This window comes from Fundulus heteroclitus, chromosome 8 (assembly GCF_011125445.2).
Source record: "Fundulus heteroclitus isolate FHET01 chromosome 8, MU-UCD_Fhet_4.1, whole genome shotgun sequence".
NCBI lineage: Eukaryota > Metazoa > Chordata > Actinopteri > Cyprinodontiformes > Fundulidae > Fundulus > Fundulus heteroclitus.
In genome coordinates this window covers 25,566,950-25,711,128 of record NC_046368.1, presented here as the reverse complement: position 1 = coordinate 25,711,128, position 144,179 = coordinate 25,566,950, and positions in this window count along the sequence as shown.

Here is a 144,179-nt window from a genome sequence, read left to right as displayed (position 1 = left end):
AAAACAGCATGGAGTTATCTCAGCACAAGGTTCGGATCATGTCTCACGTCCTCTGAGACCAATTACTTGTTTATTCTTCTCAACCATGCATCTTTCAATTTCCCCTTTTTCAAACAAGTACAGTAATTTGTGAAGGGAATGTGTTTATTATTATGTGAGATAGTGTATCGCATTCAATACAGCAATACTTATGAGGAGATAACATTAAAAATACATGGACATGAATATACCTAATTAGTGTGCATGAACCAATACATGCGAGCATTAAAACCAATTGTATTGGAGAAAGTCCACTAAAAAGAGAATGAATAAAATTTGAATCTGCTATAAACAATCCATGGACACATCTATCAGAATCCAGGTTTGGTCAGAAAGATGTAAGGACACATTATCAGCGATGGACAACAGTGCTTTCATTTCAGCTGAGTGCATAGAACTCAATAGTTGTTAAAGGTTGCAAAAAGTTTACAGAAAGAACATTGAAAGGTCTTAAATAAACGCTCGACAGCTCAGGTGTTTTGCTTGTCTGCCACTGTGAATTGGACCTCTGGGAGACGGAATGACACCCTATACCCTCTTCTCTTGTCGACCTTGAGTAGGAAAACCAGTGAGAGGACCAGGATTGGCACTGCTGAAACTTGAATAGTCATCTGTCCGCCCCAATCAGTCAGCTTTTCTTTCTTAAAGAAGGGCAAAGGGACTTCTAGAGGTAAGACGAATGATTGCACTAGGTTGCAGAAATGCGATTCCCCCTCTTTCGAGGGTTGTGGAAAAAGGAGTTAATGACAGGTTTTGGGCTGGAGGGGCTGACATGTATTGCCAGAGGCAAACAGACAACAGTTGTTTGTAGTTAGGACTCATTTATATATTTGTTGGCCAGTGAAGCCTGTGTGACCAACTAGAATATTTGTGGGGTTATAAAAGTACTGAATGCCAATTTGTGTGTTTATCGGCGTATGTGTTTCTGTGTGTGCAATCTAAGGTCATTAATGGGTTAGGCATAAGACACTGTGTCTTGACAAAATTAATTAGATACCCATCTCTCTTTTTTTGGATGAACCACCCTTAGAGAGAAAAAAGTAATTTGTATTGGATTTTTTTTAAACTAAACAATTTTTAAAGTAACCTTTTTGCTAATGATCACTGGTAGAGAGTGGGAAGTTTTAGGAAGAGGTATTCAGGGTCCACAAATGTATGCTGCTATTTGAGACAGAGATAAGTCTGTTAGCACACTGATGTTGGGTTTGGCTTTGAATTCACCGAAATCTACACAAAGCTGTCAGTTATTTGCCAACCATACTAACTTCTTCAACAATTTGAGCTACATAATTTTGTTTGTTGGATTGAGACCGATACTGATTTCTAATTCTTGGACTGGATATTGGACTGAGGCCACTCAACCATTCATCAATTCATATAGCATGGTAATCTTCATTGTCTAGCCTGGTCATGGTGTAAAAACATGATTGATTTTTCTCTGGAAGTTACACAGTTAGGCAGAATGTCAGTGGACAGTCTGCTAGCTGTAGAGTGGGGACCTTGCTGCACATCATTACATTCATTGAAGAAATTTAGTGTATCAAAGTAGTAAATACAAGATAGATGTTATGCGTTTTTGCAAATATTTGTTGCTGTGAAATGGCAAATTGTTGCAGCAATTATAACTGAGGAGAAAACTACAGCATCTACAGAGGAACAATAATGAGGTTGTCCAGATAACTGGATCACATGAAGTTTTGAATTTTTATCTCTTTCTGCCATGGAGCATGAAGGATTTGGAAATGCCAGCCGTCTGTTGGGAGGCTTTAAAACTAGGTAGGAAAATTTGCAATCCATAAAACCCAGAAAGCCTGCTGTCACTGTTAGCAATGTTAAAACTGCTAACATTTCTAATAGCTGATAAAAATGGGTTAATAACAGATCTTAAAAGTTACCATCATATGTAATTGAGCTATAATACTTTATGAACCTCAAAGAGAATTAAATATTGTTGTGACTTCTATGATACAGGTTTCTTCAAATCGTTTTGTAGAAGCTGATGGTTGTGGGACAGAAGCATCTCCTGTAGTGGTCAGTATTACAGTGGCTCTGATAAAGGCCTCTGATTGAAGACACTCTGTTGTTGTATGAGAGTCTAATGAAGAGGATGCTTAGGGTTGTCTGAAATTGTCTTTATTTTATGAAGAATCCTCCTATCATCTCTAGAGGTTCTGGCTGATTCCCCAGAACAGAGCCGGCCATCTTTATGAGCTTGTTGAGCATTTTTGAGTCATTGGCTCTGATTCTGCCAATCAAGAATCAGGAAGCTTTATTGTCATTAAGTGTTACCATAATGATAATATTGTTGAGGGAGTCACCGGCTCAGAATGCTCATAGTTACACATAACATAAAGATACAACAAGAAAAGATTCTTTCCATGTTTTAAAAACACTTGATTGCACTGGCCAACAATAGCACAAGTTTAAGCGGACGTACTATCCTTAGCATCTAATGGACTCATTTTCAAGTTGAAAAGCCAGACAGCAGACTACAATATTGTGATTTAGATACAGAATTGTGCAATATGCATGGATGTCTCAACAGACAGTCCCTTACAGAATGAATTGTACAAATACACATTTGCAAGTGAGAGACAATATAAATGATCTAATCAGAAACCTGTGTATCCAGTAGTCTGTTTGTAACATGTAACAGAGAAGGAACTGGTGGTTTGTTGAATTTCAGCAGGGGGCAATAGCCCTTACTGCTTTAGGTATGAAGCTGTTTTTAAGTCTGTTAGTTTTTAATTTAATGTTCCTGAATTGTTTCTCTGATGAAATGGGACAAACAGTGTCAAACAGACAACTAATTACAGAATGATCACACTCTCCACAACTGACGATATGCTGAAGAAGATATGCTGCATCTTGCAGCATACACTGAAAGTCCATATATCGCACTCGAACAGCAAACATCTATTTTACTGAGCTGTTTGGCGCTATTTCTCTCAATCACTCTTGTACAAATATGGTTTTGGCTTAGATTATGAATAACCAGTATCTGTTCACAACAGTTATTCATCCATTTAAATTCTTATGCTTAGAAATCTTCTTTCTAACAGACCAACTCTGAGAACAAAATGGTAACTTACTTCCTGATATATCACAGCAACAAGTATGTGCAACGATGAGTTAATGAGTGTTTGTCCCCTTACTTGTCAATGGACGTAATGCAATGCCTGATAAATGGGTTTTATCTTACTTTATCATACACTATAATTTGTTATAATAATTCATATGCAATATTTAACTACATTTTATACAACATTTGTTATGATTAAAGCATATCTTTGTTATCAATAGACTTCATTGTTCCATCTGTCTGTACTGGACTGCTCTCCCTTAAAATGTTTCCCTTGTCAGTCCTTATTTGCAGTCTCACTTTTCTCTGAGTAAAATCTGTATCCCTGCGCTTAAGTTCACCAGTGCATGCACAAACATCTTCCTTTCCAATCTGTGCCCTTATCCTTGTGCTCGTGCAAATTCTGTTCTAGGGACTGACACTTTTCGCTCTCAAATTGTTGTAAAACAACCCCCCAATAAGTCCCCAGGTAATACTAGTCACAGGAAAACAGCTCTTAAATTGGACAATACAAAGTGAAATTCACTGATATTCCCTTACTTGTTATCTTGACTTGTACTGAAATAAAATCAAAATCCAAAAGTCCTTTTTGTCATGGTACAGAGACAGTACTTGGTAAAAATGCTTTCAAGTATGGGAAAAACACCTTGATACTCTTTGTAATCTCTCAAACATTTTCACATAAGAAGAGGATGAGACTACTAGTCCCAACCAAAGCCTGTTGTCCCCAAAAAATAACAATGTAGAGCTTGTTGCTACTTAAGGAGAACATTCAAAGTATCAAATTCATTGAGATGGCTCACAAAGAAATGTTGAATACTGTAGTATTTGAAACATAATCACCTGGACAAAGGCTATTAAAATTAATCTGTACTCATGTTTTAATGTTTGCTTATACTGCATATTTTGCCTGCAGAATATGAAATTCATAAACTTTGTATTTGAATACATATTTTTTTACCATATTTTATTTATTTATATAATTTACAAAGAATAAACAGAATCAAATGTCTTTATTGTTATGCAGTAAATGCACAAGCTCTGTGGAGCTGTCAAGGAAAATACAGATTTAATATCCTGTCAAACGAGTTTCGTTGAAATGTCATTTTTAGGTTTTGCTCAGTTTTCCTTCAATCTTTGTTGTTGTTTTTTTTGCACTGCACAATGTACTTGGTTAAGATTTAAAATCATACTTAATGTATTTTCCTATGGAAAACCTGTGGAATGCTGATTCGACCGTATCAGTTTACATACATACATATATACATACATATATATATATATATATATATACATATATATATATATATATATATATATATATATATATATACACGTCAAATCAAATAGAAACCCCACAGCTAGCCTTGTGTGTAAATGTTGCAGTGATCATCTCATTGAGCAAAACATTATTTCTTTATTTTTTCATCAAAGTGAAGACACTGAGACACTGACAGAGTTATCAGGCAAGGTATTGACTGCTCTTTCACAACAGTGCCCTCAAACAGATTTTTGTTGAATATGCTAGATTTTGCCTTCTGTCTAAACCAGAGGTCCACAATTTAGACCGGTAGCAGTCTATGGATCATCTGGTATCTGACCACACAGAAAGAACAGATAACTTTTATTGGTTTTGTTTTACTTATTTTCTGAGTCTTAACAATGTTTTATTTTGAAAAATTACCTGATTCTGCCCGTTACACTCATCTACTGCTCTCTCTTGACTCATATCTAAGTACACGTGTTTTTAAAGCTAAGAAGCTGTTCACTGTTGTTGAAGAATTGAACCTGCCTGTCACCAAAGGTATGTCAGGCCTCACACTGATTCTGTGTTACGGTAGGTTGTATTTTTCTAACTTTGTCTGCAAACTGAATTCTCATGGTATTTGTGTGTTCACAAACACATGAGAAGCTATCTTGCACCATTCCCATTTTAATTTTTGCCCACTGCTTTGAGCAGCATAGGAGAGACACTCTCTCTTTCGGGACCACGGCAATCCAGCGAGGAGCGACCGTGGACCCGCATGTGGTTGAGAGACCCTCCACATATGCAGGCTGGGACCAAGTTAAGTTCAATGTGCTATATGCAAAATCATCATCAGACTCATAGCAGCAGTGATCTTTCTAAGCAGTGCAGGAGAAAGCTAGGAGCCAAGCCACACTCCTGCAGGCTGTGCAGAGATCCCTACACAGTGACCTCCACAGGCTGAGCTAAAAACCCCAAAGGAGATCACGGTAAAGGTCAGGCAGGCCCGGAACCAAAATGAGAGCTTCCACCCTCATAGCAGTTTCCTTGCTGCCGGTCCAAAACAGTGGGCTTTCACCATAGATGTCCGGTCGCCACAACGGACACAGAGGCAGATATTTGGCAGAGATTAGCAGGGAATGTTAGAATGGGATGAAGCCATTTAAAATGGTTTACTTTGAATTTATCTGTACTGTGTTTTGACTGAAGTTTAAACCTGGAACTAACAGGCTAAGCTACTCGCTAGCGATTTTTTAAAATAAAGCTATGCTGATGAGTTTTGGCATGGGTTTTTTAGGTTATCACAAACTTTATTTCCATAAGGGTTTTATGCAGTGATAGAACATTATTGTTTGTGTTTTCCAGTCCATTCATTATAACAAATATAGCTTAAAAGCCCTTTTTAAGTAAGTTCCGGATGTCCGCTATCATTATCTGCAATTAGCCTCCTTAATAACTCACTACTGACCCTAGTTAAACATAACTATGGTTTCTTTAAACCTAATGCTTGTTTCTGAATGCTTATTCTGCTGAATGCCCTGCCTTTCCCCAAACAGTGAATGGGAACAGTCCCAGATTGATAATATGCAGAAAGGAGAGAGCAACACATGATCAATCTGGCTTGCCAGGTTAATAATTTTTCATGAACTTTATATTTCAGAATATTTGTATTATTTTTATATTTAGAAAAAAACACAGTTTTATGCCAGTGGTGTTATTTTATTGTGCTGTTTTTATCCACTAGACATGGAAGTCCCATCCTTGAAAATACTGTCTGACATTAAACCGGTCTAAGGTTGGGGCCTGCTGATCTAAACATTGCCCCATTGTGGATGAAAAGAAAAAAGGTGAAAATATATCCACATAAGGAAATTTGATAATGTCTAAGTGTGTTTGAAAAGTGACTGGATTTGATTGAAGACAAAGAAATGGTTGGAAAAAAGATGTCCACGGATGTCTATTGCTTGAAGGGGAGCTTTCATTTGAAAAAAAAAAAAAAATCATAACTATCCCTTCAAAGCCTGGCACTAAAAGTTGTGTCGCTGCATCACACGTTAGTGATACCTGCTCCAAGGACCATGACACGTAAAAGATATTGGACACAAGAATAACAGCTCCTTCCTGAAATACAACACCTTGAAATTTTAGTTATATGCAAAAACATTCCGGCTCATTGTGCAGCTCAGGGTTCTGCTAAAAAATAGAATAAGAGGATTTACAAAGTAAACAGAATTAAATTAAGATATCTAAGCTCCTCTGATAATACTTGTTCTTTAATTGTTCCACATTGTCACATTTCATTAAGTAATCAACATAATTTGCAGCTTATAAACACACTTGGTGTGATCTGCCAGCCTCTGACTGAGCACCTGTATGTTTAATTCATGGGCCCTTGTGGATTTCTGCAAAATCTTTTGTTTTTTGACTGCAGCTGGTTATACACAGACAATGATGCCACATTTCTCTGCAGACTGGAAATATGCAAAACAATGGGCTGTTTGTGCATATGAAAGCTTTATCAGAGTCTAGACTGCCAGATTCACAAATTAGCAGCTGAATAAAGCCCGGTGACACAATTGTTTCTCATTTCTTTGAGCAAATTTTACAGATAGAAAGAGGAGAGAAAATTTAAACAGATCCACTTTCAGCTCGATTCCTCTACATAATAGGATGAAAAGGCTTTGTCTAAAAATATTTAGAATTATGTCTCACTCCTTTTTTTGTTATTAATCCTACATTAAAATTAGACAATATTTGTCAATAGTTTCTGCACAGTGCTTGGACACAGATGTTTGTCGCGATTATTATAATTTTTTTATGTTTAGTTAGTTTTCAGTCCAAATAGTCTAGTTGTCCGGAAATGTGTTTACTTTATTAACCTTGCCTTCACAGTGTGAATACCTGTGGTGAATACTTGTTTTGAGGCCAAAACAGCTGCCAGCTACAGTGTGTGTGTGACAGAATACTGAACTAAAGTGCTTACTTTTATGCAGGCTCTGACCCCCATATGGCAGCAAACTATCTGGTAATGATCGTTAATCATAATTTGTGACGTCATCCAACTGTCTGAAAAACTGAATGGCCTTACCGACAGGGGGCTTACGATTAACTCGGCAAAAATGAAGTCATTTCATCTCCCAAACAAGGGTCTGAAAGCCTCAACCACATATTCCATCTACCACCATTTTCATAACCAATCTTTGTAATTTTGTCACATGTTTATTGTATAAAACATGTATCCACTGTCTGATTGAGGCTCTTCCCCTGGGATATTGAGCATACCTTAGCATGTATGGTGAGTTGAACGATGGAAGCTTAAGTCTGAGCCTCTGATAAATTATCAACAGAAAGAAGCAGTCGGGTGATCTGATTCTCGCAAAGGTTTGTAAAGCTCAACAACAGTTACTTTATAGTGGTGTGTTCAATTAATTTGAATTCATGTTCTCTATCAGGCAAGGTTTCAGTTCTCTAATCAGCGCACCTACCAACAATACACATTACTTATTAAACATGGTTGGGCTTTGACCATTTCATCATCATCTCCTCTTTAAACAAAGTATTTTAACTGTCTTTTCTGATCACGAAAAGCGCCAGCAGTCTTTGTGTGGGTGAACCAAATGTGTGCTACTTGATGATACATTTTTGTTTAAAAGTCTAATCTCAGCACGATGCATCTTTTATTAATGTTTGGTATGTTTTTGGCCAGAGAATGAGATTTTGACAAGTGCAATTACACTGGTGTTTTTTTTTTTTTTTTTGGTCTTTTTCCATTTCAAATATCTGTAAATGTGATAAGTTGCGGGAATAACATTTTGCCAGACCAGACTTTTCCAGTAGATGTGTGACAAGATCTGTTGGTACAAAGCCTTACCATGTTTCTCATCAAAGGGAAGTCAATTTTGCAAAGTTATATTAAGTAGCAGTGAGCATGTAACTTGACCTGGTAAAGGAAGTCTATCTGACTGTATGTATGTGTCTTTGCAACTGTTGTATTGAAGTTAAAAGGGGAGTTTTCCAGCTTAGCCGTGTGGTATTGACAAAATCTGCTTGCAATGCTCGTTAAGCATTGCAAGCAGATAGTAAAGAATTGGAGGTGCAAGAAGCACCTCCAATTCTTTACTGCTTTTATATTTCGTATTTGTGCAGCATTTTGGTACTCAGTTGAAAAACAAAAAGATGAGGAAGTGATAGACAAGATACATTACATTAAAGGGAAATAGCACAAGTTATATATATATATATATATATATATATATATATATATATATATATATATATATATATATATATATATATATATATATATATATATATATATATATATATATATATGGCTGCACAGTGGCGCAGTGGTAGCACTGTTGCCTTGCAGCGAGAAGATCCTGGGTCTTTCTGCATGGAGTTTGCATGTTCTCCCTGTGCATGTGTGGGTTCTCTCCGGGTACTCCGGCTTCCTCCCACAGTTCAAAAACATGACTGTTAGGTTAATTGGCATGTGTTGTCCTGCAACAGACTACTGACCTGTCCAGGGTGTACCCCACCTCTCACCCAGTGAATGCTGGAGTTAGGCACCCGCGACCACATGAAGGATTAACCGAGTCAGAAAATGGATATATACATATACACTCACCGGCCACTTTATTAGGTACACCTGTCCAACTGCTCGTTAACACTTAATTTCTAAGCAGCCAATCACATTGCGGCAACTCAGTGCATTTAAGCATGTAGACATGGTCAAGAGAATCTCCTGCAGTTGAAACCGAGCATCAGTATGGGGAAGAAAGTTGATTTGAGTGACTTTCGAACGTGGCATGATTGTTGGTGCCAGAAGGGCTGGTCTGAGTATTTCAGAAACTGCTAATCTACTGGGATTTTCACGCACAACCATCTCTAGGGTTTACAGAGAATGGTCCGAAAAAGAAAAAACATCCAGTGAGCGGCAGTTCTATGGGCGGAAATGCCTTGTTGATGCCAGAGGTCAGAGGAGAATGGCCAGACTGGTTCGAGCTGATAGAAGGGCAACAGTGACTCAAATAACCACCCGTTACAACCAAGGTGGGCAGAAGAGCAACTCTGAACGCACAGTACGTCGAACTTTGAGGCGGATGGGCTACAGCAGCAGAAGACCACATCGGGTGCCACTCCTTTCAGCTAAGAACAGGAAACTGAGGCTACAATTTGCACAAGCTCATCGAAATTGGACAATAGAAGATTGGAAAAACGTTGCCTGGTCTGATGAGTCTCGATCTCTGCTGCGACAGTCGGATGGTAGGGTCAGAATTTGGCGTCTACAACATGAAAGCATGGATCCATCCTGCCTTGTATCAATAGTTCAGGCTGGTGGTGGTGGTGTCATGGTGTGGGGAATATTTTCTTGGCACTCTTTGGGCCCCTTGGTACCAATTGAGCATCGTTGCAACGCCACAGCCTACCTGAGTATTGTTGCTGACCATGTCCATCCCTTTATGACCACAATGTACCCAACCCATGATGGCTACTTTCAGCAGGATAATGCGCCATGTCATAAAGCTGGAATCATCTCAGACTGGTTTCTTGAACATGACAATGAGTTCGATGTACTCAAATGGCCTCCACAGTCACCAGATCTCAATCCAATAGAGCATCTTTGGGATGTGGTGGAACGGGAGATTAGCATCATGGATGTGCAGCGGACAAATCTGCGGCAACTGTGTGATGCCATCATGTCAATATGGACCAAACTCCCTGAGGATTGCTTCCAGCACCTTGTTGAATCTATGCCACGAAGAATTGAGGCAGTTCTGAAGGCAAAAGGGGGTCCAACCCGTTACTAGCATGGGGTACCTAATAAAGTGGCCGGTGAGTGTATATATAAATAACATGCAAAATATTTCAGCACATGACGTTCTCAGTACTTGATATTGTTAGTACATCCACTGACTAAAATTACCTGTGAAATGTCTTCCCACAGCCAGAAAACTACTTGTTGTTGCAGCCAAATGCTATGGGGTTCTGTGAGAGTAGGGAGTAGCAAGTAGGCGGCCAGTGGCCTATCAGCAATCCAGTGAATAAATAGAGATCAGTGCACACTGCACATAGTAATGTTAGCTAGCTCAGTTAGCCAGCCATCTTAGCAAACTACACAAGAGACACAGTTAAATGGTAGACAGTGAGAAACTGTCACACAATGTTGATAAATGTAGTACATACCATACATTTTAGCTAGCTTAGTCATCTAGCTAGCGAAAATCTTTAGCAACTCTTTCACACAGTGTAAATACACACATTTCTTTTGTAAAAACCAAAATAATACTTTTGTGTGTTAGATTTTGCTGTGTTAATTAAATTTAGAGGTGACAGTCATGATATAGTCTGTGTGGTCTGCAAATTAGTGTCTGTAACAGGTGATCCAAACCTTTGCATGAAATTCTACTGGAAATGAATGTGAGTCATTTTTGACCCACTTATGGAAGCTTGTGGTAGTAATATAAAGAAGAATACTTTGTTAAATGGTAAGAAATATGAAATGGTATAATATGAAATAAATATGAGATAAACAAATATGGCAAGGAAAACAACTCACCGGGTCATTTTTGACCCACTTATGTATCTAAGGGTTAAGAACAGGAAAAAAGTTACATTTTGCAAGACATCCTCCCCAAGGTGAAGATAAGAAAGTTGGTATAACTTCCTTATCGGCTAAAAGTCAGACAGAGGCGATTAAATTAGCAGCAATACAAGTTCACGCTTCAGCTGACATTACTTCGCGTGTCATATTGAATCTCTGTTACGGGACCTCAGAGAATAATTCTCCATTTGAAGTTTTAAAAAAGTGATTATTAATATTAGTGTCAAATCTCTTCCTTACTAGGAAATAATAATGCAGACTCTGCTCGGTAACCTTGAGAGTGCCTCACACGACAATCAGCCGTGGTTATGGATGAACTTGAATGTGGAGCAAGTGCACAGTATAAATGCATTCCATGGCAGCTCAAGTTATTGGCTCCCGCTTTCACTCGGTTATTCAACGAGTCACTAAGGGGAGCCGAGTCTTAACTCAATCCATTAGATCCATCCATCATCTCAGTATCTCAGTGGGAGACAAACACTGATGGATCTATGCACATCGACTAGCATTGCACCTTAAAAATGGGGCTTGCTCCTGTGTCTTCCATATGCTCCTGAGTAAAAATTGTGTGTGTGTATGTGTTAGACAGGTAGGTAATAGAGATGAAAGGAGCTTGTTTGGGTTTAAGCGTGGGCTTCCATCAACTGCTTTTCCACTTCATTAGTCCTGAAAAGACAAGGCAAGATACTGTAATAAATGTTTAAAATTGTGTTTGCAGGGAAATTTCAAGACTGACACGCCTTACATGACAGAAATGAAAGCAGCTAAAGGATCATTTGTATGGTTGGATTTTGTTGACAGAAAACCTGAGGCTTGGTAGCTAAAAGCTTTTTTTATTTATCTGAGACAGTTTTATTACATTGGAAAAAAGATTGTGTATTTTGTTAGTAAAATTAGTCTTATTTCAAGATTATTTTTCAACTTCAGTTTTCATGTTTTCACATGTCAGTGTTTGCTGTTATTTAAACCCATTTGGTGTCAAGCTGATTTTGGACAAAAGCAAATTATATAACTTGGAATATCAAGAAAAAATTAAGTGGAAGTTAAACCTCAAACTGAGTAATTCCCAGTCAAGAGTTCATTTTCCCCCAATCCCAGTCTGTCATTTAGAAATGAGATATTATCCTATTTGACTCCACCGGCATTTTAAAACAGACCTGGACAATAGTTACTGTTTCACTGACACACCACTTTGAGTCTGTCTTGAAAAACCAACTGAAACTGTCATGATTTTAGTCCTGCCATGTTTTTGCTACTCTCTCCCTCCACTGCTAATTGATGATGATTCTCACCTGGGCTGTTCCCTATTTAAACACCTGTTTCTCACCTGCTCTGAGCGAGATCGTCTGCCTTTCCACAGCGTTCAAGCCTTGTTTCATGAATCAAGTTTTCCCTGTGCTTCGACCCTGCCTGTCCCTGACCACTGCTTTTGCCTAAACCTGTTCTCTGAGTGAGTAGAGCCTTTTTTCCCTGTATGTTGCTGAACTTTTGCCTAACTCTGACCCTGATTAAGCCTACGGATTCTGGAAACGTCTTGCCTGAGTGATCTTCTGTGTATGACCCTGGACTGTTTATGGACCTCAAGCCTGTTGGATTTTGGACGCTCGGACCCTGCAATCTGCAACCCCCCCCAAGGCCTCAAGACCCCATCTCTCAATTGTTTCCTGCCCCGTTGGAGCTGGACTGCTACACCTGATCCACCAGAGTCTCCCTTCTTAAACTGGATTACTTCCACACCCTCTTTGTCTATTTGCAAAGAATAAATATTCAACTCAATCGTTGTTTTGGCTGTGTGTTGGGTTCTGCTCCTTACTAAAACGTGACAGAAACGTGCACAAAAAAGCCGATGTTTCTATTTGTTTTTTGCTTTGTTTGCATAGCACCACCAAAATAGGGATTTTCACAAATTACATCACATTGCTAAATTTAGAACACCATAGCCTCCCGACTACCACGAAAAAAATATTTTTCAATCAAAATTCTTTTTGTTTTCTAGCAACAATATGCATAAGGCTGAGACTAAATTTGCAAGTGAAAACTTAACTGCTGTTCTTTTCTATTTTAAAATAATTATGAATGGTATTCGTGCCTTCCATCTATTATGTTCTTGACTATTAGTCACGTACTCCACAAATCTGACTTTAATGTAAAAGTGACAAGAAGAAAGTCATTAAAATACAGCCGTTAAAACACAGCTATAAGAAAGCCAAATCACATTTTTAGTTTGCCATAAGCCCTGTAAGAGAATTGTCAATTAGAAGAAGGTGCTCTGTACAGCTGAGACCTAAACTGAACCTGTTGGCCAATATAAACACTATGTCTACAGACACTATCTTTTTCCTTCACCCTCAATACTGCACCTCAGCGTGAAGCGTGCCGGTAGCAACATCATGATGAAACTAAATACAGCTCAATCCTTGAATAAAAAGTTGACAGTTCTACAGTGCAAATGATGAAAAACCTGCAGAATGTGAAAGACATTAGGATTGAATGTATTTGGCTACTCTGATATCGATCAGTAAAAAAAAAAAAGACCCAGAGCTGACATTTGGGATTAGGACTGGAACCTATCTACTTAAATGCTAACATTTAAGGAACCTAGATACTCTAACTGAAAAAGTTAGAAAGAGGACCAATCTAAAGACAGCCTAACAAACACCACACCACCATAAACTACATAACTCAGCAGTCCACTGAATAAAATCAGCAGTCCATCAAGTGATTGTAATTCCACAAGCTGAAGTTTACACAAATGAATTCAGAGAAGACTGTGGTTGAGAGTGATGAATTGAGAAGAAATCAAAGGACAGGTTTTTGATAAACACGATCTTTCACACATTAATAAAGGTAACCTGGCATGGCACAATTTTTAATTCACAGAAAAAAGTTGTAAATAGTCCATTTATAATAATCTTACAATGTGTTGCAGTGCTTGAAATACTTGGTCTTTATGCTATAACATACTGTACATTTCATTATCCAAAACATCAATCAGCCTACCCTATTGAGAATTTTTCTTCAGAAAGAATTTAGGAAGCAAGACAAATAGCCCACATTGTGAAAACAGCCTTCAGATTCCAATCAGGACTTTTTAATCCTTGGTTGAGCAGATCTCCTCCAAATGGAGGGTCATTGGGGCCATTCCTACTCTGTCCATGAAGAAACAAGATGAAGTTTGTATGGCCACCAGCATGCCCATTAGTGTGAAGGAAAGGCCATACAAACTGAGAAGCACTTTAATAATGTTTTTGTGTGAATGAAAACTCCTTGAAAAGGGTTTTGTTGTACCAAACCTCTTTTAAAAAGGAACCATACAAATGTGGACTTTTCGCCAATCAGGCCTGGGCTGTATGGAATGCAAAGCATGTGGGACTCAATACTTGAAATGTTTTTAGCCTTGGAAAAATAATCTTTTCTAGCGTCACATTTTTGTTTTTGAAAAAAATAATAAAAATAATTCTAACAACAAAAATAGGAAAAACAAATGCAAAATCAAAAAGTATAAAGGTAAAAAATGGCTTTCAGACGATTTTTTTATACTACTCTGAACAGCTTCAGATTACTATCTCGGTTTTCCAATTGATTTTACCATTTCTTATTGCTTTATCGATCTACAATCTTTTGCTAACAATAGAAAACAAAATCTTCTTTTGAAACAAAAATAATAAATTAAGAGTTTTAATTTTAGCCTGTACAACAGGCTGGGACCAAGTATCTGAACTACAGTACCTTGCAAAAATATGTCTGCCTTTTTAAAGACCGGGCTTTTTAACACCCCTTTAATTCCCAACTATGAGTAGAGCACATTAAAATGTGTTGTTAGAATTCAGCAAAGTTGAGCCATGTACAATGACATGTTGATTGAAAACTCATCTTCTTGCCTAGTCTGTGAATGTTACTTTCAGTGATTTAGACAATGTTGGTTGTGAACAAAAAAGGCAAAATCAAATGCAACTGCATTGGTTATCTTCCTCTAAACAGAATCCGGATTCGATCCAGCAATCTACAGCATTGCTTATGATTGGCCCTTAGTGAGAAAATAAAAAGGCTCAAACATAGATTTTTAAAAAGTAAGAACATAATGAACAAATGTCCACATTGGTTCATCATGTTTTTTTTTCATATTTTCAGTTAACAAATGTTTGCAACACATTCATTTAATGCCATTATTATGATGGTTTATATCACAGTAGAATTCATGCATGAGTAAATCTAACAACATAAGGAAGTATTAATGGAAGAACAAAGAAAATAGCTAAGTAGTCTTTCAGTCTGTGTGTTAGGGGTCTTAGCTCATTTTGGCTGCTTGCCACTACGTACACTGGTTCTACATGACAAGCATTCCTTATTTAGTGTATTTTTTCTGACATGGGTGAATGTGGTTATGTGCAGGTTCATTGACTACAAGATATGTTGTAACAACAAATGTTGCTGGCAGCTGCTGCAGCAGAGTTGTATTTCGACACATTGCTGTATGTCATCTTCACAAACACCTTTGTACTGTGTCATTGAAATACTACTGTGATGTGCGATTATTAAAGCATTTTACTGGATCACATTTGTTTGTTTGAAATAGACATGATGAAAAGATAACCTATTGGTTTGTCATACTGTCGAACCAGTTCATTTATTCTGCTCCCTCCCTGTCTCACAATTAATGTCAGGCCAGAAAGGGAGACAGGCCACCTTTTCATCTTTCCTTCACTGTATGCCTTACAATGCAGAGCCACTTGCTCAGTCAGCCACTGTCAGTGCCATTCTTTTATGGGAATTCGTAGACAGTCCTTTTTCTTGAAGCTATATTGCAGAATCCATCATAATATGACAGGATTAAATCTCAGTGTTTCATGTATTATCATTAAATTACAGTCAGACCTTACACTGACTTACGCCACAATTTAATTCCAAAGGTTCTTTAGTGTGCCCCAAGTTAATCAAAATAAGCTTTCAGTCAGTCATACATGGCTCATAACTTTGAAGCGTTAACTTTTGGGAAATCTTGTCCTGATACCCTGTAAAGATGAGGGAAAACCATGTGAACAGAGTTGCATACAAACTGCACAAGCTGCTTCGAGATGCAAGTAAGGTGTTATCACTACCGACTGTAGCATTAGGTTGTTACTTAACACTTTTTTATTTATCTTGTTTCGTAAAATCATTTAACAATTGTGGAAATAAATGTAACCCTAAGATTAGATATTGATAGTTCTGCTTTTTCCACATCCTTTTGGTTCTCCCATTTTGTCGAGTCACAACAAATACAATATTTTTCCTTTCCCAATGTATACAGAGCAGGTGGCCATTGAGTGGCTGAATTCAAGACCCAAGAAAGAACAGCCGTAGTGGGAGATGTAAGCTGAGCCCATGCTTTGAAGAATGGATAAGGATCAGTCAGAAATGAGACCTCTGCCAGTTGCCTCTGCATATCTAAAGTCCATCCGTCTGTGTTGTGCAGCAGCTGCAGTTGAAAAATTGATTTGGTGCACACTCTCAACTGATATGTGACACTGGAATGCAATGCTGCCACAGGACGAGGCATACTGAGGAGGATACGGTACTGTGAAATGTTGTTCAATGCGTACAGTCCCTTGCAAAAGTATTCACAACGAGGGAACTGTTTCATATTTTTTTGCATTACAACCTGTTTAACATATTTGAACATATTTTAGGTGGATTTAAGGAGTAGACGGACACAGAGTAGTGTGTCATTTTGGAAAACTAATGCATGACTTTTACAGCCTTTGATTAATAAAGATCTGAAAAAAATTAGCATGCAGTGATGCAGGACAGTAGAACCAAAAGATGAGCATTTATTCAAACTGACAAAGAAGACACAGACAGGAAAGGAACTGGAAAAACCAGGCAACAGAGATGAGAGCACAGGAGAAATGAGATGAAGTACCGTATTTTCGGACTATAAGTAGCTCCGGTACATAAGTTGCATCAGTCAAAAAAATTGTCATAAAGAGGAAAAAGCATATACTGTATTTTTCGGACTATAAGACGCATCGGATTATTAGGTGCATTACATATTCTTCCCAAGTGTGTAATGTCACTCCGCCCCTCCAGTAGGGTGACCAGATGTCCCTGATTTCCGGGGACAGACCCCGTTGGCACAACAAGAGGTATTTACCCGGTCTTGCCGCTGTCCCGTTGTAGTAGAACTTTGCCGAATGCACCTTCCCCGCCCTGTCAGCCAAAACAAACCAATCCTGAGGCAGAGATGCTGCCATTAACAAAATCAGAGACGTCCCTGGTTTTCATTAGAGAAATTAAATCTGGTTACCTTAAGGAGGAAATACACGGGCCCCGTAACGTAAGCGCCATGGATTACAGGAATGTTTTTAAAAGCATAAATTTACACCAGATGCTGCAAAGGACGCAGCTGCATAATTCTGCAGAGAGAAGAACGATCGTCATGGGTAAGTAATCAAAGAAAGACAAATTACAAGTAATATATGGGTAAAGTATTCAATTCTCAGTAATATACCCTATGTTTTGATCTCGTAAAAGTCTGTGTCTTGACCATACCTGATTAGAAATCGCATATTTCAGTTTGTTAGCTTGTCACAACTACATCATCCATGGCGCTTTATTTTCGACAACTCTTATTTTGGGATTCTTCCGGAAGTGAACAGAATGTTTTCCCTTTTATTCCCTGCCAAACAAGAGCATATAAGCATCTGAAATTAGAACTTCAATCTAATTTAGGCGTCGTGTAGCATTATGCTTCTGGTGGACATCTATCGACTGATTAAAATTAAAAGCTAACCTAAGCCTAGGACGCAAATATGCTGCTTTGCTGCGCTTTGCAACGCGTTCGGTGTGTTTCCTCCTCAACACCGCTCTCTCCTGAGAGGGAGACTATCTGTAGTTGGACTACACTGCCCTGTTTCTAACATAAGGCTAAGATAAACATATCTTTTATATTTAACTAACTGACTTGGTTTGTTGTTGCTAGCGCATACTCCAGGCACGGGCTGTCTTACATGAATGCACTTCTGGTTTAGACATTACAGTCAGGCAGTCTGGTAGACAGCTCAGGGGTCCGGTCAGGTGACACATTGTACCGTAATGCTCTGAAAATCGGTCAGTATGCACAACCTTATTCACATATAAATCACACCGGATTATCCACATTTATTTTGACATTTATTTCACACAATCCAAGACCAAAACCTGGCATTTAATCTGGTAAACCAACCTATTAAACTACACAGCTGCATCCACAACTAGCTGAATAACATGGAACATACATGGGAGGATGAATGTGGTAAATTAGCAACCCCAACTAGCAAGGTTTTATCCAGCACATTTCAGCGTAATGGGACGTTACAGACTAGTACAGGGGTGTCCAACCCCAGTCCTCGAGAGCCGGTGTCCTGCAACCTTTAGATGTGTCTCTGGTCTGACCTGCCTGAGTCAAATAATCAGTTAATTAGCAGGACTCTGAAGAACCTGACTGCATACTGACGAGCTAATTGTGCTATTTGATTCAGGTGTGTGGGGCCAGGGAAACCTCTAAAAGTTTCAGGACACCGGCTCTCGAGGACTGGAGCTGGACACCCCTGGACTAGTATGTTACAAAACGCCTTCAGGAGTTGAAATTTAGGACTTCTTAATTTTATAGGCTGAATATTGGGTTTTTACACAGTGCTGATCTAACCTGCAGTAGCTTGTAGAGACAAAAATTAACAGCTTTTCAGTAAACAGTTTTTCTCTCCATAGTATTGAGTGGATTGATTTGGTGGTGTTTTGTGTAACTTAGGTGAACTCATAAAACTAATGTAAACTAGGACGTGCTCCGACACACATAATTTACAGTCGTTGTCCGCTACAGTGTCTAGCTTCCCAAATTACTTTCCAAAAAAGGCAAAAAACAAAGCAACTGGACTTGTTTTCCGTAGTTGAAGACGTTTCGCTTCCTCTCCAGGAAGCTTTCTCAATTCAAAAAGTCTGGAGTAATGTGGAGTAACAAGCTTTATACAATTGGCAAACAAAGGCCTTGTAATGGCTTAGATAACATGCAAATTTAACAGAAACAAGACCACCCCTTTAGTAATGGGCGGTTATTAAAAAAAATGTTGGAGACCATCCCATTACTAAGGGGTGGTCTTGTTTCTGTTGAATTTGCATGTTGTCTAAGCCATTACAAGGCCTTTGTTTGCCAATTATATGGTGTTTTCTGGATGTTAATTTATTTCTGTTAATACATTCTTCAACTTGAAGAGAAGTTGTTTATTCCATATGTGTGCAGAGTTTGCTGTTAAAAGAATACATCACCCTTTTGTCATGATGTGGTAGTAGCGTGGACCTGGGCGGCAACGAGGCAGAGGCAGGATGGTGGTGAAAACAAAGGAGAATTTTAATGAAGGCTAAACTTACAAAAACTCAGGCAGGAGCAGCGACGGGGAGAACACAGGAGCATGCAGAAGGAACACAGAATGACCTGACAACGGGGAAACAAACAGAGAGAACTTAAATACAGGCTGGGGATCATTAACAGCAGGTGCGGTAAATCAACTAATTAACTGAAACAAGTCCACAACTCAGAGGATCTTGACATCACCTCCCCCTCAAGGTCGGATTCCAGACGACCACAAAAAACAAAACAGGGCTAACAAAGAGAGGTCCGGGGAAAAAACACAGAGTTCTGGTGGCCGACCAGGAGGCGGGAGGCCGTTTAAGGGTCTGAGTGGCAAACGTCGGCCCGGGGGCGCTCGGGAACTGAGGGAGCTTGAGTGTGCTGGACAGCTGCAGATTGAGAGCCAGGGCAACGGTTCGGCCGGTGGCTCGGGTGCGCCGGGAGGCTGTGCGGCCGACGGCTTGAGGACGACGGGGAACTCTGGAGGCTTGAGGACGACGGGGATCTCTGGAGGCTTGAGGACGACGGGGATCTCTGGACGCTTGAGGACGACGGGGATCTCTGGACGCTTGAGGACGACGGGGATCTCTGGACGCTTGAGGACGACGGGGATCTCTGGACGCTTGAGGACGACGGGGATCTCTGGACGCTTGGGAACGACGGGGATCGCTGGAGGCTTGGGAACGACGGGCGGCGCAGGCATCTCTGTGACGACCGGTGCAGGGACGTGCACACCCACGCAGAATAAGGCCGTGGCGTGCGCAGCGGGAACCCCTGTGCTCGGCGCTTTGGAGTGCACCGCATCCAGGTAGACAGCAGCGGTGCGCGCACCCACGCAGGCTTCGGCCGTGGCGTGCGGCAGCGGAGCTGGGCCTTCAGACGTCGGCTGGATTGGACCTTCTGTGCCCGGCGCAGTGGAATGCACCACACCCGTGAAAGCAGCAGCAGTGGTGCGCGCACCCACGCAGGCTTCGGCCGTGGCGTGCAGCAGCAGAGCTGGGCCTTTGGATGTCGGCGGGGCCGGTCCCTCTGTGCCCGGCGTACTGGCGTGCACCACACCCACGCAGACTTGGGCCGTGGCGTGTGATGCAGCAGCGGGGCTTTCAGCAGCCGACTCGGGAGAGAGCAGGCTGGGCACTGTCAGGTGGAGAGTTGTCATCGATGGCGGGGGAGTGTGTGGGGCAACAGCTCCGATCACCTCCACAGCCCTTTCGAAGCTCCTCTGGAGGCACTTCAATGCGGTACCGCGCGCGAGCTATTTTTAGAAACACAACGTGACAATGACGTCACATCACGTGGTACGCAGTGGGGCAAACTTTTGAAACCCGCCGCTGCTTTGCTTTAAAAGAGACATGCGTTAGCCTAGGTTTTACTCGGTAAACGACTGCTTTTTCCAAATCTAAGACCATGGTTTTTAAACATTGTTGCTATGGAACGTGCAACAGCGACTCGAGGTACGCTGATCGGCCGCATATGAAGGATGTTTTCTTCAAGACTGCCAAGGAGAAATGTGTGCGCTGGAACCGGGGCGGTCGGCCTACACAACAGTTCAACCCGGAAAAAGTTACCAAATTCAAGTACATATGTAGCAAGCATTTTGTCGGAGGAAAGGGCCCAACCGAAGAACATCCTGACCCAATTCCAGCGACATCATGTCAAGGTAAGAGTATTTTGGTGGCCGACATGTTAATAAAGTAGCGCCTGCTACCATGACAGCATATAGGCTATCATGGTAGCAGGCGCTAACATGATAGCCTGCTACCAGGATAGCTTACTCAAAAACATTTCAAATGAGACAAACATTAAACATATACCCATTCCTGGACGGTGATTGCAAACAACAACAAAAAAAAAACGTCCGACACTGCCATGATCGCCGCGCAGGAAAAAAAAAACAAAGCTTACCGTTCGATCAACTCGGCCAGTTTTCCAGTTTTTTTAAGCCCTCGAACCTCAAGCCATCGTTTGAGCTGAAGGTTGGTGTGTTCTTCGACAGTGCGACCAGTAATCCGTGCGCCTGGGACATCGTCTTGGAAAAGTTTAACGGCTGTAAAGTCGGTCAGATCGCTGGTTCTGTTGCGCTTGTAATAGCTGGGTTATCCGTGCTTTCTCTCCTGTATGCCCTACCTAAGCGGCAAAAGGGGCGTTGCTCTTGAGACGGTGATGTCACGTGCGCGGTACCGCATTGGGCCCACACCTCCCACAACGTTGCCTGGTCCACTCGTGGTCGGGTCATTTCTGTCATGATGTGGTAGTAGCGTGGACCTGGGCGGCAACGAGGCAGAGGCAGGATGGTGGTGAAAACAAAGGAGAATTTTAATGAAGGCTAAACTTACAAAAACTCAGGCAGGAGCAGCGACGGGGAGAACACAGGAGCATGCAGAAGGAACACAGAATGACCCGACAACGGGGAAACAAACAGAGAGAACTTAAATACAGGCTGGGGATCATTAATAGCAGGTGCGGTAAATCAACTAATTAACTGAAACAAGTCCACAACTCAGAGGATCTTGACTCCTTTCAACTATTGTCCTAAAATCAGCTACTTGGGCTGATATTCACCGGACAATATCTAACAGACCGAGAGTTATTTATTAAATATTAAATAATTTAAAACCATGCGTAATGGCACAATACCTGTAACATCTGCTGTGAACCATCAGTCCACTTCCTTAAAAACCTTACTACTGGAAGCTTGGAGGTTTTCAGTTTTTGTCTGTGAGTTGGAATGAGATGAAACAGACAGTGATCAGATTTTTTTGGAATACGTTTAGGGGTTAGTCTACTTTGTCCAGGCATTTGCATCCAAATGTTTCTTGTGTCTCCTACATGGTGTTTGGCAAACTACACATGGGACATCATGGCTTCCTTCATGTCTGTCTTCAGAGAGACATACAATACAATTCTATGTGCTGTACAAGCACATAGAATTTTTTAAAACAACATAATTTTTTCAACTTCGTGCTACTTTCTTTGTCGATCAATTATGATCAAGGTTTACGGTTGTAATGTAACAATGTGAAAAATGTTTAGGATTATGGACTTTTTAAAAAAAAGAAAAAAAACTCTTTTCTCTCCTTGTTAAATACCAATAAACTACACAGAAGTCAGAGAATTTGTTTTGCATTCAAATACAACTTGTAACTTTCTATAGTCACAGAGGCAGCATAATGTTATTCCAATACCAAAAATTGTATTAATTAATATACAATGTCCTAAAAAGAACTCCATCTCAATCTCCAATTACAGTCTCCTTCTTTCCTTTGACTCTGCTGTCGAGTCAGCCCAAACCATGAGTCATGAACACATACCATGAATAATGGTGTAGCTCTAAAGAATGCACCATGCTATCACAATGCTGCACACCTTTGTGGCACAGAGGCAAATACAGCACTTCATGCAATCAAGGCAATGAATGGAGATTTGAGTATGCCAATTTTGCTCTCAACAATAGCCCTATTGTGCTCTCAATGATGTTTCCCACCTGTAATGAAAGGAGTGTTACTCAATGCAGTCTTACAAGCTCAAACTGCAGATGTATTATATGTTAAGTATTTATGAATTTCAAAGTGTTCATTTTTCAAACTTGTTTTGAGGACACAGCAAATAAATCAAATGTGTAGTTGAAACAAAACGACTGAAAAGCTATATAACGTAGGAATGTAACATTTTTGATTATTTATTGTAGATGCTTTACAAAAAGCTCCAGTTTATCTGTTGTAGACAAGGACCGCCTAAGGTTTCAGAGTCCATTTACAGTCTTCATCCATGTTATCCTAAATGAGGTAAATTGCCTCTTTTCAAAGTGGGCCCAAAGTGGTACTATTCTAGGTAGGGAGGAGCTCTCTAAATTGCTGTTTTTCATGCAACTGTGAAGACAGGGAGGGTTGCATAGCCTAAAGGGAATGGTTACCTGTTTTACACTTTCATTATTACATGAAAAAAACTCTCCTCTGATCATTACCTGTGCCCCTGCCATCGCCTTCTGTCGTCAGACAAACTTGGCATGTTTCGCTGGGAAGTGTGGAATGCAGAGCTCAAAAGACTGAAGGAATGCTGCAGTAAAACATCTGTTGAGAAGGTTTGGAGCTATATTTTGTGTCAGATCATGTCACTGGCGATTACACTAAATTGCATCAGCAAAGTAGTGTGCAATGGCTGATATAAAATGCCTTGCTGCCACAGTGCTTGCATTACCTTCTGAATGTTAGCACCATGATACGGAATGGTTGGTTGCTGATGGGTGATGCTATTCAATTTCAAGGAGATCCAATCCTGTAAGTCTCCTGGTCCTGAGGTTGTGTTTAGGTTTGACATAACTAAAACATGTCTGTGTTATATATATATATATATATATATATATATATATATATATATATATATATATATATAGATAGATAGATAGATAGATAGATAGATAGATAGATAGATAGATAGATAGATAGATAGAGACATGTTTGAGTTGTACATTCAGAATATACTCAAAATTACATACTAAGGCTCAACTCTTCTGTTCCTTAGAATATAGAGACGACTTTATATTTTTTTTCAGATCTTCAATAACCAAGGCAGAAATTAAAATTACACTAAACGTTTTTTTTTTGGTATGCTTAGATGTTTTATTCTTCTATTGTTAGGTTTGGACAAATTATTAGTGCAACACTTTTAGTGTAGTCCTGATCTGCTGATTACAGAGCTTAAAACTTGAATATAGAACAGATTATTTGTCATGTCCACCGGGCAATGTGCAGTGTGTGTGTGTTTGTGTGTGTGTGTGAGCTTTACCTTCTCTGTTTGAAGGACGTGACTGGCAGGTATGTTCTCACAGCTGGAGCTCATCAGGGTCCAATCAGCAGAAGGTTAAAAATAAGTGAAAATGGACTTGTTGCATAGGTGGCATCCTATCACAGCACCATGCTGGATTTTGCTGAGCTCGTGACAGCCACCCATTCTTTCACAAATGTTAGTAGAAACAATATGCATACCTAGCTGCTTGATTTTATACACCTGTGAACATGGAAGTGTTTGGAACACTTGGTTTCAATTATCAAGATGGGTGAGTGATGGGGTAGTTCCAATAAAATGAGTAGCAATTAGGTCTCTTACTAGCCTGTTGTTAGTAAACCTGAGTTTAGCTGTTGTTGTCCTGCCAGAAACCCAGAATCATGTCCAAGATCTGTAATAGAACCCCAGTCATCTGCCCCCTCGTTTGAGGAGTTCAAAGGAGAACTCATTGGATGCGTTCTACTTATCTCACAATGCTGTGGCTGCTTCTTGAGTTCAGATGAACTCTAGTTCACTCCACCACCATCACTAACCTGCCCGTCTGTCCTCCAACACTCTGCTGTCATCTTCATCTTCCCCTGGAAAGATAACACAAGGCTACACCACTCACCACCACTTGCTAACCTCAACCTCAATCTGGGGTTAACTCAGCTCCTCCCTGGAATCTTCATCACCACAACAGTGAGGCTTTTTCAGCACCATCATCGTCATCATCTAAAATTGCTTTTCAACACTCCCCTTAATAAGTACTTACTTCTCCTCCTTAATGCCATCCTGGACTATTCCCCTGAACCTGGAAGAGAGATTCATTATTTCACAAATTCAATGAACCAGTTAAAAGTCTCTCTGTTGTCTGTAAGTGTAACATTTAAAAAAAAAAAAAAAACTGTTTCTCACTGGTTTCACACCACTTTGGAAGCCTGTTATTTTTTATTTTTTTTTAAACCTCCTCTTGCTAACGGCATACAGTCACCATAACAGTCTACATAGTTGGAGTACACATGGAGACAGATCTATGCTTGTGTAATGAAAAATTATTTTAGAGATGGTCCTAAACATGATGAAATGAAAATAATTTGGGTTTCATCCTAGAAGATTATCTATCACTTTTAATGTGTTTCCACTCTGAAATGTGTACATGTGCAAATGAAGAATGCAGAATTCAGTGTGTCATGACTGGATATGGAACGTTTGCAGTGATTTCATGTACTCAATGTACAGATTTTTTCCTTTTTTCAAATCTAAAGCTTAAATGACCATCTGGGTATGAAACTTCAATGCTCTACACATGTGTACAAGGAGTAGAACAAACAATCAGCCTAATTAATCAGAGTGTAAGTCATATAATAAGCTTTGCTTCCAATGCTAAGCATACAGCTTGCTGAGGTCATATTTTATTTATATATATATATATATATATATATATATATATATATATATATATATATATTCAATGTTCTATGTTATACTTGTTAATTGTGGTATGGAAAGTATGTGCAGGAGACAGACTATTTGAGGCGAACCTGGTATTGCGTTTCATTAATAGATTTATTTACAATGACCTGGTTCAGACGGGAAAGGCTGCTTACAGCAGGAGGTGTCAGGCAGAATTGCAAGGGCCAAGTCAGAGTCCAGGAAGCTTGGGTAGATGTACAACAAGTACCAGGTAAGGTAGGAAAATCCAGAGACATGGTTGTAGTCAAGACAAGGGGTCAGGCACGAAGAAGCAATGGACATCTACTCACTAGAAGCTTTCAAGGATGAGCTCGCGTCTTGCTGTCTGAGGAGAGCTCATAACGAGTCTTCTTCTTCTTTGAAATTTTTTGGCAGTTGGCAAACAACAGGTAGATGCATTTCCGCCATCTACTGCAATGGAGTGTGGACCAGAATGACTCTCGGGAATTAAATTCTATTATATAAATGTGTTACTTTTAGATATTGAAATACTATACTGTAAATATTACTATCTGAAATACTTCTGAATAATTGAAATAAATCTAATTTAACTTTTACTTTACTCAAATTTCGAATTAATTGCTGTCTCTCCTCCTCATATTTATTACAGTATAACATCACATGCTCAACTGTTTCATCTACCCCACAATATTCACATTTACCATTCCTATGTTTTCCTAAAATAAACAGAGTACCATTTAATCCGGTATGGCCAAACCTCAATCGAGAAATGATTGTTTCTTCTCTTCTTGTTCTTCTCATTTCTCCAATTTTCTTTTGAATTTTATAAAACCAACGTCCTTTATTTCCATTCTCCCATTCCTTTTGCCATTTATCCTTTATTTTCTGTTTAATTAACATTTTAACTCATACCGAGTCGGAAACAGGTGTGGTACATGAGCCTGATTGCAGAGCAACAGAGAGGCTGGCTCACAGGTGTGGTCCATAAGCTTAAATAGCGGTAAGCCCCGGAGGAGTGGCAGGATGTAAATAATAGATTGTGATAAAGAACACATCTAAAAATAATTCAAAGCATTAGATATAAGCTTATTGTATCCTGGACATGCATGAAACAGAGATTGTTTTTGTATGATGCTAGTAGCCCTTATTGACTTTAATCAGACAGGGAAGGGAAAGGCACAGAGGGAGAGAAAAAGTATACAGCGAAGGGTCTCAATGTCACACTCTCAGGTCTAAGTGCAGGTTTGGGTTTCTCTCTCTCCTCCTCTGCAGGGCGTGACGGGCAGGTGCTCCACATCACCACTGATTGGCCCATGACATTGGTATTGTTTGCAAAAACAAAAGCTGGCAGAAGCAAAATATAAGTTTTCAGAAAAACCTGTTAAACTGTGTGCAACGTCATACTGATAAAATGAATCTTTCATAGCACATCCATTGACTCATTTACATTCATATGCAAGGACTGTTCTTTAGTATGTCACTTTTCTTCCAATGCATCTTTGTGTTATCTCTCTGTGCATCACACTAATCTGTTGTTCTGAATCAGCGGTTTACCCGCTGCTATGATCTCATGGTTTTCCTCTTAGCACTGTGGTTGCCAAACCAGTATTCCACTGTGCCTGCAGTGGTTTAATTACATCCAGGAGCCTTAACGTGATGATGAATTTCAAAGAGAGCAGGGATGTGTATGAATGTACCAAAAGCCTTTACTGGTGTGATCCTGGCAACTAACCGTTTGATCATCATTAGTTTATATTCATGCAGTGTATGACAGAGGTCCTAAAATTGAGCCTCATGTTATTTATTATTCCTATGTTCATTAGTATGCATATTAATCTTGAAATTTATACCCCTGGCTGATATATCTTTAATGGTCTGTATAATATAACTTTATCAGTTTTTCTCTTCTTCAGTTCTTTTTCTCTGCTCTGATAGTTTTAAGCTGACATAAGATCACCAATTAATTCAGTTAGTATATGGAAGACAAGGCAAGGAGGCTGTTAGATTAATTCTGGCCCCCTTTTTTTGCTGATGATTAAAATTAAACATTGAATCAATTTTTTTTTTTAATTTGCACAGAGAAAGGTCAAGTTTTACACAGTACCTCAACATACAGTAGAGCAACAGTTACTTTATACCTACTACTTAATACAATGATCTTAAATACACCAGGAAGGAATATCTGTGCCGACAATATAAAAAAACAAATTGTATGCCAGCAGAACTCTGTTTCCTGTAATCCTGTGCATGTAAAATCTGCAGCCCCAAATTGTATCCCTCCCTGTGCTAAGCGGTTGGGAGGAAAGGAGGCGGGAAAGAAAGAAAAAGAGAAAATGAGTGAATTAATGCTGAGCCGATGCTTAGTGATGCCTAACGCTAATTACATTTTTCTGCCGTTTTTAATGGCGTTTACAGAAGATCTCGGAGCAACCGTGTGGGGAGGAGCAATCACCTTGTTTTCATTAGAAGAATCCCTGAAGCAGAAATCTCTTTTGTTCATTAAAGTACTATATTGGGCTATATGTGTCTCCGTGTAATGTTAACGTAAAGCTTCCAGTAGTGGTCTTGAAGTTGCACTGATTTGGGGCAGTGTTAGAACAGACTACTTACCTCAAGTGATAAACATTACTGCTGGGACAATAAAGCTTAGGTAAGATTGGCCTATGCCTTCATATCCAGCATGTACCAACCATGATTAAGTAAAGTATCAAATCTTTTTACCATTTCACTCATCTGTAAACTGCTCTATTTAAGAGCTCCCTTGCCTTCAGTTCTCTGGCAGATTAACAAAAACTCCTACCAGTCTATGTCCAGTGGTTTTTCTTTGACCATAATTGATCTCATTTCATCCACATTTCTGTGTCCTGGGTCCTTCTGCCTGTCCTTGCCCTTGTTTTTCGACTTCCAAGCTCCTGTTTTCTGGACATCAACTTTTTTCGTGTGTGTGCCCTGACCTCTGAGCTTTACCCAACATCTAGATAAGAAATCGGATCTTTGACTCATCCTGTTGGATGCCTGCCTGTCTCCTGTTTTACCCTCTGGGTTTTAGATTCATTTGTGATGGATTGAAGGATGCCTGTGCACTGACTCAAGTTTGCCCAGGACACCGTGGTGACCTCATCACCCTCACCAGCCGCTTTCTGGTTTCTCACTGGGGAAGTGAGAGGAACTCTGTGGTCTGTACATTGAAAATAAATTATCTGGAGACAGCCTCGTATTTCTCAATTCAGATGTCAGATCGCTACTTTGCCTAGTGCAAAAGAATACAGACTTCTCCAAGACATCCAAAAATGTTTAACATATTTTACCCACATCAGCCCTCAGTGTCTTTTTGGGGTTTAGCGCACAGACCAAAACTATCCAACACAGCACTTACATGTTTTCTAACTAGGTGATAGTCAGTGAACATAAGTGGTGATGTCAAGCAGATAATTGGCTCATGGACAATTTAATGAGATAACTTTTTGAAATTGTCTTTTTTGTGACTTTTTTTTGCATTAAGCATTTTTCTTATTGCCAGTATTTCTTACAATTCTTCTCGTTTAATTGTCATGAATATGAATTTGCAGCAACCAGAGGTTCTCTGGACACATCAGTCAGTGAAAAAGAGCTGGCACAGATTATGAAACATAGCTGTCATATTGCATATTCCCATTTTTCTGCTACGCACGCACGCACGCACGCACGCACGCACGCACACACACACACACACACACACACACAAACAGACACATATACACACATGTTTAGGCACTGACGTCAGTGCTTGGACTTTCACAGAAAGTCAATCAATCTTGCACAAAGTTTCTGGAAAGGTGTCGATGGGGTTATGTCTGCTGTCAACAGTTTTCTCTTCATGTTTCCAAATACCACTTTTACTTTTGGATTCAGTGCAGGGGAAGAGGTCTCAAGTTTAAAGCTTAGTTTTTAACCAAAGGCTTCAAGTTTAACTCCCAACTTTTTTTGAGTGACTTAATTAGCACCGTGTCTGGCTGGAATTTCTTTTAGGATGCTCACTATTTCAACTAATACAATTAATTCTAACAAGTAAAGCTGTTCTTACAGGAAGAGAGACCCTTTTTTAACATTTTGTCACAAATTCTGGTACGAAATTAATAGTTTTAATGTAAAATATTTTTTGCACTGCTTAATTTGCAGTGATTCATTAACTTCCTTTTCCTTACTTCTGTAGTTCCTGTTTTTGCATTGGATTGCAATGCAACTCTCCCCAATAATTCACAGGGGTTTTTGCCAGTCAGTGAAGTTGTTTCTTGGTGTGTGAACCAAGCGAAGGTGGAATTTTCTACATTTTTGGGAGTGACAATAAATAGAGAGATTTCTCAAGCACAGTTTTTGGGGGAGGACAACAAGGATCCTGGTTAAATGTACTATTGTAAAATGTACAGTATACATACTTAATATATGGTGATTAATGGGGGTGTGACAATGCATGGATCCACATGGATATATTGACTAAATTATTAATCATCCATGTAAAGTGAAAATATCGATCCATATTGTCATTTTTGAGATGCATCTTTATTTATTTATTTTTATTAGTGTCCTGTCTGGCAATGTGGCAATAAGAATTGTTGTTTTAATGCCAAAAAGAGCCCAAAATATTTTACTTGCACAAGCGGAGCCTCACCGCATTTGCCATAGTGCTCCGCTTGATTTATACATGCAAGAAGCTTCATTATAATTAATATAATTAATATTTCATATTATATGGACACTGAAACAAGAATGTAGAAGAGAAAAAAAGGAGAAAAGGCAAAACAGAAAGAGGAAAGCAAAGGGATAGAAAAGGGAGAGAATGATACATCCTCAGTCTGCTTCTTCACCTGCAAAGAGATACGTAGAAAGAGCAGCAGAACCAGCTGATAAAGTATTACAGATACAATGCCTTGATACCATCATTGAAGTATAGACAGTAGTAATTAATACAACATGTATAAGGTGACAGCTGAAGATAATAATAGGGGTTTTCTGTATGAAAGTGAGTCTGTAAGTACCTGGATCCAAGCACCTGTAGGTGTTTGTGAGAGTGCACTTGTGTACGTAAGGCTTATCCATGAGAAAAATGCTCAGTAGTTGTTGTGAAGAGCCAAAGACCCGCCCCCCAGTGCACTGAGGCAGACGCAAGGGGAACCAAAACCCCAGATGCCCAAAGGCACCCCCACAGCAAAGGTGCCCAAGAGGGGCCAACACAGGAAATGTGCCTCCCTCACTCAAGGGAAGAGGAGAAACGGCCAACAGCCAGAATGTGGAGCTGCGGGGATGAGCCCGTGGATTCCGCTGGCAGCCAGCTACGGCGGAGCATTTTTGGCCATTGGCTCAATGGACCGAAGGCTCCAGGGACGCCCCGCCCCCTGATGGGAGCCCTGACTGAGCCACGGTCCAGGCCCCGCAAATCAGTCACCAGGAGCAAGCCAGCACCCACCAGGGCACCCAGCCCCAGACACTGAGTACCACCAATGCACCACCGGGTCAAGGGGCCAGCCAGCGGAAAAGAGCAGGATGGGGATGGGCTCCAGACTTATTGGAGACCTGAGATGTCCTGGGAGAGATGCACCTTTATTTTGAAATTCACAAGGTGTGACACTAAAATGAACACGTGATTTATACTATTATTATTATTGTAAAATTAGAAAAAATTAGTTTTTGATTCAAATGTCTGCTTAGAATTTTTAATAGCAATGTCAATAATAGATGGGCAGTGTCATGGTTTTTGCACTTTCGGGCGCTGGGAAACTGAGCCAGAACAGGATCAGGAGTGCGCAGGGTAGGACCTGGGAAACAGAACACAAGGCTATCAGAGACAGAACTCAGTTACAAGTAACAGGAGTTTCAGAGGCTAGAGTTACCACTGCTGCGATAGACTGGTGACCTGTCCAGGGTGAACCCCGCCTCTCGCCCATTGACAGCTGGAGATAGGCACCAGCACACCTCACGACCCAACAAGGGACATGTGTGTTCGAAAATGGATGGATGGATGGATGGATGGATGGATGGAGTTATGACTGTGAGGAAACACTCTGGCGAGGAAGTGCTGGCACCCGGCTCCTCTTATTCTCCTGCTAATGAGGTCCTTATGGAGAACACCCGTGCCTCACCCAGCCACCATGCTCACTGGACGCCATCAGGTGGAAGACGAAGAAGACTACCACACAAAGTCTTTCAGACTCCGACAGGCAGATGCTATCCTATCATCTCATCGCATCGATCGGAAATCAATGTGATAAAAATTAGATGACAGTCTTTCGTCATCTAATTGAACCAAAGTAAGAAAATGTGGTCTGATTCAAAGTGGGAATGTGTTTTATTCCTTTGAGAATTGGAAGTAAATAAAATATGTGACATGTCTTTTGTTTTAAGTAGCTACTTACTGGAGGTCATTTAGTTGTACTTTACAGACTAAAGCACAACTAACAGTCTGGTTAGCAGACCAGCTTAGAAGATGACAGTCCCTCCCTTTTCCATTTAGATTTTTTCATGTGTAAATTTCTTTCGTGAAATGTAAATGTGTTTTCTGAAATGTTAATTTTGTTTCAGAACTTTTGAAAGTGTTTTGTGCGTTGTTAAATTGTTTTCTGAGATGTAAATTTTGTTTCAGATTTTGTATTGTTGGTTTGCACTTCTCGGCCACCGTTATAGACACAGCTCCACTGCTCCTCAGATGGCACTGCTGTGTCTGTACAGTGGACCAAACTGAATTATTGTGCACACAACAGGGGGGAGGGGGTTTATAAATGCTAAATTAATGTACAAATAATTTTTCCCTAAAATAATAGCACAAAACCTTTTTTATTTTAGTATTGTCTAATAATCTATGCTATTCTAATGAATTTTCAGTGCCCACCCCCTCGATTTGTGCCTTTGGACGCAAGCAGAGATGTAGACATTGGCAACCTATGCATGTCCTTCATCTCCAAAAGACTGTGAGTGATGTGCATATTTTTGATTCTTCAGTTTCACACTCCAGGCTGATAAATAGCCGTAATGCACCCGTAAGCTGGTACACTAAATGGTAATTTACAAAAACAGAGCTTTGAGTGATTTCTAACCACTACATGCAATTTGTGTGTCCTCATAGACCTTCTTCAGTGATGAATTGTTCAGATGTGGATAACAGCAAATTGTCTCCCACATTATCATCTAAAAATAGGTTGTCCTTATGGTCCTTCTTGTGATCTTGTTTAACAGGTATGGATTTGAATGAATATTTCATTCACTTTCGAAATGACACATCTATAGTAAGTCAATCTATTTTATTACAACATTATTGGTCAGATGACCCTCTTAAGCTAGTACAGAACATCACACATATTAGATAGAAATATAAGTTGTCTTTGAATTGTTTCATATTTTGTCTCAGGTGTTGTAATTATTCTGCAAAAGATTGAACATAGTAGCACAGTCTGAACTCAAAAGAAAATCTTTTACAAATAAATTTCAAAAACGTGCTGGCCGCATTTATATTTGACCCCCTTTACTCTGATATGCCAAAGTGAAAGCCAGTGCAATCATTAGAAGTCACCAAATTAGTAAATAGAGTCTACCTGTGAGGAAATTAATTGCAGTAAAGCTATGCTGTGAAACCCTCTGAGGTGTGCTGGAAAACATTAGAGAACAAATAGCACCGTGAAGATCAGGGAACACACCAGACAGATAGGAGAAACATTTTTGGAGGTCACCAAAACAGTCCAAAAAGCATTAAATCCTTAATGTGAATACCAACGATTATGGAGAAAAAGGCAAAAGAAAACCTAAAATATTTTGCTTTCCACCTAAAAGTAAAGAGCATTAATTAGTGAAGCAATAAATACAACTATATACATCTTTCTTCGGCCTTACACTTATGCACTACTTTGTATTGGCCTTTCACATAAATAATCTGATCATATTTAAATGCTTTGTTGTACATGTACTTATTATGCTGTTTTGCTTTTATTTTGAGAAGCCGGTCTTTGTCACAATGCTAAGGTGTTTTTAGGTTCCTTGGATTGCGCATCTTTCAGTTAGAGTTTGGTTAATGTATAGTTTACCTGTGTTTCATGGTCTTCTAGCTTTCCAGCCTAGTTGCCTTCCCCACTGCACGTATTTCTGTTGATTATCTTGCGCCTGTGTGTGATCCAGATGATTATTGCCCAGCATATTTAAGTTCCTGCTTTCTCTTCAGTCTTCGCTGGATCCTTAGTTAACCCTAGTCAATCTGTTAGCTTCTACGGTCTGTAACTTTACCTGAAGTTCCGTCCGGGTTCTGTTCTGTTGGCAAGTTTCTTGACCTTTTGATGGCTCTGTGTTGCCTTAGCTGCACTGTTGCTCCTCCACAACCGCAAATCAAGACAGTCTCATTTACCTGGTGTAACTGAAAGGCCCATCTGGACTCTACGATGTGAACTAGCTTAGGCTAAAAAGACCATGTTGAGTTGTATTTGTTAAACAATAAATAAATATGGTCAAAACAGATAGACGCTGTGAACAGATTAGGAATTGGAAAGGGGGAGGGATTTCACATTTACTCACACCAGATGGTGCAACAAGGGGAAGTAAAGGAGATTGTGTGCGACAGAAACTTTGATTTGGTGGCAGTTGGTCTCAGGCATGCCAAGGCAGTTCGCCCACACAATTTTTATTTGTGTCTACGTCCCTTCCCAAATGCATGCTGAGAGGAAAAAACACTTCCCTTTATTGATAGGAGATAGTCACAGTTTCCCAGCCTATCTCCTCCATCTTACAAACAGAAATGCTAAATATAATGCTTAGCAGTCTCATGATAAATCCAGTTCTTGAGACAATTTTGAAAATAGTTTTGGGAAATTTAAAAATAGTGACACTATTATATATTGAAAAAACACCAGAAAAGAGTCATATGTCATTTTGGGCCTGATCTTCAAAAGGTTTGTGCATATTAAAAGACGTGCAAACTAATAAGCGTGTGCAAGGTAGCTCTTTATAGCAGGTGCAAAGCAATTTATGTGTGTAAAAGTAAATGGAACAGCTAGTGCTAACTTTTTTGTGATTTTTTTCTTCCCTCAATGTTCCTTTATGGCAGTGGTTCTCCAATAGCCCCCCCCCCCCCCCCCCTTTGAGGAATGAATAATATTTCAGCCCCCCCGCCCCGTCTAACAAAAATGTAATGTAAAGAAACTGTCTGAAGATTACCCAGAATTACTTTAACATTTTATAACAGTTGAGAACATTAACAAGGATTTCTGACAACTAGATCTTTTCAGCATCGCCACATTTTATAAACTATATGATATTAACAACAGTCTACAAGATTTCATACTTAAAATGAGGCAGAGTGTTTAAAGTTTATGTTTTTATAAACTATATTTCACATACTTAACAGTAGGCTATAGTGAAGTATATTTCATAATTACTGAAACGTATACACATAAGTCTAAGACTAAATACATTAAGAATCAAGTATACTACTTTTAGCGAAGGGTAGTATATAACATCAGTTTCAAACCATACTATTAACACTATTAAACACAGCTAGCATAGTGCTAACTATGTGGTAATGCATTTAATAACCATGAAACCACAGAATGTTTTGCATAAGCAACATGTTTCCAAGCTGTTTACAATGTTCAAAATCAACTCAGCAGGTTGGACAATGTATCGAAATGTAAGTGAGAAGTAATCTGATTTAGTTAGATTTCTAGTTCCTTTTAATAACGGAAAGGTCACTTCCAGTGACACCTAAATCGTAATGATTATGCAGGAGAGAGAACCCGGTATTCAGCCGACACTAGAGCGAATGCTTAAAGAGTTTATTGCAGGGGTGATGATGAGGGTGGATCAGGCAGGCAGACAGAAAACAATCCAGGCGGGGTACAGAGAAGACATCCAAGCAACAACGAAAAACTAACAGGAACCAGGCAGACTCAAAAACAGAAGAACGGGTCAGGCAATCAGGCAGATACAGAATGCTGGAAGGCTCTTACCGCGGGATCGGGGAATGACAAATGACACAGGTGCTACATTCTGGCGACGAACAGAAAACTGAGGCAGGTCTAAATAGACGGGCGGACAGGTGAGCAGGGAGAAACTAATTAACCAAAAACAGGTGAGAGTAATTAAGGGAGGAAAGTGGCTGAAAGGTTGACAGGATAAGTGGAAGGGGACAGAACTGAACTAGACGAATACAGAACCAAAGTAACCATACAAACTAAACCCCAGTAAAAAAACAAAAGCTAAGACAGAGCAGAACACAAGCACATCATGAAAACCAGAACTAATACAAAGACAGGAACCATGACAGACTTCAGAAAATAACCACTAAGACTAAAACTAAAGACATGACGAAATAAACTAGAACCGTACAAAAGCTAAAAAAGAATCCAAAACAAGACAGAATCCAGAACAGAAATAAAGCCTGAGGTAGGAGAGTAAACTAACTGAACAAAATGACAAACATAAGCCAAAACAAAACCCAGATTATGACATGAATAAAGGTAATTTAACAAATCATAACTCCCTAGTAGTGTAAAATATAGGTAGGCCCAAATACTGGGGGGTCGTGGCCGAGTGGTTAGAGCAGCGCGTTTGCACTCAGAGAAGGATGCAAGTACCTGGTTTGATCCCCAGCGCCTGCACTCTGGGTCCCTGAGCAAGACCCTTAACCCCAGATTGCTCCCCGAGCGCAGCACATGGCAGCTCACTGCTCCCCAAGGGGATGGGTTAAATGAAGAAAGCAAATGTCATTGCAATGTATGTTTCAATGACAATAAAGACGATATTACTATTACTATGAAAGGGCTGACTAATGAACAATGTGCTTTTAAATACGTCAATAAACTTGGTAGGAGAAGAAACACAGTAGCATCATCTTCACTGGCATTAACATTTAATAGGCTGGAGTAACGGAGTCAAAATGGACTACAATATTAGTTCACTTTCTGTTCAATGCCTGTGTTTTATTTTACTATATAATGTGAATTTTAGCGTTTTGGTATCTTATTTTGAAAGAGGGGAAATGCTCTGCGCACCAGGAAACATTATGTTGGGCTACTTCACCTTCCTCCCTGGCAGTGGTGTTTTACACTGATGAGGATAAGTTCGTCTCTGCAACATTATATATATTTTCATTCATTTAACAAGCTTATTTTGATTTCACATAAATGCATGTTGTGCAGAAAATATTTGAGGTTGTGATGGTAGTGTTTTTGTGTACTTTGGTGGGCTGTAAGAGTTTTGAAAACGTTTTTAATCAGCCTTGATTTTATTTCAGTTAGTTAACTGTAAGCTAACAGGGTGGCCATCTTACCATGACATCTTTGTTTTATAGGGAGCCAGAGTGTGCCTGGTGTTTGTGAAGACTAAAATTTTGAATTTTATGTCTGTCACGGGTATGTTTATTTCATTTGACTGTAACATATTTTATTTGTGCATTTTATTTTATATACAAAACGTGACTTTCACACAAGGGGATTTTATATATGATTGGTTATCATTAGAAGTTCATACATGATTTATTGATTATATAAAAGGAGTTAACATGTTTTATACTGTGTAAAATAATTATGTCTGTCACAGTAAACGTGGTAAACTCCATGAGTCCTGTTATCTGTATATGGGTTGTTGAAGAGTTCACATCTGTTACGGTATGTTATGGTAACAGTTTAGGTGTAACACGAAGAGGGAGGCTGCTACTGGATGCTTGACTCTTCCTCAGGATCTGGGATATGTTATGTTATGATAATGTGATCATGCTTAACATGAAAATAAATCTTACCCCAAAGTGCAAGCAGTTGTTTATATAAGATTTTTACCAACAGTGAAAATGTAATTCAGTCATTATCTAAAAATGTATAAGAAATATACAATCTCACCTACTTCCCATTGTTTTATATGTCCATTATCCAAAAATATTGTTTATTACCATAAGGGAATCTCCTTAATTATAAAGCCAAATATGAAAGTTTTTTTTTCCTCTTACATACTGGTTATTAATAGTCAAATGGTTAAACAAATCAAAAATGGTATAAATAATTCTTAGTGTTTCTTAACAGCCTGTACAATAAATACATATATTTTGTTGACAGTTCTTATTATATAAATTGCTTTTATTTGTCTGCACTGATAACTGCACTGGTTAAAATCCCCCAAACAAAAACAAAACACTATTTACCATGACTATTATTTAAGAAGGACTGACAGAACTACTACTACTGTCAGGTATCTATTCCTGCCAACCCCTAAGGTTGGCAGGAATTGAAGAATAGCTCAACCTACCCCAGCTGTTAGGAGGCAAAAGACATGATACATAGACAGACCACTGGTCTGTCACAGCAGCTTTGTACCAGGGTACTTTTTCCATTCCAACTTCTCATCCTCAGGCTGTTAAGTCACCTTGGAGAAGATGTCCTTTAGCCTCAGTGCTGCATCTTAGCAGTGTGAGATGCTAAGAGCCAATAAATTGCTGACATGTAATTGTGGGGCTTCCACCCTGGGAACTTAGTCTGACTTCTGTGTGATAACAGTGTTTTGAATGGGGTTAGCAAGTTCATGGTTTGGCTTTAACGACTTATTTTCACAGGGCTAATGCAAGATGTAGCCTAAAGAGTACCGGTAACATAATTAGGTATTTGATTACAGCAATGTCTCTGTTTTTGTTCATTTATTCACAATACCTTGCAGTATTTAAGTCCTGGCCAAATGGTCAAAGTCTAAATCAAGAGCAAAACCAGACAATACTCAGACCAAGACATTAAAGGAGGCAGGACAAAGACAAAGACTAAACTACTGACAGAAACCTTTGCTGTAATCTTAATAGTGGGATTGCTTGCTGCAAACATTTAAGGAAATCTGCCTGTGGCAGTTCATCAGCAAGCAAGCATATAACAAGGTGGAAGCCTAAACCTTTTAGGTTAGGTGCACATCCACAACATTTAAGTGAACCAAAACTCCCCATTCTCAGCTACATACCACTTGCCCAATAAAGATCTGACAAGCTGTTAACAAGGTAAAAAGATAAACTAGACAAGTCCTAGGATCTTGTATCTCCAGCTAAACATTAACTGAATTGAAATTAGCTGCATGCAGAGAGAGTGGAAGAAACAGGCGGAGGTGGAGCACTTGAGTCACTTAGCATTATTTCTTTCTGGTTGTCATGCAAACAGAAAAGCATTCTTATATTTGCACGGGGAAATGTTTCTTCATCCTTCTTTGTCATCGTCTCATCATTGGCAGCAGCAAGTGTTCAGATTTGTAAAGTAAAAACATGCTTTTTTGTTTATTTGAATGCAGCCAGGAGTTTCAGACTCAGTTGCTGTAAAAAGAAGATGCTGCAGTCTTGACTGGTTTAACCCAAGACCAATATCGGTCCAGAGTAACAGAGCACATGTGCTTTATATTAAAATAATCTGAACTAGGGCCAGGTCTGCGAATTAGCATCAGCTTTACGGCCTACGGACATGGCATTGGTTATTGTAACAATGCTTCTTGTTCTGTCCCGATCAAATAAGCTTGCAAACAAACAATTTATTTTCTCATACATGTCCTTGTAGAATGTCTCCATGTATGTTACAGTTGAAAATAAAAATACATTATTTGTTACTATAACAAATACATGTTGAGTGATGTCCATTCTGTATGATTTTCTAGGGGTATCTGGGACATGTTCATGTGTTATATGTCCTGTTACATTCTGGAAGAGAACAACGCAACATTAATTCTTCTCCTAACACAGTTTGATAAGAGGCTGCTTTACAGAAAACCTTCTTTGTGCCCTTGTCTGTGGGTTACGTCGTTCTGGACATGACTGCAAGTGGCCTACCCTCTCTCTGCCTTCTAATGTATCTGTCCATTTCCTTTTATTGTAAATGTTTTAAGCACAAGCAAAGGGTGTATCACACAACGGAGCATTCGTGTGATACATTCATGCAACTGCACAGTAATCATGTCATCTATAAAGGGACTGCTATTTGACTTTTTGACTCAAAAATTTGTTTTAATAGACGCTAAGGCATGCTTTAAGCTTCTCAGGAAGTGTCGTTGGTCAGTGTTTCATGGAAGAAGACAAAAAGTTTGCAAACATGTCTTGTGTCTACGTGTTATGTGTAATCTGTGTGCATTCTGAGCTGCTGTCTGTCTCATTAAAAATGTCATTATAATAACACATAAAGACAATAAAGATTCTTGATAAGCCCTATTCAATTACATGTTAAAAGGATGCAGCTTCTCAGTCTGCCTTTGTCTGTTTGGCCTATGGTGTTTTATTGTTGCCACCCACTGGACCGGAGGTGTACTGCAGTTTCCCTCACAACTTCCCCATACATCATTGGGCTGATTTACATAAATGGTCCCTAGCACTGGAAACCCGTCAAACTTAAAAGCCCCAGGCTTTGCAAACCAAAGCCTTTGGGTTTTAAGTTTGGTTTACCCCGCAAAGGTAAAGCCTGGGGCTTTAAATCCTTGGACATGCAGTGAAAAAGGGGCTCATGCCTGGACCTGCAATCTTGCTGATATTGACCTTCTTTAAGGTGAAGGTCACTAGGTGCAGCTGCAGGATAAGAGGCTAATGCTCCACCTCTGGCTGAAGATGTTCAGACCTACTGCTGCTTGGAGAGTTGAAGTGTGAAGTTGTTTCAGATTTGACAACTCGACACTTCCATAATAAAAATCAAGTCCGACAGGTTCTCTGTTGAATTGAGATTTGGAAACTGTGGAGGCCATTGGAGTACAGTGAACTCGTAATACTCAAGAAACTAGTTTGAGGTGATTTAAACTTGATACAATACAGTACATTATCATATTGGTAGTAGTAGGCATCGAAAGATCAATACAGTGGTGGTCATATAGGGATATACATTGGCAGCAACAATACTCAGGTAGATTATAGTGTTTAAACAATTCTTGATTTGTACTAATGTGTCCAAAGTGTGCCAAGAAAATATATTCCACATCACTACAATATACCACAACCCTGAACCACTGATAGAAGTAAACTTGGATCTCTGCCTTAATTTTGTGTAGGCCAAAATGTGATCATAGTGTGTTAATATTGTTGCTGAAACGAGACTTAATGGACCAGGCTAAACTTTTCCATTTTGTTGCTATCCAATATTGGTGAGTCTGTGTAAAGTTAAAGTTAGCTTTAGTTTCTTATTGTTAGCTGAAAGGCACAGCACCAGATGTGGTCTTTTGCTGCTGTAGCCCATCTGCTTGTAGGTTTGAAGTTTTGTGTATTTGCAGTTAGTATATTGTGCATACCCTGGTTGCAACAAGTGAATATTTCAGCTACTGTTGCTTTTCTATTCTTTTGAACCAGTCTGGCCATGATTCTCTGACAACTCAAATCAACAAGCTATTTTCATTCTCACAGCTGCTGCCCACTGGATAGCTTCTCCCTTTTCAGCTATTCCTTATAAACCCAAGAGAGGGTTGTGTTTGTGAAAATCCCCACAGATCAGTAACAAAATGAAAGTTTCCTAAATCCTCTTTGTTCCCCATTCTGATGATTGGTTTGAACATTAGGTTGTCTTTACCACATCTAGATACTGACATGTTTTAAGTTGCTTGCCTGTAATATGCTGATTAAATGTTTCCAATAACAAGCAACTGAAAAGGCATAGCTAATAAAGTGGTCTGTGATGGTAACTTGACTTCTGGATAATTGTCTAAGGACAGATATTTCCTGAATACTTGTATGTGTGAGAAAAAGGTTCTTCTGTGTCTGAAGATATTGTTTGCTTTGTAATTTCAGCAAGTCTTTCAGAGAACTTAATATTTGGTTACTAGTTTGTCTTCACAGCCAGAAAACTACATTGTGACATTATTTACAATATATGCTATTATATAAATATATAAATAGCTTTAATTTACCAGTTTCAATGATAATATATACAAAAAATAGGGGCCACAATGAGGTTTTTCAATATATGTTTTTTTATTCATTTAACATATGCATTTGGAAATGCTAGAAATTGTAAACTTAAAATGTGTCAAGAACATTACATTTGTATAATTAATAGACAATTTTTGAAGAGGAGAGAAAATAAAATGCTGTTTCACTGTTTTGTTTGCAGATTTATCACCTGACTTTCAAAATTAATGTGCACTGGTGATACTCAGCACATTGTTTTGCAGCTGTGGGATTGAAATTGGAACAAAGGCTCGGACAAAAAAATGCTTGCTAGTTCTGAAATTTCATACCTTAGTTTTTATTTCCCTATGAGGGCACGTACATTATATAATGTATCTTGACTCTAATTACCAACCATCACAACTCAAACCTTTACCCTACGCATCCTTTGTTCCAGTCCTTGCACCAAAGAGATTTGCTTCCATTGGGACAGTAATTTGACCAATATATCCATTATAAATGTGGCGTCTCCCAAACTTAAAATAATGCATGTATAATTTACATGTATATTTTATGCAAGATGGCTGCACCACATATGTCCACCTACTGCTGTGATACGTAATAGGATGCATCTAGTTTTGATATGATCACAGCATAATTTTGATGTTCGGCATTAATAAGAAATGGCACCATCTGCTCCCTCACTGTGCCAGTGCTCTGTGGATATCTGTCTACTCTTGAACAGAAATGATGGACAGCTATTCAATAAACAACCTCAGTTTGAGTGCTTGCAGGCCAGCACCAGGAGGTGTTTTTTCCAACCATGAGCAGTACACTAACACATTGTTCCTGCTGGATGTCAGCTCCCCAGCATGCAATCAATATTATCACGGCAACATCTAACATCCACTTCTGGTCTGCTAGGTTTAACTTAGCCTTCAATTACTCAGGATGACAGTAAATTGATTAGCCATAATATGCTAAACAGACTGCCAGTGGTTTTTGTTTTAAAAAGGACTTGGGGGCGTGATTAATTTGACTAAACGGAGTGCATTTAAGTAAAATAACCAGCATGTGGTAGCGTGTTCTGCATAGACATTGGCATGGTCATTTTGTTGAAATAATCTCATAGCTGGTAGCATTAATTAAGATAAATCTGTTTATCCCAGCCTCAAAATATGCACAGAAGACAGTACACAGATGATTTATATGTATATACAAAGGGTATGGAAGCATTTCTTCTTAACAGATGGTGCAGTAATATCAACAGTGTTGGTGGATAACTGTAGAAAATGTATTTTGCTCAGTCAGCTTCATGATGAGAATGTAATGTGATAAAACTGCAAGCTTCAAGCTGCAAGAAATTCTAAAAAAAAAACAAAAAACACACACACAACAAAAAACATGGTATCTTCCAACTATTATACCTGAAGATCTTTTCTAAAATATTATGCTCCTAGACAGATGTGCTTATGTAATTTTACAGAATTTTAAACCAAAATTTTGGTTGCTTTAGCACCAGCCTAGATGGCTTGTTTTAGCAGTCAATCAGCCATATAGTGTCTAAAATCACAGCAGTGGAGTTTGTATAGAATACATCAATATACAGCAAGTTAATAGGTATTGAATAAGTCAACATTTTTACTCAGTAAATAAATTTCTAATGGTCCTATTAAAGTGAAATTCAGACCATAACTATTGTGGTAACAGTCCAAGTAACACACACATTCAAAGAAATCAAAACAAATATTTCAATGAAAGAAGTCATAGTAAACTAAAATGGCCTAAAAGTGGCTTTAATTGGTTATTAAAGTTTATTTTATACTGTTTGTAAAGGGAATGACCAGAAAACTCCTTATATGGAGAAGCTAGCAGCATGCCTTATTTAGATGTCATTTTATTCCATTCTGCCACCCAAGCAGTCTTCATATCATGTAAAGTCTGAAAGATGTTTCTGTTCACCCTGATCTTTGGTTCTTTCCATATATATCCATTTGGATTAAAATCAGGTGATTGACTGGGCTACTCTGGCGGCACTACTTTTCTTTCTCTCAAACAAGTTGTGAATTTCCTTAGCTGAGTGTTTGGATATCGCTGAACAATATCCATGCATTTTTCATCTTTAGATTCTTATCAATAATGTCTATTGTTTGCATTCACACTTTACAATTCACACTTTAATGAGCTTTAACATGTTTTTTTTTTTTTGAGTATTGCATAGCAATGTGCGTTGTTACAATACTCGTCATTTTCTGCTAATTCTAGGTCTTCTTGAAGCTCTCTGTGTGGTTGTTGACTCCTCTGTCAGAAATCTTGTAAAGGGCACCCAAGGTCAGCAAGGGTGCCCACTGAAACATTCATAGATATTTAAGTATTTCTGTAACCAACACATCCTTTATGTTTCGTAACAACAAAATAACAAAGGTCTAGAGAGAGTTCTGTGGTGTACTAATTTCTAACATGGAGGATTGTACAAACATATCTTGGTAAAAAGAAACCTTTTCACAGACTATTACACAGGGCACACATGGACTACAGAGTAGGTTACGGTCCTGATGTTTTTCAGGCTTGCCCCAAACACCCATTCACACTGCTCCCAGGGGAACACTGGCCAGTTGTGGCTCTGGCTGTGGAAACGCTGCTCGCAAAAACAGAAGTTCACGTCCTTTTTGTTGGTATCCCCTATAAAACGATTTAAAAACACTGAACCAGTAGGGGGCAGGATTGCTTTCAGAGAATTTACAGTTATTTTGCTTGTGTTTCATGTGGCTGCACGATTGGTAGCGCCACTGTCTTGTAGCAAGACGTTCCTGGGTTCAAATCCCAGTCTGGAGTCCTTCTCAGTGGAGTTTGTTTGTTCTCCCTGTATATGCATAGGTTCTCTACGGTAGGGAATAAAGCAAAAATAGTCAATTTAACTCAGAATTTTTCTAGTCAGCCCATGATTGGGCCGTGCACACCATGCCACATTACGTACCACACTTGCTTATTGTGCAAAGTCAACTTTAACCAGATCTGGCAGTTTTACAATATGCATTGACAATCCTGTGTCTCTTCCACCTTTCAACTTAAGTTGAACACAGTGAAGCGGAATGGAGGCGGCATTTTCAAATTCTGCTTTTTTGTAATATATTCTACAAATGATGACACAGAGAAAACATCTTGAACCGAGTCCCCAAAAGACAGGGAGTACATTGCGCTTCAAAAAAACAAAAAAAATAAGTAACGTGCCAAATTTGACATGGCACAAGAGTGCCACGGTGACACAGGATCTAAAATAACATGGAGTCATTGATGAGGGTGAAGACGGCCCAGCAGCAGGGTAACTCGTTACTACATCTGAGGCTTGTTCTGTTTCAAAGTGAGGAAACCCCGAAAGCTCTTGGCCCGGGGCTGTGAGCGGAGTGTTGCGTGGCCGAAGTTGTGCTTCCTTAACGTCAGTCTGCCTGATAGCTGGTCTAATGCAGCGGTTAGCTGGTTAACAACAGGAGATTGTTTACATGCGCAACTTTCCCTAATGTGATTAAAATGTGTTTGGAATAAAAGAAAAGAAAGTATTCCGAATGCACCGTTTATATGGGCTGAAAATCAAATAATCCCATCATGACGTGCGTTTACTTTGCATATAGCTTTGTTCAAAGTAGAAACTCTCTCACTTTAGCCGAGTTGAGGAATTTCCATAAAACAGCCGCAAGTTTTGTACTTCCTAATGTGGAAAAAAAACAACAATAAACACGGAGGTGCTTTGGTTCTGACTGTTCTAAGCACATAGAATGGATCCGCACCAGGTTGTGAGAGTGGTTGAGAACTCCTGCTGTTTACAGAACGGGAGGAAATTCTGATCATCCCAGAATGTTCTGTACTACACAGCGCTGCAGTCCCATCCTGCACATGCATGCACTGTAAGTTCATGAGTTAATCGGAACAAGTGTTTAGATGGACGCTGATTGGATTATTATAAACCAGCTCTCTCAATCAGAATATAATTTAATTCTGATGGTAGTAATTTGTTAATGAAGCTTTAAGTTTTAATTTGCAGACAAAGTCTGAGTGAAGGTACTGTATGGTAGCGAGGAGCAGGGCTCTAAACTAACATTTTAAGTATCAAGAGTCTTTATTGTTGTTATGTAAACATAATGAAATTTTGGTGAGACACAGAATGATAAGAGGCAGACCCAATTTAAAAACATTTACAGAAAAACAAAACATAAGCATCCCTAAAGGACACTCTCAAAAATGTAAAACCCTCAGAAGAAACAAAAAGTGTTAAATATCTAAAAGGCTTTTTGACTCTTGGAAGAAAAAATAGGAGAACTTAATAGAATAAACATTCTTGGAAGAAAAAGATGTACAAGGACAAATGTAGCATGTAGTATTTACATAAAATGCAGCGTGTGCTGAAACAGTCTGTGAAATGGGCTGGAGTTTTGTTTGATTGTCAGAAGTCGTGTTTCTGCACTGGTTGCATTATTATGCCCAATTTTTTACCCTAGATGTTCTAGCACAAGGGTGAGGTGCAACCAAACTGCATTGACACCCCAGGTTTACAGCTTCACTTTTGTTGTGTTAAATCGCTGTTCATATAGGCAACATTGAGTATTAAATGATTGACTTACAATCTAGTCAACATAAACTTCTTTATTACCTAATGATACTGTAACAGAACACCTAAGTAGCAACCTGTGTTTTGTGTGCTTATTAGCTCTTTCATTCCAAATGTTAAATTTTGGAAAAAAGAAATGGAAATAAAACTTTTTTTTCCGTCTGATTAAACGATTAATTGTAAAAATAATCAACCGATTAAGCGATCATTAAAATAATCATTAGTTGCAGCCCTAATTATGTCTCTCAAGTTCCGGGGGTATCGCCTTACATTGTGACACAATCAGGTAATGCTAGAACCATGCAATTTCCTTCAGAGTTTCCGCTTGCTGCCTGTGCATGCGTACTTCTAGTGTTTATATATCTGGTTAGCTTATCGGCTAGGGTCACAGTTAGCCGTTCATTGTAGCTCCGCGGCTCTCACCCTAGACTTTGAACATGGCTGAGAGTCGCATGAAATGAACCGTGTTCCTTTTTTATGAGAAGAAGAAAAATGACTCAGTAGAAAGAAATAAGACTAGAGTGGATTTGGGAGATTTTTTTCATGTGATCCCACTGAAGAGTGGAAGAGAAGTTCTTGCGCATGCGCAGTTATTCAAAAAAGGACTTGGGGAAACTTCCGGAAACTCACCAACCTTAGCTTTAACAGCCTTGTCTTCACCCTGGACAGCCCTCTCCATCCTCTCCTTCACTTCCCACATCCGTAACCATCACCTGGTTAACTTACTTTCATCTTATAAAGCAAGTTCTTCCTTCACACTTTTGGCAAACTGGTCCATAGTCCACTTACCTCTAGACTACAATTCCAAATTCCTTCTCTCCCTGTCCTCCAGAAAACCCTCCATAAACTGTAACTAGCACAAAAGACAGCAGCTTGCATCATTACATCATCTACTTCACCCCTGTACATTAACTCCACTGGCTATCAGTCACAGTCAGTATAAATCAATCCTATGGACATACAAGGCCAACCACAACCTTATCCTTTTATACATTTCTGACTCTCATAGCTATCCAAGTGAATGCAAGTTCAAATTATTTGCTATGTTATGTATCTTTTTATTATTGTATTTAGTACCATGTTTATCCATAGGGTGATCTTAAGGTGCTTATAAATACATTTTTATATTACAACTAAATGTAAACACAGACAAACTACACTGCTGAAACACTGAAGACAACAGGGAAGTGATTTAAAACTAACTTTGCCTTTAACATATTCAAACAGATTTTTTTTTTCTAGCTATTTGCCAATTTGACACAGTTTATAATTTTATCATCCAAATGAAAGACTGTCAATCTTTTCTGTGTAGGTTTGTGTACATTTTTATTCAACGTGTGACAGTTACTGCATCTGCAAAATTGACCTTTACCCAAGTCATCATCACAGCACCAGTACATTAATAGTTCTGTCTTCATTTGCATTTGTTGACTAATCTGCATTTAAGCAAAACAGCTTTTTTTGCTGTTTGGCTGACAATTCCATTTTATACTGAGCAGCAATGCTATGGGTGCAAAGATAAGAGGCATGTGCATTTGATATTAACAATCTTGAAAGTCCCCTCTCTGATCTTCAGCAACTGACTTGATCAGGTCAAGAAGAGACTGAGACATTGTGAGGGGCAGGTAGTGCTTGGCTATTCAAGCACATATCTGAATTTCCTGGTTGTACCCAGAAATTGTTGACCGTGTGTGTTGACATGAAAACATGTGTTATTTGGTGGCATATTATGCACAAAAACACACCTGGCAGGTTAAGTTTTTTGCCCCATGGCCCGACAATCTTCACATTCTCGTCCGTTTCTCTCAGTCAAGCCCATCTCTATTTATTCTTAACCCCACCGTCAACGGTCAATTTATCCGACCCTTCTTCAAGAAAAAGTGCGTACATGCTAAATTAAGCAGAGCTAGCACGATACTCTTTGCTGTGTTTTGAATAAAAATGTAATAGCGAATCATGAGGAGATCCGTGGTTGGTCGCACACGTTTATCAGCTACTGGACGCGAGGGAATAAACATTGACAAATGACATGGCCACTAGTGGACATAACACTTATTAATTTAACGGCAAAAGGGACAAGCAGCAATACACATTTACTGAGAGAGAGTAATTCTCATATATCTCTTTGCATATATCCAAAAAAAAATGTGACTTTCATCCATGCCATCTGTGGCCAGTTTGTGAGATTTTTCCAAAAGTGAAAGTGTTTGAACACCGACAAACCTCAGACGGGCAGATGCCAGCTTTGCAAAGACCCACCCTACTCTCTTTCTGATTGGCTAATGTCCTAGGTCTGCCAGGCTTCTTTGGTTTAGAACAGGTTCTGTTTAATACATTTGATAAAAAAGTCTAAATGGATAAGTGACAGGGTTAAAATATTAACCCTGTACGCAGTAGGGCAAGCTTGCATAGTCCGCTGCTGTTTCGCTGTAAAAGAGGCGGCGTTACCCTTGGTTTTACTCGGTAAACGACTGCTTTTTCCAAATCTAAGACCATGGTTTTTAAACATTGTTGCTATGGAATGTGCATCAGCGACTCGAGGTACGCTGATCGGCCGCATATGAAGGATGTTTTCTTCAAGACTGCCAAGGAGAAATGTGTGCGCTGGGTTCACCGGTGCGGTCGCCCTACACAACAGTTCAACCCGGAAAAAGTTACCAAATTCACGTACATACACACTTTCACACTTGTTCCTACTTAAAACTGCTAAAAGTTTTAGGTAGGAAAGTACTTTGAATCGTCCTGTTACTGAAAAGTGCTTTATAAATAAACTTGCCTTGCCTAAAACCACACAGTTGTATTTCATCAGGTGTACATTATGTGAGTATCATGCCTCAGCATTTTTGGGGCATGGTCTCTTTAAAGCCTCATATATTTTGGTAGTATTGATGGTAGAGGAAATGTTCTGGCCAAATTGAAAGAGCTGCCTGAAGACTGTAGCAGCATAAATCGTGTAAAGGATTAAAAGAGGTCTCAAAATAATTTTGAATCAGCCATTTTACTGAACAGAAAATATTCTAAGTGGAGAGCATTAGACAATTGCCAACATGTCCAGATCTGACCATGCAACCAAGTTCAAACTAAAAGCAGATGAAAAGAAGATGCTAGAGTCCGCCAAAAAAAAAAAAACACATCATGAAGTGAAATTTGAATGTTTATGACTGTTAAATCAGAAAGAGATGTGCATAGAAGAAGCATTAGCTTTCTAAGAAAAAACATTAAGGGCAATTTAAAATCAAGAACCAAGAGTTTTCGTAGTCTTCATGTAACCATAATAAATTCACACATGACACACAGACAGAAATCCAGACATAGTGGCATAATGTTCAAGTTGAACATAGAAAAACGTCATGACTTTCGGAATAATTGTTTTTTTGGAAAGATGAGTTAAAAAATTAAATTATTCGGACACCAAAACAGAGGACATAAACCAAACTCAGCATTCCACGAAAAGCACTTCATATCAACAGTAATGCAAAGGAGTGGAAGACTCATGGTTTGGGAATGTTTGGTTGCAGCATTAACTGATCATTTTCTCATCATCGGGTACATTGACACTGTGGGTCTTGGTGCTCAATTCCAATTTTTTGCTGAAATCGGATTTTTCGGGGTGTGTTTGTATGTGTGTGTGTGGTCATTTACACTAATAAATAAACACAACCATAATCAAACTTCAGTCTGAACAGTTCAAGACCTGCCTGCAAAGATAACAGAAGGAGAAAGTAGACGCAGAGCAGGAGTCAGATGGAGGTCCTCAGAGCATTTGCTCAACCAGATATACCCTATCTCTAACCTTGCCTTGATTCCTGCCTTGCCTGTGACTCATCCGTGCTTCTCCTTTGAAGAAATCCCCATTTCAGTTATTGGACCTTCATCTAGTTTCTACTTTGTACCTGCATTCTTGGAAAGACCTAGGTATGCCTCACAATACTTGTACAAAAAAGCCTGCCATGAAAAAGACAGATATGGGTTGCATATGGGCAAAATTATCAGATTTGGGTTACATTTGCCTGCTGTGTGAACGTAGCCATAGAATTCATCATGCATTCTACCACGTATCAATGATTGGTTGAGTAAACCGAGAGGAGACCTGTGATACATTTCTGCTAAACCAGAAATGGACCCTGAAACTTGACCATGACCCAAAACAGACTAGTCAATCCATCAAGAACTGGTTGTAAATTGATAAATAGAAAGTCCCAGACCTTGATCTCATTGAGATTCTGTGGGTAACTTGAAAGAAACTGTAAATACAAGAAACACACTTCAGCATCTCACAGCTGAAAGTGAGGACTGATGCAAACATTTCTCACACTGATAATAGAGACTGATATATGGTTACAAGCAGCTTCTCACTGAAGAAGGGGTTAAGACTAGCTTTTGGGGCACATTACCCTGACCATCCTACAGAGGAAGCTCATTTCAGACATAGCCATCCACCATCTTGCTCTCTTTAGTCATGCTCCATTTCCATATCATATGACCATAGGGTCAGAACTTATCCATGTTAAGCAGACTGACGATGTACTTGAATGGAACTGTCCATGGTTTTATTGTTGAGTTCTAAGGTCTCAGACCTAGAGGAGCTAGCTTTTATACTGGCCAGTTCATGCTGGAGTGTGTACTGTCCCAGTGAAACAGAAAGCTCATGACTTGAAAATGGAAGTAGATGCAAATCATCAACAAAAATCACTGTAATCACTGTAATACATTTCTGATCATTTGTTTCCGTACCAGAGTACAGAAAAAAATGACTCTCTGGTGTAGCAATTGACTTGGCAATAAAACAATTTCTGATGTTGCTACAATGAAGTATTTTACACATTTCATTTTGAATTACCTAGCAATGTTAGCTGCACAGCAAACGTGTCATAGCATTGTTGCTTGAACACTAGAGTTAGATATTTCTCTCAAATGGTTGTTCTGAAATTATTACTGCTGCTGCACGGAGCTGAACGGTACCTGTGGATCTGTCTTTGGTTTTTGTGATTTTCATATCCCACTGCTCTACTGATTAACCTTAATAAATTAGATTAAAAATGTTGGGATTGCATAAATAATTATGTTATCAAAGAATCAAACATTGTCTGTGCTTCATTTGTAACTGAAACATTGTTGCTGTGTATGCTTTATGGGATTTTAAGTGTAACTTATGTATCTGATCATATGAAAAAATATCTATATTTTATTTTCAGTTTGTGGCTTGGCAGTGCTCAAGATTTTCATGGCTTCAGCATGAGGAGGCCTTGAGTTGGAAATTTCTGAATTATCTTTTTATTTTGTTCACTGCCCACTAATGCCTTTCCTCTTTATCTGTTCCTCTGAGTGGCCATGAAACCTGTGTTTTCTTCTCTTATTCATTTGTATTGCACACTGTTGACCTTGGGTAGATGGCCAATTATGATACTGGGATGGATTAGCTGCCTTTTGGAATAAAAACACCCTTTAAAATTCAAGCCTTAAATTAAAAAAAGAACAGACAATTTTGTCTTTATTCTGCAGCTGCAATTTTATTCAAAGTGCCTCAGAATCTGTGAATCAAACCAGGTCCTGAAATTAGTATTCTGTATTTGCCAACAGGTAATTGTCATCTTAAGCACCGTTGCTGGCAGTTTTTGTATGAGAGTGAAAGAAAGAATTTTGCTTTGTGGCTTTATGTGCATACAGGCTGTTTTATTATAAAATAACTGCATTTACAACCCACGTAGCTATTTTAACAAACTTGAAAAGAGAGTGCTGTCAGAGGAAAATGCAGGAGGTCATCCAAGAAAGTTGATATTGAAATTGGATATTTACATACATTGCATAAAAAGACATTTTGCTGTTTTTTCTTGCCATCTGATAATAAATCATACTAAATGTTTTCTCCAGATAAAGGGAGCTGCACCAATGAATGCATACTTAGTCAGCACCTCAACCGCATTTCTCCCTTCTTTAACATCATAGAAAAAAAATCTAGAGAAAGTAGTAGAGATATTAAGATCAGAACCGATAAAATGGACGAAATCCAGCTGAGGATCGCCTCATGTAAGTTGGAAGGTGATCCTCACAGAGACGTGGCTGACAGAGCGCATGCTGAATGCCGAAGTCGGGCAAGCAAACCGCTCTTTTGTTTAGAGCAGATCGGAATGAAGCGGCAGAGCGGAGTAAAGGTGAATGCCTATTAATTTACGTTCATAACATCTGGTGCACAGCAGCAAAAGCAATCAGAAGTTTCTGCTCTCCCGATCTGGAATACCTTGCAGTTAAATGCAGACCATTCAAACTGGCTAGAGAGTTTAGCTCTGTAGTATTATTGCTACATACATCCAGCCTAAAGCTAATGCTAAGTTCGCCCTGGAAGAGCTTTACTGCTTTATCAGTGGACTTATGAACAGCAACCCGGATGCAGCTCTGAGTGTAGCAGGAGACTTTAATAATGTTGAATTAAAAGCTCCCAAAGTTCCATTAACTGACAATAACAAAAATATATTAAATCAGGTTTACTGCAATATCACAGGAGCATATAAAGCTGCTGCTGCTCCCCACTTTGGTGCATCAGATCACATATCGGTGGAGCTGATTCCTGCCTACAAGCCACTGATCTGCAGAACAAGACCAGCGACCAAAACCATTCATCTTTGGACCGAGGAGCCCTGCTCAGGTCTACAGGTCTGTATCAAACACACTGACTGGGATGTAATTAAAGAGGGTGCTAATCTAGAGAATTATTCATTATCTGTGCTTCCTTATATTCACTTCTGCACTGATGCCATCCTACCCACGAAGACAGTCAGAGTTTTTCCGAGCCAGGAACCATGGGTGGACAGCACAGTGCAGTCCCTGCTGAAGGCTCGTGATGCAGCGTTCAGATCGGGAGAAAAACAGGTCTACAGCAGGGCTAGAAGTGAACTGAAGAAAAGCATCCAAAAAGTAAAGCACGTGTACAAGCAGCGCATCAAGGACCACTTCGGTAGCAACAAGCCACGCGACATGTGGAGCAGCATCAGAACCATAACAGACTACAAGCCCAGCGACCAGCAATGACCCGTCTCTCCCTGACACCTTAAACAGCTTCTCTGCACGCTTCAATTCTCCAAGCTGCAGGGAATCTAAACATCTACCTCAGCCAGAGATCAACCTCTCATCCCGCAGCTGCACCAAGTGACCTCCTCCTTAAAGAAGGTCAACACCAACAAGGCTGCAGGTCCAGACATGATGTCAGGTTGGACACTTAAATCATGTATTGACCAGCTAGCAGGGGTCTTTCTGGACATCTTCAACTTCTCCCTGTCGCTCTCCATGGTCCTTGCCTGCCTGAAATTATCATCACCATGCCTGTCCCCAAGAAACCAATCATCACCTGCCTCGGTGACTATCGTTCCATCGCTCTGACCCCCATTATCATAAAGTGATTCAAGAGGATCCTCCTAAAGTACATCAAGGATGCCATCCCTGCAGGCCTGGATTGCCTGCAGTTTGCCTACAGGGAGAATCTCTCCACAGAGAAAGCTGTATCATTAGCAGCTCTGACTCATCTGCAACGTCCCAACACCTATGTCAGGGGATTGTGGGATGCCATCTACAGGATTTGGACTAAGTTTATACAGAATGAGTCCAGAGAAGGGCCAGACGTATCTACACTAATCCCACCCACCCGGTCAATGAAGTGTTTGCCCCTCTCCCATCAGGTAAATGCTTCAGAAGCATCAAATCCAGAACTAATAAACTCAGGAACAGCTTCTTTCCAAAAGCTTTGAGGGCTATTCCACCCTGCTGAGAAGTTTGTAGTCCATCAAATGTCATAATCACAGTTCTGTCATTGCCTATTTGCACACTCTTATCCTCAGGATTATCAAATAGCACTTTTCAGTAAATGAAGCCTGAAGATCACTGCACAAAAATGGCCTTATTACTTTATTACTTGAGATTCATGAAGGACGGACTAATCTATGTAACAGGGCTTATATCACTCACTAAGGGACTGATATCAGTATTTATTTATCTTTTGCAAGCTCTAATGTGTGGAAAAAAAACAGAACCTGTAAATAAACCAGTATCCGCCTCAAAGGTAATTTCACTATGGTAACACATGGTGACAATAAAGGATTCTTGATTCTTGATGTACCCCCTAAAGAGTGGTTCATCCTTGGGTACCATTTCCAGATGCCTGAAGGTGCCACATTCATCTGTTTAAGCAGTTATATGCAAATAAGCACCATGGTAAGCTCTAGCTGTCATGCTGTTCATGAAAAACAAAGGTTCTGTGCCCCAGAGATGAATGAGTGTTGGAGTGTAATGTGATTATCAACGCTGGAATAAAGACAGAAGACCTTGGGAAGATGCTGAATGAAAAGTTGGATTTTTTTTAGCTACAGTAAAATAAATTCTGTATCAACATTGGGCTGAAATACCATTACGAAGCATTTACTCTGAGAACATGAAAAACGAGATTAAAGTTTGCAAATTAGTGAGAAACACTATTAATTTTGGTGACGTCATGTGGTTTAATGAAACTATAAATAATCTAGCCATAATGATGAGCATCCGATTTGGAGGAAAAGGATGCAAGCCTGATAACACCATGACAAATTTGAGGTTTGGACATTTTTGGTTGTGTGGACATTTTACTGTAGGAGGTCAGAGTATGTCAGTCACAGGTGGGGGTAAGGGTGTACCCAAATTGACTCATTTTGAGAGAAGGAGGGCCTCCATACTAGGAGAGACAAGCTTGTGTGCCATAATGTCAGAGAAGAAGGGAGACACTGATTTAGCCAAGACCACAGATAAGGTAGGTAAATCGAGCCAAGTAAATCCAAATATTATTTGTTAATTCGTTGTTTTTTTTTTTATTAAACCAATAATGGAAAAAAAAACAAGAAACCATTTTTTTTTCCAAAATGTGTTGCATAAAATAATATGGAAAAAAAGAAAGAAGTTCCATTTTTTGTTTCTCATTTCCCTGCTAAATAAAATCATGGAGCAGATGGATAACAAACAATAATGAATGGTTAATGAACATTATACATTTGCAATGCAATCAAAATTACCAAAAAGCCCAAAAACAAAAAATCCAATTTTGTCTCAGGCTATGAATCAGAATTTGTTTTATGGATTTGGGATGAACACAGAAGGGTTACCATGTTTGTTTTTTTTCACTCAGTTTGTGCTACTGCTGGGTAACAGGCCGTCACAACTGGTGCTTCATACAGAACTTCTCGTTGACATTTTTTAACAATATGACGCACCCAGTTGCAGCAACATAGCTGATATTTCAACGTATCTTTCATCACTTTCAAAACATTCTGTGACTAAGTCTGCAAAATCTTTAAACTTGCCATTTAATGTTCTAAACTTGAGTTATAGCTGTGGTGCTTCAGTGTCCTTTGTTTACTTCAACTTACTCTCATAACCACTAGTGTTTGTATTTTGGGTTTCATTTGTGTTCGTTTTCTGTTTCTGACAGTGGTAGGCACAGTCGCACTAATCCACAAAACAGCTAATTGAGGTGCTAACCTTATCATTCGCGATAAGTTTAGAAACTGCTTGCGGACCAGTTAGCGTCGACTTTTTTGGGTTTTGATGCCTGTAAGCACAATAATAATGTTCAAGATATCCATCCACCATTTACGTCACTGTCCTGGCTTTTGTTGTGAAATCAGACAAGATAAGAATAACAGTAAGACTTTAAGGCTGAAGCCTTAAAGAAATATGAGACTATTGCAGAGTCAGTCCCTCCCCACGGGCTGTTCTCACAGCAGGGTTCCCACTGTAAAAAGACTAGCCGCCTGGAACAATCATCCTCTTTTCGCCCGCTGCTTTGTACAGCATGGGGGAGACACTCTCATCTCGCTGCCCGTCGTCCCGAATGGAGTTCGGAGACCCACCACAGGCTAGGGCCTAGCTAAGTACAGCCTGCCTTCTCCAATATCAGAACCTAAGCAGCCGACTGCCATAAATACGCTGTTTATAATCTTTCCTTAGATTTACAGGAGAAAAGCTGACCTGAAAATTTCCCCCACTGCAAACTGTGCAGAAGACCTCACAGGAAGCCCTGAGGAAGTAAAAAGAGAAAGGTGTAAATCATTCCTTATTTGACAAGGTTACAAAACAAATGCATTTACCAAAGTCTGAATTTGGTTAAAAGTGGCTGGGTATCCATCTTCATATTCACTATAGATAAAATAAAATTATACATTAAATTAGCTATGAATTGAATGAAAGCAAAAGTGTGGGTAACAAAAAAGAAATACATCAAGTTTGATTTGTGTTATTGTTTCATTCATTTGTCAATAACAATTGCGTTCTACAAGATTTTTAAAAATGGCTCATTTGCATCAACTGTCATAGCTGATGGTCCTTATTTGTAGCATTCTTGAAATATGGTCAGGATACTACACCAGATAATTTCAAAAGGAAAATGGCCCATAAGCTGCATGTTGCACACTCCTGATTTAGTAATAACTAGAAGTTAGGATACTCCAGACCTAAATCAAAATGAGAATCTTTTGCTAGACTCAAAATTTCAATCTCTGGATATGTTAGAGACATACCTCAGAAGAGAAGCAGCTGTAACTACTAAATGGAAATTCTATAAATTGCTACTTTTGGCTGAATACATATGCACAGAACGTGTTCAAATACATTCAGAGCTCTGAAGGTAGCAGCTGCCTGTTGTTCTCATTGTTCTTCTGCTCTTCTGTTTGTCTTCGTTAAAGCTGATTTTAATGCTGTTTTAGGGCTCACCAACTTAAAAACACCTCTACATGCCACCCAGTAGGTACCTGTAACATTGGCCAAGCCAAGAGTTATTGTGAATTTAGGATAGTTTAAAGTATAGAAAATAACAGTGTCTTCTCGGTTTTAATTAAATGCATGCCATTTATAAGAGCTACAGGATGACTAATACTTCACCACAGGGCAAGAGGCCTATCAGAAGAAATGTCAGAGGCAGAAAAAGTCTATTTAATGTTCACATTATCATTGTCTTCATGTCATACAGTTTTTTTTTTGTCTTTCCTCCAGTCTGTATTCCTCCCTCCAGTCTTTATTTCAGCTAATGGTACATGAAGGTTAAGGATCATTAGTCCGCTCCCTGGACTATAGCTGCACCTATTTTAGTGCTACAGCATAGCTTTTTTTTCAATTGGCCAACCCTACTTTATCACTGCTTACGCAGGACCTTTCCCAGAAGGTCAGGCTTTTCTAATGACTCGTGACTTGAGTCATGAGGAGGCAAGAAGAAGCGAAAGAAGAAAATTGCCCGTTGAAAGAAACAAGAGATGCAGCAAGAATGAAAAGCAAGGAAGGGAAGAAAAAAATGAAATGAAGAGGGCTTGGGGAAGGTTATTGGTGATGGAGAGGGATATATCACAACGACAATGATGGGGTTTGGCCTGGACACAGGTGGATTAATTTGACTTTTAGGGGTTTTCTGAGTAATTCCAATGTTTGTTCACTGGGTAGGATTCCAATCAATTTAAATAATCATAAAAGTATGCCTTGTTTTTTAATTAATTGCGTACACACATTTATTTACAGTTGTGGGAAAAGTATTTGCCTCCTTACATATTTCTTCTGTTTTTGCTTTTTTCAAGTGTTTTGAAATGATAATTTTATTAAGGGTAAAATTATATCTAAACCAACCTATGTGAAAACGTAATGTTCCCTGAAACCTAACTATTGGTTGTGCCACACATGACAGCAAAAATTGCTATTGATTTGCAACTATTGTCCCAGTATCAGCCCTGATATTCACCGGTCAATACCCAAAACACAGAGAGTTATTTAATAAACATTAAATAACTTTAAACAGTGTCTAATAGCACAACATATTTCTTCCCTGGATGATGTCACAGCTAACAGAGCGCCAGACATGGTGTACCTACATTTACAAAAACGTAAAAGATAAAAAAAACAAGCAATGCAAATTGAAGAACAGCAGAAGAACTCAGCAGAGTGAGAAAAATAGACCCTGATGTCCTCTAGTAGTCTAAGCCTATTGTAGCATAATTATAGAGATAGCTCAGGGTAAGCTAAGCACCTCTAACTATAAGCTTTTTGACTTGCTAAAAGAAAAACAGTCCACTCAGATGGATCTGATAAGGACATCAAAACACAAGTAAATGTGAATGTTGCTTCTTGTCCAGTGGCCACCAGAGCCCAGGCTGGTGTCCAACCATTACCAGACCTTGACAGTAATTTGTGTAAGGGTGGTACAAAAGAGTCAAGAAAAGCACAGACCCAATGGCGTTTTGAGAAACGGCTAAGGTTAAAATAACCTGGTAAAATAGATTGACTGTGGAACATACCAGAAAACATTCCTCTTTTACAGCAAGAGGATGAAAGTTTGAAACCACTGTTTGTCAATGCTGAAAGAGAAGAAAATGGAAAATGTGTGGGTGAACCAAGGTTTCTTGTTGAAAGTGATGCGTTGTATAACATTGAAAATGAGTGTAAACAATTGGTAATCCCTGCAATTTAGCACACACATTGCCATGGGCAGGACATGCTACGTGGTTTCCTGAGGATTTTCCACTTAATACCATCTCTTCTCCTATTGTTCTTTGGGCTTAGATGGAGATGTTTTCTGGGGTTGGGATCCCAGATGAAATCAGAACCGATCAAGGCACAAACTTTACCTCCAAGCTAATGCAACTTTTTTACAAACAGCTTGGTATTGCTCCAATAAAAACCACACCACCCACAAACTGACGATCTTTTTGAAAGATTTAATCAGACATTAAAAAGGATGTTCCAGAGGTTTGTGGATGACACTGGTAAGGACTGGGATTGTTGGCAGCGATTCTGCCATTTCGCTTATAGAGAGTTTCCACAGGCATCAACTGGCTTCTCACCCTTTAAATTGTCCTATGTGTGGGATGTCCAGTGGCCTTTGTATTTGCTCTGAAAAAGCTTGGAGGCATCACCTGCATGTAAAAACAATAAAGGGATCATCCAGTTTGTGCTGGAGATGCGGGACCGACTCTCAAAGTACTAGGAAGAAGCAGAACTCAACTCATGTGAGGAACCAAAGAACCAAAAGGCTTCATTGGACCAGGCAGGGATCATACACAATCAACCAGACCTTGTTACCTATGAGGTACATCATCCAGACAAGAAAAAGAGACACCAGACTTGCACGTCAAATTACTGAAAGCATGGAAAGAGTCACCATTTAACCATAGCACAAAGGCTCTGATGGTTTGGAGGGTCGGCCTAAAAGGGGAGGAGGACACAAAACCCAAAAGTCTGATGACAACTGCTCTTCCTAGATTGGCACACCTGGAAGCAGAACAAGTCTTACAGCTTCAAGATGTATTCAAAGAAGTTTCCTCGCTTTTTTTGCCCACTCCACGCAAAACCACCCTGACTCAACATGATCCCGCTGAAGGAACAAAATACCTATTCGCCAGTGTCCTTACAGTGTCCCCCAGCAACTGGCGGGGAAATTACAAATTGAAATCAAAGAAATGTTGAGACTTGGATTGATTGAGCGTTCTAGTTCAGAGTGGGGCAGTCCAGTTGTCATTGCTTACAAGAAGGATGGTTCACAGAAAACTCAATGCAATTTCAGAGTTTGATGCTTATCCAGTGCCTCAAGTGGATGATCTACTGGAGAACACTGGAACCGCCAAATACATCACCATGCTTGACCTATGTAAAGGCTACTGGCAGATTCCCCTTGAAAAGAGTTCCAGGACTTACACAGCATTCAGTGTGCCAGCTGGGCAGTTCCAGTATACTGTGATGCTATTTGGGCTACATGGAGCACCAGCCACCTTCCAGAGGCTGATAGGCCAAGTTCTCCAGAGTTGTGACCGTTACAGTGCAGCCTACATTATTGATGTGCTGGGTATTTTTTTTTAGCAATATAAGGGAAGAGCATGTCCAACATTTGTCCCTGGTCTTGGGAAAGATCCAGGAAGCAAGATTAACCCTCAACCCTTCAAAGTGCAAATGGACACACAATAGGCCTGGTACTTTGGCTATTGTTTGGGAGGAGGAGAGATCCAACCTCAAGAGGATAAAGTGGAAGCAATCAAGAACTGTCCTAGACCTCGTACCAAAAAAGAGGTCTGGTCTTTTCTGGGATTGGCTAGTTGGTACCAACGTTTTGTACCTCACTTTGCAGCCATTGCAGCTCCACTTACATCGCTGACAGGAAAAGACCAAAGGAAACCAGTAACCTGGTCAGATGAATGTGACAAGGCATTCAACATCCTCAAGGCACTGCTTTGTTCTTCTCCTGTTTTAAAGAGCCCAAACTTTGACAAAAGTTTCCTAGTACAGTTGGCTTAGGGGTAGTTCTGGCCCAAGTAGACCCAGGAGATGAACATCCACTAAATCTTAGCCGCAAGATGCACCCACAGGAAACCGGTGTTCTACTGTAGAGAAAGAGGGCCTGGCCATCAAGTGGGTACCAGAAAGCTTGAGATTTTAATTGCTGGGATGAGAATTCGACTTAGAAACAAACCACAGAGCCCTAACCTGGATAAACTCCATGAAGGACCATAACAACAGGCTCACCCGATGGTATCTTTCACTATAACCACTTAGGTTCTTCATCGATCTGGCAAAACAAATGTAGTGGCTGATTACCTGTCCAGAATGCTGCACTCTGTACCCAGGGAGGAGGGGGTGATGTGAAGGAGCAGTACTACCCCTTCCGCTTATACTTCTCTAGGCTTCCCGCAAGGTTGTGGGCGCTGGTGTGGAGGGAGGTGTCCCATTATTAAGGCACCTTCAAGAAGAAAATTTCAAAAGCATGGTCTCTGTAAACATTCCTTACACCGCCGTCTGATTACACAGAAGACAGACTACAGACTTAACCAGGCTTCCAGCTTGAGCAATTCTTCCTGCCACTCTCTAGTGCAGGACTCCTCTCCTTGAGGGCCAACGGACAAAGAGAAAGATGGTTCTGACAGAGCCTGGTACATAGCAGTGTTGGCACTCCCTGTAGTCATGAGCGGTCCCTTATTTCCTATAAAAGTCTCACATTTCAGTGGCTTTAAACTTACTGTCTAATTGTATTCCTCATAGCTTATTGCACAACACATTAATAAATAAAAGTATTTGAAAAGGTCCTTCAGTTGCTGATCTCTTTCTCACATTTAAGTGTTCATGATACTAAACTTGACAAAATAAACAAAGGTGACATGCTTGTTCACGTCTCTTAAAGAGTTGCAATGTCAATGAGCATCATTGTTGGGCAAGATGTATCTTTCTAATAAAAAAGAACACTGGTATACTCTTTTGCTGTTGTATGTTTATTTATTGTGATAACATATTTAACATCAATGCTGACATGTCAGATGGGTGTGGGTGGATGAATGGTAGCTTCAATCCAGAAATACACAGTTAATTTAAAAGGTTTTGTGTAAATCCTTATACCTTTATTTCAAAATGACAAGCCCATAATTGTGTAGAGTTTCTTTTTAATGATCCTCCTAGATTATTTTCCAAGGAAAGGGAAAGTTCAAATTATGCTGTTGACCTACTTAGAACTTTTTTATTTTTTATTCTCTGATTACAGAAAGAGACTGACAATAGGCAGTTCTCGCAACTTTGCATTAAAGGGAGTCATAACTTTTAATGAGTTACATAAGTTATATTCATTCATATAAGCCATTTCCAAAGCACTTGAAATAAATATGAAAGTCTTTCTCCCAGCCTGACTTATTAAATCTGGCATGTTTGCCAGGTTGTCCTGCTGAGGTACGTCAGAATTAGCTCTCTTTTTTTTTACCTCCTCTTACTATTGGTTGAAATCCACCCCCTGTGGGATATTCAGGGTGCTGCTGTGTTGTAACTTAATTCAACACAAAGTAGAGTATATATATTCAGCATATTTCAACAGTATTTCTTTTAATTAGTTGTCAAGATTGATCCACCTTTACAGAAAAATTCTGACAGGACAGTCTGCATACTTTTTGGAGTGTTTTTTTTCTTTTTCGGTGAATGCAACATGACAAGAGTTTATTCAAGAATACATGCTTAACATATTGGCTTCTTCCTCTCGGTGATGAAAACAAACTTTACCACACTTCCCCCAACATTTATGGGACACCCTTATAGAACTGTGTAAAAGATAATTAATTAATTGTACTAATTTTGAATTTATCATTTATTTATCAAAGCAGCTTAAATGTGTTGTTAAGGATGGGAGTTGTAAAAACACTCCCATCCTTAACTCCTGCATAGTCTGTGGTCAAAACAAAAAATAAAATCGACCTATAACAGGAATTCACAAAGTCACTGGCAGAAGTATGTAGAGTAGCCAAACATTGTACTCAAGTAAGAGTAGCACTATTTCAACATATTTTCACTCAAGTAATCATAAAAGTTTGTCAGCCAAGAAATTACTAAGAGTAAAAATGTATTCAGTAAGAAGGATACTCAAGTACTGAGTAACTAATCATAACAGCTGATGATTTAATTTTTAAAAGTTATGTAATTAGACAGAAATATAAGGTTTTATGCTCAACTTTTAGTATTTAAAATACAAAAGACACACTAAAGACACTATAGAAAAAAATTAACACTTTTCTTTTTGTTTTTCTTCTTTTCTTTTTGTTTCAACATAAAACTTCACAAGACTACTTAAAGCAGTTAATGTATATACAGTATGTTATACATTAACTGCAGTGCAAAGTACTTCAAATGGCTCAATGAACTCAGCAGATAGAAAAAAAACATTAAAATAAATAAAATAACGAAGCTTGTGTACAAATAAGATGTCTCACTTTAACATAAACTCTAGTTTTTTTCTCTGGTGCATTTTTGTTAAAAATAAGTATGTTCTTTATTCATGAAGTTACTCACAGTGGGTGGAGTAGCCAAAAAGTATACCCCAGTAAGAGTAGTGATACCTGAGTCATATTATTACTCAAGTATAAAAGTGAAAAAGTACTCCTAAAAGTATATTTGTCTCTAAAGGTAACTCAAGTAAATGTAACTATTCACTACCCACCTCTGATCACTGGTTCCCAAATAACCCCCCCCCCCCTCCCCCAACCAGGTTTCTAAATAAGAAAGATTTGCTTATTAACTAGTGATTTCCTTATTCCCTTTGTTGTATATGTGTTGATCTTTAAAAGTCACAAATTGGTGGAAGACAACTGGGTACCTGCTGTCATGCAGGGCAATAATTAAAGGGTTAAGACAACTGGAATTAGGATATTTTGTGATCTCTTTGTATTTGGAAATTGGATTTTACGAGATCCCACTAACAGGAAAAAAAAACTATAAAAACACATCCCTAAAGTTAACTTTCACTCACTGAGGACCCCTGGTTCAGTACCCGAGGCAGCTGCAGATGTAGCAATAGGAAGTCCCACCTTTTTCCTTCTAGCTATAAGATTACCCCCATGTAGGGTGCAACGTTGTTCAAGGTCCTGAACTCCAACATCCAACAAAACCAACCAACTATTGCAGTTCTCACTGTTAAGGTCAATATACTCTACAAGAACAGAGATATTTGTTCTCCTATCTGAGGTTGCATGAACAACAAAGTAATTTCTGGTTCTGACAACTTGAGATATTATTTGATTAACAGAGGAGTGCCTACAATATATATATATATATATATATATATATATATATATATATATATATATATATATATATATTCGCTGTTGGATCAGTACAGTACTTAGTGAATTTCTCCAATGTGAGTTCAATAAAGCCTATCTTATCTTATCTTATCTTATCTTATCTTATCTTATCTTATCTTATCTTACACACAATGCAACATTTCTTCCCAGATAATGAATCAAGAAGAACAAGCCACAAGAACACTCAAACCAGGGCTGCAAGAATGGCACAATTTTATCTTGTTCCTTGTTCTGGGAGAGACACCACATTTCTCAGTCCTTCTGGAGTATGTATGGGCCTTGAGAAAACTGCTGCAAAGAGAAGCATCGGGGTTCATGACAATCATTTATACTGAAGTGCTACAATTCACTTGGAGCCTTTTAGATTTTCATCATATTTTTCAACAACAAATTTCCTCCATACAGAATTCATCATAATGACAAGACAAATTAAGTTTTGTGGTTGTTCCATACATCCATAAAAAATCCTTATGATGCAATGTTAGTGTCATATCCATAGTGATGTTTGCGGGTGGTAATCGGGGGTTTCTTACATCATACATTTCTGCCAGGTTTAGTAGACAAAAGCTGATCAGAACTGGGCCTCTACTCTTACATTGCTCAGATGTGCCCCATTTATCCAGAGGTATTTTGACAGTTCCTCAGCTGCATCAGGGCTGTCAGCAGTGGCTCATCTCTCCTGTAATTTTGAGCATCAAGCATGATCTGCAAAGCAACTGCAACAAAGTTTCATGACTTCCGCTATGGCAATCTGTATCAAATCACCATTTTATGTTCTTTTTCACTCAATGGTCTTCTACCTCCTTCGATCTGAAAGCATAGTAAGCTCTTTTATAGAATGCGCTTTAATAAAGACCACAACGGATTGTTTCTGCGATACAGTCTCTATGATTTGAAAAGTGGGCCTGCTTGTCGAAGTCTGCTTCTAACCTTCATTCTGCATCATAAACATTTTTAATGCCCTCTGCTAATGTTTAGGTCATATTTCTACTTTATTGAGTTTAAAAGTATGGTGTTAGTAGTTGGCTTTTTATGTCTGCATATGTTATTAGTACTGCCGATGTTCCCAGCAAATGTGCATATGACCTGGTAACATTTTGGTTTGCTCCCTTTCAGCTCAGAGACTTTGAGTAGATGATGTCTTAACTGTGTTATAGATTGAGGGCTACAATACTTGTGACAGTGTGCATATGTTGCCGCCACAGTTAGTCTGAATTTTACAGCGTTTAGCAAAAGTATTTATCCCCTTAAACTGTTTCCCATTTTGTCACGTTGCAAACACAAATTTACACATCTAATGTAGATGTGTAAATTTGTCTCTGTTGGCACATTGTCTTGAATCACAGTGCCTTGTTTCCCACAAGGGTAAATCACACCACTACATTTCACGACATAGCTTGTGTGGCTTTTTGGATCATGTCATATGACTAACTTATGAAGAGATTAAAAGCACTCATGGACATCGAGGACCCTTGAAGCTTATAGAATCTGAAGACGAATGATAAAAAAAAAAAAAGATTTTGTTTAAAACAGCCAAAGGACTCTTGGCAGTTACTATTGTGCTGTAGTAAAAGTAGAATTAAGTTTATTTGAAGGTACAGCTGAAAAGATTAAATTGGTTTGAAAAACTGTATTTTCTGAAGTTAACATTGTTTTGTTTGCTGGTAAGTGTGTTCGTTTTTTTATGGTTTGCTATATGAGCAATGTTAGGCACATTACTTTTAAATAGTGTAAGTAGGCTTTGCCCAGGTTAAGGCAGTGCTCGGCCCTGGTCTCTGCTTGTGGTTTGGACATTCTGCTCTCCTCCATTCTGGTGAAGTCTGGGGGTTGGACGCCCTTGGGGTATCGATACCTGGACTGATAGGAGTATAGGATGTGTGGTGAGTGCGTGTGTGTACAGTGTCTATTGTTGTGTATTTATTCTCCTAAACTGTAGAGGACAGAATTGCGCTCCTATGCCAAGCGTACTACTCCCCACTACAGGTAAAAGGGTCTCTGGGCCATGACTGGAGCTGCTTTGGCATAGCTGGCTGCCAGCAGAGTCCGCATGCTCGTCGCTGCAGCCTCCCGGGGGCTTCTGTACAGCGGCTGCTGGGGGTTTCCTGGGGCGCTCCTCTGCTCTTCTCTGGAATGGGGGAGGCAGCTATCCCTGTGTTGGTCCCTCTTAGGCTCCCGTGCTCTGGGGGCCCTTTCAGATGTCAGGGGCTCTGGTCCCCCTGGTGTTTGCCTCGACACTCGAGGGGGGCTAGTCTTTGGCACCTCACAGCCACTTTTAAGCATTTTTTTCTATAAACAAACCTATATATAGAAGTACACTTTCACAAACACCCACAGGTGCTTGGATCCAGAGGTGGAGCATCTGGCTTCAAGAAAGTAAAAACCCTGCCTGATTTCCCTTCATCCTATTCACTTAACCAAGTGAATTTAGTCCCTGGCTATGCTGTGAAGCTGGAAATGCAAATGGTTGGAACTAATCTCGGAACCGGCTTTTTACCTTCTGATCCTGGATTCCCCACCTCTGCTTGGATCCAGGTGTTTATAGCTAAACTTCTATACAGCCCTTCAATTAGCTTTGGCTGTAATTAAATACACCTTGTGTTAGATAATACTGCGTATCTTTCATAGGTGTTATTACAGACATTGGCTGTTTGTACCTGTTACACGTTTTGTGTTGGTTTTGTTGTTATTTCTATATTTCTTTCTGCAGGTGTAGAAGCAGACTCTGAGGATGTTGTCTTGTGTTCTCTTTTTCCTCTGATCTGTTTTTTCACCTTCTATCCCTTTTAATGTTTTGCCTCATCTTTCTCTCTACCTTTCTTTCTTGTTTAACTTTCCATTTCTGTGTCCATTAAATTTTAAATAATCCCAAAAAAATGTCCTGTAAAAATATTGCATACATATGAAGCACTATAGCGAAAGCAGTAATGTCAATAACTTTCACCTGTAAAAGTAAATCTGTAGGGCTCTCATTGGCACTAAGAAAGCAATTTTGAGAGCTACACTGCCAGACAGGACACATTAAAACAATAAAAAAACGAATTACAAGTTACTTATTTCAAAAAGTATCTGAGTTATTAACTAAGTTACTGCACTATCAAATTAAATAGTTACTAGAAAAAGTTAACATGCCTGTAAATAATTTTGTGTTATCAAATATAAAATGCTTAGTAATTGATTAAATGCTTAGTAAGTATTACTGTACTTTAATATATACAATTTTAGTGTGTGGTGGGACAGGTGAGTCAAGAGTCAAGACACCTATCAATTGTAATATATTGTAGATATGATTATTATTCTGTTCAGTGTTTATAATAAAATAACACTAAAACAAACTAGAATTTACTACTAGATCCTGACAATTCTAGAAACTAGAACCTGACAATTATTGCACATTAACATTATTGGCTATATAATAGGTTTAGCAATAACAAAAATAATGGTATTTAAGCAATATAACAAAATAAAGTACACTTTGTACTAATCTTAAATAGGGGTCACACCATTACAGCTATATTACACTTCAGGTCTTTTTGTTCTTGTAGAACTAAACAATAACAGCATACCACAGAAGAAGTAAAGTGCAAAACTAAGGCACCGAGTTGTAAACATAACCTAAAACCATAACAAAAAATATAAGCTTTGCCTAATTCTGGCCATTCATTAAAAATCTCAACACTCCAAACTAACTGCTAACTCTCCATTCACTTATATATATTAATCCATCCTGCATATTAACACCTTTGCCTTTGACTTGAGGGAATGTCAAATTTTGTCTAAACTCCCATCTTCCAAATGCTGTCTTTGAATTGGCAAGGCCCTCCTCCCTCACGGTGTGCTCTGATCTGTCTGTGCAGTGCATGGTGAACACCTTAAGCCTCCTCAGCCAATTAGCATCACATATGCCTCTATCTCCCCCAAACACTCCCCACCTCCCCACCCCTTCTGCTCCACTACAAGAAAAACTCTCCCACCGTGGAGAGATTGCTTTTAAGAAATGTTGCTTCAATTGATCAAGTGATGGTAATATTGTAAGTAGCGTAGCAGCTGTAACAAAATGAGAAAAATAATAAGATAAATCCCCTCACTAACGGCATTATTTTCTAACACCGTTACTCCCAATATATGAGTGCCTTTAGAGATGGTCTCATTGATAACCATGGTTGCTTTGTTGAGGTAAGAGGATGTTAATACCCCATCACAATATTGTGTATCTGCCTTTCCTTTTACTGATGTAGGAAAAGTAAAATAATTCTCTGGCATCACCTTAGCACACAACTCACTGCAGAATACACAGTTTAATCATCATTTAAGCCATGCTTACAAGTCCAAAAAATTCCATTGCATAAAAGCCGCAGTTGCCACAAGTCATGTATGCTGCACATGTGCACCACTGTTATTTAATGGTTGGAAATGGGGCTCACATTTCCCACCAATGACTCAAAAATAGCAGTACCTAATCTCACACTATGCTATGAAAATGCTTTACCCACCTTGGCAAACTGTCAGAAAAACAAATGACATGACTAACTTTCTGATTAATGTTGCTAAATGTTATCAGACCTCTTGGGGAACGCTCATTGTGAACTGAAATGTAACTCTTTCACATGATTTTGATCATGAAATATGCAAATGATTTGAAATAAAGATAACAAGACGTTGACTTAATTTCAAAGGTAATGTACCCAGCCCACAAAAACCTGAATTCTACATTACTGATCTCAGTATGCACACACAATTCGTAATTCTCACACATATGAGACACAATTGATGTTCACAATGATTTCAGATCCATTTGACATATGATTTCAATTAGGGTTGGGTAAAAATCGTATTAATGCATTGCATATTTTTCCAATTCAATATTGATTCAGAACATCCTCTGAATCAATTAGTTCCCCTGACCACTGGGTTCATGAGTGACAGTTTCGAGTGATTTGTGCTGTACAGGTGAAAACCGGAAAATGCACAACGTGAAAGTAAATAAAGCAAATGATTTTGCTGCAGTCTTAAAACAGTGGTGGACTAGGGCTACCAGGGATTTCCCCTTGAGGCCATTGGTTCACCCGGTGGAAGTCACACTCCGCCACATAGTAACGCACCATGCTGTTGTTTACACCTGAAACGCCTATTCTCTACTTCTCTTCTGTTCTGGTCAGACTCTGCTCAGCACGTGGCCGCAAAGTGGACCTGTTAACTCATGAACCAGCGCAATAACAAAAACCTTTTGTGGCGCTTATGACTCAGCTGTCATGAATCAAAAGCCGTGTTCCTATTAAACCACCCAGTTTGCTGTTTATTTTTAACTAATGTAAATTATTGTGGGTCAAACAATGCTCCACTTTCTCTGTTTTCACTTAGTTGAAATTGATCTTTAATGTTAAATGATCTAATGTTAAATGATCTGCCCCGACCTTATTTTTAAAAAATCTATCCCTTTTCTCAAATTGTATCTACATCTTTCATGCTTCCAGGCAGGCGATCTCCAAAAATGTATTTATGTCAAAGCTGCACCCTCCAACATAAATTAACAATTTTGAATTTGTTGCAATAACAACACAACATTTATGCAAACAGACAAACAGGATCCCAAAACTCAAACAACATAGAACAACACACATACACACACACACACACACACACACACACACACACACACACACACACACACACACACACACACAGGCCTGGATTTTCTGGCTCTTTTTACACAGGTCTAAGTGTGTGTGCAAATTCTCAGTTAACCAGCTCAGCGCAATGGCAAACAGGCTTAAATCGGAGGCAACCTCTCCAGGAGTCTTTGTCAATTCTGGCAGCTCGCACTTGAGCAACCTGCAGTTGGTGCACTGCTGTTTAAGGACATGGAGGCTCATCCTCCTAGGAGCATTCTAAGTCAGATGCAAATGACCCACCCGCCACTGTCCTGGGTCATTAGAAGCTACTGCTCGGTGTGATTGGAGTACTTGGTCACCTGAATGATGACGAGATGCTGATGTAATCACTTTGGAACATGTTGGAGGACTGAGCTGTAAACACTCGGGAGTTGGAAGCGCAATCCTCCCCCTCTGTTTAGTGATGGCTTCTTACTTTTGACCAAGATGGCTTCTTTCACCCCTCTTTCAAACTATCTGTTCTCCCTGTCCAAAATCTGGACTTCATTGTCGTCAAAAGTGAGCCCTTTGTTCTTGATGTGCAAGCAGACTGCTGAATCTTGCCCGGAGCTGCTGGACCTCCTGTGCTGTGCCATGCGTTTATGTAGCTGTTGTTTAGTTTCTTCGATGTAGGAGTCTGAGTGGTCCTCGCTGCATTGGACCGCATACACACCGTTCAGCTGTGGTTTAGGTGTTTTGTCTTTGGGATAAAGCTCTCAGTTTTTGTCTGAGAGCTTTATTAGGTTTGAAATTTACTGGTATATTGTGTTTGGAGAAAATTGTCCTGAGTTTCTCAGAAACTCCTAACACATATGGAATGACAATGTTCTTGCATTTCTCTGTTTTCTCCTCTGTGTTTGATGCAATGTTGTTTCCTCTGCCCGTTTTATTGACTGATTTGACTAAAGGCCCATTTTGGGTAACCACAAGCTTGCAGTGATTTCCTGACATGCTTATGTTCTTTTTAGCCCCAATTTACACTACCCTTGTTAAACCGATCCGAGCCAAGACCAGTCCGAGCTTGGACCAGTTAACCAAGCTGAGCCTCATTCTGACGACCGTTTACACATCACGCTATCCCGGTTGCTTGGTTGCTCCTAGCCTCCTAGTGACGATCTGCGGTACTGCTGTTCTTTGGGATTGAAGGCGGGACAAAGCAAATCAAAACGACGGTGCCCATAACATTTAGGATGTTATGGTTAGACAGAGTCGGCAGACGCTGAGGTTCATCACACTGCTAAGCAGAATCATCTCTGGAAATCGTTTTGCATGGTAAGGAAGCTAGTATTATAGTAAAATTTGTCTGAATGGAGTGTGAATCAGGACGTGCAGCCAGACACGCAGGAAAAACCGCGGACAGTCAGCTTCCTGTAAGGGGATGACATGGTCTGCTCATGAACTCTTCGTTATCAGATAACCGGGACAAAAAAAAAAAACAGGCCGAGACCATACCTGGAACTGGTCTGCATTTAGCGCGGTACGGTTATGTCTAGCGCGGTCCAGTTCAGTCTGCTTACCGTTTACACTCAAGAGTTATCTCGGTTACCAAGCTCGGACTGGTCTCGGCTCGATTAAAAAAGGGTAGTGTAAACGGGGTATTTGATTCTCCTCTGTGGCAGAGGGAATGTTGTCTGACCGGTAACCTAGAGTTCGATAACAGAGAGTTTGTGCTCTGGTGGGTGATGTGAATCAAAATGCGGATATTGGTCTGTGTGTGCTGGCTTCTGGCAAACTTTAGTGTTGAGACTCCCATCTTACTCAATGTGTACCACACAGTCCAGATCCAAAATCCAAACCAAAGAAGTTGAGGCATTTACCAACCACATCAACTCAGTGGTCAGCAACATGAGGTTTACCAGAGAGAATGCCAAGAACAGAATGTTGCCTTTTCTGGGCTGTCCGGTAGCCTCCGATTTAAGCCTGTTTGCTCTTGTTTGCTGAGGTTGTCTAAATAATTTCCAAATAATCAACCCATTTTTCCAATAGTTTTCCATAGTGAATTCAACAAGCTAGACCACGGTAGCTATGAGAATATTCCTTCACCTTAATGTGTCCCAGGTCCAGTTTTGGCACGTCTTTTTTTAATATATATAGCTTTATATTATTTTATAGTGGTCAGTTTGTTTTTAACTTGACTTACATATTCTCTCTTCACTTATAATCGGATTAGCAGCTTTTAGGCTTCTTTATGAGTAGCTTGGGAAATCCAACCCCGCTCTTTGAACTTTTTATGGACTTAAAACCTAAGCCGACTTTAACGCGCCTCTTTACATCGGGAACCAAGGCTGGATCCTTTTCCCCCCCGGCTTCACACAGATACAGCTACGCGTTACTTTTAACTCTTAATTATTCTGAACCATTCCTCTGCCTTCAAAAATCCGCACACACAGGATCTGACATCACAGCCCCTGGAGATATTTAAGAGGAATTTCCTTACCTCATATTCTCTGTGCAGCTGCTGGCTGTGACGTCATCTCCTCTAAAGTCCCTTAGGCCAAAATAACAGAAAGAAAAAAGATACACTTCCAGGTCTTTGCGGAAGCACCAGTTGTAAGACTTATCGCCCCTTGTCGTGGTCCTCCCAGTCATTTACCCTGGAGAAGCGGTTTTCTTAAAGGTATACTATGCAACCGGCGTTGATTTTCCAGCGAGGCTCCCCCCAGAGGGCCTCCGTCAAGCCAGGCGTGGCTGTTTTGAGCTTAGCAGACAGGCGAACACAACGAATACAAAAGTCGAAAAAACAATGACTAACACAGTGAAAAGTATGAACATGCACACAGAGAGAGAGAAACCATTCCAATGCAGTGTTTCCCCTAGGAATTTGCTTACCGGACAACCGGCGGAGCGGTGGGGGGAGACAAGCTTAGCGCCGCTGAGCGGAGCGGGGGGGAGACAAGCTTTGTGCCGATGACCGGCTGAGCGGAGCGGGGGGAGACAAGCTTTGCGCCGATGACCGGCTGAGCGGAGCGGGGGGAGACAAGCTTTGCGCCGATGACCGGCTGAGCGGAGCGGGGGGAGACAAGCTTTGTGCCGATGACCGGCTGAGCGGAGCGGGGGGAGACAAGCTTTGCGCGCATATCGAGTTAGTTTTATTTTTTTATTATTATTTTTTTGGAATGTCGGCGAGGCGGTAGCGTGAGGGAAACCCTACAATGTTACTTACAATCGCATCAGCAGAAATGCGAGGTCCGCGTCAGCCTTGCACCCTTCTTTTTCTTTTAGTTCTCGCCATTCTGAAAAAGCTTGCCCGATGTTCACCCGTGTACGACTCCTTTCTCTGTCCAGAGCCTTTTTGCTCTTTCTTGCCTGCTCAGACATGGGCTTTCGCTGTTTTCTCGCTGGTTCCGCCATGATAACTGCACAAATATCGCCACTGCGCTAGCAACAAGCATGCCTTTCACTGGGGGCGTGTAGCAGTTCTCGCCGTAAAGCAAGACCGACTCTTGCGATGCACACAAGACTTCTGAGCCTGTGTGTGCGGGCCGAGTGCTCATGCAATTGCAAGTGCGGTATTTCCCCCACAGACCACCAGGGCGGCCGAGAAAACCTTTGTTCGACCTGAAATGACTCATTTAATCATCCAAAACGGTATGGAACATATTAATAAACTGAAAAATGTTGCATAGTATGCCTTTAAAGGAGGAATAGGCGATTTTTCACCACTAGGTCGGGCTTGAGCACTGTCTGTAGACCAAAACAAAATATGTATCAAGCCACGCCTCTCTCTACCTCCACTCCAGCTGCAACATGACACCTATTTCTCCTCCCCTTCTCACCTTTCGCTTCATATACCCATATTTACCAAAGATAAATACGCAGCAAAACAGCATCACCTTTTGGAAGAACATGTCTAATGAAGAAGTAACTAACTTATAACTTTACAATGCTGTTTGCAAGACAACATCTTGATCCGCTGGGCGTGCTCTCTGCCATCTTGTGCTTACACAACACTGCTCTGGTGGTGGCATTTTACAGGCAGGGAGGTCCTTATCCCAAAGGACTGAGCATGAGTTATCTGTTTCTTTCCAGTAACTGCTTTCTGCACTTTTTAAAGGCATATTGATATTTAATTGCTCAAAAATATTAATACATGCAATGGAATACTATCGCTGTTCATATGGACTAAATAAAATAAATAAATATCCAAAATATAATGACAGATACCCCTAAAATATTGTGTACTTTGCGTACTACACAAAATAAATCAATATCAGAACAGTTTAACCAATATAGAATTGAATCGATATTGAATGGAATCATGAGGTTCTTAACAATACCCAGACCTATTTTCAATGCACCAGTATACATATCAAGAGCAGAAACTGGGACCACAGCTTATAGTTTGCTTCTACTCTTTTTAAAGTAATTGAAAGCAATATTCTCACCCGTAGACCCCCCTGAAATAAAAGCCAACATTTAATGTGAAAACGTGTTTCTCATATAAGAAATGGTGACTGGGCAACTTATGCCTGGTAGAACGCGCCTAATACTACCCACTGAGCAGCAGAGACAGCCAGTGTAGAATAGTTAAAACAAATACTATGCACTTTTTTTCTGTAGTCTTTTTGAAGGTTGAAAAAGAGGGTTGGATTGTATCCCAATAGCCAACAGGCAGGGTAGACTTTTATATCGTAGGACCAACACAGAAACACACTAGACAAATAACCATGTGTACAGACATTCTCTCAAGGAAAGTAAAAGCATCAGAGTTTTGAGCAGAGGCACGAATTGTTATGCTAAGGTTTGAAAAGTTAACAATTTTAAACTTTCTGTTTTGCAACAACGGAACACTTGTACATAAGCCATCTGGTTTAGGTGAGGCTGCAGGACATAGCTGGAAAGAAGGACATCTGGTCCTTTCTGCCTGGTTTGCTCCCACCATTACAAAAAATCACATAATTGCTGGGATACGGAAGGATGGAAAGGTGGATGGAAAATAAAATCCTTTACACAGAAAATAAGTGATATCGGCCAGCCTTAGCTTATCAGCCATAAGGCCCTGGGCCACAGTGTTTCATAACCCCTGCATTTGGGTACTGGGGCACAAATGATTGAACAAATGGAAGATAGATAAGCAAAAAGGTCTATGGGAAAAGATACTGTGTCATTGTCGGAATATTACCTTCAGAGGTATAGTATGTAGAAGCTTGATAATGTCAGCCAGTGACTGGAAGGTAATTGCTTTCTAATGAATTTTGGTTTCCCCCTGAAATATCACCTGTTGCCTTTCTGGATATGATAGCAAGTTGATGCAAAAGACCTGTTCTTCCTGTGTATATGCAGTGATGCAAGGACTGGTTGAAATGACTTTTCCAATATTCTGCTCCTTGTTTGACAATTTTGGAGTGTTATCATGCCAATAGCGGGCACACTGATATGTGCGTTGGGCAAATGAAAATAGTGCATGTTGAGAATGTTATATCAGTTGTCGATACAGACAAATACATCCTATATGAGGGAAACTGAAAGAAAAGGTGGGAAATGAGAAAAAAAGAAACTCCAAATATTGCTATCTTGGTATCGTTGGTTGAGATTAAAACAAAAGAAAAAATGATTTACCTTTAAACTTCATATAATACTTTACTGCAAAACGTGTCTGCATAAATTATAAAATATTTATTTTCTTTGTTGAAAAAAAAAGATGGCCCAGAATATTGAACAACCCAAACTGTATGGGCTACTTCCAACAGGTTTCATTCATTCATTCATTCATTCATTCATTCATTCATTCATTTATTCATGCATTCATTTGTAGTGCCTTACAATAGAATCACTATCTGTTGAACTTTTTCATATTTTGTTACTTTAAACCTACTAATTTTATAAAACTTTATGTGGTAGACCAATAAAAATTTAGGCATGATGGTAAAAATGAAACAAAGCAGTTACATGTTTTTTTTTTTTATTTGTTTGCCATTTTTCATTGAAACCAAAAATCTGAAAACTGTGACATTTATCGGTATTCAGCAAGTATATATTTTGTACAACCACCTTCATTGCCGTTTAAAGTGCAGCTCTTTTGGGGTCCGCCTCTTTTCAGTTCTTCACGTCTTCAGACTGAAATATTCCATGCTTCTTAGGAAAATAGCTAAAGCGCAGTCTTTATACAGAGCACCTGTGAAAATTAATATACAGCCTAATATACAGTCTTGTCACAGATTATTCGTAGAATTCAGGTCTCATTTATGACCCTGACCATTCTGACACATGAATCTGCTGTGATATGAACCATTTTATTGTAACTCTGGATGTATCTTTATGTTCTTTGTCCTCCGGCAAGGTGAATCTCTTGCTCTTTTTCCAGGTTGGCACATCAATTTGATTTGGTACAGGTCAGTTTGATTTAATTCTATAGGGGTGGTTTTCCATTACAACTGAGTACCATGTCAATGTGGCCGTGGTTGACATAGCAAGGCCCTGCTGAGTGTCCAACAGGTAATGTTTTTCATCAGAAGCCAAGCACAAAAATATATGCACCTTTGCGTTGGACCACAACATTAATTTTGGGGGCTTCCATCTTCATTCCATATCTAATAATAAAATTGTCAGCTGAAGTGGCTGTTGCGTGTTTTGTTAAATGTGGTGGGTCTGATTCTTGTTTTAGAGTTCGCTATAGTTACACAAAGTGTAACTCTACCCTCTAGCCAATAAGAGACTTTGTTTTTTATGTTGGTCTTTGGGCCGACTTGCTACGCTTGGAACCACATTGAAGTTTAGATCTAAAAATAGTAATCGTTACGTGGAACCATTACTAACGGTAAAGCCGAAAAAGCGAGTCGACCCATGGTAAACTGCTCTGAGTTGGTACTAATTGAAAAGGGGCTTCTGTCCCAGTGTCAAGTCATCTGCATTCTCTAACAGGTTTCCTTTCCATTTAGCCCTCAAGTCAGCTGCACCCATTTTCCATCATCTCTGACCAGCTTCCCTTAACCCCCTTGAGAAAAGGATCACCATACTGCTACTATGAAGTTTCTCTGTGGAGATGGCTGAGTCATAGGGATAATCATGGTTAGTTTTCAGTTTTTGTATCATATCTTAACTGTCCCTCACATTGATAGTGGCAAACCACAAGCAGGACTGGCTTTCAGAATTCCAGAATTGGGTAATTTAGAATGTACAGTTGCTCCAATAATTCTTCACCTGAGTTGTGGATCTCTGCAGCTCCCCCACAGCCCAACCTCTCAGCAAACTTAAAAGCTATTTCACCTTTGGTCCAGCTAATCAAAAGTTGGCTAGAGCTAGAAAGGAGACATGATGCTTTTAAACAAAATTGCTTGTTTTACAATACATACTGTAGGAAATGTGTCAAGATTTTTAAATTAAAGAAATTTTTTTTAGATTGAATACATAATATTTGATGGTATGTTTTATTTTTGTAGAAAATTATGTTAAAAATACTGTTAAAAATGCTTAAAGACAATATTCCTTTTACACTTTTTTACACTTTTTGTATTAGTGTTTCTGGAAACGCTGTGCATATATTGCAGGAAAATGACACGTTGAAAACTTCTAAGCTAGTCTTTTTAGCTCACCTTCACATTTTAAACCACTGCTCATTTTACATTTTACTTTACACTACTTTAAAATGTCTGTGCATTGGGAGCTAAGTGATTCTTTAGCATTTTAGCAAAAAGCTTGTAAGGACCTAAGTTGAGAATCTAGCAGCACAAGCAGCTACAGAGTCACAAGTTGCTGACCTTTGGTTTGGAAGGTCAACCATGTATAGATAGGTTTGCAGCTGTGACACGCTCAACTTTCAGATGACAGATTTAGGATTTCTATGTGAGTTCTTCAAAGCTTAGGATATAAATTGCAATGATGTTGTTTGTTTATTAAGGTTACTAAAAACCCTCTGTGGCTTTCACTGCAACAGCTGCATTTATAATTATAATTAATTATTATGACGACTTCCGAAGGTAATTGGTTTGACAGTATTTTATTCAGGGTAATCAAAGGAGAATACATTTAACACAAATACACATTAAACTTTAAAAAAATGTATTTGATGAAAATCTTGAAAACCAAAGTAAAAATTTTTCTTCTACTTCACAGACATGCACTGCTTTGTTGCCGTATCTCATACATTTCCAGTAAAATACAAGAACTCTGGCTATATTGAGACAATATTTAAAGTGGTTTGATTAATATGAATACCGTTGCAAAGCAGTGCAAATAAAGAAAAATCACTTTGCTGTTCGTGATTGTTTAACAAAGGAAGGAAATGATTTAAATAGGATACATTTTTCTACCAAATAAGGTTGATCTTAAGTGTATATTCATCCATATTTAACCATGTTTTATTTATTTGCTTACTTAAAAAAAAAAAAAAAAAAAAAAAAAAAAAAAACGTGCCCAGCATTGTATTCTTAAAACATCTTGTTGCAGCACAGGTTATTCAGTGATGGAATTCTTTGTTTCCTTCACTTTCCTTGAGCCTGAGGGCAATGTAATGTAACCAATACACCACATCCACAAACTGATCCAAAAACAATTGCAGAGTCTAAAACATATCAGGTGCACTGATGCCTTAAGGTGCAGAATAAAACCCAGCTCATGAAAGCATCAAACCAAAACATCAAACACAGATGAGAAATTTTGGGAAAGCAATAGTGCCACATAAAGACCCACATTATATCAAAGGTGCTCATAGATCAGTGATATGAATGAATGATGCGTCTCTATTAAAGCAAAAGAAGGAAAGAGAATTTTTCAAAATAAATTAGTTCAGGAAGAAAACTATTTAACCTTCTATACCCTGTTGTCCTTGGGTTTGTACCAATGATGTTGGCTATTAGATGCACGAGTGTGTTTGTGTGTGTGCATGTGTCTTTGTGCACATTTACTGAACACGTTATTTCTTCAATGCTTTGGAAGAAAGCTGATTAAGGAGTGAATGAGGAAGCTGATTTCAGCCCCACAGAGGACCAACAATGTGCAGGATTAATCAGACTCGTCTCCTAACTATACAGGTTAATTAGGGTTAAATGATAATTAGGACAACCATTATAAGTGCAAACAACCACTCAGGACCCTTAATCCGCCCAATGCTGTGCTGCTGCAAGAAGGTTTGTTTGTTTGTTTGTGTGGGACTGTGTTTGTGTGCAAAAGGTGGTTTTGTGCATCCAGATTTTCAAGGATATTTCTGGATTGTAGGGTGATTCCGTCTGTGGGAATGTTTATGAAAGGAAGCTGTGATTTTCTTTTGAGAACGTTTTTTTTTTTTGAGTTACTGCTTTTTGGAGGCAAAGCCAGCAATTATATCTTCAGAATTGGCTTTTTATAGAGGAAGTCTTGGTGCAAAGTGGGCTTCTTAGTACAACTTGGAAAAAAAAAACTTAAATTAGCATCAAGTCCAAGCAAAATGTGATGTACAAGACCGAAAGTCCAAAATTTTGAGAGAAAAAAAGGCAAAACTCGTGGTACAGTAAACTTCTTCGGAAAAGTTTGCTATCCTTACTGCAGAATTAGAATTGATCCCCAGAATGCATTCTACCATAACAGATGGATTGTTAATGTGTTGAGGTTGAGCAGGAGCATCATTTTTGTCCCCTCTAAAACACAATTTGCTCCTACTTTGTGCTTGCAAATGTGACACAAAATGTTGCAGTAGAAAAATTGGAATTGATCGGAATCTTGGCTAAAATGTCTCAGGTTGTGACCCCCATGGTCTGAAGAATTTTTCCATATTAGTATTCTGCACCTAGCAGCTTCTGCCTTGCAAGCAGGGCCTCAGAGCATGAATACAATCAATCAGCAATACTGTGGCCCTGCTGATATCTCACCATGTCTTGTGATCATCCTTCCAAATCTTTATCCCCTTTATAATTCATTGTCACCACTCATTCATTGCACTTTATTAATAAGTCTGTTATTCAGCGTATGGGCCTGAGCGAAGGTCTATTTGCCGTGGCAGTTTACTTCCCATTTGCGTCTCCAAATATGTTCAGCTGACCCTATATGTATATAAGGTAAATTTATCAGCACAAAACACCTTCACCATGCCTATGAGAGAGCCGTTGCCTAGTTCAGATGGCTGTACAGTAGCAGTGGGCATTTATTCCATCTTATTTTCATTTAATCTCTCTCTTGAAGGCTTGTACCAGGGGGTCTCCTGTGATCTGACTGCAGCCTGACTGAGTAAGTCCTGAGCCACGATGAGGGCTTGGATAAGCATAATGATGTTTGGAAGTGTGAGGTTTTTCGCTCCCTTTAAATGGAGATGGTGATTTTCTCCTTACACCTCTGTGCTTACTTAGAGCTCAGACTATGGCCAAGAATTTCAATTCAGAGTCTTATTCACAGACAGTTTTTTTTGTGTATATGTGTGTGAGTTGCATTCTTTCCAGGTTTTACCATCAAAACGGTGTAGCTGGCCCCTATATGAGTCTTGAACAGGACTCTGGATCATGAATCTCAAGAGTTAAAGGGGCGCTTGGTCCCTCTTGTTTGTTGCCCAGTCAACTGCTTTGGTAATTTTTTTTTCTGTTTTGACTGGCACCCCTAAGTAAACAAATATTTAGAAGGCCTTAATTGGTTAAGTAAACAAGGGGAAAGAAAATTCTAGCACCCCACTCAAGTCTCAGAAAATAGATTTCATTGAAGTATTTTTATTTTTTATTTATACTTTATAAATTGAATGACAATTAGTTTTTAACTAGTAATCAACAACCTCCTGCTTCCCTGGTGTATACACATGTGATGTAGCCAGGGGTGCCACCAGGAATTTTAAGCCCCATGACAAAAATTCAAAATCATCCCAAAAGCTCATGAAAATATTTAAAGTTTTATTTTGGGGGCCCCTGGGAATTGTCCTAACTTCATCCATCCATCCATCCATTCATTAATTTCCAGGGATAAGCGTGTAACGCTTATCCCTGTTGGGGTCGCAAGGGGTGCTGGTGCCTTTCTCCAGCTGTCAGTGGGCAAGAGGCGGGGTACACCCTCAATTTAATTAACTCAATTCAATATAATTTTATTTATACAGCGCCAATTCACAACATGTCATCTCACGGCACTTTAAGAATAAGAATTCCTTTTTTGTCCCACAATGAGGAAATTTGGGTGTGACAGTGGAAAACACGCAGACAGTTACACACAAAAAAAGCAACCCGGTCTAATTTAAAGTTAGCTCTAAAGAAACACCAAGAGTAAAAGATAATGGTAAATACCAGAGTAAACACTGAACAAAGGAAAAAAAACTATTTGACAGTGGGAAAAAGTCCTGCCTATTTATATAACACACAATAATAGAATATGTAATTTTTACATTGTCAGGGTTCTCTGTTTCCGTGCTCTCTAACTCTACTTCACAGGTGGCTGCAGTTGAACGGGTGGGCGTGGCCCGCGCCTGCGGCTCATCAAGGAACCCTTGTCTCTGGCTTAAAAGGAGTGCACAGACAGCTGGAAGACGCCAGAGTGTTACCCTGTCGTGGTATGCCTAGGCCCCAGATCTGTCTTCCAAGCTTCGTACCTGTGAGTTTTTGGAAACCCTGTTTTTGAACTAATCCTGTCTCCTGTCTTCTCCAGTTTTGTCATGTGTTGGATTTACTCACCTGTGTTGGCTCTGTGCTCTGAGGACCAGTCGTCCGAATCCCCGCTGCTCAGATTTTGCTCTGGCATCTGCACTCATACTCCCTTGGTAGAACCAAGCCGGGCGTGAGAACCCTCTTCCTGGATTCACCTGGTTCATCAGTCACACTTCGGTTCCTCCAGCTGCTCCTCCTGCCTGCCGCCACATTGGTGCTGTTCGGGCCCCCTGCCTGCATTACATCTGCCAGCCCTTATGTCACTTAGCCACCACCTTCCATCAGAGTTACGGTCACAGAGTTCCCTTTTCACTCATCCCCCCCGGACATGTCTCCCAATCCGAACGGTAAGTGGCGCAGCTTCTGGAATATTTCCCCCTGGTTCTATCCTTTGTAAACATATCCTCTTTTTTTCTGCAGTCGTTCCAGTTCCGACTTTAGACCTCACCTGTTGCACACAGCATGTGCTTTCCCCCTTTGTTGAGCCTTTAAATAAACATCTTAAAACTGTTATTGCTTCCGTCTGTGTCTGCATGTGGGCCAAACACTTAAAAACCATGACATACCTAATGTACGATAATACAATATCCAAAATACATAATAGTGCAGCAGCATCCCTAGGTAAGGCATGTGCAACTTATTCATATTTGTCACTAGTATTTGGGAATAGTGTAAATATTAATGGTTGGATCAGAACCTGTGCAATGATTAGTATGATGTAAACAGTTATTAAGTCTGTTGGGAGCAGCCAAGATTATAAAGTCTGACTGCAGCTGGGAGGAACAACCTGGGGAAACACTTCTTTGAGTATCTGGGATGCAGCTCTGAAACAGCTCTATGATTGGGGTGGGAGACATTGTCCGTCTGTGATGTTATTTTTCTTACAGTCCCTCTGTCTCCCACTACCTAGGTCCAGGGGGCATCCCAGGACAGAGTTTATCCAGGAGCTTCCTCGCAGCTACAGATAAGCTGCTGCTCCACTAAACTACATCATAGAAGATGGCTGATGCCACCTCAGTGTTAATGAAGGTCTTCAGGAGTGCCCCCCCCCCCCCGCACTACAAAAGACCTCAGCCTCCTCAACAGGTAGAGTCTGCTCTGATCCTTCCTGTAAAGAGCATCAGTATTATGAGTCCAGTCCATTTAATACTTCTGGTATTTATAAGAGTCCACTATTTCCGCTTCAGTTCGCTGGATGTTCACCTGTGTCACTGAGGTGTGCCTGCACCAGCAAAAGTCTACCACTAGCTCTTTTGTTTTTGCTACATTTAGCATGAGGTGGTTCTGTTGCCACCAGTCTACAAAGCTTTGGATCAACTGTCTGTACTCTGACTGATCCTCATCTCTAATGAGACCAACTATGGTGGAGTCATCAGACAACTTCTGTAGGATGCAGCCTAGTGAGCTGATGGAGAAGTCTGCAGTGTGAAGGGTGAACAGAAATGGTGGCAGCACAGTTCCCTGTGGTGCTCCCACGCTGCAGATCAGTTTGTCAGAGACCCAGTGTCCACACATACCGAGGTCAAACAGTGAGGTAATTCAGTATCCGCTGGAGAATTCAAAGAACATGATCCTCGCCGTGCTTCTAGGACTCCCCAGGTGGATCAGAGCTCGGTGCAGCAGGTAAATAATGACATCATCCACCCCTATACAGGCTGGTAGGCAAACTGCAGGGGATCCAATGAAGACGTCACCGGGGGCTAAGATGATTGAGGATTAGCTTTTTGAGAGTCTTCATCAGGTGTGATGTTAGTGCTACAGGCCTGTAGCTGTTAAGGTCTTTGGGGTGTGTGGTCTTGGGCAGTGGCACCACAGAGGAAGTTTACCACAGCTGTGGTACTTTCCTCTGCTTCAGGTTAATGTTAGAGATCTATCCCATGATGCCACACAGCTCATCCACACAGCACCTTAGAAGCCGGGAGCTGATGCCATCTGGACCTGCAGCCTTCCTCAGTTTCAAAAAGTTTAACCTGACTCTTTACAGATAGATGTAGTTCTGCCGAGCTCCACATGGCTCCACACATTCATTTGGACTCACTGCCATTGGGAGGGATTTCAATACAAAATAAAATGGACAAGCCAATCAGGATCGCCGGGTGAGATTTTCGTATCAGAGAAGCAACTGTTTGGATTCACACAACAATGGCAGCTCGCAGCGAGGAAGTAAACAGCAACAATAGCCCCTTTTCCATTGGCACTCAAAAGCCTGGGGCTTTTGAGAAGCCTGGGGCTTTCCAAATGATGGGTAGCGTGTCCATACACATTTACCCAACTAATTTAATTTACCTGCGCTTTACTTTCCCAGGGCTTTGGTCCCCCAACCGACCCAGTACTTCTCTGCTTTCTCGGGGCTTGTTGAGGGGGCGGGGTTGCGTGCAGTAAGAAAAACTGTTTACATCAAGTGTGGAGTAAGGAGATGAGTTTATAAACCTATGATTTTTTTATTTTAGGCTGAAAGTACACCTTCAAACGTAATTTATGCAGCCATTCATCAGGATTTTGAGCCAATTTTAATTCTGCTCAAATTTGTCAGGAGCAGCTGAGAGCGCTTACAGGCGAGCCTGGACAGGAAGACTGCAGTATTACGAACACTGCAGCTGCGTTATTATACGGCCAGACAGTCTGTGATTTCCCGCTGACTGGCTCATGTTCGTCATGGCTGAAAAGTCATCTTAAATGTTTTGGGTTAGTGGGGATATTTACGCATGTTAAAACCTTGGCTGTGTCACGACCGGAGCAGGAGGACCCAGAATTCAACCAGACAGAGGGTGCTTTGTTTTGTTTATTCAAACGGAAAAGACAGCTGCATGCTGTGGGACTGTCCTCAGCGTCCTTGGCCGGGAGGTCTCTTTGAATGCGGGAGACAGGAGGAAACAAAAAGGGGCCGGTGACTGTGGGTAGACGGACCCGCTGAAAATGGCCTTTCAGATCGAGGGAGAATCCCTTGTCGGTCTTGGCAACCACTGGTTGCTCGAGGGGCAAGCCGATGTTCGGATCCGTTAGGGACCGCGGGCAGAGGATTCAGAGGGGATGTCCAGTTCTCGTGTTCCAATGTCCAGTCCAGGGTCAGATCCAGGTCAGAGGTCCGGGGAAGGTCCGAGGGGAAATCCAAGGCGAGGTCGAGATCCAGTTCCAGGTCGGTACACAGATAGGCTAGGCAAAACAAGCAGGGGTCAGGCAGGCTCAGAAAACAGGAAAATAGATCGGGTCAGGAAACAGGCAGTCAGGTTCTTAAGAAAATACGTTGGATTAGTCTAACCAAATGGCTCGAAAAAATCTGGCACTTGTCTCTGGTTTGGAGGGAGATTATATAGTGACAGGAGCAGGTGAATAAGATGAGTGGTGATGAGAGTAAGGTGGAGCTATCCAGGTGTGTTGTGTGATGAATCAAACCAGCGTGAGTGCCACGATCATGACAGGCTGGATATCTTTTGCCATTTTGAGTTAATTTTAACTCTCTCTCTCTCTCTCGCTCTCTCTCTCTCACACACTCTGTGTGAACGCCGAATTCCCGCGATGCTTTACTTCCAAACTGTCCTACCCACAGAGACGGATAGCTCTCCCGCTTAGGTAGTATGTGTGTCTGCGGAGGAGAGTGATATGAGTAGAATATTTAAAGCACCCTATAATGCAGTGCGCCTTATGGTCTGAAAAATACAGACTATAATGTATGTTAATTCTTTAAAAGAACATGATATCGGTCATTTACTGACATCGTGTTATATCCATGATGGTGACTGTTCTGTTTTGGTTTTCCCTGCGTCACTCTCGTCAGCCTCACAGGTTGGTTTAGATCTGAGTGGTTGAAGTAGCATGGCAGTAAAATATCACACACAGGTGGTTTATCCAATTATGTGCAAGGATTTTTGATAAAGCCCCTCCTTCTGAAATACATCTCCAATGGAGCAAACCCAGATGGTTGTGTGGAGTTCTGCGGAACAAAATCCATCTGTCGAGAGTCAGGTTACAAAAAGCAGCATTCACTCCTCCTAAAAAAACGTAGAGCCACAGTGGTCAGCCATCTGCATTGTCGATGGCTCTGCAACAATCCCTCATACTGGCAATGCATGAAGCAACAGTGGAGAGGAAAACTCCCCTTTAACAGGAAGGAAAACCACCAGCAGAATCAGGCTCAGTGTGAACAGGCTTCTGCCTCAACGACACATTGATCCAGGAATCCTTTCTTTGTTATATAGTAATGGCAGATGATCTGCTCCCCTGGATGGTGTCACAGATCACAGAACACCAGACCAGGTGTACGTACTATGAAAGGAAATCCCCTGCTGTCTGATAATTTTGCCAATCAGAAGCACATAGTATATATAGTAAAGAGAATTGTAAATGTTGACATACTTTGTTAGCAACTACTTTCTAAAGAATTTTAGATCAAAAAAGAAGATTGTATAGAGGCCATTATTGCCCAAATATGGGCAAAAATGGCCGCCTGACATCACATCCTGTGACGTAATGTTGCGGTAAGGCACTGCGCTCTACAAGCTCATTCAGTTGGAACTGTTGTACACAGCTGCGATCAACAACAATTATTTCGGATTTCGAGAGTTCTTCACCATTGAAATTTGCGTGAGCTATTGTTAAAGCAACAATACCCACGTGCATTGTTGCTTTAACCTAGGATTTAACCTAGGATTATTTTTTGACCTCTGTTAATGATGAAAAGTATGGTGCTCTAACTCTGCGAAAGGCTTTTTTATACAAGAGGAGATTGTTTTTCCAAATTAGGTAGGATTCCTTTAGATGTGAAGAGCACCATTGTCTCTCCAATTTCCTAACTTTGTGCTTCAAAGAACACAGCTCTAAATTAAACCAGGTGCCAGTTTCCAATGAATAATTACCTTCCTTTTCAAGGAGGCTACATTGTCTAACACAAAGCGCAACGCGGAAGTAACACCATTAACAAAAACATCAATTTGTGAAGGGGAAGATAACATATCTTCTATCTGCTGGGCATGTCTATGATACTGAGGAAATTAAAAGGGGGCATACTCTTTAAAGGTACATGGCCATGTTATGTGACATTCTTTTAATTTATACGTCAGTAACACTGGTTGCATAGAAATTTTTTCTGAAAGATTATCAAGTCCTGCTGGCATATAAATTGTTATTTTAGTGTTTTCCATTTTGTTTTTGCTCAACTTGTTAGTAAATAAAGCCCTTGTGTATATTTATAATAACAACGGAAGTACAACGCTGCCAATGTGCGCAGGGGATAATCAAGGAAGCAGCTAACAACTATAAGAATATTTAAGCAAAGTGTGGAAACAATGAAGTAAGGTCTAAGATCCAGTGCACAAAAATGCAAAATAATATATGATTCTAAGAGGGAGAAGACTGGAATCGTGCTAGGAACTGAAGAGTTGATTGACGTGAGTAAACGTCCTTATTAATACTATGATAAAAGTAATAGCAATGCTTTTCTTGGTCTCTACAGTCTTAAGTACACACAACATTATAAATAGATTGATTGATTGGTTCTTACCTTGATGCTGTGTCCCTGTTTCCATTTATCTACGGGAACAGAAAGAAGGTATTTAACTGTTGAAATACAGTTTTTTCAAAGATCTTATTGAGGGGAGGTTTGAGATGGGCCTGCGCTAGCAGCTTGTTCAAATTGTTCTTTACCGATTTGATTATTGCTGTTTTTAGGCACTGAGAAAATACACCTGAAAAAAGGGACATGATTATTAATTGAGACCAATCAGAGGTTATGATAGGCAAAACTTTCTTAGGGAAAACTGTGTGTAGAACATTGAGTGAACAAGAGGAGGTACTTAGTTGGTGTATGATTTCTTCTAAATATACTTCTTCTTCCTCTTGGTTCTTATTTGGCAGAATTGGGACATTTTATTAGAATATTCTCTGCCCTAATTGTGATTAATATATATATATATATAAACAAATATAAAATCGAAACAAATAACTGGTCTGCTGTTTGAATGTTGGAGGTAGAAAGAGGCGTAGCTTGCTACACATCTTTGTTCGGTCTACAGCCAATGCTCAACAGCCTACCTAGTGTGAAATTTTGGCTCTCTAAGCAGCCAAATTAAATGGCTTTTATAAAAATATGATTTAGTACATTTTGGAAGACTTAAAATTTAATTCCACTTTGAAAGCCCTAAAACATTTGAAAATCTTGTAGGTGTTTCCCTACTTCCGCAAACCTGATTTAAATAAAAGGGTGATTAAAAGGCTTCTTCAGCCCTCGATGGCTGCTAATGAGGTAATGCAATCATTTGATTCTAGTGTAGTGGAGCAGAGACATCTAAAACACTCAGGACAGCGGGTCCAGAAGAAAAGGATTAAAGACTCCTGTTTGAGAGTATTGTATTTTAGGTCTCGGCCATTTTATGTTTGACTGAAATTCAAACATTCATGTACAGTTTTTTCTATGTTACTTAACATCTGTGTTTTTTATATAATGTACTCACTTTTTACAGTGACAACTGGTATTGTACATTTACGAGAATGATGTCTGGCTCAATGTTCATAAAATGCATAATTACTTTGGCAGTTTGGAATGATTGTATTTCTAAAGTGGAATTGATAATTACAAGACAAGTTTGAAAGGGCAGGAATGTGGACATTCAATTTATTTACCATAATCAGTGCTGTGAGTTTCAACCGCATTGTCAGTCAGAGTAAAGAGGCAGGGGGGTACATCCTCAGTCATGCACATAACTCAGCCGTTCTGCAGTCCTCCTCTTCAGTAATTGTGTTTTCCTTTGCACTTCAGCTATAAAATAGCTTCTGTTGCCCATCTACTGCTTTTTTGCTTTTATCGCTCCAGATGTTTTATCAATGTCAAGCAATTTCTGCTTTGAAAAGCTATGTGGCTGCAGGGTGTGCAGCTGCAATGTTTGTAGAGAGGTACAATGCGCCTCTAAAAGACACAATAAAAACAATGTACTTGTAATCAGACCCGTGAGTGCTTTAGCAGGAATTTTCTTTTTTTCTTAGTAGAGCTTTCCTGTTTTTTCTTTTTTTAAAAGGGCAGAAAAGTATAGAAGGATTTTTGTTGTGGTCTAGTATTAGGAGATAACAATGTTTCTGTTCAGTATAAATATTACTGTATGAAGCAGGATCAGATATTTAATATGCATAAGATCTGGCCAATACCAGGTTGTCTGTTTTTTTTTAAACTAAACCTCCAATGTCCTAACTACACATGACATATTATATTGTATAATTATTCATTCAACAAAGAAAATCTGAAACATTTACACCCCTAACCACCAGAGATGTAAAAAATATAAGTTGTTGTTTTTTTTTTTTTTTTGTATTCGGCTTTAGCATACCGAAGGCCACTATCAGAACTACCTGGGCTCTCTTAACACCTGAGCAGTGCCACAGACTGATCGAGTCCATGCTACGCCACATTGCTGCAGTTATCCAGGGAGTGCTGGACAAGCTCATACCCATCATGTTCATACTTTTCAGTTGTTGGAAAAAAAAATGTTTGCGTTGGTCTTAAGTAATATTAAAATTTTCTGAGATACTGCATTTATTAGTTTTTTATTAGTTGTCAATTATAGTCATCAATATTAAAATAACTAAACATTTGAAAAAAAAAAACAGTATGTGTGTAATGAATGAATATAATATACAAGTTTCATTTTTTGAATGGAATAATTGAAAGAAAATCAACTTTTTTTATGATATAATAATTATATGACCAGCACCTGTAGTTCAACTAACCAATCTCATAGTAAGTCAGTTCATGACTTATGTCAAATATTTAAGATTTTTGAGAAGTGTTTGTTGTATGGTATCTTATTATACTCTGCATACTGATTACAACATCACTTATTTCAGCCAGCATTTTATGTTTGCTTATTTCAGTATTATCTGTCATCATAAATGCTGCCTTCTAATAAGTTGACATTTTTTTATTTATTTTTGTTATAAAAAAAAGCAAATATAGACAAAACTGTCTATAAAACAGTGAGGCACAAAAATGTGCCACACTGAGGGTAAATAACATATTGCTTCCAAGCTTAAAGTAATTTAATGTTAGAGCTCCAGTTTAATAATATCCTAATTTTCATTAGCCACAGTGTCAAACTTCCACCCACATTTGTTAAAGAACAAAATAAAAATTTTCTGCCGTTTTGGCACACGCGTATAAGAGAGAGAGAATGTTTTTTTTAATTAAACCCCCTACAGAATTTCACCACGTTTTCCTTCGCCTACATGTGACGTTAGAGACAGTCTCATTGACAGGTGCACTACAAGTAGAATCAGTTTGTGCAGAAACAGCTATATATGAGCTTTCAGCTTTCAACCAGATTGTTTGCTTTATTTTGCCAGGAATATCATGTTTTTTATTTTAACTTTGAAAAGTAAATCAAAACAAACAAAAAAAATGTTGCTCCTCTGTTTGTGACAAAAAAGAAAACCAACTGATATTTCAATTTTGTAAGTTGTATTTTACAGTAAAAGCTGACAAGCCACTTGTATCTTAACTACACTCAACAAAAATATAAACGCAACACTTTTGCTCCCATTTTTTATTAGATGAACTAAAAGATCTAAAACTTTTTCCACATACACAATATCACCAAACCAGTCTAAAACTGTGATAGTGAGCACTCCTCCTTTTCTGAGATAAACCATCCCACTTCGCAGGTGTGCCATATCAAGATGCTGATTAGACACCATGATTAGTGCACAGGTGTGCCTTAGACTGCCCACAATAAAAGGCCACTCTGAAAGGTGCAGTTTTATCACACAGCACAATGCCACAGATGTTGCAAGATTTGAGAATGCGTGCAATTGGCATGCTGACGGCAGGAATGTCAACCAGAGCTGTTGCTTGTGTATTGAATGTTCATTTCTCTACCATAAGCCATCTCCCAAGGCATTTCAGAGAATTTGGCAGTACATACAACCAGCCTCACAACCGCAGACCGCGTGTAACCACACCAGCCCAGGACCTCCACATCCTGCATGTTCTCTTCCAAGATCGTCTGAGACCAGCCACTCGGACAGCTGCTGAAACAATTGGTTTACATAACCAAAGAATTTCTGCGCAAACTGTCAGAAGCCGTCTCAGGAAAGCTCATCTGCATGCTCGTCGTCCTCATCGGGGTCTCTCTCCACCTGACTCCACCGACTTGAGTGGGCAAATGCTCACATTTGCTGGTGTCTGGCACGTTGGAGAGGTGTTCTCTTCACGGATGAATCCCAGTTACACCGTTCAGGGCAGATAGCAGACAGTGTGTGTGGTGACGTGTGGGTGAGTGGTTTTATGATGTCAATGTTGTGGATCGAGTGGCCCATGGTGGCGGTGGGGTTATGCTATGGGCAGGCGTCTGTTATGGACGAAGAACACAGGTGCATTTTATTGATGGAATTTTGAATGCACAGAGATACCGTGACGAGATCCTGAGGCCCACTGTGGTGCCATACAGCCAAGAACCTCACCTCATGTTTCAGCAGGATAATGTCCAGCCCCATGTTGCAAGGATCTGTACACAATTCTTGGAAGCTGAAAACATCCCAGTTCTTGCATGGCCGCCATACTCACCAGACACGTCACCCATTGAGCATGTTTGGGATGCTCTGGATCGGCGTATACGATAGCGTGTACCAGTTCCTGCCAATATCCAACAACTTTGCACATCCATTGAAGAGGAGTGGACCAACATTCCACAGGCCACAATTGACAACCTGATCAACTCTATGCGAAGTAGATGTGTTGCACTGCTTGAGGCAAATGGTGGTCACACCAGATACTGACTGGTTTTCTGAGTCCCCAGACCCCCCCTCCCAATAAAACAAAACTGCACCTTTCAGAGTGGCCTTTTATTGTGGGCAGTCTAAGGCACACCTGTGCACTAATCATGGTGTCTAATCACCATCTTGATATGGCACACCTGTCAGGTGGGATTGGTTATCTCAGCAGAGGAGGAGTGCTCACTATCACAGTTTTAGACTGGTTTGTGAACAATATTTGAGGGAAATGATGATACTGTGTATGTGGAAAAAGTTTTAGGTGTTTGAGTTCATCTCATAAAAAATGGGAGCAAAACCAAAAGCGTTGCGTTTATATTTCTGTTGAGTGTACTAGTTTCTGATGAGAAAATCTAATTTTCAAAAAGTGCATAGGGGCGCTCTTGTGGCGCAGCAGGTAGCGCGACCCATATACAGAGGCCTTAGTCCTCGACGCGGTCGACCTGAGTTCAAATTCGACCCACGGTCCATTGCCCCACATGTCTCTCACCCTCTTCCACCCCCGTTCCTGTCAGCCTACTTTCAGAAAAAGCGAGCCCCTAGAGCCACAAAAAATCCTCCCAAAAAAAAAAGTGCATAAATAGAACCACCCTTATCTACTTTTAAAAAGCTCTGGGACAAATACTTTTTGATGCTGTTGCCCAAAACAGTACTCATGAAGTGTCCTGATGCATCTAATATATCCAGATATAAAAAAAAAAGTTGAGTAGGTCTTCTTGGGACTTATTGGGCCACCGAGAACCCTCCCGCTGATGCAGCTGTCCCTAATGTCTCCGCCACTGCTCCAGCCGCAGATCCAGCCGCAGCTCCAGCCGCAGCTCCAGCCGCAGCTCCAGCCGCAGATCCAGCCGCAGATCTAGCCGCAGATCTAGCCGCAGATCCAGTCGCAGATCCAGCCGCAGATCCAGCCTTAGCTCCGCACGCTGAAAGACTGACTGTCCCCACTGCTGCTGCAGCGCCTGATGCTGCTGCGGTTCCGGTCGCTGCTGTCTCTGCCGCAGCTCCCGCTGCTTCATCGCCAGCTGCAGCCACTCCTTCGCGGTCCGCTGTCTCATGAACTCTGCAGCCCGGGGCCTCCTGAAGCCTGCAGCCCGGGGCCTCTAGCAGCCTGTAGCCCGGGGTCTCTTGTAGCCTGTAGCCCGGGTACTCCTGAAGCTTACAGCCTGATCCCATCCGAGTTCCTTGGTCTGATCCCGGGGCCGACTCCTGTAGTTGGTAGTCCTGCGACCTTCGTAGCCAGCGGCCATGCTCCGTCATGTCATGTCATGTCATGTCATGTCATGTCATCACAAAACATGACAATAATAAATACAATACACATTTCAAAACTGTTTCATTATGGAAAGATAGGCAGAGATTAAATTTTAAAGTCAACATAACCAGGTCAAATAGCAATTTTATCGGTATGCTTAGTAAATTATTGTGAAAAACCCATCATATGGGCAAATCTTGTGATATATATATATATATATATACACACTTTTTTCCTCATATCATGTGACATATATAATTTACAGTTTAACAGGGATTTTTAACAAATCCCTATATAAACATTTTAATATTTATTTTTCAATAATCTGCTTGCATAACTGTGTACACTCTTTGAATGAACATTGCACTATGTAAGCTATTTGTCCATAATACTCATCCATATAAAGTTCCATAACAGTACTAACTTTTCTCTTAAATTGAACCTTAAGGCCATTGTCATTCTTATCAATCAACATTTATTGCTACATGTTTTGGCAAATCAATTGGAGACGAGGGGGTTTCAAAAGATTCCCAAAAACAGTGCAGCAGCTAGACCCAAAGGAATTTAGCCTTCATGGAAAAGTACACACAATTTTTTTTTTCCATCACACCAAGAAAATGTTGCCTTCTCTATAGCCTGGGGCCTCTTGTAGCCTGTAGCCCTGGGCCTATTGTAGCCTGTAGCCCAGGGCCTCTAGTACCCTGTAGCCCGGGTACTCCTGAAGCTTACAGCCTGATCCCATCCGAGTTCCTTAGTCTGATCCCGGGGCCGACCCCTGTAGTTGGTAGTCCTGCGACCTCTGTAGCCTCTAGTCCTGCGACCTCCGTAGCCAGTGGCCATGCTCCGTCATGTCATGTCATGTCATGTCATCACAAAACATGACAATAATAAATACAATACACATTTCAAAACTGTTTTATTATGGAAAGATAGGCAGAGATTAAATTTTAAAGTCAACATAACCAGGTCAAATAGCAATTTTATCGGTATGCTTAGTAAATTATTGTGAAAAACCCATCATATCGGCAAATCTTGTGATATATTTAATATACACACTTTTTTCCTCATATCATGTGACACATAATTTACAGTTTAACAGGGATTTTTAACAGATCCCTATATAAACATTTTAATATTTATTTTTCAATAATCTGCTTGCATAACTGTGTACACTCTTTGAATGGACATTGCACTATGTAAGCTATTTGTCCATAATACACATCCATATAAAGTTCCATAACAGTACTAACTTTTCTCTTAAATTGAACCTTATGGCCATTGTCATTCTTATCAATCAACATTTATTGCTACATGTTTTGGCAAATCAATTGGAGACGAGGGGGTTTCAAAAGATTCCCAAAAACAGTGCAGCAGCTAGACCCAAAGGAATTTAGCCTTCATGGAAAAGTACACAAAAAATTGTTTTCCATCACACAAAGAAAATGTTGCCTTCTATAATAGCTTGATAAATGTTTCCATCATAATACATGTCTCCAATGTACCATCCGACAGCACTACAGTCTACCTAATATGAGTTTGAATTTAATGGAAACTTTTAGGTCATGAATAGATTTCTATTCTTTGTGAGAATAAAACAATCCAGCATGTTCAGGCTTTCCACTAAATTAGACCATAGGTCAATCTGGCTGCCTTTGCTGTCGGAATCGCTTTGCTTTGATTTACCGCATTCAGAGCATCCACTCAGGGTGCATTGAATGCCCTGAAGTATTGATTGAATTAGACAAAGAACCCTCATGAGGAGAAAAAAGACAGAATGCAATCATATTCCCATTAGCAGCAGGCTGGATAAGAGAAGCGCGTGCTGGCCTTTTCTTCTTGCCTTCCTTGTTCAACATTAATTACAGTTCATTTCACATGTTCTGTTCTTTCAGTCTCCCCACTTTCCTACAGAGCACGCCATTTTCAGCCCCCACCCATCAGGTTGCTTCCCTCAACACTTTTGAATTAAAAACTCAATGAGGCATCAGTCAATGTTCAAAATTATTTAATATGAAGCTTCTTGAACCTACCATTTAAATTATGATGGGCAGTCAGAATTGAAATTCAAAAGGTTGAGATTAATTTGATGCCTGATGTGCACATAAATCAAGCACTGAACAGTAAGAATGGTTCAAAAAGCTATTGAAGAGAGCTATGGGGAGAATAGTGCTCCATGAACATTTATGTGAGATGAAAGCTGTGTTCTTTTCTTCTGCCAGTGGCATCTAAAGCTTTAGCCTCTGAGCAAATGTCGTGCTGTGTTTTCATCACTGTCAAAAGGCTTGACTGATATCCCAAATGTTGTAGCAGAACTGTTTGGTTTTCCAGGGTAACTTTGATTGAGTGCTGATGTGTTTGAGATGTATTTTCCTGAAGAGGTTGAATGGAAAACTTGCTTAAAGAAGGGTGGTAAAAAAATAAAAATGTTGATAGGAAGTCATACTATGAGACACCTAAGCAAATTGCTGACTTAAATAAAATCTTATTTTGTGGTGAAACAGCAGGACTCCAAATCAATCTTAGATGGAATCCCTATAAGTTCAATATGCCTTGCAAATTCTCTTTTTTCTGCATTCTGCTTTTATGATATTTTAAGATCCTAAATTGTTGTTTATATCTTAAACTGTTATACTTGCTCTTGATGTTTTTTGCATTTAAACAAGAATGCAGTTTCTTAAATCAAATACTGTGGTGTTATGATATTGTATATTCAAATATATCAAAAGTGGTGCTTTGAAGGAAATCTTTAAAAACAATGCAATAAAAGCAGTCCTTGCTATATGTATATAAATCTATATAGTTATATTTGTGCTTGAAGGGTGCAGATCCTGTATAACCTATTTTGCACGTTACTGTGTAGATAAAAAATGTCAGGGTAAAAGTTCATGTTACAGCATGATAATATGAAGTCTAAACTGTTTAATGTCAGCTTTTACAAATACAACAAGCATAGTGATTTAGTTAAATGTTACTAGCCAAGTCAAAATGTTTATTGACTGACCAGTTTTAAATGGAAATTTGATTGTTTTTTTTTTATTATTTAACTGATTTCTCTTGTGAATGGGTTGAACATAGACCAAAGGTTGTTGTATATTAGATAAGCTAATTTCATCTCATTCCATATACTTTAATATGAACTTTGGTTCTCTAGCTCAGACCTGGAGTGAACCAGGATTCACGGAGTCATTCTGATGATGGTTTACAACTATTTTATGTTGTCCTTTTGATCTTTTGTGTGTTCATAGTTCCTTAATTTCTTACAAAATAATTAAAATCTTACTTTAGCTTGGTGGTTTAATTGAGTTTAACTAGCCTAGTAGAGATGATTTGCTGGTTGAAATATAGTGTAAATTCAGATAAGCAGCATTCTATAGTGGCGTTCTCTGGATGTTCATTTATTTCTGTTAATAAATTCTTCAACCTGAAGAGAAGTTGCCTCTCATTTATTCCACATACGTGTGCAGGGTTTGTTGTTAAAATAATGCCAGTGCTCAAATCACCCTTTCAACTATTGTCCAAATATCAGCTGTTTGGCATGATATTCACCAGACAATACCTAACTGGCCGAGGGTTATTTAATTAACATTAAATTACTTAAAAATGTGCGTAATGGCATAATAGTGTTGCTTCAACAAATCAGCTGGAAAAATTCTGCTGAATGTCCCTTCTTTCCCTGAATGGATTCAATGGGAGAAGACCCAGATTGATAATGTGTAAAACTAAATCAATCTAGCTTGCCAGTTAAGCACCCAGAAATCCTGTCCATGAAAGATATAAACAAGACTGTGACAGAGGCCAATCCTGCCTGAGTCCAAAATGCACCTGGAACAAGTCTGACTTGACGTTGGCAATGCAAACCAGACTCCTGCTATGATTGGTCCCTAATGAAGGGCCCCAGACCCTGTACTCCTGCGACACTCCCCCACAATGTACTTCTTTTGTATTTATTTTGTATTTCTTTTTTAATTATTAGTGCTTTTTAGTTTAAACACTCTTATTGGGAGATTATCATCTAAGTTTCTTATATTTTTTGTGTTTCCTCATGATCATTAATAATATTGTGTGTCCTCAGTCTTTCAAAACAATGTCTTTCTATGATACCTGCTCTTTTGGTTGTTTGATTGATTGATGTATTGATTTGCGGTGATTTGATTTTTGTTCATAAACTTCTATATCCCTAAAGTACTATTAGCACATTACTTCTGCCTTAAACCATTTTCTGCAAGGGTCGTTCCTTTCCTAGTCTTAGGTGTATTGTGTTGTTGTTTCTGGTCCATACAAAAATGGTTTTACAGTTTCTGAGATAAAGTTAGATTTGACTTTCTGCTTTTCACTGAACTCGATTATTTTATAAGAATACTCAGTATATTTGACCTTTCAGTCATTCAGTATACTACTTTGCTTTAAACTGTCCTGAAGGTAAGTTATTCGGTTACTGATATCTGCTTCCAGACTTCCTCTCTTCCATCCAAAGCTGCTACACTGTACATGGCAAGCCTTCACACAGAAAGATTTATAACATAGTGCTTGGGCAGTATGTTTTGGTCAAGCATAGAGACTGGGGATACAGTGTAGCCTTACAGCCCACTGCTGCACATTGCTTTAAAACAAAACATTTGCTGAATAACACATATGACGAGATTTCAATATCAACTGACTGGTTATGGTCAGTTAGTAAATGCAATCTTGTCTGAAACACCTGTAGAGGATGCTACTAGAAGGGAGAACAAATGCAAAGGCTAGTATGGAATGGCCCATAAGTTTTTGTCACCTTGGATATTTGAATTTGATTCTAATATTCATTTGAGATAAAAATATAAAATATATTTTATTTCCTTCTTATTTTTTATCAAAAGCCTGAGTCAAGATTAAGATGGTATACCAACTGGTAACTTGTTTTAATGCTTAGACAACTGTAAAATTACAAAATATCCAAAAAGTTCATACTATAGACTGCATATAAACACTATGCAAATAGCTTCCAAATGCTTTTTAGAATAACTTGGAGCTCTTAGTTGAGACTGTCATGATCGCGGCTCTGCTGCTGGTCTGATTACTCACTCTGCACACCTGCTCAGCTCCACCCCATTGTCTCTCACCTGATCCACCTGCACCTGCCAGTATATAACAAGCCTTCAGACCAGACATAAGGGACAGATTGTTTCGAGCCATTGGTGAGACTTATTCCAGCATTCTTCTTGTTCTGATTGCCTGATCCTGACCTGTTCTGCCTCTCGACCTCTGAGCCTGCCTGACCCCACCTGACCTGATTGCCTGACTCGTCTTCTGACTTCTCCCTGACCTGACCACCTGCCTGATTGTGTACCGAACTTGGAACTGTGACCCAACCCCGTCCTGAATCATTCCCTGGCGCTTCATCGGTCATCTGACCACCTGGCTCTAACCTCGGATCTCGTCCCCGACATTGGCTTCTGGTTCGTCTTCATGATCTTCCTGCCCACGATCGTCCTGACGGTTCTGACTCTCCGCCTTTCCTTCGACCACCAATCATCTGCAGGAGTTCGACCCACTTTCTGAGCGACGACCGCCTCACCGCTAACCCGGCTGAAACCAACACTCATCACTCGCCCCGGGCTTAACATTGAGAAGAGAGGTTCTTGACGCAGACGCCAACGTTGCTCGCTACATTTCAGTTTTAAATAAACTGTTACAAAGTTTGAACTGTTTGTCTGATTTGAATACTGGGTCCATCTGTTCTCCTTCCATTGGGCGGTGCACCCAATGGAAGATGTCTCCTTCCATTGGGTGGTCCACCGCCACCTATGTATTTATAAACAGCTCATTCTAAGCTATGAGAACTCTTATTTTTGATGCAATTGTAATTAGACTTTGCCAGAATGTGTATTTATGAAAGCGATACTTGGTTTTTGCCCATAAGACGCCAAATCAGTTGCACACTATCCCTTTAAAATTGGCCTTGAGAGACTTAAAAGACTGCAGTTGTTCAGTATGATTAATTCATTTCAGCCAATAATGCTGGTTAGGTGTTTTCAAGCAAATATTGGGTCTCCATGTTATGTTTTGTTTTTAATCTAACTAGTTCTTTTTTTAATATTGTAGATATCATAAAGGAAAAAAATTAAACAAATTTTAACTTCCTCGCATAACAAAGGCTACTGGATGGATAGGAAACAGCTTTACACACTGCCACGGTTGTGTGTGATGAAATCAAATCTCGAACCAGAAAACTCAACAGCCTGCAAGCGAACACCTCCTAATGGACCATTTGCCTGTTACAGCAATTTAGCAACCAGTAGTCTGCACCCAAAACTGCTCCATAGCAACAGGAGTATTCTAACCACAAAGATTTGTGTTATTTGTCAAGGTTTGCTTTCATTATCATTGCCACAAGGCTTTCCATCTCAGGAATGAGACATCTGTTGTTTTTACTTTTTTTTCCTAACTGACAATTATCCACACAAAGATGTTTTGTAACAACATTTTTCATGTTAATGCTTTCACTCATCAAGAAATATTTATCACTCGCTGGAGTTCATTAGTGCAGTATATGTCAGTAATATAAAGCATATGTTTGATTGTTTTATATTTTTTATAAGACATTTGACGCTCTCTCACAACATAAACGGGTCGGCTGTGTCGTGTGACAGTTTTATGAGGAACAGTGCAGTGATTTGCAGCGGAGTTTAATGACTGAGATCACAATAACTGTAAGCTAAGATTTGCATCCCCAAAGATGGATAGGCCCATGATTAAGTCATCAGTCTGTGCAGCTCAAGAGAGAGAGAAAAAAAGCACTGTAACGTGGCCCAATTTGATTTTAATTTGTGTAAACAGGGGCATCTTGGGATTTTATGGATGTTGTAAATCAGACACACCTGCCAAGTAATTTTGTATTGAATGATAAGCTATAGTACAATGACAAATTCTCTCAATGAGCAATTGCATCTATAGCCTAACGGCTCCAGTGTTCCTTGGAATTAAATTCTGGTGACCTTGAACCATATAATTCACTTTTTTTCATCCTCATTAAACTATTTGCTTACCACCTCTGCCCAATGGGCATGCATAAAGCCTTCATCTCAGTCAGAATAATAATATGGTAGATTGTGACTTTGTATTCATTTGCAAAGTGACTTTCCCTTGTACATATTGTGGTGTGCAGGAATAATGCCAGCAAAAGGCCTTTCACTCAACAAAACATACCTCCGATTTTCAAGTTTGACTTTAAATTTCTAAGTACATTTAAAAAATGTCGACCGTAAGATTTTCACTGTTTTCAATTGGGATTTGGTATAAAAAAAACAACACAAAGTAGTCCACAAAACATCAAGAAACAAGAATATTTTATTTGTCACCACGTGTTACCGTGGCAAATTTTCTCTTTGGCTACTCTGGTTCACATAATGAAGGCAAAAACTGACAAACAAACAGGCAAGGAACAAGGGTTACATCTTTTTTTAGCGTTCAAGAAAGTCACAGATAACAGATAATGAGGTAGTAGGGTGCTTATTCAACAATGATGATTTAAGGCTTCAATTGTGCTCTTGGGAAGAAGCTGTTTCTAAGTTTATTTGTTTTTGCTTTGATAAGAGGAGCAAACAGCACATTGCCTGGGTGGGTGGGATCAGTAGAAATGTGCCTGTCCCTTCTTTGACTCGTTCTGCATAAATTTAGTCTAGATCCTGCAGATTGCATCCCACAACCCCCTGTGCTGTTCTCACCACCTGTGCTAAGTCCTTCCTCTCCTGGACTGTGCAGCTCCCATACCATACAGTTATGCTGAAACATAAAACACTCTCTGTGGTAGCTCTTTAGTGGTATAGTATCCCTATAGTGGGACTCGTTATTATCGGAGATGAGACCCACTACAGTGATGTTGTCTGCAAACGTCACCACTGTGTTTGTGGGGTGAACAGCAAAACAGTCCTGGGTGAAAAAGGTGAAGAGGGCTGGGCTACGGACACAGCCCTGCGGCGTTCCTGTGTTGAGGATCAGTGGAGCAGATGTGCTTTTTCCCCATCCTCACCACCAGGGGTGAGGAATTCATCGATCCAGGAGCAGGGAGGTGTGGATAATCCCATGTTGTGGAGCTTCAGAGCCAGCATGTTTGGTAGCACAGTGTTGAATGCTGAGCTGAAGTCCATGAAGAGCATCCTAACATAGGTGTTGGGACGCTGCAGATGAGTCAGAGCTGCTAACGATACAGCTTCCTCTGTGGAGAGATTCTCCCTGTAGGCAAACTGCAGGCTGTCCAGGCCTGCAGGGATGGCGTCCTTGATGTACTGTAGGAGGATCCTCTTGATGACGGGGGTCAGAACGATGGAACGATAGACATTGAGGCAGGTGATGATTGGTTTCTTGGGGACAAGCACGATAATGGAGGATTTCAGACAGGCAGGAACTGTGGAGAGCTGCAGTGAGAGGTTGAAGATGTCCAGAAAGACCCCTGCTAGCTGGTCCACACACGATTTAAGTGTCCGGGCTGACACCATATCTGGACCTTCAACCTTGTTGGTTACCTTTTTCAGGGAAGAGGTCACTTGGTGGAGCTGCAGGATGATAGGTATGCCCCTCTGGCTGGTCAAGATGTTCTGGCTACCTGCTGCTTGGAGAGTCGAAGCGTGTGAAGAAGCTGTTTAATGTGTCAAGGAGAGCCGGATCCTTGCTCAGCCGCTAGTCGCTGCGCTTGTAGTCTGTGATGTTTCTGATGCCTCTTCGATGCGCAACTTGTACCTTTGCTTGACCTTCTGGATGCCTTTTTTAAGTTTGCTACTAGCTCTGTGGTAGGCCACTCTGTCTACATATCTGAACACTGCATGCCAAGCCTTCAGCAGGGACTGCACAGAGCTGTCCACCTATGCTGTCTGGTTAGGAAACATTCTGATTGTCTTTGTGGGTAGGACAGCATCAGTGCAGAAGTGGATATAGAAAAGCACAGATTATGTGTAGCTTTCTTAGTCAGCAGCCTCTTTGAATACATCCCAGTCAGGGATTTTAAACAGTCCTGTAGAGCTGAGCAGGCCTCCTCTGTCCAAACCTGAATGGATTTTTTTTTGCGGTCTGGTTTTACAGATGAGTGGCTTGTAGGCATCAGGTCCACAGAGATGTGATCTGATGAATCAAAGTGTGGGGTGGCAGCAGCTTTGTATGCTCCTGGATGTTACAGTAAACTTGATCTAATGTATTATTGTCTCTGGTCAGGAACTTAATATATTTATGGAACTTTGGGAGCACAGCCTTTAAATGAACATGGTTAAAGTCCCTAGCAATTATCATAGCCGCTTCTGGATTACTGTTCATTTGGCCAGTAAGAGCCGTAGAGTTCCCCAAGATCTAGCTTAGCGTTAGCACTCAGCTGCATGTACGTTGCAATGATTATCACTGAGCTGAGCTCTCTAGATAGTTTAAATGGTCTGCACGCAAGGTATTCCAGGTCAGGTAAGCAGAAGGTTCCGACGACTTTTGCCAAAGTGTACCAGAAGTTGTGGATGTAAATTGACAGACCTCCTCCATTGCCTTTATTAGCATTCGCCATTCGATCAACCCTAAACAGTGTTCAGGGTCGATCGAATGTCGATGAATTTCCAAAAATGTCAATGAATGATTCGGAAAGATCATTGAGCTTACGTTTTCACAGCTTATTATTCCACTATTTTAAATCTAACTAAACTAACAAATCTGTGAAAAAATTACTAAAGATAACAGCCTCAAAGCTTGCTGATTTTCTTCAAGTTCTCTCAATTTACATTGTCTTCCTTGTCAAAAAAAATAAGTTGTTAAATAATACACATCTGCAAATACAGACCAGAGTTTAGATACTATACTAAAATTTAAAACAGTTCAGCATCAAAATACAGAATTATACTGTTGAGAAAAGTGTGTGTGTGTGTGTGTGTGTGTGTGTGTGTGTGTGTGTGTGTGTGTGTGTGTGTGTGTGTGTGTGTGTGTATGTGGGGGGGGGGGGGGGGGGCTTTTAGGGGGACCGAGTATTCAGCAGAGATTACAAACGTAGGGCTATTGAAAGAGCATCCCGCTATCCAATCACCCTCTTGACCCAGGCAGTGCTCAGAGTGACTCAGCTAAAAGTTTTCATCAACCACCTGCTGGCTGTACTCTGCTACCTGTTCTAGCAGACTCCTCCAGAATGCTACCCTGCCTTCTCCTGGGCTTTGTTTAGGGAGCTAGTTCAGAGATGTTGAGGTGAAGCTTTGTTAAAGGTTTATAACCTGTTCATTTCCACTTGCAATAGTTAATTCTGCAATCTTTATTTTGCATGAATCCAAACTAGTTTGTCCCAGAGGGTGAAGCTGACAACCAGTTTAGGTGGACCTCTAACACTTTAAAACAAGTCTAGTCTGAAGAGAAATTTTATGAAACCACAAACCATCATCACATTTGCATTGGGTGGTTATTTACACAGAAGCAAATATTTATTTTACACTGGAAATTAAGTTTGTAAGTGTTGCACCACCAATGAGCTTCCTGTGTTAAACACCTACTATAGAATTTTCCCAGTGAGACCAACAGTCAACTATAAAAGTAAAGTGGGCTAGAAGCACTATATAACAGCATGAAGGTGCATAATGTGCGCTTCATGATTTAAAGGATTACTTCTTTTTTTTTACCTTACCTGACACAAAAATAAAATTTGTTGGAACAGCAAAGACACGGTTTGAACGTGTAAGAATTAATACAAGTTTCTGGTTTACCTCTAAAATGATGCACTGAAAGAAGAAGAGCTTTTTGTGTCAGTAAATATGGTCATGGCCTACTCTCTTCAGGGTACAAGTATGCATCAACTATACACAGGCTTTTTTTTATTGAGGAACTGAGGACAGAGACTGAGGGTTTGTTGTCTAACAGATGCAAGAGGACAACAAGGTCACCATGACAAACACTGTGACTGGCAACGTGTTTACTGAAAACTATTCATCCCAAACAGTCAAGCATTTGTTTGGGTACTTTTTAAATTTTTCATCTCAATAGAAGAGTGTGGGATGAAGCTCAGAGAGAGGATAGTATTCTCTCTCTGGCACCAAGCTCAGTTTTTTTGAGTGTTCCCAGCTTTGTTTCATTTTGGCTGTAAAAATGTAATAAATAACCAAGATGCATCTGTTTTTCTTTCACATCATATTGTTTGGTCAAAACAAATGTTCTTAGCTATTACATGTATTTATTTGCAAACACTATTCAAATATTAGAATTATCTTATTCTAAAAAAAAAAGTCACTAGTTCTCGTTTTTGCAAATCTCCGGTCTTTCATTGCTTTAAAATGTGAGTCAGAGACATAAGACAGACATTGCTGCAATACACATTAAAAGAAAAGATCATTGCAGTAGGAATGCTATTAAAATGGAAACAAGTTTAATTCAAAATGAGTCTCTTACTCATTTTTGGTTTATTGCATCATATTAGCATTTTTATAATGTTTGTGAGGGATGTCTGGTATTCCCTCCTGGACCTATTGGCCCCGTGATCCAATGTCAGACAAGCGGAAGACAATGTATGTATTTATGTATGTATAGATGGATGGATGGATGGATGGATGGAAGACCTTTGTTTGGTACTGATTCAATTTTTCTATTTTTCAGTTTTTCTATTTAGTTTTTGTTTAATTAAAAACAAAGAAATAATGTGTGATGCTAAAACTAGTTGTTTAATTAAGGCCCTGATTACATAACAATGACCCATTGAGAACAGATTTATTTTCCTTCTGTTAACACATTTACATGACAACGTTGTAATTACAATTCCCTCTCAGTTCTTGTTATGTTCTTTGAAACTCAATATGCACATGCATATAAAAACCTTTTGCCTCAAAGACGCCACAACATTCGAGATGCCAGAGATTAAAGTTTTCCTATGGACAGACAACGAGGTTCAATTGTTGTTTGAAGGTATAATGGACGACCTTGTTCGGCTTCGAGTTCCCGGGGGATAATGTTATCTGTTGGTTGTCCCACATGCCAATCATTGTGACATGGTCACCTAACCCCAATGTGCATGCTCATTTCCTCCTAGTTTCCTCTTGCTGCCCATGCACACTTCAAGTGTTTAACTACCAAGTGAGCTTCAGCTTTAGCCATTCATTGTAGCTCCACTGCTCTCACCAAAGTGTATTTGGGACCAAAGTGTATTTGGGAGATTCTTTCATGTGATTGCAGAAGAGTAGTTAAGAGGGCTTTGTGGGTGTGCACTTATTAAAAAAGTGACTTGGGCATTTCTTACCTACATTTCTGGAAAAATCGGCCAGCTTACCTTTAAGGTGAATTTGAATTATAAAACCTCCATATTTGGTTATATTCAAAAGAGTCAGCAGCACAAACTCCTCTATCCACCATTGTTGATATTTTATTCTTCTATGTTTTTTTAAAATGGCAGGCAGCTGTCATGTTGTGCAAATGTGCATTCATTTCTATTGATTTCTGTCATACTGCACATAAGCCAGGGATTCCCTGTAAGAAAAAAATGTTTTTTCCTTTTTAGGCGACTGGGACGTTTTCAAATCATTACACTCTACAGTAGATACCGTTCTCAAATTGTACCATTGTCAGGGGCAAAGTTGATCTCTTTTGTCATGTAAATGGACACGACAAATGCAACCAAACTTTCCATTTTCATCAGAAAATGTTCTCGTGTAAACAAGGCCTAAATGTTCCAGAAAAAAAGGACCGAACATATTGCCACAGATCCCACCCACCTGGACAACGTACTGTTTGACCCACTTCCATCAGTTAAATGCTCAGAAACATTAAATCAAAAACTAATAGATTCAAAAACAGCGTCTTTCCCAAAGCAGTAAGGGCTATTGTTCACTGCTGAGAAACAAATAAACCACCAGTCCAGTTTGTATGTTACATGTTACAAACACAATAATGGAAATGCCTATTTGCACACTCTAGTTTCTCAGGGAGTGTCTGGCTGGACATCCATCCAAACAGATTGCACAGTTCTGTTTATTGAGGGTTAAGAATTATTGTACAGTATTAACTGCGGAAATTTAGTTTTTTGTCGATGGAGCGTTTCAGTGACTGATTAAGGGAACGCTACAGTAATTTATATCATTCGTAAAGGGACTGCTATCTGACTTTTTGGACTCGGGTACGAGTCTTGTCAGAGCAATCAACTGATTTCATTAAAAAAGTGTGGAAATATTGTCTTGTGTCTGCATGTTATATGTAATCTGTGTGCATCCTGAGCCGGTGTCTGTTTCATCAAAAATGTCGTTATGGTAACACATAGTGACAATAAAGATTATTGATTATTGATGTTCTGTCATTTTTCCTTTTCCTTACCTGTCTTTGCTGACTACTCTAACGCTAACTATTGCTTTTATTACCAATTTATTTGGAAATACATTTTTGTTTAATGATGACAGTCATATTCACTATAGCAGGGGTTCCCAAACTTTTTAGCCTGCCATCCCCTCAACAACAGTACCACAGACTGGTGACCCCATTTTTTTCTTCCTTTTTTGGGGAGAAATTACAAGAATAAAATATATATTTTTTTAAGAAGTCTTACAAAAAGAGCACACTATTCCTCCTATTTTAAAACAAGTAATGTTAAACATCTTGTACATTTATACTTTGGTATCTGTTTCAAAAATAAGTAGATGCAAAATATTTTTAGCACATTAGTATCAAATCATCTTGCGACCCTGAAGAGGTGTTTTGTGACCCCCACTTTGGGAACCCCTGCAGTGTAGGACTGAATAGGTTTAGCACCTGCAGAAAACTTTTCAAACCACATGTTGCACATCTCTCCAACTTACAAAACACCAGCAAAAGATATGCTACTTTAATTGCACTGTCAGGAAAAAAGCATATTTCTGAGCTTAACCAAGCTTGTCCATTTTTAATCTAAGCACACACATTTATTTAAACTAATAAGACAAAAAAATATCTGATGCTCAAAGACTAGTGTTCTTTGCCACATACCTAAACATGAAGTAACCTGCCGACGACTGTCCATCTGAGACGATAGGGATGGCACAGAAGCTATAAATAACCCCTCCCTTTAAGCAAAGTGATAGGCTTTTGTGCTGGACTTGTCTGCAAATTATTTATTTAAAACAATGCACAAAATCCTGTAAATGTTTACACTGAGAGCAAAAGTAATTTGATAATAGAACATGCAATCAGATTGAGCTTCACAAGTTAATGAACTTAATGAACTCCTTCTCTTGATAACATTTGTCCTCAATGCATACATCATCTTATGGAGCTTAAGCGAAAATTCAAACTGAAGAAACTCTATTGCCTACCTCCATCAATCAGGGACTCATCCGCCTCCGACGCAAACCAATCAGCTTTGAACTGCTCCTCCTCAAAGCCAGTCAGCATCCTGGGTTCATCTTAAAAAGAACTCCACATCCTCGTCTCGGCCTTCTCCTCAGCGAGCAAGCAGTGGCGTGCCGCGTCTGGTTTGGACTCTGTTGACCGGTTTCAACCCACCTCCATCCCCTTCTCCACCATCGTAGCAAGCTTCGCCTGGCTTTCCTACGGTCCTCCTTCAACCTCGTCCCTATCAGAGTGTAATTCCTCCTGGACTCTTATGGAATTCCCAGTCACTCCTTAAAACGGTCCGGCAGAAGACCGCCATGCTGAGCCTGGTTCTGCCAGAGGTTTCTTCCCAAAGGGGAGTTTTTCCTCTCCACAGTCGCTTCATGCTTGCTCATCATGGACAGTTCATGCAAACCTGTGTTTATCCAAGTTGGACATCTAACTCAAACAGTTCATCATATGGACTGAACAAACTTATTTTATCTCCACTCTACCACCAGTTTCAGACCTGGGGGGAAATATCCCTATTCTCATACACCTGCTTATGCATATTGAAGTATAATTCAGCGTGAATTTTTCCTGCCGAGGTCTGAGCGCCAAACTCTTAAAATATTGTATCAATAAAATTCTTCTAATTGCCTTTTCTTTCTGTGTGAGTTTTTCAGATTGAAATTCTGTTCAGTCATTATCACCTGTTTTACTTTTCAGCATGTTTTTACAATAAACCTTTTAAGCGCAACACCTGTGTTCTGGATAAATTATTGGGTTATATAGCTGGTAAATGACATACAATAGAATACTGTGAAATATACATGCTTGATTAGGAAGAAGTCAGTGCTAAATCTAAAACTTTTAGAATAAGATTTAGCCTACAAAGCACTACAATATGGTTTACCACCTTATATTGCTTTTCAGACTTATGTTACCAGTGAAGCATGATTGTCCTCTAAAAAACTAAAACTTATAATCCATTTTTAGACAACGTGCTCTGGCCAGAGTTGTTACTTTACCAATGCATGACTCATTACAATAACATGTTTTATTTATAAATTTCATCAAGTGAAATCAAACCAGCTGTCTGCAGCATAAATAGAAACAAAATGTTTTTATTAAGAAATGATTTATTAGAATAAAATAAAAACAAACAGATAATCTCCCAGCAAGCCACAGCAGTTGATACATTGACTGTCTAATCAAAAGCAAATAGCAAGATTGACATATGAGTTGAGCACAGAAATGAACCGAAGTGGAGACCAGAGGTATGGAGCTGCATAATGAGGTGAAATTGGGGTTTACTGAAAACAAATAGAAAAACTCACAGGTAGACAGGTGAAACAATGATCAGGAACATGACAAGGAGGGAACCAGAATGGGAGTAGCATAACCAGGATTTTTCAAAACGGGGTGCGCACCTAAGGGTCATGTCAAGACAATGTGAGGCTAAATGACCAAAGAATGCCATCTTTACTCTTTCACACTACCCTAATTATTAATCCAAGGGTTTTTGAATCAATAATAATTTTAATGGATGAACATAAGTGGAATTAGCATAATTACATTATTGTAATTGAAAAAGAATTTTTAAGACAAAATCTCTCGGTTTTTACAGCATTCACAAGGTTAAAAAGTATTTATCAAAGATTTTTGTTATTTCCAGAAATTATATTTATTTAGTAAAATGAAATAAAAAGACCCAAGGACTTAAGAACAGTTTGGTATGGTTCAAGTGACAAGGGATTTTTTAATATATATTTAAAGAGATAAACTATGTTGAGAAAAAAATAAACTTTAAAGTAATTGAAACCAATGAGCATGTATGGTGAAGTTAAGCCATAAGCCTATAATAGAACAGTAAGACTTGACAAAGAATATTGTTCTACTTCTACTGCCTCCCCTGTTATGGAATCACATCCAACAAAATCTATTAACCTTTCAACAGGAATGCCATCTTTCACGTAGTGAATACACACACCTAGTTGTTCATAGTTTGAAACATCAGTAACTTCATCAGCTATTGCAGCATAGTATGGCCCCCATTCCTGATTCAGCAGCACATCATGCACAATAGTGCTTTGAATATAGTCTTTTATACAATCAAGCAAATCATTTTGAGATGTTTTAGAAATGTATTTTGCATTTTGACTGCATGAGTCCAAGTAATTTATGAGTGGGCCATCGCCTGCTTCTTGTCTGAACTTGAGAAGTGCAAGAAAGTTGCCATTTTTTAGACTTTCCGATGATGGATCATCTCAATGGCCTCTTAGGGCGATGCCCTGACGCCCACACAGTTATATACACTATATATTTTATAACTGATGAGAGGAACAGTCTATTGTCTTGAACACGTTTATCCATTTCAGTACTCAACATGTGGTTAATCCTTGTTTGTTGTCCACTCATTACCTCCAAAAATGCATGAAACTTTGCATCAGAACTCTGGTGATACTGCAGTTGTATGTGTGTTGTCATTTGTTCATTGAGCTTTTGATATATCTGTAATAAGATTGATATTTTCATTGTGAATTTTGTATGGTTTCTGATGGAGTTGTAAATCTGCCTACATTAAGCTTTTTTATAGCCTTACTTTATAATTTTTATCAAATTTAAGATTTCAAAATTAAGCAATAAAGTCAATCGTGTAAGATAAAAAACTAATTAGTTGTTTCAACATTTTAAAAAATACAACTATTACTAACCCATGTCATAAGTTGTTTTGGGCAAATCCGCTTGGTTGAGTGCCGGCTCTTCGGTTGTCTTTACATTGAGACATGGTCCTTGATGTTCATCAGGAAAAGAAAATATTTTTGTGGTCAGGTGAACCTTCTGATCTCAAGAGGTGCCACAAAACTTTTTTTATTTTGTATTATTATCGTAAAATATTAAATTCAATGAACACAAATATCACCAGGTGCCACATAACTGAATTTACTTAAAAGTCCTTTGTATTTTTATTGTAAAATATTAAATTTACTGATGACAACGTTAACAAGACTCCCTGAGACTCCAAGCATGTGCTTAGAGCATTCATTGATTTGGATCATTACCAAGTGATAAAAGTTAGTAATTGTCATGATTTTAGGTTCTGTCTTAGTTTTGGATTATGGAATAGTTTGAGTTTTGTTGTGGTTTGATTTTGTTCTATGTTTTATATTATCTGTCAGGGTTATGCAAGCTTTCAGTTCAGTTCTTTGTCAGTCACTTCCCTGCCTCTGATTAGTTCCAGCTGTTTTCCTGTAATTAGTTTTCATTCCATTTCACCTGTGCATTCCACTATATAGTTCTGCCTCAGTCTTTAGTTCAGGGCCAGATCATTTACGGGCCCACGGTGAGTTTTGTTCCAGCGTTCCTTTTCTGATTGACGTGTAGATGCAAACCCGGGTGCCTTTTGAATCTGAGCCAGCCTGATCCCTGAACCTGTTTTTTCTGCCCTGTCTGACTGATTTACCGTTTTACCGACCTGATTCTGTCCCAGGATTATCCGAGCTTGCTCTGTCTGTACCTCTGCCTGTTTTGGACTGCTTTTTGTGTACGGGTTTTTGGACTGCCATTTTGACCATTGAGCCTGCTTGTCCCTGTCTTGCTTGTCTAAGACCAATAAAACGTCTGAACCTGAAGCCTCTGCTTGTTAGCCTGAATACTGAGTCCACCCATTCAGTTCCGTTCATGACAGTAATGTTTTCATAAAAGAGACCATTCTTAGTTTTAACAATAAAACATATGTGGCACTAACAGGTTTTGACCAGACACATTACACACTACACAATAACTATTCTATGCATGTCAATGTCCACTAATTTTGCTTAAAATTTTTTTGTTTTAACTTTACACTCTTTTTTTCATTACTTTTCAAAAACTTTGCCACAAAAATGTTATTTTCATCAATTTCCCATTACTGGAAAAAGTTTTCCTAAAATTGCATTACTTTACACAACTTGTGAGAACCCTATGTTTTCTCATTATCAACATTTTCTAGCAATCATCATACCTTTTTTCTGTGTGTCTCCAAAGTCTGAACGATCAACACTTGGGTCATTCTCTATACTTGTGCCAGGCCCACTGAAGAATAGAAAACAAGATATACATTTTTCTGTCTGTATTATTTAGATTATATACATATAAGCCTACACTTTGGATCCAACTGCCAGGCATGTGGGCATTGTTGCTTCAACAATAGCTCTCGTGAATTTCAATGGTGAAGTCCTCTCGAAATCCGAATTAGTTGTTGTTGATCGCAGCAGTGTACAACAGTTCCCTATTGAATTAGCTTGTAAAGCGCAGTGCCTTAGCGCAGCATAACGTCACAGGATGTGATGTCAGGCAGTCATTATTGCCCAAATATGGGCAACAATGGCCGCCCCTGGACACAGTGAACGGGACGACAAATTATGCTTTTATTTTCTTATTGATTAAGACTAAATTCAATAAATCACCACAAACATATTTGTTTTAGGTATAGCTAATGATTCCCTGATTTTTCCTTGTTGACTGGACTTAATTTGCCTGTCGTCGGCCGGATGGGTTTCGGTCGGTTTTATGACTGGATACAAATTGTCAATGTTCTCGAATCTAAATCATATACATTTGGCTTTATTTAAACTATAAAGTGATCAAGTTGGTTTCTACTTACCCTTGTGTTTGATTGGACCAGAATTTCAAGAGAGATTGTTGTTTGGCTTTTTGTTTGGCCTTAAATCGTCTCCTGTTTCACCATCTCCTTGTGATCGCTTCAACGTCATATTGTGGTATCACTGACTAATCGCGCCACGTTGTAATAACGCTGCGTTATTACAACACTCAGGTCTCGCTTCGCTATGAGCAATTCAAATTCATGCTCGGATATCTGGCGTCTCGACCGCCGCGCCGGCGTTAGCGCATTCTAGATGACAGGTACTGTTAATCAAAATTCTATGAAGGATGTTTGAAATTTCGGGCTCTAAAAAATAATTTTGGTCTCCAAAAGGGGGTGCGCGCGCCCCCCGCACCCCCGCCTGTATCCGCCGGTGGCATAACGGAGTACCTGACAAAGAGTGTGGATGAATTGGATGAATAAAAAGAGGAGGAGACAGAGGTGAAGGCAGGTTAAGCAATTAGCACAGGTGTAATAGTAATTAAATTGAGGGAGAGACAACAATGATGGGACAGGAGCAGAGCAGAATCTAACAGGAATATGAAGTCATTGTGAATGGAAAGATTATGATAAAAAAATCTCACTTTATATGAGGCACGGAAATAAGAATCTAACCAAAGCAAGAGTGGCAAACTGAATCCATGATGAACAGAATAACTAATGTCAAGAAACAAGAAGGAACCAAATCTACAGACTGACAGATGTTAAAAATGGTAAAAAAAAAAAAAACTACAACAAAAAACAGAACTGCACAATCCCCAGGAACCTACAGATCCTCAAAGACCTGGGGATCATGACAAATGTATTTTAAAAACTGTAAAAGAAGACAGTGGAGTAGACGACATGATGGTGAAGAGGATCACCAGGAGCTATTGAATTGCATCCAAACCTGGAACTCTCCTCTCCTCTCTCTCCTCTAGCAAAGCTGTCTGCATAAAACAATGAAAAAATGGAAAGTATTAAAGACTTTACGCTCAACTAAGTTAGGTTTACACAAAAAGCTACGAAATTGGGTATGTTTTATGTACAAGGAAAAGTAAAAGTTTATTCAGCCAATTCATTAAAACGCTTAGTGTAATGCTTAGTACTCTGGGAACCCAATATTCAGCTAGACATGGTGTAGTTATTTCTTAAGAAGTTTAATGGTTTTATGATCAGGCTTTTAGCTAGGTATTTCTGAGGGAGGACACAAACCTAGTGTGGTGTATTAAAGAGAGCCCGGCCTTGCCGCATGGCTCGCGCCTCTGGCACCAGCATTGTAGGGGGGTCAATAAACTAAAGAAGATATAACACCTTTATCTCTATCAAAAAGCATCAATAAGGTTAACTGAGGTAATGCAACATTGTTTTTCAAGTTCATGTGAGGTAGTGCCTAAAACAAGATTAGAAGCGCCTTGGGGTCTGATGGTAAATGTCCCTTGCTGACTTTCAATTGCCAGAAACTCTGCTAGTACTACAGCTCACTTGAGATATGAAAACAGAAAAACTAGAAGTGCCAGGGAGCTGGGATGTAAAGTAAAAGCAACTGGAGGTCATGACTTGAACACAAACTACAAGCGCCTGGGGGCCTGGAGGTACAGCACTCTGGCAGCTGGGAAGTCAAAGTCGGCAATGAGGAATTTGGCATAGCTCAGCCTGATCAACCTGTCAAGCTGATTGTTTTAACCGTTAAAATAAAAAAATGCAGCCTAATTTTTGGAATTTCGGATTTATTTTTTTATTTAGTTTAAAAACAAATAAAATAATAATAATAATAATAATACACCCGACATTTTGTTTGTTCTCATTTTATTTTGAAAGGGAAATACCAAAGAATGAACTACAGGGGTTGGACAATGAAACTGAAACACCTGGTTTTAGACCACAATCATTTATTAGTATGGTGTAGGACCTCCTTTTGCGGCCAATACAGCGTCAATTTGTCTTGGGAATGACATATACAAGTCCTGCACAGTGGTCAGAGGGATTTTAAGCCATTCTTCTTGCAGGATAGTGGCCAGGTCACGACATGATGCTGGTAGAGGAAAATGTTTCCTGACTCGCTCCTCCAAAACACCCCAAGGAGACTCAATAATATTTAGATCTGGTGACTGTGCAGGCCATGGGAGATGTTCAACTTCACTTTCATGTTCATCAAACCAATCTTTCACCAGTCTTGCTGTGTGTATTGGTGCATTGTCATCCTGATACACGGCACCTCCTTCAGGATACAATGTTTGAACCATTGGATGCACATGGTCCTCCAGAATGGTTCGGTAGTCCTTGGCAGTGACGCGTCCATCTATTACAAGTATGGGGCCAAGGGAATGCCATGATATGGCAGCCCAAACCATCACTGATCCACCCCCATGCGTCACTCTGGGCATGCAACAGTCTGGGTGGTACGTTTCTTTGGGGCTTCTCCACACCGTAACTCTCCCGGATGTGGGGAAAACAGTAAAGGTGGACTCATCAGAGAACAATACATGTTTCACATTGTCCACAGCCCAAGATTTGCGCTCCTTGCACCATTGAAACCCACGTTTGGCATTGGCACTAGTGACCAAAGGTTTGGCTATAGCAGCCCAGCCGTGGATATTGACCCTGTGGAGCTCCCGACGGACAGTTTTGGTGGAAACAGAAGAGTTGAGGTGCACATTTAATTCTGCCGTGATTTGGGGAGCCGTGGTTTTATGTTTTTTGGATACAATCCGGGTTAGCACCCGAACATCCCTTTCAGACAGCTTCCTCTTGCGTCCACAGTTAATCCTGTTGGATGTGGTTGGTCCTTCTTGGTGGTATGCCCACATTACCCTGGATACCGTGGCTCTTGATACATCACAAGGAGGCAGGGTATGGCTTCATTTTATAAACTCAACTCTACAAACATAGAACTATTCTCCCAGATACCACAAAATGTTTCCCTAATTGCTCACACCGGTCATGTTTGCATCAGCATACCATCAGTGTTATCTGCTTTGTAAATGAGAGGCTGAGACAGAGCAGAAAAATGGTCCAGTTTCCATTTTTTAGCAATCAAAAGCCATTGAAATGTTTCATGGTTTGGACATTAAAAAGCAAGTTATTACTTTTTTCTAAGATAGATGAAATATGTATCAGGTATTATTCTGGTCATTAATATGAAGAAATTACTTTTTTTATGTTGTTAGTCAAAATTATTTGAGGAGTTAGTGTTACTACTTTTTTTACCATTCCCTGGGTTAAGCCACTTTGATTTGAATACTATACATAATACTTTCGTGATTTGAACTGTGTAGATAGAGTTCCTTTTATTATAGGTTTTACAGTGTTATGAAACACTGTTTTAAATCAGGAAGCAATAACCATAATTCAAGACATACATATCTTCAGCTTGTTTTAAAGATGCTTTTTATGGAGGGGGAAAAAATGAAAAATGAATAAAACAAAATCTCTACTCCCTCTCTTACAGCCTTTTTCAGACATGTTGTCAGAGCTGAAAGCTCCATCCAAACTTGATGGGCCTTATAATATGATTTCTCCCAAGATAAAAGCTCATAATGCGTCCTCATATCCACTCAGGCCAGTTTAACACAATAGAGTTTTTCATTTTCTCCCCTCTCTGTTTGGTTTCTGTAAGAGCTGCTGAAGCCTCACAAAACGAAGTCACACTGAATACTTTTTAATGCACAGGCATTGACTTGGGGTCACACTCTTTATTTCAGATCCTTCAGAAAGGTATAAAAAGCTATTCATCGCTTTTATACCTTTCCAAAATCTCTTGAATTACGATGAAGTTCTTTAGCACTATTCACAAGTATAAGTCTTTATTTTTATTTAAATTATTTTGTTACAATTTTCTCATTGCACTAGTCTTTTCTTTTATGTGTTTCTTTAGCTTGTTTTCCCTTTTGTGATTTATTTGTACATTTATCTTTGCTAATAATGTATTTTACTTGTGTGAATGCCTTCATTAGGGCTCGTTTAGGGTAATACCCGGATACCATTTTGTCCTAAAGGTTTTAGTTCACCAGGGCTTCCTGCATGATTATTTTATTTGTTGTGTTCTCCGAAATCAGCTAAGTGAGCATAAATGCCAAATCTATTTCGGCATGCCACACAAGATCTGTCAGGATCTGTGTGAGTGTGGTTGTGAATGCTCTCTCTACAGGGGACCTCTGCTGGAGGTGTGGCTGAGCTACAGCAGGTGACACACCTGTGTGAAGTTTCCTAATTCTTCTTCTTCTTTCCTTTAATTGGCAGAAGTTTCCTAAAAACTGGTTTGCTGGGTACTTAAGGAGGAGCTGGACAACCACTCTCTGCCTGATTGTCAACCTATGTGGTAGAGTATAGCCATCTGCATCTCCTGAGTTTTGTTTTTGGAGATTTTGCTCTCCTTGAGAGCTTTAGGCGTTTTATCAAGATGTTCTCTGTGTGCCTTCAGTTTTTTTCTGTTGGACTTCCTTTTTATGCAAGACTCAACCCTGGCTGTCCCCATTCTGGATCATTTTACTTTCCATGGTTGTTCCCCCTGCTCCAGTGCTTATGAGCCCCTACCTGCCTGCCTGCTCTCCACTGCAAGACCCCTTTCAGAGCATCCTGGTTACCCTCAACCGACTCATTATCCGGCTCACACTACCCCCCTCCACGGCACATGCCACCAATCCAAAAGTATGCCACTGTCCAGTTCTTCTGTCATTCATCTGCTGTGGCGCTTCTGCCTCCAATTAACCCTGTCCTCTTCTTTCCAGACATCTTTGAACCAGAACGTCCTGAATTTTTGCCTCCCCACATTCTATGCAATAAACCTTTGAACTACTGCCAGTGTCTTGTGTGTGATCTCTGCATGTGGGTCAGAAAGACAAACCAGGATAAGATCTTTCTGAAACTTAGTCTTATTTAATTACCAGTGTTGCTAAATAAAGTACATTGTTTGAAAAAAGAAATCATCTCATGAGAAAGTCTTTACATTTAAGAGTGTACATAAGAGTAATCTAAAATGATTATAAACAGAGACATTGAAATCATGTTGTATAATTGCTTAAAAAAATATTTGCCCACCTACTCGTTTTATATATATATATATATATATATATATATATATATATATATATATATATATATATATATATATATATATATGTGTGTGTGTGTGTGTGTGTGTGTGTGTGTGTGTGTGTGTGTGTGTGTATATATATATGTGTGTGTTTCAGTTTCAGGTATTGTGTTAATATTGTTGGTCGGCTAAAGTGCAGGCAAGACCATAGGAGTCACATGATGCGGTAAAAGTACGTAGGTTTATTGAATAAAACAACACTTACTGGCAGGTAAACAGGAATCAGGAACCGCCGACCCAACGAAGTTGCAAATGACTTTAGAGATAAACAAGCCCAAAGTTGCTTATAATAAGTGGACTATGCAACACTGAAGCTTGCATAAATGCCCCTCACTAACTGTATGATGATGTTTTCATTCCGCTGAAAAAAAAAAGCTAAATAAACGTAACCTACCTGCACAGACCCTGCAGTCATTGGTGTTAGGTCTGGACATTCAAGTGTTGGCTCCTTACCCCGGAGTAAATGTAGAGGTGTCTTTGGTCATATTCCATAGTAAAGTCCTCTCGGTTACAAGCTCCTATCCAACACTGATATTTCTCTGCAATCCTTTGCGGTTGGAAAGCGGTCCATATGGTCACGATCATCATATCGAGATTCACTCCGACAGTTACCAACACAGCGGTGTGTTTTTTGTTGCCATAATATGTCTGTTGAGGTGATATTCAGGACAGATCTGATCACTATTTGACTCATGCAAGTAAACTAAGAGTTACCACTCTGTTTGTACAACTACAAGATGGCCGCAACACATGCACGCTGTGCTGTTCTAAATTTAGTAATTTGATGTCGTTTGAGGAATACCCTATATCTTTATCAATGTAAGAAAACTTATTTTTGTACTTACTCAGGTTTCCACTTGTGGTTATTAAAATTTAATGGATGATGAAACACTTGCATGTTAAAAAAAAAAGCAGAGACAGAAGAAATCTTAAAAGGGCAAAGCAATAAGCATGGTTCTACGTCTCCCAAATATGTTTATTAAACAGTTATAGATGCTATACATGATTCAAGTGTAAGCAAAATAGTGTTCCTTTTGAGCGTGCTGCTGAATGCTTTTTTTGTGTGCTTGAGCTGTGATGTGCAGTTCCCAACACAATTTCTGCTCTATTGTTTTTTATCGTTCACCTCCTCTGTATGAGCCTGTCACAGCGGGTGCAGACACTGATGGACTGACACAGACAGATTAAACACTGGTTGTCAAATGGTCTCTTTCCTCTGCAGCAGAGCATCCATCCAGTGCAGAGCATTTCTGCCTCAGTCGATTCCACACGTTGGAAGGGATCAAACCTCTAATTGACTTCAGTTAGTGAAGGGACATGTTCTGGCTGTGTTTGATTATCAGAGGACAGACAGGTCTCCGACACGCATTTATGAACAGTGCCATAATATTATTCTGATCCAATTTTTAAAAAAGCTTATTCTCTGACCCGTTAGTTGACAATGTCTGCTATAGTGTCAACAATAACTTTAATGAAAAAATAGGTTAAAAGTACAAATCTGAACTGAATGATAATTTTCTCTAATCTGCAGGCTCAAATGATACAGATTTGTTGAAATATGTGTTTACACTTCCTCTTACTGTATAATTGATCATACTGTTTAATTGGTCCTTTCGCAAGCAGCCATGAAAGATGTGACAGCCAAATATTGATGGCCACACTACAGGACAGTTTGTAACTCTCAGACACCTTAATTTATTGTTTGTACATTTACAATGATTCGCATTAGGTTACAATATAGGTTTACTGATTGGTTTAAAGTGCAATTGTTCTATTTGTTAATGCACACATTTAGTTCACTTATCTATTTTTACCAATTCAGTTTTTACATTATGGTCTGTGATTATGACTAATCATTGTTTCTCATCTTCCATGCATTCTGGGAGTTTCTCAGACAAAAGATAGTGGCCAGAGTTCAGAGCACCAAACACATGGAGAGGATGATTGGACTGCACCACCAGCTCTTGCTGCAGAGGAGGAATTTGTATTTGTATATAATAACTCTTTGTATTGAGCCAAAGTGTATTTCAAGTTCAGTGTTTTCTTGGAGTATATTCATTCAACAAACTTAAGTGTATTTTGTAGTTTCTATGGTAAATTGTTGTACTGTGTTTAGTTACTCCTATTGTATTACAATGGTTTGCTCAGCCATTATATAAACCCTTGTTTTTTAGGTCAGTTATATTTTGTTTGTGTAGGCAGTTGGTTTGTCAAGTTCCTTTTGTTCCTGGAGTTTGTTTGTTTGACATCTTTTGCAAGCTCAGCATTCAATTTTTGTAAACAGAATTTTTATGGATTTATTTGATTGATTGATTGATTGATTCCAACCAGTTGATCCAAACTGCCACCCTCAACAGTAGGGGAATTGATTATTTTGTTTAGTGCCAAGAGGTGCCAAGGGTAAAGCTTACTATGATGGGAAACCTATTGAAACACAACTGTTACTGTTCAGTCAAGCAACTTTTCCATAAATACGGACCAACACCTGGTTTTCACTTGACATTTTTGTCCACAGAACGGCCCCTAAAAGAATGGCATCTAAATGCGTGCGCTGTTAGGAGGGTCATGTTCTTATGTTTTGGAAAATCAAACATATTGCCATTTTTTTTACTTTCTGGAAATGTTTCTTACCAAACAAAAACTGCCCCAGTGTAGATTCTAAAGCATGTTCGTTTTTCAAACATTAGCACAGTTGAGTATATTAGTATCAAATGTTACGTAGACTTCTAAAACTGGCAGAAAAGTTACATAAGGTCAACTGTAATGTAAATTATGGATTTACAGTTGTTTATTAGGAATTCCTGTACATTATTCTTCAGCTACAAGTTGTTGAATACAGGCAGATTTAATCTGCCGCACGTTCCACTGTTGAAGAACTGCAGTGAATGCCATGTGCCTCATGTGAAGGTTAAAAATCAAAGGGGTGTCCTTCACATCTGAAATTTAATTAGATGTATAGCATGAAAGGGTATACCTAAGGTTTGAGAGAGTGCCGATCTCGAGAAAATATTCAAATATTAACACTGTCATGCATGATAGGAATTTCCAATTACCTGCCTGAACAGGCCCAATCCCTCCAGGAGAACAGTTATGTGGTCAAACAAGAACAAGATCAAGCTATTTAAGGACATCAATAATGTTAGGAGGAGTTTCATATGGGCATTCAGACCTAGAAACAATGTCCCAACTGTCAAGCAGGGTGGTGGTAGCATCATTCGCAGGGTCTCTTTCCTGATCAGCCTTGTCAAAAGTGGGTGGAATGATAAAAATCCAGAACTATCTCCAAAGTTTTCAACTTCATTTCAAATCAATGAGATTGGGTGTTTCAACAGGATAATGATCTTCCACTGGTATTAAAAGAAGTTTAGCAATGCATGAAGTCAATAAACTTCCGGAATAGCTATTAAAACTAAGAGGATATGATAGGAGTGTGATAGTTTTAGTTCTTTGTCTTAGTTTTAGTCTTAGTTTGGGTTTCTATCTTAGGTTTGGTCTTTGTGGTTATTTATGTTTTGGATTGGTTTAGTTTAGTTTCTGTCCCCTTCCACTTATTTTCTATCAGCTTGTTTCTTCCTTCAGCCAGTTCCCTTCCCCTGATTACCTCCACTTGTTCTGGCTAATTAGCTCACTCTGCTCACCTTTGTGAGTTTCTCTATCCTCACGGTGCGAACTTCCAGCAATTTCGTGCCCTGCCTGCCTGTCTGTGCTTCTGACCTGTGTCTGTTTTCCCGGTACCGAGCTTGGCCGACCCCTGTTTGGATCCTGTTTGCCTGCCTGTATATCAGACCTGATCTACTGCTGGACTTCTGCTCTGTTCTTACGTGGATTGTCTGCCCGTAAACCCGACCCTTGCCTGCCTGTAAGTTGCCGAGCCTGCTAATCCTATTCTGCTTCTAAATTGCCAGTTGACTCGGACCTGGTGTGGACCTGAGTCTCCGTGTCCCGGTCTGGACTGCCACTGGAGCTCTGCCTCCCTCCTGGATTATTCCCCTGATCTGTGTCTGCCCCCTGCAGCTCATCTTGCCTGTCTCCCCTCTGGACTCTCCCTAGGACTGTTTCTGTTTATTCATTCTTTCAATAAACCGCCTTAACATTCCCCATTGTGTATGGCTGAATATCGGGTTCAGTTCCTATTCATCACAAAGAGGGCCTATATAGTGCCAAATCAACTTTATGAGCTTTTAACTATGTTATAATGCTATTCCTTCACCAAAATCATGGACAAATTAGTGTTTTGCTTGATTCATGCATGTTATTCCTGTCATTTCAGATCTCTGAACAGCAGCTCCTCCTTATCCCGGAAACGAGTGATTAATTACTGTTCTACATAGAGCATTAATTACCCGCCCCTCCAGGATGTACCTACCTTGACTTCGTTGTCAGTTCCCAGTACACAACTTGTTACTTTCTCCAACCGTAAAGAGGTGATGTGAGGCAGAGCGTGATAATTTCTGCTCAAAGTTGAGCTGAAGAGGCTCTTTTAGTGCCCAATCTGCACTGCGACAGCAACTATTCTTTTTTTAAATCTATTTATAAAATGTCTAAATGCCAAAAATATGTTTTCGGTGGCTTTTTGATAGCTAGTAGTTTCTCTGCCACATGTTAATGGGCATTTATCAAAAAAAAAAACAGTGGGGGTATATGTGTATATTTAAATCAGTTTTGTTTTTGTTTTTTTAGCCTTTTCATTCTTTGGAGACATACAAAATAAGTTCAAACTCGTGCACATCAATCTTGTTTTCAAAATGAATTGAAAATGCATAATTTATTGTCATCCCATATTGGAAAATATGTGAATGACAATTCATAATAAATGTTATTTTTGGAAACTTTATGAAATTGAACTGTATAAGCATATGCTAACAATGAACAAAATGCAGAACCAGATGGCACACAGACCAGACCAGAGGAATATTACAATTTAGTGTATGAGAAACTGTGTCATTATCAGAAAATAATGGACCATGTTATACATGGAGCAGAGCAGGTTTCTTATCCAAAGTGTAGAATTAGAAGAACTTTCTTTATCTTTCTTCTTTGTCCTCGGGAAGAAGGAAAAAATCAAGCTGCAATACTAACTTTTTGCCTTAATATGAACATAATGCATTCCCTACAGCCAATCCAATCAAACTGTTCTATATTTTCATTGCAAAAAGTTGAAGGAAAACATTTTCCAGAATTGCAACAAATGAGTTTTGCATAAACCATAATGTATTTGTAGCCATCAGATGATACACACACTGTTGTCATAAAAGAATGGGTGTGATCAGGAACAATGCAGTTAGGGGGTGTAGTGGTTAAACATTGCTCAGTTGTCACTAAGTGTGCCAAAAAACTTAAAAACTCCCACACAATAACATCACTGCCACCATCTGCTCGAACTGTTGGTATAAGAGAGGATGTGTCCATGCTTACATGTTGATCACCCCAAATTCTAACCCTAGCATTAGAATATTGCAGCTGAAATCTAGACTCAGCCCAGAGCAGGCAACATATTCCCAATCTGTTACTGTTCAATTTTCTTGAATCTGCGTAAATTGTAGACTCAGTTCCATGTCGCTCATCTTACTCGAGGTTCAGGACGTGCTCTACAGATGAAATTTTGCCTGCCTTCATGAAAATGAGTAGTTATTAGAGATACAGTTGTGTTGTTGTCCAGTCTGCCTATTATCCTTCAACATCAAAATAGCCTTTTTGTCTACACCACGGATGTTGACTGGATTAGTTAGCTTATTCACTGTTTGTGTTATTAAGCAATTATACAAGTATACCTAATTAGTTGGGCTGAATCTGAAATGTTTCCTGGTGTGTAATGGTACATTTACACCAAACGGAATCCAGGCAAATATTTTACCTGGATTGCCTGGCATTGGTTGCTTGACTCTTTGCATACAATCCACGCTGACAAAATAGCCTTTTTACCCTAGCCCGCTTCACTGCGTCACCACATAGGAGAGGCGTTTATCTGCTTCCCGGCTTCACCTGTCTGTTGTACTTTTGGAGTGGGAGAGATGGATGTTATTGCCGAGGGAAGGCTTTTACTAATCAAGTCAAAGTGGCGTATGTAATGTGGAAAGCCGAATAACTGTGTTGGCATCAAGATAACATTTTTGTGTTGTTTACAAAGCACCAAATTATATAAAGATGAAAAGGTGTTTCTTTTTTGCCTAGAAACAATCAGTTACACACATCCATTGCTTTTGCAAATGTGAAATGTCAATGATTTCCTTAGGTAATGAGGCTCCACTATGTAAATGGAAGGCTCTTTAGTATACAAAGCAAAGAAACAGCTATGTATCCCAGTACAACATGCCAGCCTTCAATGAAGCGGAATCACAAAAGTAAAGCAAAATGTAAAGCTTTGAGCAAACAAACAAAATCTGAAAAACAGGAAAACAATTATGTGGCACAACCACCTCAGAAAATGACACTAAGCCTTGAAAATAACATGATATACAGTAGCCTTTAGACTGCATAAGGAATTTCAAGCTATGAGCAGTGACATCCCGAAGGCAAAGCCTCTGCTCACTTGCAGTCAGACAACTCTCTTGATTGTTTTAGGCAGCATAGAGACTCGACTTGTCATTTTCCTGCCCCATGCGCTACCCCTGAGTACTTAGCATCCTGGAAATGTCGCAACCGCTATCTGGTTTTCTTTAGGATTTGCCAGTGCTGTCTCCTGTGCCACAGGTCTGTATGACTTCAACTCTATAATTCAGGCACACAGGCTTCAAAGAGTTGGAACAACTGTATGAATAGCAAACTACCTTACAGTATGTTTTACATAAAGTTTCAGCACGTAACAAATAAAAACGTGTTTCACATAACTATGTTATTCTTTTGTCATAGAAATGTTTTTTATCCTGGAGCATTTAATGTTTAGACGCACAATCTTCATACTTTTGGTTTGGCTTCATTGCCTTCATAGAAAGCTCTTTAGATTGGCAATGGAATTCACATTATTTTGAAATTTGATTTTATGCTTGTTTGATGAGAGAGTTTATGATCTCGACAGTGACACCACACCAGAGATTTTTGTTTTAACTCTGACAGGTAATTAGCTTGCTTGTGACAGGCGGACAGGATTCAACATGGGATCAGTCTCCAGCTTAACCTTTTAGATGTCAAATTGCTACACATGTAATCTTCAGGAGTCAAATTTACCAGCCATGAAGGTAAAAAAATAGCTGGAACAACTACACATAGCTACTTTCATTCTTTATGTTAAACCTCAGTGGTATCTTGCTTTTTTTGTTACAAAGAAGTAAAACTATTAAATGAAATGTGTGGCATTTACAAAGAAAAAAAATCATTCTGGTTTTTATGTTATTTGGAAATGAGGTTTCTTTTGAGATTTGCATTGGTTTTTCTTAGCCATATGAAGTAGACCCGCTTTAAATTAACATTTTTGTGCTACATGCCTTGCACCAGTGGTGTGCATAGACATTTTAGGGGGCAGGTGCTCAAGTGATTGTGATGTTATCCAGCTCATTTGTCCTTATGCATGTATTTAAATGAAATGTTTATCAGATAGAGGTAACTTGTCAACTGCATTTGCAATAAAAAGGACACGAGTGCCATAGAAATAATCAGGGACCATTATAGCAAAAGTAAGCCTAATAACTCCATCCATGAGATACATTTGAATTTATTAATTTTTAATCTAAGATGCATTTTAAACTTTCTCCTGGCCATAGAAGATGTATGCCTGTATAGAAGATAGGGAAAGGCATGCTATTGATTGACCTGCGCTAATTAAAAATAATTGAAGCAAGTGAAGTTTTAACATATCCATTAAAGGTTTAAGTAGACATGTTCTGCTTATTACCTTGATGGTAAGCCAGCTCGTTACCAGGGTAGGGCTCTATCAGACAGTGGAGGAGAAGCGAGAAGAGGCGTTAATGTGTGGCACCAGCACGTATGTACTGGTCCACTCTGAGTGCAGAGCGTTTACTTTTAAAGAGGCATGCGCTGGGGCTTGCTGGTGATTGGGGGCGGGTCTTGTTGGACAAAATTACTAATATGTGGGGCACTGGTAGTAAAGCCTTTTACATCCAGGAATCCTAGCATGTGCCAAACAATACACACACTGTGTAAAAAAAGAAAGAAGCGATTTCAGGAGGGCACTTTTTTGCCCAGAGGAAAACAAGCAGGTGCTTTAGCACCATCTAGTGTTTATCTGTGCACGGCCCTGTCTAGCACTGCAGCTTACCTGATCTGATCTCTCTATCAGGCACTAAAATCATAGTTACATGAAAAAAAGCAGATAGTAAAATTTCCACTCTTTATCCCAATATGTATGCTCTGTATGTAATAAATCCCATTTGGCTTTACTGTGAAAAGAGATGATTGCTTTACCAAATGCCCTTCATTTAATCATATTAGGTACCGTGCAAAATGTACTTTTTGGTATGCCAACATACAGCAAGGAAAGAAACTATGTTACAGCAGTTTAATCATACCACCAAACTGGAAAATTCTCCCTAACGTTTATTGTATGACGCTGCATTCCATTTGTCCTCGGAAATCGGAATTTCTGACCTCCGAGTAGGAAATTTCAATTGTAGTACCCCCTATAGTCAAAATTGCGCGACGGAAAGTCGGTGCAACAGGATCATACCCAACTTTCACATTCAAGATGGCTGCTACTTTGAGAAAATTTTATACTTTGATTTTAGCAGTTCTCTATTATTTATGTACATTTAGTCAGTCATACAGGGTTTTCAGTGTTCATTAGACAGTATGTTTAAGTGCTGTTTATGTGCTCTAAATACAACGTAGAACAGTGCACTGTCATTGTTATCGTTTCAACATTAGTGGCTAAACGATAACAGTTGCCTCCAATTGTTGCTTAACATTTCATATTCAGTTGAACAGTCAGCACAGCTCAAAAAAGACAAAAGATTTTGCACTAAAATGTGACATTAAATTACAACCAAATACAAGTTGGTTGTATTTGTAAATCTAAAGGAGCAATAAGCAAAATTCCATTATTTTATAATAAAAAAATTTTTTGCCTGCGTGTCTTGGTGCTTTAGCACCAGCCTGAAAAATGGGAAGCGCTGCAGCAATCAAGGCGAGGAGATGGGACCACACAAGTAAACTTCTAGATGACCATAGGCTACTAAAATCATTATGCAATACCGAAAATAATTTCTCACCTTTTTTATGTATATTTTTTGTAAATTTCTCCACTTTTTATTCATGATTATCCAGCATTTTTTCCTATTATTTATTTATCCTCAACAAAATTACATTAGATAGAGCCGCCTTTAACCCGTCAGAACTCTGAAACCAATTAATTTCCTTCTCTGGGAATGATAAGGTTTCTTATGTATATATTAATAATTTTATAATTGTTATACAAGTTTTTGTGCTCATTTCCTCCACTGTTTAGGTGGTGGATCAGCTAAACAGCTCTCTGTTTCCACCATTTTCCCTGCTTAAGACACACTTAGGCTAGCTAAAAGTCCTCCTGACTACTCCTAACATTTTTTCACTTTAGGAGCTCTCTCAAGGCCTAAGATGCTTTGTGAATAACTTTTAACTTATTTGGGTAAATTTCTTAAAATAATGTTAGAATTCGGGAAATATTCCTAAAATGAGGTCACTAAAAGTGACTTTTAGTCTTAATGTGAATATTGGCACAGATGTGCTAACTAGCTAAGACCCAGAACAGCCATGTTTAGGACTGAGGTCTCGGTACATGCGTCACGCACACGACCCCAGCAAAACCACAGCGCCCGATTATCAGTCATCAAACTTTCTCAGCAGCATCCTGTATATATGGAGGATGTGTAAGGACTGAGGATATGTGATAAGGCAGTGCTGATTTCATACTAAGAATTTAATTTGTAATTTGAGTTGGCAGGTGTCTTTAACAACTAAAAGGTGCTTATGAAATGTAACACTACTGCTCTGAATGTTTTTTTATAAAGCGTATCTGTTATAAATGTCTAGAGAAAATGTATAAGCAGGTGTCAACTTTCTGTAGTCTGAAATAATTTTACCAGATAATAATCTCTGTTGCTAACTGCCCAGCCAATACCTAAGAAGTAGCCTTCTGTATGTTCAGAATAAATTTTGTCCATATACTGTTCTGAATTATTATAAAAATAATAAAATACAGTTGATCAACAATGGATTGAAAAATCACATACATTTTTAATAACAAAACTCCAAAAGTATGATAAACAAAGTAAAGGGTGGCTTCAGAATCCACATAAGCAAATCAAACTTGTATCTTATGTCAAATGTATGTCTATATAGGGAGTATGACTCAACATACCAAGGCAAAAAGTGAATAAAATGTATTTAAACAGATTATAAGACAGAGCAAAGGCAAAAGGCAAAGGCAAATTTATTTATATAGCACAATTCAGTACAAAGACAATGCAAAGTGCTTTACATGATTAAAATATAGCAAAATAAAACAGAATAAGAGCAAGTAGGAATAAAATATAGATAGAAAATAGAACAAAAAAGTGGTGATTCAGTTAACTAGGACAGTTGAAGGCAATTTTAAACAAATGTGTTTTTAATCTTGATTTAAAAGAACTCAGGCTTTCTGCACTTTTACAGTTTTCTGGAAGTTTGTTCCAGATAATTGGAGCATAGGAACTAAATGCTGCTTCTCCATGTTTGGTTCTGGTTCTAGGTATGCAGAGTAGGCTGGAGCCAGAAGACCTGAGTGGTCTGGAGGGTTTATACGCTGATAACAAGTCTGTGATGTATTTAGGAGCTAAGCCATTTACGGATTTATAGACTAACAGAAGTATTTTAAAGTCTATTCTCTGAGATACAGGGAGCCAGTGTAAGGACTTTAGAACTGGGGTGATGTGCTCTACTTTCTTAGTCTTAGTGAGGACGCGGGCAGCAGCGTTCTGGATCAGCTGCAGCTGTCTGATCCACTTTTTAGGCAGACCTGTGAAGACACCGTTGCAGTAATCAATTCGACTAAAAATAAACGCATGGATTAGTTTTTCTAGATCCTGCTGAGACATCAGTCCTTTAATCCTAGAAATGTTCTTCAGGTGATAGAAAGCCGACCTTGTAACTGTCTTTAGATGCTTTTGAAGGTTCAGGTCTGAGTCCATCACTACTCCCAGATTTCGGGCCTGATTAGTGGTTTTTAGCTGAAGCGACTGAAGCTGTGTGCTAACTTTTGATCTTTCCTCTATTGGTCCAAATATTATTACTTCAGTTTTGTTTTTATTCAATTGGAGAAAATTTTGGCACATCCACGTATTGATTTCTTCTAGGCATTTACTCAGTGCCTGAATTGGTTCATAGTCACCTGGTGACATGGTGATGTAGAGCTGTGTGTCGTCTGCATAGTTATGGTAGCTGATGTTGTTATTTTTTATTATCTGGGCTAGAGGGGGCATGTAGATATTGAAAAGGAGGGGACCCAGAATGGACCCTTGGGGAACCCCAAATGGGATTTTTGTCATCTCTGATGTAAAGTTACCTACTGATACAAAAAATTCCCTGTCCTTTAAGTAGGATTTAAACCAGTTGAGTGCTGTACCAGAGAGGCCGACCCAGTTCTCCAGGCGTTCTAACAGAATGGAGTGATCGACAGTATCAAATGCTGCACTAAGGTCCAATAGTACCAGCACGGTGGTTCTTCCACAGTCTGTATTTATATGGATGTCATTAAACACCTTGATAAGGGCGGTCTCTGTACTGTGGTGAGCGCGGAAACCTGACTGGAAAACGTCAAATCGGCTGGTCGTTGTTAAGAAGGTGTTTAATTGTTGAAATACAGCTTTTTCAATAATCTTACTGATAAAGGGGAGGTTTGAGATGGGCCTGTAGTTCTGGAGTAGAAGTTTGTCTAAATTATTCTTTTTCAGCAGTGGTTTGATAATTGCTGTTTTTAGGGACTGGGGGAAAACACCTGACAGGAGGGACGTGTTTATTATCTGAGTCAAATCAGACGCTATGACAGGTAAAACTTTTTTAAAGAAAGCTGTGGGTAGAACATCAAGACAGCATGAAGAGGAACTTAGCTGCTGAATGATCTGCTCTAAGCTTTTGTAGTTTATTTGGCTGAATTGGGACATTTTGTCAGAAGTAGTTCCTGCTGAATACAGCATTGGTTCTGGAGCTTTGGTTCTGCAGGGAAGACAAACTAGCAAAGAGATGAAAAGTCAGAATATTTCTATTTACATATGGACTGAATGGTCATACAAGAGATGTTCAATTAAAGGAAAAGCGATAAAGATAAAGAAATGAACAACTGCGAAAGAAAAACAAAATACAAATGATAATTTCAAAATAAAGCCAGCATTAACAGCTAACTGTTGTTCAAAGAAAAACAAAAACAGAATTTTACACTTTGAAATAAACAAGGGTAATAAATGGGTGTCATCATCCCTAGCAGTAGCAGCTTGTTAATAGGAATAGCTGGAGCATCACCCATTGTCTTTGACAGTCCGACCAAGGTAGAACAACAGCCATGTTAATTCTATTTTTGTGAAACTAAGCATCAATTTGACGGGAAAGTTATGATTCAGACAGGAAGTGAGTCACAGTGAAAAAGTAAAACACTTCTGCTTTGGGGAAAATGTTAAAGTAAGCAGTTTTAAGAAACTGTGTACTTACCCACGGAAGGAGCAAAATGGTTAAATTATTTAAGTTAAATGATTATCTTCAATGAGCTCGTTCAGCTTTGTGATTACTGCCACGCCGGCTTGTGTTTATGCTGTCAGGATTTCTGGTGTATACTCTTGCATGAATACGTCCGTCCGTCCGTCCGTCTTCTTCCGCTTATCCGGGGTCGGGTCGCGGGGGTAGCAGCTTCAGTAGGGAGGCCCAGACGTCCCTCTCCCCAGCCACTTGGGCCAGCTCCTCAGGAGGAATCCCAAGGCGTTCCCAGGCCAGCCGGGAGACATAGTCCCTCCAACGTGTCCTGGGTCTTCCCCTGGGCCTCCTCCCGGTGGGCCGTGCCTGGAACACCTCACCAGGGAGGCGTCCAGGAGGCATCCTGACCAGATGCCCGAGCCACCTCAACTGGCTCCTCTCGACGTGGAGGAGCAGCGGCTCTACTCTGAGTCCTCCCCGGATGACTGAGCTCCTCACCCTATCTCTAAGGGAGAGCCCAGACACACTACGGAGAAAACTCCATTTCAGCCGCTTGTATCCGGGATCTCGTTCTTTCGGTCACGACCCAAAGCTCGTGACCATAGATGAGGGTAGGAACGTAGATCGACCGGTAAATCGAGAGCTTCGCCTTTTGGCTCAGCTCTCTCTTCACCACAACGGATCGGTACAGAGCCCGCTTCACAGCAGACGCTGCACCAATCCGCCTGTCGATCTCCCGCTCCATCTTCCCCTCATTCGTGAACAGTCAGAATACGTGATATCGCAAATCCAGTAGACAATACAGGGAACCTCTAGTTGGAGTCTGTGTGTTTGAAAGGAATCAGATCAGGATGTGAACTATCAGATGCATCTGGTGTTTTTTGGCCTAAACAGGAGAATCCAGCAGTTAAGCCTTTAGTGATTAATGCTGGAGAACCCGATATTTAGCCGGACTCAGAGGTACATTTTTTAAAAGGTTTATTATGAAGATGAGTATGGGCAGATGAGGCAGGCAAGCAGAACCAAACTTGACAGATGAGTAATGAAGGTGCAGGCAGGCAGGGATAAGCAGGGGACTGGAAGGTGCAGGTAGGGTAAATGGCAGAACCAAACTGACCAGGAGTTGCAGGCAGTGACACGCTAAATCAATGATAAAGGTAGGGACAGACCAGAACAGGTGATGTGGACCAAGGAACCACCAGAACAGGTTGAGCGAGCGGCTGCAACTCATGGGGATACAGGCAGACTTGTGCAGCACACAGACACAAGCAACTTTATTGGAAGAGTCCAGCTGGCTGACCACACAGGAACTGGTAGAGGCAGGGCAAATCACAAAAGATAAGACAAGATGAGATGAGACGTTCTGGCAGGTATAAGTTAGCTGTGGCAGGTATATATGGACAGGGAAACAGGTTAGCAGAGTTGGGAGTAACCACTGGCAGCAGGTGGAGCTGATCCGGGCTAATTGAATGATGACTGAGGAAACTGGGCTGATTGGATAGCAGTGTTGTAGTCAAGTCACTATGCCTCGAGTCCGAGTCCAGGTTCGAGTCACCAGTGTTCAAGTCCGAGTCAAGTCCAAGTCATTAAAAAAATTCCGAGTCGAGTCCGAGTCGAGTCCACTACTCATCCGAGTCAAGTCCGAGTCGAGTCACTATTGATCCAAGTTTGTTGTAGGAACATGCCGTGACGTGTGATGTATGATATGAAGCAGTAACATTCCATTGCACTAATAACTCTTTCGCTGTAGTTATCCTTGGTTTTACTCGGTAAAACGACTGCTTTTTCCAAGTCTAAGACGTCTCCTAACCATGGTTTTTAAACATTGTTGTTATGGAACGTGCAACAGCGACTCGAGGTACGCTGATAGCCCGCATATGAAGGATGTTAAAGCCGCAAGCGGCGTCGATCAGCCTTCGCAGCCAAGCGCACTCTGGCCTATTGGCCACCGCTGCGGGGTTCGCGCACCGCCGGCCTCCCGCCACCGCAGATGCTGTTACGCATTTTCCTCGCCCGTCCACCGGGCGATTCCCACAAACGCGTTCGGCAGCGTTCCCCCATTACTCACAACAAATCTGGTGCAGATCGGTCGATGCAGCGAGGAGATACAGCCGTTGGATAATGATAATGCATTTGGCCACCGGGCCGGACTAAATTGTTCGGCGGGCCGGAAAATTTATACCGATTCCTGGACGGTGATTACAAACAGAAAAAAAAAACGGCCGATGACGCCATGAACGCCGAGCAGGAGAAAAACAACTTACCTTCATATCAACTCGGCCCGTTTTCCAGTCTTTTTGAGCCCTCGACACTCAAGCCATCGTTTGAGCTGAACGTTGGTATGTTGTTCCACAGTTCTACCAGTAAAACGGGCGCCTGGGACATCCTCTTGTGAAAGTTTAACAGCTGTAAAGTTGGTCATATCGTTGTATCTGTTGCATGTGTAACGGCTGGTTGCTACGTGTGCTCTCACACCGTTTGCCCTACCTTAGCGGCAAGGGGCGTTGCTCATGAGATGGTGAAGTCACGTGTGCGGTACAACATTTAGATATTAAAATCATACACCAAATAATATTCTAATGACATATTAAAATTATAGCCAAATGATATAAAAAAAAGTCGAGTCTTTTTCTCAATTTCCGAGTCAGAATGATCTGAATGTAGGAGTCCGAGTCCAAGTTCGAGTCATCAGTGCTCAAGTCCAAGTCAAGTCACGAGTCTCTAAATTTAGCTAATGACTCGGACTCGAGTTTGAGTCTCGGACTCGAGTACTACAACACTGTTGGATAGTGGCTGATTCAAAAAAAGTCCCAAAAAGTCCAAAACAAATCAAACAAAAACCTACATGACACAAATGGGCTGTAAAAAAAACATCAGGTAAAAGGTATTCCTGTTCCTATTTTCAAATGACCTCTTATCCCATTTTGATTATTATTATTATTATGAATTTTCTTTATCCTTCATATAAATTCTCTCCATTCTCTGGGTGTGCAAAACAGTGGTGTTGAGTACTTAGTTCCCAGGGAAGGTATCATCAGGGTTGAAGAAGAGGTGAGCTCATGTTGTATAAATCTGGCATTGTCCATGTTTCATTGTAGGTTGGAAGACGTTTTAGAAAAGTATGTTTTGAAATACCATTTTAAATATATCACTGTCATGTTGCAAAGATGTTCTAGTCTATAACCATAATCACCACTATTTGTGACAGGCCACAGCAAAACCAGGAAAAAGTCTCTCCAGGGCCACTTTGAGTTACATACAGATTTGCAAAGAGGGGAATCCAATGATGTCAAACTTGTGGGAATCAACAAAGAATTGAAGAATATATAACCATTTAAATGTTGGCACTCTGCAAAGAAGATTAGTGAGAAAACAAGCTTCAAAGTTTTTTTTAGAATCACCCTCAGCCAGGGGGGGTGTTAACAAAAGCTGCTAATTTGAATTACTTTGCATACCTTGCTGCAACACCTCCCACCGTTTTAATACCTGTCAATATAGAGTCCAGATCAACTCACAGCACTATTTTGTACATGTAAAGACAATTTACTGCTCTGCATTACAATATTTGTCTTAGATCTGTGTATAGAACAGACATCATTCAACTCTCCAAAAAAATACAACACCAAATTTAACAGTAATGTGCACACACACGCAAACAAGACTGAGCAACAAACTTGAACAATTATCATTTACAAATTTGTTAAATGTCAAATATTTTATATTTTTTTTTATCTCTGCATGTTTTTGTGTCTGCAAGTTGCATCATGCACAAAGGTAGTATTGCTTTTTAATTGCTTGCTCTTAAAAAAGCATTTTACGGGCACTTGTTAAGATAACATTTCTCATTGCCATTGCAGTTCCGTTCTTGGAGATCCGTTGCGTATCTTCTTCACAAGTCACAGAAACTCAGTTTCCCTTTCAAACACAGTTAAGTAGCTGCATAAGTAGCCATCTGCTCTCTTTAAGCATGGAGCTTATTGGCCGACACGCATAACAAAAGCCTCCGCGGAGCCACACAAAGGCGGTATACCTAATGAGCCAGCTTTCCCCACCCCGACATGCAGATACCGGTCGGGAGGATTTTAAGCTTAAAACATCCTGAGTTTAACTACAAAATGTACTGTTTTAAAACTTTCAAAACTGCTATTTAAAGCATTGAGGTGTTTCTTCAAAACTTCAACAAGCATATTTTTCAATAACATAAAAATCAAAATTTTTCTCGGAAATTTAAGGTTTTTCACACTTTTCTCCGTTTGTGTTCTGCCAACATGTTCCTAACTTTTGCCATGGCACATCACATTTTATGGGCTTTTATAATGAACATGAAAATGATTTTTAAAATATTGGTTGTCCAAATAGTGAGATATGTATTTCACAAAATCATGCAGCAACAAGAGGCAAACGTGTCAAGAAAATGTGATTAATGACATATTTTTCTTTATATATTTTCTATTTTCTCTGTAGGTCTGCGACACCTTTTCGGGGACACACCAAGTAGCACATCTCTTTCACAGACCATCATGTCGGTGGATCCTTGTTGCAGGGAGACAGCTTCGAGTACCATCACAGGTAATTTCTTGAAGATGTGCGGCACAACACCTTGAAGGCCTATCCAATGCTGAATCGAAGCAAGCTGAAGACAGAACTTGGTCTCATCAACAGCAAAGAAGAGGTCAGAGCCTGTTGTGGTGCTGTGGACCTATTCCAGTTGTTCATGGAGAACAAGCTAGAGTAGGTCTTTTGAAAAACTGTCAACCTTGTAAAGGTCATCATCGATCCATCCATGACCACAGCAGAAGCTGAGATGTGTTTCTTAACCTTGAAAAAAGTAAAACCTTTTTTCAGAAACAGCATGAGCCAGGAGGGGCTAAATGCACTAGCCATGCTCTACATAGAAAACTTGTTTGTAAAATGACAGATTTCTCCTCCTCTCTCCTCCTCTCAGCTTCCTCTACCTTCATTAGTATAAGTTGTTTGTCATCTCCACCTGATTGCTCTCACCTGTTTCTGCCATGCTTTTCATTACTCATTGCTGACTTCTTCCGTCATTCTGCTACATGGTCTGTCACTCTGCCCTTTTCCCTATTTTTCTCCTAGGTTTCTGTGTATGTTTGCTTGATACTTTCATTAAATCTTTATATTCATTATAGTTCCTATCTGCATATTGATCCTGCTAATACCTCCCACTTCATGACAATGGGCCTCTGTCTTAAACTAAATGGAGCTGAACAATGAGGCAAAACAAAAATACAGGTCACAGAAGTTTGTTCCCTCAGTAAAGTACATTTTGAGCATGGATAAACAATACAGCTTTTGTTACAGCTAATGTCCATATGGCACTGTATTTAGCTTTGATAATCAGTGTGTCAAGCTAAGTTGGATTCTACTCATTTTGCCCTTTCAGTATTTCAGGCTTTTGCAGTTAAGTTATTTTTTCTCAACTTTTTAGTTTAGAAAAATGAATAATTTCCCAACTGACATTTTGCACTTACCAGGTGTCAACTCATATCCACTATGGGGATTCTTTTTTGTAGCTATTGTGATTTAAAGTTATTTTAAGCTTTCTATTCACAGTCAGCAGTAAAGAATGCAGTTTTGTGATTTCAGTAAAATACATTCTTTAGGGTCACAGTTATTTTTGGCATGATGGTCTTGATTTGTAATATTCTATGAGTCAATATATTAAAAGAAATTTAAATAATATGCAATTCAGTTTATATCGTGTGAAATTTGAGCACGTTTTGGGTAATTTCTCTTCTTAATCTATTAACTTTTTGAAAATACTGAAGTACCAAAACAAAAAGAAAAAGAAAAGATATGCAGTGGGTTAGTATATATGTGTAGCACACAGGAGCCCCCCAAATATTCCATTATTGCCCTGTCAAATCATTGGGAGTGTCATCCACAATGCATTTTGTTTTTGTAAGAAAATATCTGATTTATCTACAGACTCATGAAAAGACAGATTATTCTTTCCCTATAGCTGACAATTTCACAATGTGAAATCATTACTTCTATGACAAGCTGAAGCTTTAATTACAGAATAAAATTGTCTGAATATTTATTTCTGAATATGCTATCACCTGATGGTCAAACAATCCCTGATTTTGATTAAAACGTCTCCCACTTGATAAGGATGTATGAGCCAAGCCAACTTTATTCATAAGCACTTTAAAAACAGCACAGCTGATCAAAGTGCTAAACATGAATCTTAAGGCATCAAAAACATTAATACATAAAACTGATAAAAGATATCAGAAAACAGATAAAAAAAACAGATAAAACATGTTAGAAGCAACTAGAAAAAAAACACAACAGGACAGGCTAACGGCAAGGGTAGCTAACAAATTTATTTTCTGTGTTTGCTGATTGAAGGAGACACCAACAAGAATGGATGATTTAAAAAATGTTGACAAAATAAAATACATGAATGCAATCACAATGGTAACAGAGTAAAATAGTAAATGTTGGACAGGGTGACCATCACTTGTCAGCTTGATGAGGGCCACTGCATCGCTGTACAGAGGCACAACTAGCTGTTGATTTTGGATTGAATATAATTTTGTGGGGCACACAAGCTACCATGTTGTCGATCTAATAAATCATTCTCATCAATGAATCTGGGAATTTTTCTGGATCTGCTTAACCAGTTTTCTTTTGTTTTGTTTATAAGTATAATCGGTTGTTATATTACTTTTCAAATACACTGGTGGCCAAATGCATATCTAAGACATGGCAAAAAGAGTGTCTTGATTGCACTTTAGAGGTTATCAACAAAATATTACGGATGAAACAATAATATTAGAAACAATGATTGTTGGCTGTGTGGATAAGATTTGACCTAAGGTTATGAAGGCTCTGGACAATGTGGTGATGTCACAGTCGGCAAGCCTCTTCAATGTTGCATGGAGGGCAGGAAAAACACATTTGGAGTTATTTTTTAAGACAGGGTAAAAAGAGAGGTTACTGACAAAATAAAGTAGCTTACATTGATCAAAGGAAAGACAGAGTTGAAGGAAGTACTGTTGGTCCCGGAAGTGAGAGGATACTTGTGACCAGATGGAGATGCTTTCCAAACAGAGTGTTTAATCAGAAATAGGAATAGATGGAACAATGGAGAATTCTGGGGGTAAGGTGACTGTGGACAGCGAGCGCGCAGGTAAAGGTTGGGGCCTTTGCACTGTATGCCATTTACCTCCGGTCCCTTGCCTATGGTTACATCATGAACAAAGACTTTGGTTAAGGGTGATGAGGCCTATGGTTTTTCTTGGTACTATTATGACCTCCCGAATAAGTCATTGATGCACTCTTCGAGTAATTCTGGTATGCTGCACACTGCTGGGAAAGGTCCAATACTGTTCATGTTTTCTCCTTTTGTGGACAACAGCTCTCACTGTGATTTAGTTTTAAAGCCTTATAAAGAGCTTTGTAACCCTTCCCAGACTGTTAGATGTCAGTCACGATAGATCAGGATATGCCAAGTTGCTTTTTAAATCTTTTAACCTTCTTCATGTTGTCAGACAGGTTCTATTTACATAAATATTTTCCTTTATAGCTCCAAAGAGGGGGAATTTCTTCTCTGCGTTTAACCAATCCCTTAGTGAGCGGTGTGCCACTGAGTTGTACAAACTGTGATCAGAGGTCTTGCTCAGGGACAGACTGAGCTTTGAACTGCCAACCATTGGCCTCTCAAAGAAACAAATGCCCTGTTTTGTTTTTTTTGTTAACTACTAGGCCACTACTCACTATTTAAGTAGTTTATTGATTATACTGATCAAACAGTAATCAGATCTTGGTATGATAATTATTGATGAATCCAAAAAGATTATGTCACAGTTTCTTCCTGAATCCTGAGAAAGTTTATTACTATTTCACAAAGGGCAAGGTTTGTTTGTATAGCTTTTTTTCCCTTAACAAATGATATCATGATATCTGAAAAACTGCATTTACTCGGGTAACTGTTGTCCTATATTAAATAAACATGACTTTACATAAACTATATAATATACACAATGATAACACTCCCTAAAAGTTTTTGCTTAGAACTCCTGCAAAAATATCTACAATACTTTCATCTACACCTAGATTAAGTACATGTTGCTGAAGCTCTTACAAGCTATTTTACTAGACACATTACCATCATCCCACTCACAACAGCAGGGAAAATGTCTGCTCTCATTACAGGACATCACCTATTCCCGCCTTTCCATGTCTGTAATTTGCCCTGGTGGGCAGTGCATATGTTCTTTAATTCCATTACACTATGCCAGCAGCATGTGCTGTAAAAAAGTAGAAATTGATGATTGGTGATATTATCAGACACCTGAATATTTTAGATTCTGAGTGCATCACTTATGTGTCAGTGGGAATACTGATCAGCTTGATCCAGGGATGTGAGCTTGACATTGATGTTATGCAAATGCACAGCACTCTCCTGACTGTGTCCACACACTCCGACCAACCTTCTAGTGCTAGGCGTGAAGTTTCATGTGATCCGGCGATAATGGCACCTCATTTTATTCAGCTGAAACAATAGGGCACGCTGGGTATAATCAAAGCTGTGTAAATAATATGCTTATACCTATTCATCCTTGTCTCCTCCCTTTCTCTCATTGAACTCACCCACATTTATGGGTCTCCCTAAAGCATATAACAATCTGCTCTACAAAGGACATTACATGACCTTTGATTCTGCAGAGAGGATAGGAAAATGCATTATAAATCAAGCCTGGACACACCAAGTATAAATCACCAGCTTGTGCATTTAATTTTTAAAGTGCAAGATAAACCCAGCCATCACAGTGGTTTGTTGTCAATATCACAGAGATGAACAGAAGTAAGCAGTGTGAAAGAAGCCTTCTTGAAGGAACCAGTGCTGCTTCACTCTGATTTTTATTATTAAAAATCAGTTCATTATGCACGGAAAATACCTCAGCCAAGGTTTCTCTGATTCTGAATATACTGTATATGCAATAAGAGAGAGCCATCTTAAAACCTACCTTTCATTGTTCAGTTCAGTTTCTGAACAATGACACATCGGCAAAATTAAAACTACATACAAAATGCAAAAAAGTTACATAAAAGAACAGAGAGAAGAAAAATTGTTTCCCTCTTACACACTACAACACTAAACATACTAATTACCATTGCCATTTAAATGTATTTACAAAACAAACCCAAAACAGACCATAGAATGCACATCATCCATCTCAAATATGATTCTATAACAATGTTATAACAATAACAAGTTCAGCATCCTCCTCCACTGCCCACAGCCAAACAGAAACCCCACCCTCTTTTGACCCAAACCTTCCATGTCACACCTCAGATGTTTTATCTTCCACCTTGGTCATAGACCCTTCTTCTGCTTATGCGTATTTGTTCTCAACCAATCCACTTTTCTGTCTCTAGGAGTGAGGTGAAGAGGCAGCTGGAGAGATTGAACCGGAATAAGGCTGCAGGTCCAGACGGTGTCCACTCCAGAGGCTTATTGCCGGAGCTACCAAGGACTTCGGCACCGTGGCTGTTGGGGGGTTTCCTGGGGCTCCCCTCTGGTCTTTCCTGGGATGGGGGAAGCAGCTTTTCCTGTGTTGGTCCCACTTGGGCACCTTTGCTCTGGGGGTCCCTTTGGGCATCTGGGGTTCTGGTTCCCCTAGCGTCTGCCTCAGTGCTCTGGGGAGCGGGTCTTTGACTCCTAACAACAACTACTGAGCTTTTTTCTTATGGATAAATCTTACATACACAAGTGCACTCTCGCAAACACCTACAGGTGCTTGGATTCAGGTGCTCACAGACATCTATAAAGAAAACCCCTTTTATAATCTTTAGCTGTTACTTTATTCATTTTGTATCAAATGATTATACTGTACATTATTCAGTGATACCTGTAATACTTTATTGGTTGGTTTTGCTTTTATTTTTAGATCTCTCTTTGCAGGTATAGAAGCAGACTCAGAGGATGTTACATTTCTCTCCCTTCTTCTCTTCTTTCCTTCACCTTTTCTCCATTTAGCATTGTCTCTCATCTGTTTCTATAGTCTTTTTCCTCTTCTATCTTCCCATTTCTGTGTTCATTGAACATAAAATTCTCCCAGCATAAATATGGGGAGGTTGTGTGTGGGAACATCAACATGCTGTGTGAGGTTGAGACACTCTGGTAATTAAAAAATTCAGCTGCAAGGTTACAAGAGGGGGTGTCTACATGAATGTTCAAATCTCCGAGTATGACGGTATGAGCGGATGTGGTACATAGTGTGGTGAGAAGTTCATTGACCTCGGAGATGAAGGCTGAGTTTGGTTAGGATGGCTGATAGATGAGAAGAAAAGAAAAGGGGATTTGCATTTTAATGCAAGGCATTTAAAAGTGGATGGTTCAGGCAGAGATGTGGGGGGGGGGGCAGTTTCAGGTAACTGCGGTAAATGACAGCTAGGCCGCCACTCCGACCAGTGCGTCAGGCTCTCCCCAAATTACTGTATCCAGGGGAAAGGCTTCATTTAATACAAAATAGGCCTCTAGCTGATGCCAGGTCTCAGTAAAGCAAATTACATTAATGTTCTTATCCAAGATGAGGTTGTGTATAAGGCAAGATTTATTTGTGAGAGATTATGTATTAAACAGCTCTATTTTGAGGGTTGATGTGGTGGTGGACTGTAGAGGCCAAAGTAGACTGAAGTAAAATTCAGTAAAATTTCTACTTTTATTCTGCACCACTCTAGATAGTCTGTGAATGTATTATTTGTGAAAACCTAATCATTCTGATGAAAAAGTAGCTATGACCTTTAGATAGTGTTAGGTAATACTGTATTTTTTGAGGTCCACCTTTAATCCTCTGCTGCACACAAAGCAAACACATCTGCAGCCATCTCAGGGGAGAAGATCTTCTGAAAAGGACTCACTGCACAAAAAACAAACACACACACTTACACAAAAAAACACTTCAGACAGCAAGATCAAGGAATAATATGTTAATTGGGGTTATCATCAGGGTGTTTTCTTCTTTGTGCCAAAACAGCAAGTCAGTCTGATTTTAACTAACCTCTAAAGATAAGCCATCAAAGTTCTCTCCTCTGGCCATTCCCCTTGCACTAATACTCTGAACGAAGCAATTGATGTGAGCATCTTAATTATTGCGCACAGTGAGATAATGATAATGGTTGCTTTAGCCAGTTTAAAGATGGTTGCACAAATTCAAATGTGCATACATGAAGATGCATACACTGACACACACACAGACACACACACACACACACACACACACTCACAATTTGCTTGGATGAATGTCAAAGGAAGGAGAAAACACAAGTGGAAATCTTTTTAGTTTTTCATCCTGATCTACTTATTGATCAACACTGAAAAGCAACTTCAATATAAATGCCTAATTTATATGAAACCTTACAAGTCAGTGGCAAGGTCAGTTTTAACTTCCAGACATGTTTTTTCTCCACTGACTATTGCGCACAAAGTACAGATAGTTTAGCTACTGTTGCTTAAAAAAGTATTCATTCTTCTTGGATTTTTCGTTTTTACGTTTTCATGATAAATCCACAATATCCAGTAATAAGCCAAGACAAAGAATGCATAACTGTGAAGTGGGAGGAGAATGATTTTCAATTATTTATTTTTTTTTTTAAATAATAATCTGTTGGCAAGCACTTGTGTTTTGCTCATTTTACACTTATACTGCAAAAAAAAAAAAAAAAAAATCCAGTGCAATAAATGCCTTCAGAAGTTATCTAAATACCGTAAATTAATATCAGTACAAATTCTGGTGTTCTGTAAATGCATTTTTTTTTAAATACAAGTAAACAAAAAGCAGACACATCAGGGATCAAGTTGTGGAAAAGATAAAATCATCTGTAGTGAAAATAGATTGGGTAGGTTGACTAATGTCTCTATACAAAAGCCTACATATACTATACATGGATAGCATCAGTATTGATTAAAATCATGTCATTGTGATTAAAAAAGTTATATCATTTTTATCAGTCTAAAGTTTTAAATAATCCATCTATCAAAAGTCACATTGTCTGAAGAGTAAGATTATATTTCAGGTAGCCTAAATTGTACAAAAGGAGTGAGAGGAATATATAAAAATACATTTTGACTTAGAATCACAATATTAACACTGCATTTGTACAATTTATTGTTATATTGCATCTAATCACATAAATAATTAACATTTAAACCATTACTATTCTAACTAATATGATTAATAAATGAAGAATACATAAACAAGCTGCAGAGAGTAACTGGTCAGGTGCAAGAATCTGTTGACACAACAACTATTAGTTATGAAGTTAAAAAAACATTAAATCTGTGCCGGTATTCTTACGGTATTGTAAGAGTCCTCACAGAAAGCTCACAACTTGCTGCCAAGGAGTTTTACTTTAAGAGTGATTCAAATAGCTGCTGAGAGCAACTCTGAGCAAAGAGCAGACAAAATGTTCTATCTTGGTGAGGAGGTGTGGCTGACCCTTTGCTAGGTGTGATGCTGAGATCTGTGCTTAGTTCATACAAGGAACAATACAAATGCATTCCAAGTAATAAATGGAGAAAAAATAACTAATTAGACTGGATTAAGAAATGTGTCATATGGTGATGAAATCTAGCAAAATTAAACACTTGTCACAGCTTCAAAATGTTTGAATATAGTTTATTCACATCCTTATTATTTTGATTTACTTGTTATGTTTACTTGATTATTACTTGAAAGGTGTGAAGAGGAGGACCAATTAGCACATTTCAGCAAATCAATGCATCTTTTTCTCTGCTTTTACACAGCAGGCTCGAAAGTGAGAAGTGTTGCGTGTAGACATCAAAAACCAGAGAGTAGATGGCATCACATAAGCAAAAGTCTGTATCACCATTTAGGCTATGTATATTCATATATTCTTGTACGATACAGCAACTACTTTCTGTCCTCTTTTACATCTTTCCTCTATTTATGTGTGTATGAGTATGAGTGTATATTATTGTATTTTACTGTATATGTATATAGAGTGTATATCTATCTTGTCTAGATAGACAAGATAGAAATATATACATAAATGTATATATTTATGTATATACATTTCTGCAACTTTTTCCAAACTTCTTCTAAAATATTATTGAGAGCATTTTACAATCTGTAAATAATGCAAAAATCCCTCTGTACTAAATTGTTTGAACATATCTCCATGTCTTATTCATGATTATTCAGTATTTTTCCTATTATTTGTTTATCCTCAAGAAATTATACTACTAGAGCTTCCTCTTTAATCGGTCGTCCTGCTGAAACTAATTTATTTCCCCCATTGGGTATGATAAAGTTGATCTTTTCTACATATTAATAATTGTAAAATTGTTAATGAAGTTTATGTGCTGATTTCCTCCACTGTTTATGTGGTGGATCAACCAAACAGCTCTCTGTTTCCGCCATCTTCCCTATTTAAGACTCTATAAATATATGTTCACACTAAATGCAAACAAGGCAAAGTTTTTGCATTGATCGCCTGCCGTTGGTCTCTTGACATTTTGCATCTCTTTCGCAAACAATTTGCGTTGACAACAAAGCAAATTTTCCCCCAGCTCACTTCACAGCATTATCAAATAGGAGAAGCACCTACCAGCTTGCCGGTTCCTCCTGTCTGTTCAACTCACCATGGCAGACATGGATTTTACGGAGCGAGTGATAGTGACCTATGTGTCATGGTTTTGACGCATTTGGCCCACATGCAGATCACACTCAGGAGGCAAATAGCAGTTTAAGGCGTTTATTGTGACACACATTTGTACATGGGAAAATGTGTGGATAAACCACGACGATAGAAAGCCAGACAGAGACGTGAGACCGGGGCTTGTACGATCGCCGAGTACGGGAACCTAGCCGGGGGGAGTGAAGCAGAGAGACGGACTCAGTGCGTGACTCCCAGTGATGGCAGCAGGTGACTGAGTGGCTGGTGGGCAGGCTGGTGGAGTTGAAGTGGGGTCCGAGCAGCACCAGTGGTGGGAGCAGCGGTCTGTCGAGAGCTGGAGGAAGTAGGGGAGATCTGGTGAGGTCCTCAGCCCGGCTTGGTAACACCAAGGGAGCCTCGGAGTGGGATCCGAGCAGAGAGAGGGAGGAGACTTGACCAGGGACGCCTTGGGTTCGAGGGAGTGGTCAGGAACGAGATCTGGGGCAGTGAGAGCAAGGAAGGTTGACTTGGGACGTCAGGGCTCAAGGGTGCGCTTGGAGTGGGATCCTGAGCATGAGGCAACCACACTAGGTTAACACTCTGGTGTCCTCCAGCTTTCAGACCACTGGTTAGATTCTACCAAACCATGACGCCGAGCCGAAGGTGTGCACCACGCCCACCTGCCAAACTACAGTCACCTGCGGAGAAGGGAGAGAACAGAGAAGGCAGGGCCGGTAGTAATCTGCTCAGCACTGCCTGCTGAGTCTTGATACTATGTAATGTGGAAAGCCAACAAATTCTGTTGGCACCCTTAGGTCCATCAGATCCTCCGAAGACACACCTGGTTCTGTGAGTACCACCACCTGGAGCTTTGTCTGGATGACAGGTCATTTCCAGTGGTACTTCTATCTGTCCGGGACCCAGTATGAAGACCTGCCGCATTGCGTCACGGGACGGATAACCCTTTGGGAAGCAAACTACAGGCGTCTTTGATCAGTAAATATATCATTGCACATTAGAAATATATAGGGATATCAAGCGGTAAACGGTTACAGAACTCCTTCTTCCACTCATCCCCCCCGGATAGGTCCTTCCTATCAAGCAGTAAGCAGAGCAGCATCTGGTAGATTTCCTTGGTTCGACTAGCGTATAATCTTATCCTCTTTCTTCCCGCAGTACACTTCGCTCTGACGTTACAACCTCGTCTGTTGCTCACATTTTGCGCACTAATCCATCGAGAGCCTTTAATAAACATCTTAAACTGTTTCTGTTCTCCGACTGTGTCTGCATGTGGGCCAAAAACCTTAAAACCATGACAGAAACATGGTGGTGGCTGGATTATGCTGTATGGATGCTCATTCTCAGGTGGGACATGGAAGCTGTTCAGAGTTGATGGCAAGCTGGGTGGAGCTAAAGATAGAGCAATCTCACAAGAAAATGTGTTAGATGCTAAAAAGGAACTGAGACTGAGATGGGAGTCAACCTCCCAGTAGAACAATAACACTAAACATGGAAATAGATCTGCAATGGAACGGTTTAGATCAAAGCATATTAGAATGGCCTAGTCAAAGATAAACCCTCCATTTGATTGAGAATCTGCAGCAAGACCTAAAATGTAATGTCTACAGAAACTCTCCATGTAGTCTCAATGAAGTTGAGCTATTTTGCAAAGAAAAAGCAAAGCCTTTACAGCAGGGCTGTCCAAAGAGCAGCCCAAGGGTCATTTAAAGTCCCATGACTGAATTTTTACAAATTAAAATATTCTGATATTTAAAAATGTTAGGTCCAACACTAAGTTTTCTTCTTTTAATAATATCAATGTTTAAATTCTCTCTAATTTCATAGTAAATATGACAACATCTATACAATTACCTTTACTCAAATGCAGAATGACCCAATTGTTTTCATGCAACAATTTTAGCCCACGGGACAAAATGTTTTGACATCCCGGCTTTGCAGTCTCTAGATGTGCAAATCTGCTGGAAACGTACCCAAAAAACTTGCAGCTGCAATTGTAACACAGAGGGGTGCTACATTTTTTTCAGAATTACATTTGGAAGAACGTTTTTGAATAAAATGTATCACTTATTCTTGCATTTCCTAATTATGCATTATGTAGTCTATATAACATAATATTCTAATAAAATTCATGGAAGTCTGTGATTGTAACAAGATGAAATGTGGAAATAGTATACTTTTCAAGGAACTGTAGATTGCATGGTTAAGCTTTTGCTTTT